Raw genomic sequence first — 144,179 nt, forward strand, 5'->3', positions numbered from 1 at the left:
TCAGTCTAATTGCACTTAGCCTCCATCAGCCTAGAGGAAAGTATATTACCCTCTAGAGAAAAATACATCATCTCTTCCTTAGCCCTTCAAATAACTGAAGCTAATCTTTCTCCTGTTGCCTGGTCTTCATTGTCAGGCTTAGATTTGGCAACAGTTGTTCCTGATTCTGTTTCTTACTCTTCTTGGTATCCCCCTATGTCCCCCCACACCCTGGAAACCTTTCACTTCAGCCATACTCCTCAAAGTAAGACAGCCCAAAGCTAGAGGAAAGCTCTAAAGTGTGCCACACAGTATACAAATGACACTATCATCGGCTCTCATCAGAACTTCTTATTTTTTAATAATGCATCTGGAGGTTCCATTCTTTTTAGAAAAGCTATATATCATGTGAGTTCAATATTAAGCTTTCATTTAACCACATCTCCTATGTTCCTTCCCCATGGATCATCAGCAGATGTCACCTCATTCCAATACTTTCACAAGTACTGACTGAACTTGCATGTAGGGCTTTACTTATAACCCAAATAAATTTCATCACTGTGATCGCTTGCCCACTATTTCAGCCAACAGGGAATTTCCGGCCACTGGTCCTAAATACATGGAACAGTCAGTCTTGGATTCAGACAGTCAGAAGACATGGATTCAAGTCTGATCTCTACAACTTTGCTATGGGCCTTAGGCAAGTTCTTTAGCCTTTATAAGCCTGTTTTTTAATCTATAAAATGGACACAATAATAGTACCTACCTTATAGTTGTGAGGATTCAATAAGGTAATATAAAAATCACTCTGTAAAGTATAAACCTGTGTAAATGTGAGTTATTAATGAAAGCATCCCAAGACAGAAGGTACAAATAACCCACAAACTTAACCATAATAACAATTCGTTCATTCTTTGTGTTTTCTACCCCCCACATGAAATTAGTGGCCGTTCTGAGATCCTCTGAAATGCAAACTCTGTCTCCTCCACTACCATCTGTGACTCTTTCTAGTTTACTTTCCCTCCTGATAAGAGTTCCTGTCTTTTATTGACAAAAGGCGGGGAAACCTGGTGTAAGAACCAGTGTAATCAAATACCAGGAGAGTTCTCTAGAAACCAACCATGTGGAAGTGGACGAAACCAGAAAAACCCTTTAATGTCGCTGACGTGGGTGTCCAAATGTTCAGGCAGGGCATCCACTTCCAGTTTCTCACTGAAAGAGGAACTTAAAATTGCTAAGGTTCTGGTTGTTGGAATTCTGTAGAGCCACGGTTCCTAAGCAAAGGGAGACATGCAATGAATATGATATGATAATATGATATGCTATAATGTATTCTACCAACATGAGATCTCACCCTGCCTCAACACCATGAGAGCCCTCTGAACTTATTCAGGAACAATGAGGTATCTACCCATTTCCTATAATAAGGACAATCTCAAAAACTGAATTCTCAGATTTAACCCAAAAGACTAGGAAATGCTTGGTAGTTTTCACTAAAGTCCTTCCCTACGAACTTCCAGGTACCTTTCCAAACACAAATCTATAGAATTGTAGAATACATTATAGCATATCATATATCATATCATATTCATTGCATGTCTCCCTTTGCTTGGGAACCGTGGCTCTACAGAATTCCAACAACCAGAAACTTCGCAATTTTAAGTTCCTCTTTCAGTGAGAAACTGGAAGTGGATGCCCTGCCTGAAGTCTTTGCTAATTTCCAAGATTTACAGATTAGAATAGCTGAGGTTTTTAGAACACACATACTTTTGCAAAAGACTAATCAAAGAGTCACAACTAGAGGACACGTACAAAGCAAGAAATTTAACGATTAAATACACTCGGACTACTTAAGTAACAAACACCTAATGTTTATTAATAAATTAGTACACTTGAAGGCATTTTTCTGATACCGGTCCTTCACCACTACCCACAAACCCCACCCACACAAAGGGAGTCCATGCCACCTTTGCATTGGAACCTGGCAACTGAGCATTAGAAGGTACATTTGTAAATGGGAGCATAGTTGCAGATATATCAGACGAGGGTTCTTACAGCTGCAGCCATTTTTAATTAAAGTAATTGGTGAAGGAATCCCACCAAGACCAAGGCCTTGAGAGCAGATTGGACCTATTGACTATGTGTATATAAAAAACGAGACATCTTTTAAAGCAAAGCTGGGCAAATTCTCTATGGAAAGGGTGCCACCGGCACTTGATTTTGACTTTCCAAAGTGCGGCAAGGTGTTCCAGAACAGCTCAATTCCTAAAAGGTGAAGTTCAAGTTCTTTGGTGGCCCAGTTGTCAAGCCACTTAAATAGCAAATCCCGATGGCTTGAGGATTTCATTTCTCCAGCCCAGAGCATATTAGCACAAGAAGAGTACAAGTAATCAAGCATTCTACACGGTGTCCAGGTGAAAACCATACAATCAGCAATAGTGTGGTCATGTTTCAGCCATGAATATGAACTATACAAGACATATTTAAAAGATAACTCAAAGTTGAATTGCATTACAGTAACTCAATGGGGTCAAAAATTTTCTTAATCTTTAAGAAAATTTATAAAGGACAAACAATAATAAAAATAGTAATAATATTTGTTTTTAAAAAGTAGGTGTGAATGTTAAGAGACATAAAGACTGCTTCTAGGATTCACAAGATGCCATTATACTTTTAAGAAGTTAAGAGCCTCACAGTCCAGTGTGTGGGAAAAGTCACACTGCATTTATGGTAAGTTAGGTAAATTTAAAGTGCACAGAACAATCTTGAAAATACATAAGAAGGCATAATGGAGAAAATATGGAACTTAAAAAACTTTAGTGGTGGGTATTTCACAACAGTTACACCTCGCAAAGGCTTATAAACCAACTTCCCAGAAGAGTTATTAAAAAAAAAAAAAAAGAGAGAGAGAGAAAGAACTCAAGCACTGGCCATATACTCTGTTAAACACACACACATACACACACACCCCAAACAACAAAAATCAGAAACAGAAGAAAATTAAAAAACCACCCTGCCACTAAATTGAGTAATTTCCAGAATGCAGTATCCCTATGTTCTATAGCAGGTCAGGAAGATGGCTATAAACAGAGTCCAGGAGGGTCTGGCTGGCTTCCTGGCTCTTGACTCCAATAATTTCGAATAGCCGGTCCAGTTTGTCCTCAGCCTGGGGAATCTCTTCAATCACCCGCAGCTCCTCAGGATTTAGAAAGTGGAGCATGTCATCAAAGATAGGCTGCAAGTCACAGGGGTCCAGGCGTACCTGCCGCAACACTGTGTCCTTCTTTTCTGCAGAGAAGAGAGGGAAGCAAAGACACTGGTAAGGTGACTGTACTGGCAAGGCCTGGAGGAAGGACAGCAGGGTCCTAGAGAGAGAGACATCTATTTCCCTCCCAGCCTATTATTCTCCATCCTCCATTACAGTGAGAGAGTGATCCTCTGGCACATTCAGAACAACACAAGAGTTTTTACTTGCATTGCACGTGTAAGAGAGCAAACAAGATCTGCCTGGTAGAGATCAAAGTCTTGCTTGAATGGCTTGCTGAGGTATCATTAATGTGACATTTTCCTAGACTTAAGTAACTTCTAAATTATTTTAGAATTCAGAAGGTGAATGGTGAGATACTCAAAGAAACAAAAACAAAAAACTAGAAAACCTTTACTGCTTTCCCTATCTGTAATGTGTTTACTAAACTAAGATATATACAGGCCCACCCCTTTTCTAAATGATCAAAAATTCCAAGACAACGTAGTCTACTTATGTGACTTTCTGATTACATTGGAATATTTTAGAACTAAACTGCTGAGAGAGTAAAAGCACATAAATAAGAAAATATTACTTCTTCTCAGGTCATACCTTACATTGGGGTGAGGAACTATAACTTTTATTACTATTATAAAGCACTTTTTCTAAAATGTTATAACAAAATATAAACTAAAATATAAATATTTATGTAAATGTAAAATAGATTAATATAAATATATAAAGTATATAAATTATAAATATGTAAATATAACATTATAAATACATAAAATATCAAATATAACCCTTTCACTAAAATATAACTGGAATTACCCAAAACTAGAAAATTTCTTTAAAAACTGTCATAGTGTATGCTAATTCCCTACCCTGATATTAAAAATTAAAAGTTGCGAATTCTTTGCCAAAACTACCAATCCATAATGTTTAAAATATTGGTATTTGCAATGTAGTTTAACAAAGTGGATTTTAGGGTATTTTTAAGTCACTAAAACCTGTAGTTTTCTTCTTTTTGAGACAAAGTTTTGCTCTTGTCACCCAGTCTGGAGTGCAGTGGCACGATCTCAGCTCACTGCAACCTCCGCTCTCGGGTTCAAGTGATTCTTTTGCCTCAGGCTCCGCGTAGCTGGAACTACAGCGGACTAATTTTTCTTTTTTTTTAGTAGAGATGGGGTTTCACCATGTTGGCCAGGCTCATCTCTAACTCCTGGCCTCAAGCAATCCGCCAACCTCGGCTTCCCAAAGTGTTGGGATTACAGGCGTGAGCCACCGTGCCCGGCTAGAATCACTTTATCAATGACGCTCAAGCTTGGACATTGTGCCTACTATATGGATATGGTGCCAGCCAGAGCCTGGGCTTATAAAGAGGCAAATGAGGCACTCGACCCTGGTGCAAAATTTAAGGTGGCACCAAAAAACTCAGTAGTCAAGTTATATTTTAATGAAATAGGTTTTTTTTGGCTTAGGGTTTGTTTGTTTTTGAGACATGGGTCTTGCTCTGTTACCCAGGTAAGAGAGTGGCACAAACTCCTGGGCTCAAGGGATCCTCCTGACTTAGCCTCTGGAGCAGCTGGGACTACAGGTGCACACCACTATGCTTGGTTAATTTTTAATTTTTTTGTAGAGACCATGTCTTGCTTTGTTGCCTAGGTTGGTCTCGAACTCCTGGCTTCATGTGATCCGCCCACCTCGGCCTTCCAAAGTGCTCGGATTACAGGCGTGAGCTGCTGTGCACGGCCTAAAACCTGTACTTCTGCCTCTCAAGATAAGTTCAACTTTAAATCTTTGGATACAGCAAGCTTGGTAAATAGTTTTCAAAAATCTTGCCAGACTACATTTTATCAGGCCTTCCCCGAAACACACATTTGATAGCATCATGAGGATAAAGGGTGGCCGATAGCTCTCCACGAGGCAGCGTGAGCTGTAAAGATTTCGGAGGCGTGTCTTCGCCAGCCAATGGCGAGGTTTCTCTCGGGCCAGCGTATCTTGAAGTTTTGGACTGGTCTTCCCTGGGCAGGTAATTCAGATGACTCAACTCTCAGCTACAACTGGACTGTGGACGGGGAGGGACAAATCCCAGGGGCTCTTTGGGGGGTTTAAGTGTGTGTGCGAGGTCTGCTGAGATGCCTGTACCTTTGGTAATAAAGGAACCGTTCCTGCTCAGCGCGGAGGAGCCGCTGGATGTAGAGTCACAGCGGAGAAGGGGCTCCGACTCATCCACGAAGAAGCCCTTGTTCTTGTCCTGGGGGGAAGGCTCCACCGTCAGGAGAGCGGAATTCTCAAGTTTCGCGTTGGGGCTGGGGATGGGGCTCGGGCTAAGCGGGCTGGGGCTCATCGGGAGAGCCAGTTTGTCCGTTTCCAGCTGTTGGAGGGAAATTTCTTTTATTATATATAGAAAAAAAACAGTAAAATTAAAATCCCTCCTCAGAGGCTTTTTTTGTTCCATTTAATATTTTATATATACATCCTCTCATTTCAGTTGACCATAACTTATTTATATGATTGCTAGACACACACACAGACTTTTAAACCCTTCAAAAATACAGTGAGGATATGCATGAGTACTAAAAACTGGACGGCATATGAACCAAGGTATTATCTCAGGTGAGTAAGAGGGAGCATGGGTGTAAGGAGAAAGATCCCCGATTTAAAATATAATTTTGTAGAGCTGAAAGGAGTCTTAGATATAATTTAGTATTATGACTGAATGAATTACGCCACCTCCATGTTGAAGCCCTGACCCGCAGTACCTCAGAATGTGACTACAGGGAGAGAGGGCCTTTAAAGAGGTAATCGCGGTAAAATGAGGTCATTAGGGTTGGCTACACTCCAATGTAACTAGTGTCTTTAATAAAAAGAGGAGATGAGGACACAGCTGCACACAGAGGGAAGACACAGTGAAGACATGGTGAGAAGGCAGCCATCTACAAGCCAAGAGAGAGACCTCAGAAGACACCTTGGTCTTGGCCTTCTGAGGCTCCAGAATTGTGAGAAGATCAATTTCTGCTGTTTAAGCCACGCAGTCTGCGGTCCTTTGTTACTACAGCACTTGCTGACTCTTACACTCAGCTTCACAGGGAAGGAAACTGGGGCCTGGAGAAGTGAAGTGACTTTCCTAACTAAGGGCCAACAGGGAAGTCACAGAACTAAAACTAGACCCCAGGTTTTCTGACTCCCATTTCAAACTAGCTCAGGAAAAAAAAACTGCTAAAATTAAGAATGAGAACAGGAGAAAATGAGAGGTGTCAGTGGCTGCGAGGAGAGGGTAATGACCGAAAGGACAGAACAGAGACTGTGAAGATTGCATTCTGGAGTGGGGAGGTCAGAGAGACAATAACAAACACACAAGATGGTTTCAGATAAAGATGGTGAGCTTCACCACCACTCTGGCTGGTGGGTGGAGAATGGATTTTAGGGAGGCAAGAATCAAAGTAGGGGGAGAGTTAGGACACTCCTACAGTGGCTACATACAGTATGACTGTGGCTTGTACTGGGGGTGTGCCCTGGAGATACGGGGAAGTGATAAGTGATGTGACCTCATTTTACCAGTGAAGTGACTGGGGCCCAAAGAGGGCACACAGCTACTGGGAGAAAGCCAGTGCTCAACTCAGGCCTGCTTGACATCTCCATTTGGCCCTTTCATTTGAGAAAATACATCAGAACTCTGGCAGGCACTTGTGGCCTCTCCTAGTAATTGACTTTATCTTTTTATTGGCTCTTCCGGCATGGATAAAAAAACCTGGGAGCCAGCTGGCCAGATCACACAGAGCAGGGTTCAGGGAATGATGGGCACTCTCCCCAAGCTGTTAATCACTCCTTAGAATCCTCATCCCTTCACTCACACACTTCCAGTAAAATGTTTTCAAGCTCTTCGATGAAGATATTGATATTTCAAAGTATTACATGGGAGAGTTATATAAGGCACAAAGCAAACACAACTGCTTCTTTTACAAATTTTAAGGCCTGAGAAATTCTTGCAACTGATTGCAGATTGTGAAGATAACTGATTACTGCACATGTCTAATGTTCCAACAGCATTTTTCCTCTGAACCACCACCCACGCCCTGCTGTTGCTTCCAGGGCAAGTTTCAGACTTGGGAAACATGCATACCTAGCAGTCCCTTTCTGATCTACAGACAAATGTTACGTAAATGCTTGTAAAATGTTAATTCCATAGGCCCTGGCACGTGCCCCTCCTCCTTGAAAACGCACATGGCCATTCATGCCAACACACTTTTTTAATTCACTCAGTTAGACTAAGAACGCTTGTCTACATCCTGGTTCTCAGGGACAATACATTGGAAGACATGGTCAGTCAATATAGTACACTGTTCTTGCTTAAAAGGAAATTTCCACCCACAAATCACATGCCAACAAACTAAAAAGTCCACCCACCTGTTTCCTAAATTCATTTGAAAACCTGAAATGTTTAATTTTCCTCCCAATTTCGCCAAAAGGTCCTATTAGTAAAAATTAAGCACATGATTTCCAACATAATTGGAAAGACAGAATGCTGAACTGACGCTCTCCTGTAATTAACAATGAGTCAGGTGATATGAAAATGCCCCTACAAATGGTATTAGCATCACAACAGAGCTCATAAGCATCACTAAAGCCAGAGACCATTTTAAAATCATCTTTCTAGAAAATCTACTCAGTTACTAACTATAAGTATCTCTTACTTTGTGCAACAATAGCCGGTTGCATTCTGACTTCATCTGAAGTTGTTTTCATTTTTTCCCAAAAGAAAAAAAAATGCTCGTAGAAATTTCTTTCCTTGCTTTACCATAATATATACAATATCCATCAAAGCTGGTTTGCAGTACTGCTACCGTACTAGGCATTGTGTTACTTCCACTTTCTAATCAGAACAGTGAGTCATCAGAATATGTGGAATAAATTAATTCCTTGTTTTATTAATTCTGAAAGTTCATGGTTCAATATTCTGAGTTTATAGCCAATGAAGAACACCCACGATAAGATTTAGATACTAAAGAGAAGACAAATACTCTAAACAAGAAAGCCATATTTCCAGAGAAGAGGAGGCTCTTATAAAAACTTTGAGCATAAACTTACCAAGATACTCATAAAATAAAATAATTTATTTCCTAAGGTTCTTTGAGCTTTCCAAATTCTCTATATCTTTAGGCTGGGCATGGTGACTCACACCTATTTTTTTTTGTTCCATTTATTATTTTATATATACATCCTCCCATTTCAGTTGACCATAACTAGTTGACCTATAATACTAGCACTTTGGGAGGCCGAGGTGGGTGGATCACTTGAGGTCAGGAGTTCAAGATAAGCCTGGGCAACATGGTGAAACCCTGTCTCCACTAAAAATACAAAAATGAGCCATGGTGGCAGGCGCCTGTAATCCCAACTACTTAGGAGTCTGAGGCAGGAGAATCGCTTGAACCAGGGAGGTGGAGGTTGCAGTGAGCCGAGATCGTGCCACTGCACTCCAGCCTGGATGACAGAGTGAGACTCTGTCCCCAAAAAAAAAAAGAAAGAAAAAAAAGAAAAAAGACATTAACTTTTACAGCTAGAAAATCAATAAATGTTGTTTATAAAAGCAGTCACCACCGATAAGTATATTTTCCTTCTGCTATCTTGAAAATGTTGTGGCTGCAGCAGCTCTTATTTATATGGGTAGCCAAGAAACAGGGTAGCAGGAAGATTATCAATGTGGCTGAGCTCCTCTCTACACTTTTGTGAAATGTCCGTGGAGGTGGTATTCATATATGCCCTAACTTATTTCATTAAGGCAGATATTAAGAAAACGTGGCCTGTAAAGGCAATGTATCTGTCACTTATTTGAAGCTCCTTTGGAGAAACTTGAAAACTACAGTTCTTTTTTGCCTACTGCCGTGACACAATCCTAACTTGCAAGACTCACGTGAGAAATGAGGTGGGGACAGTAAATAGACCAAAATGGCAGGGGGCATGGAGAGCTCCCAAAGCAGCCCAAAAGAGAACAATTCTATTTGGTGAACTTCAAGAGCATGGCATTTCTTTCAGCCGAACAAGTTCCAAATTTCCTTCTGCTTAGTTTCCATGCAAACACACTTAGTCCTTCCAGATACTTATTAGTCCCAACTGATAAGGGAAGAAAGAGAAATGGTTCAACTTACTCAAGGCTGAGTCACACCTAAAGCTCTGGTGCTGACCTAACAATTTTCCTTTCCGAGCACCTCTACCACTGAGTACAAGGAACCATCCAAATGGATTCGGTAAACAGACTACTGCTTTGGGAATCTGAATATCTCTGGGCTACTGAGTTTGGTAGCAGTGTTTATGAGAATAATGATTTAACTTGTATCTGGATTGTATTGCAATGAGCCATGACTGTCATCATTGCCCTTCCCCGTTTCCAGCTGTGTCCTTGCCAACCCTACATTCCCGCACCAACCAGACTTCTAAAAAACTGAAGTACCCACTCGGGTGCTTAACCAAATCAAAATTGGAAACTGAGGCCGGGCGCAGTGGCTTACACCTGTAATCCCAACACTTTGGGAGGCCAAATTGGCAGATCACTGTAGGTCAGGAGTTCAAGACCAGCCTGGTCAACATAGCGAAACCCTGTCTCTACTAAAACTACAAACTACAAAAATTAGCCGGGCATGGTGGCACATGCCTGTAATCCCAGCTGCTCAGGAGGCTGAGGCAGGAGGATTGCTTGAACCCGGGAGGCGGATGTTGCAGTGAGGCAAAATTGCGCCACTGCACTCCAGCCTGGGCGACAGAGCAAGACTCCATCTCAAAAAAAAAAAAAAAAAGGAAAGAAAGAAAAGGAAACTGAAGCTCAAAAATAATTCTCCACTTCTAATATCAAACTGAAAAATCACTTCCCTGTTTACTGGCCTTTCCTGAGATGACACACTGGTGGGAGGTTGCAGTATTCCCCTAGCCCCGGGGATGGCAGAGCCATGGATGGTAAAGGAAAATCCTTCCAAGTTTTATTCATGACAAGGGTGGTAAATAAATGAAATAAGATTTTGAGGCAGCAAGATCTGGCAGCATTCCTGAGTAGACTGAGAGCAGGAACAGGCGAGAACTCCAGCCTCAGCTGCCATCTGTGTGGCATGCACTTCATGTTCCCCATAGTCAGCTTCTAAAAATCAAAGTCATGAAAATCCTGGAAAAAGCACTGCAAGAAAAGAGAGAAGACATAACACTAACTAGCTGTGTGGCACTAGGAAAACCACTTCCCTCATCAGACCTGTGGTCTCACTTCTAACCTAAATAGGTTAGACCAGGTCACTTCTGTGTTCCTTTCATTCAAATTATGTCTTATTTATTGATGGTCTTACTGTTGCTATTTCATTCTCCTCATGCCCTAATCCCCCACTTCAATTCTCTTTTCCCCTTCCAAGTTAACCCCAACTGAACTACCTACTCAACCAAAGTTTACCACAAAGTTATTTTCAATTACTACCCAATTACAATCTCCCTGTGGTTGCACAATCTGTTTTCATAAAACTAATTAATGACTTTGATGCATCAGTGACCCCCTGAAATGAAGCATTAATTGCCTAGCCTGGATGCTGTTTGCCAGCCTGCTAAAATGGTTCAATTTAACCAACCCCTTGGCTCCTGACACTACCCAGTTCAATACCACGAGGCCCCTTTTCCCTAATATAACTAGATATGCCTGATAGTCCCCAGCAGAAAGCTCCTTAAAGTCACTGTTTTGATTTGATTTTCCCTCCAGACCTCATTCAACACTTAGAAAGAAGGAAGAGTTCTATGTTACATTTGTGAGAATCTCTATCACTTTAATAATGGTTTTTAAAAGCCCATTTGCTAAATCTAACTGAAACTTACTGCTTTTCCATATGAGGTAATAAAAAGAGACCTGAAGAAATAAGCCATTGCCAATACTGTACTAGGTGATTCAGCAGAAAATATCTGTGATTCATTTGCTGCTAAGGAAGTTGTATCAGCCCCATTTTACAGATGAGGAAACTGAGGCTCTAAGAGGTAATAACTTGCCCCAAGCCATAGAACCAGGATTCAAGACCAGGTCTGTCTAGTTTCAAAGTTACCCTCTTTGCTGCCATGTCACTTCCCTGTCTGGACCCCACAGCATTTAGAGAAAATTTACAAACCCTGTTAAACTGATTACAAGCGATCACATGACCACAAGGCATTGCCCAAGCCCCTCCGCCAGAGTGAAGGGGGTGAGGTGAGATCTGCAAGTACCTGGGACTCAATGGCAGATTTACACTCCAGCTGGATGACTGCCCTGAGATAAATATGAGAGATTCTGTAAATACCAGATACCTCAACTGTAGCCAATAACTTTGTTTTCTATTGAAAATATTTCAGACCCCAACAGACCAGTGGCTGATTAAAAAAAAAAAACAAATTCAATTTCTACTAAAGGTTTATCTCAAAGGAATTCTAGTCGCAAATAAATATAAAATTACAACTATTTAAGAATTATGATATTATCTCAAGCCTGTTTCCCCTGCTCTCCCAGCTGCCCACATAATCAAAATCAAATTAGACTTCAAGACCTTCTATAGGCCTATACAGGCATATAAGATTGGGCTCTGGGAGGAAAAAAAGCATATTTTCTTTGCCAGAAAAGTATTTCTTGATATCTGAATCTATGTGGTCTTTAGAGAAGAGGAATTCAGATAATAAGAAATGCTTTCTTATTCAAATCTCTGTGGTTCTAGGATTTCAGATATAAATGAGGGTTCATATAATGAGGTTACCAGCCTGATCACAAAACAATTTATCTGAATCTATTCAATTCCTAAGTTCGGACACTGTAGAATACTTGTATATAATGATTTCTCCCTTAAAAAATAAAAACAAATACATCACCCTAAAAAAGAAGTTTCAGATGATGAGAGACAATGATTTTAAAATTATTCTTCTGAGTGTGAATTCTTGTTCAATTCAATCCAGAGTAAGGGGTCTTGGCAAGTAGAACCCAAATATACCCAAATTTTCTTTTGCAAACAAAAATCTTAAGAGGCAAATGGAAAAATGCTGATTTCTAAATGCTTGAAAGAAGGATTATCAGTTATAAGAAACTTAGAGAAAGTCTTCGAAACGGGAATATGGACTGGAAAGGTATACATACATAGATAAAGCAAATATGCCAAAATGTGAATAACTATTGAATCTAGATGGTAGATTTATTATTTGTTGTAATGTGCTTCCAAATTTTCTTTGCTTCGTAAGTCTTCTCTTAAAACGTTATTTTAAAAAATTAAAGTGAAGGGCCAAGAGTCAAGTAACTTTAAGACAAAAATTCCCCAAACTTTTCCTGGGCTTCTGATTGTTGAGTTAAAACCTCTTGTTTTCTTTCCTTCTTTCTTCTTCTCCTGCACAGCCCAGACTTTAGTACATGAAGCATGGAGGTGCTTCCACTGCATAAGTAGGGAACAGCACCAACACTTAAATCTAAATTGTCAATTGCCAAGTGGACAGCGAGGGCCATCTGCTGTCTAGAGCTCCCTGGGATCACTGGATGTCATGGGATGGAAGAAGGAACAGGAGCACAATACCAAGATGTTATGCTCAGCTTCCTTGGGAGCCCCCAATCCAGACCACAGACAGGGCATAGGTGAGTGAACCTTAAGCTGGGAGCCAGTGCAGAGCCTGCAGAACAAACTCACCCACCCTCAGGGGAATCTCAGGATTCACCTGGCCAAAAAAATGCCAAAACCACTGGGGAATTATTTTCAAAAACACTCCCACTCACCCTAGATCTGTTCAAGCACAGAATAATGAAAAGGTTGTTTCAACTGCAACCTTACTTAAGGCATATGAAGTTAGACTAGGTTAGCTGATCACGGTGGGTTTCTCGCTTAAATACCCCAAACTCAAATCAAGGTAGTTGGCTGTAATTTTCTGTATATACCTCGTCTTAGAATTCTCATCACTTCTAAGAGTTAATTTCAAAATTGAGCCCCAAAGTCTATAAATCCACCCCCACTTAAGTCAAAGTGTCAATAGCCAATGCTTGCCCTAAGCAGGAGAGCTGTGCCTTTCCTGTATGTACAGGAGAAAAGCCACAACAAATAGTGCTGCACAAAGCTGCCAAAGCTGGTAAGAACCAGCTGGCTCCGGAGGGAGGGAAAAGGGGAGGCAGCCCCACCCCGCTGCCGGCGCAGGTGTCTGCAAGCTGTCCAGGCTGCTGACATCAACGGTAGTGGTGTTGCAGCCCTGAGCTGCCTCACTGACTAGATTTCTCAAAAAGAGGAAGTGAGGACAGTGAATAAGTGGGTTCTGTTGGTTCAGAACTGGAGCCCACTCACGTTTGAATATATTGCCAAGACTTTTAAGAGCTCAGCACCATCGGAACATGAGGAGATCATGCTCCGTTGGAAATTCCTTAGGTTTCCCTAAACTTCTATTGGAAAATTTTTCCCACAAAAAAGCCTTTCGATAATTCTATCCATGAGAAAAAGTTTCACAAACCTTTTTAAAGCTTGCCGTAAGACACGGTGGAGGATGGAAAGTAATTTCACAGGAAACTCAAGACCTTGAAGTAAGAAGGCTTAAGTTCATCTTCATGACTCGGGCTTTTTGAACTCATCAAATCTGATTAAATTAGCATTGCATAATAAGTCCATTAATTAGCTTCATGCCATTAGAATTACAATGCATATGGTCTACAAGTCTAAGTTAACCTTTGACTTTAACCTCTGACTTCCAAGTCTCGGCAACTCAGTTTCCCTCCGTGGTGGTAACTACTGTTACCAAGTTACAATACACTCTTCCAGAGATAGTCTGTACTTATACCAATAAATAAGTACATGTGTTCTCCACCCCCCTTATTTTTTAAAACAATTTTTAACATCTATGTATATACTGTGTGTGTGCGTGTATATATTTGCAGTATGGTGGCACAATGTACATACTGCTGTTTTTTTTTTTTCATTTTGTTTTTTTCATGTCTCCCAGGCTGGAGTGCAGTGGTGCAATCTCAGCTCACTGCAGCCTCCATATCCCGTATTCATTCGTGCCTCAGCCTCCTGACTAGCTGGGATTACAGGCATGCACCACCAGGCCCAGATAGTTTTTGTATTTTTAGTAGAGATGGGGTTTCACCATTTTGGCCAGGCTGTTCTCAAACTCCTGACTTCAAGTGATCTGCCCACCTTGGCCTCCCAAAGTGCTGGGATTACAGGCGTGAGCCACTGTGCCCCATCCTACATACTATTCTTCACCTCGCCTTTTTTCGTTTAACCCTTCTTGAGGTTAGCACATGAAGAGCTGACTCACTTCTTCTGACAAGTGCATGCTGTTCCATTGTATGGATGTTCAATAACTTAGATAACCAGTCCTCTAGTGAAGGGCATTTGTAGATCTCCTCACTCTTTTGCTATTACACATGACACTACAATGAATACACGTCTACTTGCATCATTCTGAATACATGTGAACATGTGTAAGATATCTTCCTAGATGTGGAATCGTAGGTCTCCATGCCAGCCTCAGAGGTTAAAAATCTGCATGTTTAACAAGTCTTCAGGCCGGGCATGGTGGCTCAAGCCTGTAATCCCAGCACTTTGGGAGGCCGAGGTGGGCGGATCACGAGGTCAGGAGATCGAGACCATCCTGGCTAACACGGTGAAACCCCATCTCTACTAAAAATACAAAAAAAAATTAGCTGGGTGTGGTGGCGGGCACCTGTATTCCCAGCTACTTGGGAGGCTGAGGCAGGAGAATGGCGTGAACCCGGGAGGCGGAGCTTGCAGTGAGCCGAGATGGCGCCACTGCACTCCAGCCTGGACGACAGAGCAAGACTCTGTCTCAAAAAAAAAAAGTCTTCAGTATTTCCTTCTCTGTGAACTGTCTTGTTCACAAGACTGCACATTTTTTTCTTAATTTGTAAAAACTCCTTATTTTTCAAGAAACTGAACCCTATGTTTCAAACAATTTCAACCTGTGATTATTTTGTCTTTTGATTTGTATATGGTGTTTTCTGGCTTGTGTATTTATTGTTAAGTAGTTGCATTGTTCTTGTACGGCTTCTGTGCTTTATGTTATTCTCTACTGTTGTGATTATAAAAACAAAACATTTCCCCGAAGTTTTTTTTCTAGTACTTTTTTTGGTGATAAGTCATTTTAGTTGTTGGGCATTTAATTTCAGCCTGTCCTGTGAAAGTCCAACTGTAGATCAATCAAAGTTTCCTCTGTGGCAATTGTTTATGAAAAAATCAGGAATGACATTAGTCTCTCCCAAGGAAATGGTGAAAAATAAGTGATGAAAACCTCGAAATTAACTGATATAAAATAAAACCTACTGCTGACCATGATGCAATTCCTCATTAGCAAGTGTACCTGTTATTGACACTTGGGTTATAACAGAATAAGGGACACTTTCACAAACACAGAGCGGAGAAGCTAGGCCAAAGCTGGAAGCTATTCAACTTTATCCAAATCGGTGTTTTGGCTTTAAAAAGAAAAAAATGAAAATGTGTTCTCCTGCACTGGTAATTGATGGAGAAAATAAGCTTCTTTTCACAGTATTGATTCTGATTTCCTCCCAATGCACTTTTTGAGAAAGCCAGTAAGGGTGTAGATTAAAGGGGTGGGAAATGTCATCAACTAATAGACCCAGCCTTTTCTGAATGGTGAGACACTCTGTCTCAGAAAAAAATTAAAGCCCACTTCCATCCCTCTGTATAGCAGCTTCGCAGAATATATTCTCAAGTCTGGCTCACATATCTATTCCTCCTATAAAACTGTCAGCATCCTAAGGGATGATTCTGTTTTGTGTTTTGTTTTGTTTCATTTAGTATCTCAGTGCCTGCTACAGGGCTCAATACGTAATGGGTGCTCTGATAATCTATTAAATAAATTAAAGGCAATACTAATAAGAAGTGTGTGTGTGTGTGTGTGTGTGTGTGTTTTGGGGAGGGAGTGTACATTAATATAAAGACCCTAAGAATCTGTTTCCTAGACTTTTCTCCTTATGATCTGCATACAGCAAGCTCAACTACTATATCTTTTTAATTCTATGATGCATCTTTCACATTTTAACATCTCTGAAATAGGGGTGTCTCTTACAATTATAATTAGCAGTATTTTATTTCTTTCTCAGTAATACATAATGACAATGGTATATCTTACAATTGACATGGGATTCAATGAAATATAGTAATATAACTGTATTAGTCAGTTTTCATACTGCTATAAAGAAATACCTGAAGTTGGATAATTTATAAAGAAATGAGGTTTCATATGCTCACGGTTCTGCAAGCTGTACAGGAAGCATGATTGGGGAGGCCTCAGGAAACTTATAATCATGGCGGAAGGCAAAGGGGAAGCAGGCGTGTCCTACATGGTCAGAGCAGTGGTGACGGGGGGAGGTGCCACACGCTTTTACACAATCAGATCTCATGAGAACTCTATTGCAAGAACAGCGCCAAAGCGGGAAATCTGCCCGCATGATCCAGTCACCTCCCACCAGGCCCCACCTCCAACATTGGGAATTACAATTCAACATGAGGTTTGGGCAGGGACGCAGACCCAAACCACATCACTATCTTAATTAGAATATACCCACCTATACTTCTCAGGACCACGAAACTTGCTAAATAAACCATCTATTGAGCACCCAGACAGTGTTTGGGACACAACAGATATTTAGCAAATGCTGATTCACTTTCAACTTAATGTGCATTTACTGAAAACATAATGCATTTGCTGTCAAGTCAAAAAAGGACAATGTAGAATTCAAATTCCAACACAGAAAATAGTTGCTAAGATTCACTGAGCCCCCTGCTCTATGTCAAGTGCAGGACTGGGCATTTACACTCACCTCTAGTTCTCAGCAAGATCTTTACAAGGCACTTACAAAGAAACTGAGGTTTGGAGACTATAGGACTTGCCCAAGGTCACATAGTGAGTGGCGAAAGCAAAATTCAAACCCAATTCAGAGGGACAAAGTCAAATTCTTGAATTTGTCAGATCCTTCTAGTAGTTCCTGGAGATTCAAAGTTCGATATCTGGCACGTGACATGAAATGGGATATTAAAACCTTATTTCTATACCTTAAATGTTACAGAACAGTTAAGGGTTTCTAAAAAGCTTGCTACTGAGCAAAACAAGGATGTAAGTAAAACAGACGTTCTTTGCAGAGTCAAAGATTTGAGAAGCCCTTAATATGAAAAAGCAAGTGGGGCTTCCCAGGCAGAAACCAAATGTGAAAGTTTCAGGAAAGAAGACCAGGCCGGGCGCAGTGGCTCACGCTTGTAATCCCAGCACTTTGGGAGGCCGAGGCGGGCGGATCACGAGGTCAGGAGATCGAGACCACGGTGAAACCCCATCTCTACTAAAAATACAAAAAATTAGCCGGGCGTGGTGGCGGGCGCCTGTAGTCCCAGCTACTCGGAGAGGCTGAGGCAGGAGAATGGCGTGAACCCGGGAGGCGGAGCTTGCAGTTGAGCCGAGATCGCGCCACTGCACTCCAGCCTGGGTGAGAGAGCGAGACTCCGTCTCAAAAAAAAAAAAAGACCAAAATATAGTCTTGAAAAAAAACTAGTCTGATTTTTTTAAGTGACTTTGAAATGAACAAATATATACCTGCTCTAGCTTTCTACGTATTTTTTTGGCAGGTTGAGTACTCCTTCACCCTGATGCTTATAATTCCTCATGCACACTTCTATTATAACATTTGCTTATCCCACTGAATTATAATTATTTGCACATGTGTCTCCATCACCACAAGTGAGTTATTGAAAGGCACTGACCATTTTTCTTCTTTACCCTGTACCAGGCTCACAGCTGGTGTTTGACAAAAGGTTGTCAACTAACTGAATGAAACCTTGGACTATGATAATAAATAGAACAGCCTGAAATGTCATTAAAAATCTAAAGCCTATTTATAAACATTGCTCCTTTGTGCACAATGACAACTTTAAACACAAGCATCACTAAATGTTCCTGATTCTATGTGTGTCAGCAATCCCTTTATAATGTCCTCTTCTTCTCACCACCCCAGAAGTTCCCCAGAGCCCGCAGTCACACCCCATGAATTAAGTAACTTGACCTTAAATAACCCTCCATGCTGTAGTAACACGGCAGGGGGCAGCTGCTAGATACATGCAAGTTTAGCTGTTCCTTTAGGTCCTCAGGTCTTAGGACAAGAATCCCTAATTTCTAAGAGATGACAAATTGGAAAATTAATGACAAAGACTAATTTGAATAGCCAAAAAGCCAACAGTTAATGTACAGCTGGTATTTGCTTCAACTCGCCCTCACTGTATTAAATTTCTGAAAATAGCTGGTCTCAGTCAGACCCGTAGATAAGGACAGCTGCATCCTGCAGCTGGTAAGCAAAAAATCAGTAACTGTAGTTCCCTCTGCAGCAGAGGCAGGAGTGCTGTTCACACCAAAATAGAAGGCCCAGTACTTCTCTAGCTGTTGGGATTCTCTGAGTTGATTATACAGAGCAAAGCTATCCAGGCTTCAACACAGAGTCTACTATAGTAGAGAGAGAGAGAGTGTGCCTAAGTGCACAAATGCTCTGTTCCTGAGACATAGGTCCCCTATGTGGTTCTGGAAAGGACTAAAATATCCTAACAAAGAATCCTTCTATTATATAGAAATCAACAACAACCACCACAAAACATTGGCGGTGGGTCCACTGGTTGTTAAATTATAGTGTAGTTTTAATCTGCTGAATCTTATGGAAGGAGAGATAAGTAGAGCATCGATTCTCAACTCCGCTGCCTGGTTAACATCAGTCCTTTATATTTGTGTATCTCTGATCAAAGCAGACGGCTAAAGTAACAATTTATATTATTTTAAATTGCTGTGGTTGTTTTTAATATATCATTTTTTAAGTATCTATAAAATTTCTTTTTCCGCCCCTTTCTCTCATGAAGCAATGAAGGGATGCTGAAACTCTAACCACAGATATAGTACTTCTGAACCTAGCTGCTAAGCATCACTTTAATATCTCACTCTAGTATGGCCCACAGTAATTTGATTATCAAAATTAATTTTGATAACCGCTCAGAGTGTGAAGGGCAGGTCCTGTAATTCCCATTTTAAATGGAAAAATCTCAGAGTTAGAGAAATTGTTTGCCCAGGGTTTCCTATGGAGAAAAAACAGACTCCCTTCCTCCCACCCTGTCCAAGGCGCAGGGAAAGAGTGCACTGGTTAAGTCTCTGCACATACAGAGGCTCTAAAATAAAAGGGGGGAGCGAAAAAAAAACATGGAAAACCAAATCATAAGGAAAACCAGAAATTCACCTGCTCAACTGTGTTTCTCTTTTTCTGACAGCTATTGAGGAAGCAGACCACTATCTCCCTTGCTAGAGAAAACATTCCAGCCAGCCTAGGAACATGTGCTCAGGCAGTAAGCAACATATAGCTACCGTTAGCTGGGATTTCCAGCTCTGGGACACTGAACCCAGATAGCAGCCTTCCTGCTCGGCCACCTGCTTTCAGCAGTCCTGGACTTGGGTGAACATCCCCACCCAACACTAAGTGACCCTCAGTATTCAGCATCTAAAAGATCCATTACGTGTATGAGTTTTAGCTAGTTAGGAACATTCTTCCATCTCTCTTGCCTCCAAAGCCTGGAAATAATTGCAACTATTAATAGTCAACATCTGACAAATGCTTACAGTGGGTCGCACTCACCTCATTCTGAGAGTAACCCATGGGACAGGCACTCATGCTGTTCCTATTTCCTCATGAAGAAACTGAGGCAGAGAGGCCAAGTAATTTACTCAGGGTCCCTAAAATGACTATGTTGCCAGGACAGGGATTTAACCCCGCACACGTCTCCATACTGATGTTCTGATCGGAGCCTTACTGGCTGGTTAGATGGCCATCCAGCACATTCCTCCTCCCGACCTCTTGGATTTACTCCTTTAGACTATATAAGTATGTGTAAATTTCTTCCTTCCATCCAACTATAAGCTTCCTTGATGGCATTGACTTTGTCTTACTCATCTTTGCATTGCCCAGAGTGCCTGTTATAATACTGTGCACAAAATGTGTTATGTAATATAGATTTAAAAATAAAATCACATCCTCTCCTTTGCTGGTTAACAGGGGAAACTTAAACCCAGGCATTAAAGGACTAAAGGAAAGTAACTGGCAAGCTAGAATTTTATTTCCAGCTATCCTTCAAAACCTAAGGTGAAATAATGCAATTTATTTATGTATAAATAGGCACTTTTCAGACCAAGAAAAACAGAGTTTACTGCTGGAAACCTATACAGAGAAGTATTCTTTAGGCAAAAGAAAAATTATCTCAGGTAGAAGTTGAAGCTCCAGGAGGAAGGTATTAAGAACGGAAAAGATCAATATGCAGATAAATCTGTGTGACTCCTGACTGTGTAAAACTGTAATAACTCTGCCTTTTAGCAGCATTAAAAGTGTAACATTAAAATTCATGAAAACAAAAGCAAGTATAAGAGGCGGATTAATAAGATTAAAGTCTCCTAAGGTTGTAGTATCTGTAAAATGGTAAAAAGTACACATTTATTGTCTATATCTCATAATTTAAGCATGTGTGTTGTAATCCCTTGGGTATTCATTAAAAGTGAAGTAAAAAATGCGAAATTAACAAGCTAACAGATAAGGAAAAATGGAATAAGAAAAAAATATTTTGATTATACCAAGAGAAAGCAAGAAAAGATGGAGAGAGAAAAAAATAAAAAAAGAGGACAGGACAAATTGAAAACAGAGATATGGTAGATTTAAACCCAAATATTTGAGTAACTGCATTTAAAAGTTACATTTAAAAAGCAATTATATAATTACATAAAAATGTAAACACTGAAATTCTCTAATTATCAAAAGCTATCAGATTGGATTTAAGAAAAAAATCTGAACTATATGCTTCTTATAAGAGACTTTCTTTAAATAAAGACAGAGAAAAAAATCAAAGTAAAAGGATGGAAAAAGAGATAACATACAAACTGGAATGCTGTATTAGGGAAGTGTTTTGTTTTTTAATAGCTTTGGCAAAACTGCAATAACTTACAACTATTATCCCACTGTTTTGCCGCTTATTCCAAATGTTCATGTCCCAGAAGGGAAGAATAGCTATGATTCTGGAAGGCTGGGTTCAGTTTAGATGTTGAACTTGAAAGAAGAGCGTGCTGAAAAATACAGCTCATACCTCAGATAAAGAAAGAGTCAGACTCTGAATGGGTTTAATTTAAAAATGGCTAATAGGCCACCATGGTTAATAATGAACCAGCTGTTCTTGACAGAGGCAACAAAAAGTCACACCAGGGCTAATCCTTTTAGTGGAACATAACATAGGCACTTTCAAGCTTATGAAGAGAAAAAACATTGACCATTAAAAAAAAATAGTCATTTTTACCCATTAAGAGTCCATTAACTCCTGGGGCAAAGCCCCAAATCCCCAGCAGTACCACCATACACAGGGTGTACAAGCCCATCACAGGATGAGAATAAGGAGTCTCAATTAAGCCCCCTGGCTTCTGATTCTCTTGTTAGACGGGACAAATTTCAGAAATAAACTACGGACAGAGAGAAACATACTGTGTAATTACCACTTGAGCATCCCTAATCCAAAAATTCAAAATCCAAAACTTTTTGAGCACCACCATAATGCCACAAGTGGAAAATTCCACACATGAGTACTTAACACAAACTTTGCTTCATGCATACACTTTTTCTAATTTTGTATAAAATTACCTTCAGGCTATGTATATAAGGTATATGTGAAACATAAACGAATTTCAAGTTTAGATTTGGGTCCCATCCTCAAGCTATCTCATTATGTATATGCAAATATTCCAAAGTCTGAAAAAATCCAAAATCTAAAACACTTCCAGTCCCAAGCATATCAGATAAAGGATACTCAACCTGTAATAAGAACTGGCAGCCAGAAATCCATGTTCATTGGCTATTAAAATTAGAGTTAGAGCTGGATCCAAAATGCTGCTGGACACTGATGTGTATTGTTAAAACGTGAAATCAAAAATTTAATATTGCCTTCTCAGCCTCCATCATAACTCAAAGGCTATAGCAGAACCAAAGAGAAAGTTGTAGAGTGCTTTGACATTACTGTTCTCAAAAAATAAACAACGAAAAATAGCTACTATTAGAATCTTTTGGTATCATAGAAGAGATAAGGGGAAGGAAAGAATTAAAGTGTATAAGAGTTTGGCACTTAGGAAGAAGGTGCTTTGTTCTCTCATTCGTTGACCTAATGATTTTATTATGAATCACTCTTTTTGACATGCACTCTCACCTTCTTATTTTTCCATGGGCCCACCATAGATTTGGGTTAACCAAATCCTAACCTTGCATCAGTCATATGTTATCTTTCTTTTAGGCATCATCAAGAACATTAGGCGACTTATTCTCACGTATCTAAATCCTTCTTTGAGCCTTAGGCTTGTCTTCCAGCTCTCTCCTTAAAGCCAGTCTCTAAGAACGCATGGCAATGCTTTGCCTCTAAACTCCCTGTATTCAAACCGCCGCCATTTTACTTAATTGGAGGGTTAACATCGCCCCCGCTTTCCCCCAAATCCAGCTATTTAAAGCCTGGTTTTACTTGTGAATAATATTTCACACCTAAATTATTTCTTAGAAAGTCATAAGACACTGGTGTATGCCTTTGAATGTTTATAACTTGGGTCTATTAGTAAGTATTTTTTTCTGAAATTCCACATTTCAAAGAAGTTAAAAATATGCCAGGAGCTTTAAAAGACCACCTTCAAAGTCAGTTAGCACCTATAAATTGTTATTATCCAGTTACTTGGATAAAAGATTCACCTGATAAATGGTTACAACAATTGTCAAGAACTACTGCGTGATCAGTATAAAAAGATAAAAGCATTTGGACTTCTTAAGTACATAAAGTATACTTAAGCATAAGTATAAAGTATGTAAAATGGAATCCTTTGATACACAAAATGTGATATAGAATGATAGTAAACTGAATCGATGTCATAAAAAATCTCTACCTAGCTCTTTCAGGTAACAAATTTGGACCACTGGAATAATAACACAGACCGGCCCTTTAAATCTTAAGTGGGTTTTATCAAGTCTTAGTGGCAGCATTTTCTTTACTTTGGGAATATGTTCTGAAACCTGAATCGAAGTCTGTGGAAAATATGGTTCAATATCCAAATCTGTACTTTATTCATGGCCTTTCAGGGAAGTACATACAATTAAAGAAAGGCTAAGTAAAATGAGTTACATCACGGTCGTAACTACCACTTGTAGAACACTTGCAATGAGTCAGGCATTTTATATGCTTTATTTCTCATCTTAATCTTATATAGCAGGCTTCCAAATGTGAATAACAGAGGCAAGGAAAGATGAAATAACTTACCCTTCGTCACCTAAGCTAATATGTACCAAAGCCAGGATTCAAATCCAGTGCTGTCTGGCTCCAAAGCCAGGGCTTATTAGCTATAAAGAAGTCACACTCGGCCGGGCGCGGTGGCTCACGCTTGTAATCCCAGCACTTTGGGAGGCCGAGGCGGGCCAATCACGAGGTCAGGAGATCGAGACCACGGTGAAACCCCGTCTCTACTAAAAATACAAAAAATTAGCCGGGCGTGGTGGCGGGCGCCTGTAGTCCCAGCTACTCGGAGAGGCTGAGGCAGGAGAATGGCGTGAACCCGGGAGGCAGAGCTTGCAGTGAGCCGAGATTGCGCCACTGCACTCCAGCCTGGGTGACAGAGCAAGACTCCGTCTCAAAAAAAAAAAAAGAAGTCACACTCCTGGGTCCCCTCAGTTCCCATCTGATGTGCTCCACGGAACAACCCAAGGAGGAGAATCAGTTCTGTCATCAACTGCCGCTAGCACCACCTGCATCCTCAGGAGGCGAGAATGCTGCCTTCATAAGCCACATCACAAAAACACCCTCTGAAGGAGAGGCGGTGTAGGAAAAAGTATTTTTTCTTGGTTTTGTTCAAAGTGTGTCATGCAAAATGAGATTGTAGATGGGGTAACAGAGAGTTTTTACAAATACTGATTCATACTCTGTCCCCTGGAGATTCTGATGTGACTGGTCTGCAGGTAGGTTCTGAGCATCACTATTTTTTAAAAAAGTTTTCTAGATGATTCCAATGCACGGCCACTGAGAACCCCCGTCCTAGAAGGTAGGGGGTGTGTGTGTGTGTGTGTGTGTGTGTGTGCCTATCCACCGAATATGTTATTTTTCTTTGTTCCCATACAACTGATAAAATTTGAAGCATAGGAGCAACAGGTCAGTGGTAAAGACACACAACCAGGGCTCCATTACCTGGGTGGTGTCTTCCATCAGCCCACGAATCTTCTCCACAACATCGTTTCTCCGGTGCTGGCGCAGGGCACTAATTAGCTGGGCGAGGCTGGCCTCAGGGCCCCGGATGGTCCAGTGCTGCAGAGCTGCGTAGGCCCGCTCGTGGTCGGCGGTGTACCCGTTGGAGAAAGCAGCAACCTCCCTCTCACTGGCATTGCAAAGAAACTGATAGATATCTTTCCACTGGCTTCCCACTTGGGCTGCTACAAGCTTTAGGATGTCGATACCTACACCAGAGAAGAAATAAAAAACAAATGAGGGCTTGTAAGGGAAGCTTCTTACATAAGGCAGCTCTGCTTTAATGAATGAACTAGAAGAGGCACGCTTTCCTGTCGCTGTATGTCAAAGGAATGCATTGCCTCCCTTAAGCACTTGGCACAGCAGCTCATCTTGCGGACTAGCTGGTACCCTCATATAAATTTCACTTCCTGAGTATGAAACCAGAAGAAGGAGTGATCATAGAATTATAATAAATCAGACCCAAAAAGATGTTTTGAAAGCCAAATCCAAATAAGGTATTCACAGTGATTCCTCTGGTACTGTAGTAATACACCCTTGTTGAAGAAGAGGGGTGGATAAGTTCCAAGATCCCCAGTGGATGCCTTGAAGCCATGGATAGTACAGAGTCCTATACATACTACCCATGAATTTCTTTTTCCTTCTTCACAATGTATGGATAGAAGATTCCTTCTTCTTGTAGATCTTAGCAACCTCAGCATACAATTGGCTTTTCTTATTAAGTGGGGAACTTTCATGTTTTCACTTAAAGGAAGCACTTTATGGCCGCTGGCATATCCAAATTCTCAGCATCACTCCTCTCGAGCTTTGGGCCATTATTAAGTAAAATAAGGGTGACTTGAACACAGGGACTGTAGTACCAGTACCTAGGCAGTCAATCTGATAACATAGACAGCTACTAAGTGACTCACAGGCAGGTGAGGTCTCCAGCATGCTGGACAAAGGGATGATTCCCTTCCCCAGCGGGACAGAGCAGGATGGTATGGGACCATGAGATTTGATCACATTATTCAGAATAGTGCATAATCTAAAACTTATGAATTGTTTATTTCTGGAATTTTCCATTTAGTATTTTCGGACCACAGTGGACCACAGGCAACTGAAACCTTGGAAAGCTAAAGTGTGGATAAGGAAGACTACTGTACTAAATACAATAGTAACCAAGTAAGTTAGAGGCTCACATCTAAAAACATGGTGACTTCATGACATTTAGAAAAAGGGAAGCTGCAAATTAAAACTGCAATGGACTTTACCCAGAACTGTCTAGGTAAAAGGTTTTCAAATTCTGGGAATGGTGTCCTTTATATCAACTAACAGTGTGCCCAGCTGTTCCAGGCCAATAGAAGCATTCCTGAAGAACACCTAACTTGTGCTCAAATTCATGTTCGACAAGCAATTTTCTAATTCATTATTCAGTCTTCCAACTTGACTTGCATAGTTATAATGAAGACAGCAGCCAAAATGACTGTATAATAACAATAGCTATTACCTTCCAGGTGTCATGTTAAGGCATTAGCTCACTGAACATCTTTATAAGGCATTAATATTCCAATTACACAGGTAAGGAAAAAAAAATACACTTAGAAAAGTTAGGCTACTGGCCCAATATCACAAAAGGTAGGTGAGTTGGTTATTGAACCCAACTCACCAGGTTTGTAATTCAAATCCTGTATGTGTAACCACTATGAAATGTGACAGTATTGATGGTACCTTCCAAGAGAAGGAAATGCCTTGGCTTATAATGACCATGGCTGGTTATTCTGACAGACAGCTGTCCCCAGTGATTCAATCTATTGTCATCCTGGCTCAGCAGTCACTTGAAAACCCAGTGAGTGTGCATCTGTGGTCCCCAGATCTGATGAACAGATGAAATGGTGATGATGAAATTGGTGAATTGCAAAAATCAAATCTCAAGATCCAAATACTCAGGATAAGCACCTGGCACCAACCCTTCGTGAGGGGAGGCTCTCCCTGAGTAGCTCACTTTGGTGTCTCTCTCTTTATGACATCTTCTCTCTGCAATTACACATTGGCTTTGCCAGGATTTACAGGTGGGATGCATATATTACCCTTACAGTAAGGGCTCTGGTATTTTACTACAACAGGTGAGTGAATCCTCTGAATCAATGTCATGTCTTTGGTTTTTTTGTTGTTGCTTTTTTTTTTTTTTGAGATGAAGTTTTGCTCTTGTCACCTAGGCTGGAGTGCAATGGTGCGATCTCGGCTCACTGCAACCTAAACCTCCCGAGTTCAAGGGATTCTCCTGCCTCACCCTCCCAAGTAGCTGGAATTACAGACACCCACCACTACACCCAGCTAATTTTTGTTATTTTTAGTAGAGATGAGGTTTCATCATTTTGGCCAGGCTGGTCTCGAACTCCTGATCTCAGGTGATCTGCCTGCCTTGGCCTCCCAAAGTGCTGGGATTACAGGCATGAGCCACCGTACCTGGCCAATATCATGTCTTTGAATGAGACCATGCTCACCTGCCCTGATAATATAGCTGTTATAGTTAACAATATCTTAAAAATATTTACTACTCAATAAAAAAAATAGGGTCACATTCCCAAGTGAGGCTTAGGAGAGAAAGGAAAAGAGAAGAATAAAGAGGGGCTTACTGTTCTGATTTCTCAATCAAAGGTTTCCTAGAAAAAAAATAAAAATATGTTTTGCACCCCCATCAGTTGTTCAGGAAAATATTTATAAAATGAGCTATCAATTATTGCCAATAAAAACAATAATAATTATAAAAGTTTCTGTAAAAACGAAGGACGCTGTGGCTCCTCAACATGGATTCTTACTCCGCCGGGCAATCCTATTGAGGCAGATGATGTGGAAGACTGTATACACATCCTGAACCAATCCACTGAAAATGGTTTTCAAAAATAAGTTCCTAGTAGAAGGCTGTTTTCTTGTCAACTATAAAAGTAGAATAGCTGGGCAGGGTGGTTCACACCTGTAATGCAGCACTTTGGGAGGTTGAGGCAGGTGGATCGCCTGAGTCCAGGAGTTCGAGACCAGCCTGGGCAACATGGTGAAAACTCATTTCTACAAAAAATACAAAAATTAGCTGGGTGTGGTGGCATAGGCCTATAGTCCCAGCTACTTGGGAGACAGAGGTAGGAGGATTGCTTGAGCCCCAGAGGGGAGGTTGCAGTGAGCCAAGATTACACAACTGCACTCCAGCCTGGGTGAGAGAGGGAGACTCTATCTAAAAAAAAAGTACAATGCCACAAAAAATAAAAAAGGACGCCACAAATTGAGTCATTACTGTACTTCTCACACAGTTTTCCCTGGCAGTGTGAAGTTACTTGAACCAATTGCTTTTCCGTTTTCTGAGCAATGTTTAGTCAGATACAGAGCTTTTGATTTCAAGCAAAGAGACTCCTCAGAAAACCCATATCTGATTTAAAACCCTGCAGGTAACTTTAAGGAATAAGCCAGCTCTTTTTGATTGATGTGGTAGACTCTTCCAAACACCAAAAGTCTTGTTAGTCCCTGAATCTTAATTCAGATCAATTTGACTAAGGTCCACAGTGTCTTACATGAAAACATGACCGTGTTTTCTGGTAAATAAGACCATTGCTTAAATCTTCGTAATGCCGATGACAGTGGCTTTGGGCAAACTTCTAACTGTCATGTCCATTTCCTCAAGTGTACAATGGAGAAACTCAGTAGGATCACTGGGGATGAGCTGATTAACATTTTCTATAGAGTTAATTTATTTTTGGAAATCTTCCCATCATTATGAAAGCTCCATATACGGAGCACTAAACTTAAGGCTCAATGCATTTCAGATGCAAATACACGGCCTTTACGAAGTAATTACAGAGTTTAAAAGGTTTAAGTTTAACAACCACTCCTTCTTCCAAAACCCAGTACTGTATTTATCCTTTTTTTAAGCCACAAAATAAAGAAAAAAAGAAAAAAAAACCCACAAAGAATAGATACAATGAGATTTCCCATAAACTAAAATGGACTGGAAGCTAAATTTAAGGCCTACAAATCAGGTTTCATCTTGTTCTCTCTCTCAACTAGATTCTCTACTATGAAAATATGTAGTCAACTCCATGAACTGGCTGGGGTTGCCAATGTTCTTCACTGCTGTCCTCTCCCACCATGGAGTTGATAAATCAAAGATAAATCAATGACTCCCTCAGGGGATACCAATCTTTTAGTCTAGCACATTATCACAAAACCCCAGTGAGGAGACCAGACTAGGGCTTTGAATGCCTTCCTTGTGTAGGAAAAAGTGTTAGGCAAAAGAAAACAATCAACTACAGAGAAAAGCAGGAGGATGATTTGCCAAGCTGAGATAGTTACCTCTTTGGGGAGGGGGAAGGAGCACAGAAGGGATTTCAAAGGTATTCATGAAGTTCTGTTTCCTAGGCTGGACAGTGGAGAAATGGGTTTTCTTTTCATGTTATTACTTTTATTTGAGATTTACTTTACTATTCCTTTTTACACTATCTTTATAACATACACATATATAAGATGTGTTTATATATACTTTATAAATACTCATGGTTAAGTGTTCAATTTTGTTGGCAAGGAAATCGCATGTTGGGGTTGGTGCCTAGTGCAAGGTCACCCACCCAGTTAGTGGTGCCTCAATTGTGGTTAATAGGGAATGTGATGCAGTGGAGGGACATTATTATTTGCTGGAATTATTCTCCTCAGGCATGGCCATCCAACCTAGGATGAACGCACTCAAGGCTGGCCACAGTGTGTGTGCTGCCTCCTGGTCTGTTATTACTGACCAAGTATATGTTGGTGCAAAAGTAATCGTGGGCTGGACGGGTGGCTTATGCCTGTAATTCTTTGGGAGGCTGAGGTGAGTGGATCCCTTGATCCAGGAGTTCATGACCAGCCTGGCCAACATAGTGAAACCCTGTCTCTACTAAAAATACAAAAAATTAGCGAGGCGTGGTGGTGCACACCTGTAATCCCAGCTACTCAGGAGGCTAAGGCAGGAAAATCGCTTGAACCTGAGAGACAGAGGTTGCAATGAGCCAGGATTGTACCACTGTACTCCAGTCTAAGCAACAGAGTAAAACTGTCCCCAAAAAAAAGAAAGAAAAAAGTAATTGTGTTTTTGTTTTGTTTTGTTTTTTTTCTGGTCACCAAAATGGCAAAGACCACAGTAACTTTTGCACCACCTAACAGAACCTGGAACAGTTTCCCCAGGGACTTTATTTCTTTTCTTGTGATCTCAGCTCACTGTAGCCTCTGCCTCCTAGGTTCAAGAGATTCTCTCACCTCAGCCTCCCTAGTACCTGGGACTACAGGTGTTCACCACCATGGCTGGCTAATTTTTGTATTTTTAGTAGAGACGGGGTTTCGCCATGTTGGCCAGGCTGGTCTCAAACTCCTGACCTCAAGTGATCTGCCCACCTCAGCTTCCCAAAGTGCTGGGACTACAGGAGTGAGCCACTGCACCCTTTATTTCCTTTCTTTAAATCTATGATAGAGAGAACGAGAGAAGTCAGCAAACTTTTCCTGTAAGGACAGCAGTAAATATTTGAGGCTTTGAAAACCATACAGTCTCTGTCATGACTCCTCAACTCTGTTGGAGCACGAAAGCAGCCACCAACACCACAAATGAATGTGGCCGTGTTCTAATAAAACTCGACTTACAAAAAAAGTAGGCTGGATATGGCCCACGGGCTGTAGTTCCCCAGCCCTGCAATTACAGCAATTTAAAGAGACCTTGGGTGGGACTGTCAAATAGCATAAAGATTTAGAAAAGCATTTCATTAAAATAAAAGAAACCACACTCAGAAGACAATGAAATTTCCCACTCCAATTATTAACCTCAATGTGAAATGACAGTAAGTGACATGGAGACCACCTCTCTGCTTGGCAGGATGCCCAGTCATCTGTCCCATCAGAGTTCCCAGGGTTTTTGTCAAGATTGGTGACAGTAGCTATGTGTTGAATCGATCTAAATTGTTTAACTGGATATGATGCCAAGTGTCTTTTTCCTTACGTTGAGAAGTAACACAACCCTCACCCCACTGAAGGGCTGATAGACAGGGGCACAGAACATCACATTGCCTTTTTTTTTGAGACGGAGTCTCACTCAGTCACCCAGGCTGGACTGGAGTGCAGTGGTGCAATCTTGGCTCACTGTAACCTCCACCTCCCGGGTTCAAGAGATTCTCCGGCCTCAGGCTCCCGAGTAGCTAGAACTGTATGTGTGCACCGCCACGCCCAGCTAATTTTTGTATTTTTAGTAGAGACGACGTTTCACCATGTTGGCCAGACTGGTCTTGAACTCCTGGCCTCAAGTGATCCACCTTCCTAGGCTTCCCAAAATGCTGGGATTACGGGTGTGAGCCACCGTGCCCTGCCAACATTGCCTTTTCCCGTGGTGCCAGATCCTGGAGCTCTGGAGAATGGATGAAGTTTCTAGGGAGGTCATCAAAGGAGTCAAGCCCTATACATCTGAGGCTGTACTAGTCAGGAACTATCTGAGAAGGTAGCCCTGGCCCCTGGAGAAAAGCAAGAGGATGGGAAGGATCAGGTAGTGGAAGATCATTGGTAGTAGTCACAAGATATGGTTTCAAACTCCAGCTTTGTGACTTGTTAGTTGTGTGACCCTGAGCAAGTGGCAACCTCTCAGACTTCACTTTTCACTTAAGTAAAATAAAGACACCTCTTATCTGGTAGAGTGGTTAAGGAGATTTATGCGATCAAGTATTAAAGACTCCTAGGGTGGCACATCAGTACAGTTTGGCTCTCCTTCCCCTGCCCCTCCATTTCTGCCTGGACAAGTGTCATTGGGCCAATGAACCTAAAAGATGGGAAGAGTTCTGTACAAACACAAGTTTTACCACTGGGATTATTGGTGCTGAACAATGAAGCCAAGCACCAGACTCCCGGCTTCCTGTGTTTCTTGGAACCTCACCCGTACATGTTAGGAGATCGCTGAATCATCCACAGGAGGGTAAATGTGGAAGGAAAAATGCTGCTGCCACCACCTCTGCCACATGCAGAGCATCACAGCAGTACTCCATGGGTTCTTCCAAGTGAGCTGGTACTAACTTGATCCCCAGCAGGAGAGCTCAAGAACTGAGGTATGAACTGATAAACTGGGTTATTATGGAAGAAATGGCAATTTCCAGTGCATTATAAAACCTTCAATTACATATTATCTGGGGGACAATCCTAATTTGAAGCTCATTTTTTAAAAGCTGAATATCAGCTTCAGGATGCAAAAATGGGTTCCTTCTCTTTTAATAAAAACCCGAATTGACCTTTATAATTAGGGAAAATATGAAGGCTGTTTTCCTTTTGGAGATAAATATCTGGAGTGAATGTCATCACTGAGAACCCATATCAAAGCCCTCCTTGAAAGAGGTATAAAGGACAGTGAAGACAATGCTGGAGGAAGCAAAGGCTGCCTGGAACTACACAATATAGCACTCAGTTTCATGCTGCACAACCAGGCTTCGTGCAGAATGGGTGCATCTAAGAGACAGGTTTATAAACTTTTTGATGGTATCAAACTCATCATATAAAAAGATTCAAGCACCCCCAACATATCTTGTTACATGTAATGTCAGTTCTCACTATTCTTCTAGAAAGGGAGGTGTAAAAGGACAAATAATGAGAAAATTCCCAGGGAGGCAATTAATACACAACCTCTTCCCAGGACAGACAACTCCACAGTTATCCCTGTGCCAGTTTCTCAACACACACACAGCAGTCTCCTGAGATGTACACATGAAGACAGGAGACATGAACTCAAGGCAACCTCCCTTCTAACACCCCCCCCAAACCTCCCTAAAAGACATGCTCCTAACAGGCACGCACTGTGTCCATAACCTTACAAGCTGCAGATACAGGGACAAAGAAGGCCACAGCACATACAGCAACTATACAAAGCAACATACGTCAAAGTCAGAAATTGGAATAAAAGCCTGGCTTTAGCATTACTGGAATCGATGTTCCACATACAATGGTCTTGTCCTCAAAGATGCCTTTGAGGCCAAGCCCAAGACCACACTGCTTTGAATAGCAGCATCCCCAGCACCTGTCAGAGGAATACCACAAATATCTTTAGATGAATGAATGAGAGTCTTTTTTTGTCATCCCTGCCCTCTTGACTGAGCCTCCTCACCATTTGTCATCTCATTAGCTTCTGTAACCTACGCCACTGAGAACCTGAGTGACCCCAGGCCCACACACACCCTAGCCTTGTGGCCCTGCCAGATCTCCAGCCTCTATAATAATGAGAAGAAAGGACAATGCTTCTATGGTGTTCTGTGCTCACCAATGGGTGAAACCTGGGCTCCCAGGGACCCCATTCTTGTACAAGGGCCTCTCCCTCTGCCAGTGCGCTCTTCCCATTGACAGTGATCCACTACATCCACTTTAGTGGCCAGAGCTCACAAGTGGGAAAGTTCTCCCAGATTCTCCCGCTGCAGCAGAATCCTTTTGCTGGGATCAGCTGTCCAAGCTGTGGTCTCTCCAGCCTCATAACAGAGTAAGTGCTCCTAAAAGCAACATACCCACATGTACTTGTGTTTCGTAGTAACCAGTATACGATAGCATGGTTAAAAATTTGTATACCAACAGCGTTAACTTCCAGTGCATCCACTACACAGGAAACTGCTTTATTAGTGCTAGGAACTTTGTATGCCCCAGGTTAAAAATAGTCCTTCCCTAATTGAGGTGTAAAAGTTAGAAGATCTGTTTAGATTTTACTTTAGCTGCAAAAAATTATTTCTGAAGCAGAATTTATCACTATCTAGTTGAAGGTTTAATAGACAATAACCGTAAGCTCAGATGATCCTTGGGGACTACTAAGAAAGAAAAAGGAAAAAAACAAAAAACACTGTGCAAAGATCTCTTGAAGTAAATGGACAACATGTTTTCCAACGATAAACTATCAAAACAGTAGGTAATTTTCCAAATGGAAGAAATATCACTGATACTGTGAGGAAAATGAATAATCTTTTATCTCATTCCACTGGGCAAAAAACAAAACAAAAACATCCCTCCTTCCTGCTTATCTTAGTCTGTTTTTGAAGCTATCCCAAATATCTGAAGCTGTTAACTTATTCATTCAACAAAAATTTATTGAGCGTCTACTTTGTGCCAGACACTTTTCTAGGTACAGGAGATATGGCAGTGAACAAATGCCAAGGGAAACAAAATCCCTTTCATTGTGAAGGCTACATTCCACTGGGGGGAAGTAATAAAACATAAACTGTGTTAGATAGGGAGGAGAGCTGAGGAGAAAAATAAAGCAGGGAAAGAGGATAGGGTGGGAGGTGATGGGGCTGCCACATCTAAGAGAAGCCTCACAGAGGTAGCATCAAGCCCTTAATGGAGAAAGCTGTGCAGATTATCTGCAGAAAGAGGGTTCTGTGCAAAGGGAGCAGCAGGTGCAATGGCAGGAAGGGTATTGGCATGGACAAGGAGGAGCAAGAAGGCTGGCATGGCTGGGGCAAATGGGCCAGGGAGAGGGACCAATAGGAGTCGTAGAGAGAGAAAAAATTGGAGTCGGGAGAGTGCAGATCACATCCGGCCTTTAAGCGGCTACTATGCGTTCAATAAAAAGTCACTGGAGACCTTGGGGAGAAAAATGACACAATCTGACTTTACATTTAAACAGTATCATTCCAGCTGTTGTGCCAAGAATAAACTGAAGGGGGCACAGATAAAAAGGGAGCAACCAGTTAGAGGCCACAGCAGTAATCCAGCAAGGAGGTGACAGTGGTCTGGGCCAAAGTGGTGGCCGTGGGGGTGATGGGAGGTGGTGGACTTCTGCATGTATTTTGAAGGTAGAACTGACAGACAGGATTTGCTAATGAGTCAAATATGGGGTGAGAATGTAATAAAGGAATCAAGGATGCTAAGGTTTCGGCCTGAGCAAGTGGAAGACAGGGGACCACTTTCTGTGATGGGCAATTGATGTGGAGGTATGGTTTGGAATTTGGTGTTAGACATCTTAAGCATGAGGTGCCTGTTAAACATCTGGGTCTGCCAAGCAGGCAGGAGCATATTTCTACCATGAGTGCAGGTAAAAGGTCCAGGCTGGAATATGCACTTGGGAATTACCAGCAGATAGATGGTATTTAAAGTCGTAGGTCACCAGGGAGAGAGAGTGTGTACATTGAAAAGAGGTGCAAGCACTGAATCCTGGAGCTCTCTCCACTGTTTAGAGGTCAGGAAAATGAGGAGGAACCTGCCATGGAGACAGAGAAGAAACAGCCCAAGATGGAGGAGGAAAACCAGGACAATGTGGTGTTTTGGAGGCAAAGGGAAGAAAATGTTTCAAGGAAAAGGAAGGCAAGAGTGTCGATTGCTGCCAATCGGCCAAGCAGAGGAAAACTGAGAACTGAACGGTGGCATTAGAATCACGTTGTCACACTCTATGGAAAAAAGGTAAGACTGCGGCTGAAAGATCGCCATGTTTACTAATTCTAAGACACCTGAATATATATTTTAATCAATGCCTTTTCATAGTTTGGTTGTAGTGTTTCCTTTTTCTACTTAGTGGTGTATAAAAGAGTGTTATGTCTCACAATTAATTTGTGTGTCAGATTTGGTGAAATATAGTTGAGGTTTTTTATACTTATAAATTTGAATTTACCTATTTGTTAAAATTTGACATGATCAATAAGCCTAATATGTCCAATTCTATACATACATTGCCATGTTAACCACCAATTAGTCATGAAGAACATCAGCAGAATTCCAGAAATTCCTCTTCTTCTGCAAAATCTGCTTACATAATACCTGACCAGGTTGACTCAAGGACATACATTTTTAGACTTTTTTTTTCCTATTTGTATTTGAGTCCTATGTGGGAGAAATGCTGATTTGCTTTTCAATATACCAAACAGCTTAAATTTAAAAGCTGTTAGTTAAAACACAGAGTGAAATATACATTTTAAAAATAAATATCTTAGGAGGCCAGGTGCGGTGGTTCACACCTGTAATCCCAGCACTTTGGGAGGCCAAGGCAGGCGGATTATTTGAGGTCAGGAGTTTGAGACCAGCTTGGCTGACATGGTGAAACCTTATCTCTACTAAAAATACAAAAATTAGCTGGGCATGGTGGTCCCAGCTACTCAGGAGGCTGAGGCAAGAGAATCGCTTGAACCTGGGAGGCAGAGGTTGCAGTGAGCCGAGATCGCGCCACTGCACTCCAGCCTGGGTGACAGAGCAAGACTCCGTCTCAAAAAATAAATTAATTAATTAATAGCTTCACCCTAAAGACTAGAGAACAGTCACTAGAGGGTGGGTCTGAGGAGAATCACAGTCTCTGACTCCCAAGGTCGAAGGCCATGCCTCTGGCCACCTTGTGCATGAGATAATGCTTTTTAGGCTACAAGCATAAGAGGCTTTTCTCCTGCCAACAGTTTTGGGTGCTTTATAATCCTCAAACACCCTAAGAGGTTAAAGAGAAAGGGGCTGTCTACTGGAAATGGCATTCCTGGACTCAGAGGTGGAAAAGGCAGTGGGATGGGGGCGGGGGTGAGAACAGTCCAACCCCGCCGCTGGAAAATGACTGCGGCTGTCAGCCCAGAGCTGGAACGCTAGGACACAGCGGCCTCTTAAAGGGAATACCCTGCTCCCTTCAGCCTGGCTTCCTGGTGTTTACACTTCAAGTCTACTTCCCATAGGAAATTTGGGCTGACAGACAGGATGACTGTCTGGAATTTTAAGTCTGGCAAAGGAGAGAAAGCTTTGGTTGCAGCAACTGCTGCTGCTGTTGCCACTGCTGTCTGGTGATGAGAAAAACACCAAGTTAAACAGAAGTGAGTTCAGATTAGAAGGACTCCATCACCTCTGACTTACTTGAAACAGCCTCTATTTCTTAAAACAGCCTTGTAGAGCCTTCCGCCATTGGGTGTCTGGCTTTAGAATTTTTCTATTTCAAGCAATTTATGAACAAGTAGGAAATCTGAGTGATTTCTACAGAGGAAAATTTACTGTTGATGACAATTTTGTAGGCGTTTTATTTCAGAACAAGCTGGGCTTTGCTAAGGTAATAATTTTTTTCTTGACTGAGCACAGTTTTTTTGTTTTGTTTTGTTTGTTTTTTTAAATCAACCACAAAAGGTTAGACCTTTCTAGCACCAAGTAATTTATGGGAAAATCCAGATTCTGATCATTAAGGGACAGTGTCTAGCATCAGATCAGTGCGTGACTTTAAAGCCTGGCACTGCTACTTCCTAGCTACGTGAACTTGGGGAAGTTACTCTTCAAACCTCAGTTTCCCCATCTGTAAAATAGGGGTAATAGTGGCCTTCCTTACAGGGTTATGTAAATGAAGTTGATATTTATAAAAACTTAGAACAGGACATGGCACTCAGGAAGCATATCAATTTTTGTTAAAGAAAAGTAGAATGTGAAAACAACGTAGCAGAAGAAGCCTTTCCTATAAAGGTTGAAAATGTATATTGTAGTAATCACATTTTATGTCATCTTTGCATCCCAAATCACCTCCTGATCTTGCCTGTGCCGGTAGTAGCAAACACCCCATAACTTCATTTTAAGCAAAACCAAAGTGGCAAAGTGCTAACGTAACATATCATTCCTAACACACTTGATTTGGTCATTTCCAAACACTGCATATGGTGGTTTTAATAATTCAGATGAAAGTTTTCTTAAGCTATACCTGATACTTGATTGAAGAGTTTATTAATATTGTTCAAATATATCCACAGCATAGCTTCCAGTTGATCAACTTCTGTCACCTAACCACTGAAACCTCTAAGAAATCTTTGTATAAGAAACATGCAATTCCACTCCTATGATTGCACTGCATTGCAAATCTACTCCCACTATTGGACTGGCCCTTACTGCTTACCCTAGATAGAGGGAGAAGTCTGCAGGATTGGGAGTCTGGGAGATGGGTTTTGTTCATGACCCCCAAAATAAAGACAAATTCTCCCACATTTGACCAATCCTAAAAGAGGAATCACACTTGGGGAAGGAAGGAAACATTTTTTTTCTAAGCCTGTTGTTGGGATTCATAAGAACTTAGAACTCTGAAGTGGGCTGTTATTGAGTAAAACCATTTTTGCTGGCTTGCTAGGGAAAGAGGGATGATGTTATGATTTGCTTTGCTTGAGTAGTAAGTACATCGTGGATAAGGGACAGAATGGAAGAAATAAAAAATGTTATCACCAGAAACTCAAGTACTAAAATATAACTTAGTTCAATATATAAATAAATATGCTAAGCAAATTATGTCTTGTTTGTTAAGCAGCATTATTTCCCCAAAGAACAGTCTTTACATTCAAACTGGGACATCAAAGTTATGCTAATAAGATGTTCGACCACCAAGCCAGCTGGTCTGTACTGTAACTTAGTATTTGAATTTCAATCTTAAAATACAGAAGGGGGTGGTTGTAGGTTGTTTTCAACTGCATGTTTCAGTTTTTGCATCTCCGAAGGAAAGGATTTTAAGATGAAAAGAGACATTACAAATATTTGAATCCAAGACCTTTATCATTAAGGGGAGCAAAATCAGGCCCACAGGGTCCTTCCCTCTGCACAGCTTCCCTCCCGAGCCAAAGCTGCCCCACTCCACACATCTCCCAATGAGCAGGTTTGCTTTTTCACTTGTACACAGAATATTCCCTTCTTTCACCTCCCAAGGCTCCACCCTATCAACTTAGCAGGTGCTCCCCACCCTACAAGAGCAGACCTGTGTGAGTAAATTTCCTTCCTTCCAGCCTCTAATATTGCTAGTCAGACTACCCATGCCACAGTCTGATTTTCTTTTTTCTTTTGTTTTTGTTTTTGAGACAGAGTCTCACTGTGTCACCCAGGCTGGAGTGCAGTGGTGAGATCTTGGCTCACTGTAACCTCTGCCGCCCAGGTTCCAGTGATTCTCCTGCCTCAGCCTCCTGAGTAGCTGGGACTACAGGCACGCACCTCTACGCCCAGCTAATTTTTGTATTTTTTTAGTAGAGACGGGGTTTCACCATGTTGGCCAGGCTGGTCTCGAACTCCTGACCTCAGCCCGCCGCAGCCTCCCAAAGTGCTGAGATTATAGGCATGAGTCACCACACCTGGCCTCACACTCTGATTTTCTTTTCCACTCTTCTTGTACTGGTCAATCTTTAAGGCATTTTATAGTCAAAGTTCCTAGTGCAGTTGTTGCCTCTGCAACTACTTCTTCTGGCCTATGTGTCTCATTATAAATTCTGACCCTAGACGGATTTCTACTTGGGTTGAATATCAGATATGTCCCTCCGCCTCACCCCAGCTCTCCATGAATGCTTCAGTACGGCTCATCTCCCTGACCTTGTGGGGAAGAAAAAGGGGCAACCAAGCTGGCAACTTTCTCAATGTTACATATTATATCATTCAATCTACATAGACATCCCATGAGATAGGAGTCACATCCACATTACAGGTGAGACACAGGCTTGGCACCATGGCATAGACAGGACTGATATTCAAAACCCAGGTATATCTGATGCATGAGCCCTCACCTTTCACTGCACTATGCTGCCTCCCAGGGTGAAGTAAAAAATTATCAACCCCATCTTTCTGAATCTTGGTTGCTTCTTTGAATATAAATATCTTGAATATGTCTCTCCATCAACCCCCACTCCTCATCATGGGGTTCTAGAAAGGGAAACAAGTAGAAGTTGAGGAGAAATATGTTGCAACAGTATATTTGTGATGGTCTAGGTTTCAAGCGTCTGTCCACACCTCCAATCCTCCTTCTCCAAAGGATGGAAGGGTAAGAGTGAGATGCAGTGTATGCACTAGTTCCCAGCTCAGGATCCAAGGCCACATGCCTGAGAGCCAGTCCAGGCTCCCCACTGACTCGTGGTGTGGCCTTGGTCAAATTATTTTGTCTTTCTGTGCCACTGCTCCTAATGTGTAAAATTGGCACGATCCTGACATCATAAGATTATTCTGAGAATTCAACAAGAAAATATGTATATAAATTCCATAGAACAGTGCCTGGAACATCATAAGCATTCAGTAAACAGGAAGTATTATTTCTCTCCCTTCCCTCACTAATAATAAGGCTCTCCTAGAGGAACTTTCTTATAGATTTATCCTAGACAAGAACATTTTCAAGTAAAACTGAGTTAAAGTCAGAGAATGTCAAAAGCAGCCAGAAAGGTGCTCAAGTCTCTAAGAGGTTTCAAGGAAAGGAGACATGAAGAAGAACACCTTTGTCCCTTCAAGGGAAAGGTGGGAAGGTTTCACGCGTGTTGAAAGAGTTTAGGAATTTCTTTAAGTTGCTTTCACCTGGAGCCAAGATCTCCTGATTTATCTCACAGCCACCAGTTCTTTCACCTCCCCCAGTCTGAAATCATCCAGGTAAAAGATACTCATAAAAAGGTAGACACATACCGCTTCCCCTTCTGGCTTGATTATCATCTAGGAAGCATCACCAGTGTCATCCAGGCTATCCAGGGAGAGACAGCAGGTCAGGCTCTGAGACATGCCCTCCATCCCCACCTCCTCATCTACCCTATGCCCCTGATAAGGGCCAAAGGGCTATGTTCCTTCATTCCTTTGCTTCCCCAAACCTCAGTCTCCAATATCCTTATTTATCTTCTAGGTTTTTGCAATCGCCTGTGTGTTTTCTCATTCAAGAAACTTGAGTAATTGTTTACAAACCAGAATGTCCTCTGTACTGAGCAGAAGAACCCTGCAGTCCTTTGACCAGGAAAGCAACATGTCAAATATAAAGAGTACTGTCTCGAGAATTAGAGAGCCAGGCCTTGGCTTCCCTCTAACCCTACTGGCCATGTGACTTCGGGCAAGCCACCCTTCCTTCCTGTGCCTCAGCTACATCTTCTGTATAATGAGAGGACTGGACTAAGTGAATCTCCTCTAACCCTGACTTACACACAAACACACACACAGAGACACACACAGACACAAACACACACACACACGTATACACACATTGCCCATGATCTTCATTGCTCTCCAATTTGTAAATTTTCCAAAAAATAAAATGAAAACAAACACTATATTACTAAAGCCTAGTAAGCCCTAGTCCTGGAACAGTGCCTTGAACATGGTGTTCAAATATATATAATTAAATAAAAACATCACAAGTTAAGCAGTTGAATAACAAGTCTTTGTAAAGATTATTTTCTAGTTTTTCCTTTGCCTTGAGATTCCTTAAGGGTGAACCTGGCTACAAACTTATCCCAAACTTCCCTCCATCATTTCAGAATAGGATAGCATGTTTACTTCATATAATGTATTTCCCTGCTTTAGCCAAATTCCAACTAATTCAGAATTGGGCAGACTGACCATTTAGCTTCTCTTTAGGCAAATAATGCAACATACGGATAACAACTCTCAACCAAGAGATAATGTACCAAACAGCAGAACAAAGAGGGAGAAATATCATCTAAGACAGAGAATAATTCCTCTCTAATATCTCTCATAAGCATTTTTAAAGGAAGAAATTTGTGGTTGTCATGGCTAAAGATATACCCTGTGGACAAGAGCTCTGCCTGGGCCCCTGGAAAGCCACCTTCTTCTCAGCAGAGCACTTAGCCTGTACCCTGCATGTGAAACCAGACTTGGACATTGCCTTTCTAGAAGTGAAATAAATTATTTCTATAACCCCAGCCTCCACCCGTATATGAGTGACAGTTTTCTCCATTCGCAAGTATCACTTTTAGATTATCTTGTAAAATTTAAGCACATAGTCCCAACAAATTACAAAGATGCACTGATCTGTGGGAAACATGTAATTTAAGAAAGTTTTTACTGGAGAGAGTTACGTCCCTGTCTGACAGCTCTGAAGAGAGCCGTGGTTCTCCCAGCATGGTGTTTGAGCTCTGAGAAAGGACACACTGCCTCCTCAAGTGGGTCCCTGACCCCCATGTAGCCTAACTGGGAGTCACCTCCCAACAGGGGCCAACAGACACCTCATAAAGGCAGCTGCCCCTCTGGGATGAAGCTTCTGGAGGAAGGAACAAGCAGCAATATTTGCTGTTCTGCAACGTCCACTGGTGATACCTAGGCAAACAAGGTCTGGAGTGGACCTCCAGCGAAATCCAACAGACCTGCAGCTGAGGGACCTGACTGTTAGAAGGAAAACTAACAAACAGAAATGAATAGCATCAACATCAACAAAAAGGTCATCTACACCAAATCCCCATCTGTAGGTCACCAACATCAAATACCAAAGGTAGATAAAACCACAAAGATGGGGAGAAACCAGAGCAGAAAAGCTGAAAATTCTAAAAATCAGAGCGCATCTTCTCCTCCAAAGGATCACAGCTCTTCGCCAGCAATGGAACAAAGCTGAATGGAGAATGACTTTGAGGAGTTGACACACAGGCTCAAAATAAAGGGAAGGAGGAAGATCTACCAAGCAAATGGAAAACAAAAAAAGGCAGAGGTTGCAATCCTAGTCTCTGATAAAACAGACTTTAAACCGACAAAGATCAAAAGAGACAAAGAAGGCCAGTACATAATGGTAAAGGGATCGATTTGACAAGAAGAGCTAACTATCCTTAATATATATGCACCAAATACAGGAGCACCCACATTCATAAAGCAAGTCCTTAGAGACATACAAAGAGATTTAGACTCCCATACAATAATAATGGGAGACTTTAACACCCCATTGTCGGTATTAGACAGATCAACGAAACAGAAAGATAACAAGGATATCCAGGACTTGAACTCAGCTCTGCAACAAACAGACCTAACAGACATCTACAGAACTCTCCACCCCAAATCAACAGAATATACATTCTTCTCAGTACCACATCACACTTATTCTAAAATGGACCATATAATTGGAAGTAAAACACTCCTCAGCAAATATAAAAGAACAGAAATCACAATAAACTGTCTCTCAGACCACAGTGCAATTAAATTGGAACTTAGGATTAAGAAACTCACTCAACACCGCACAACTACATGGAAACTCAATAACCTGCTCCTGAATGACTACTGGGTACATAACAAAATGAAGGCAGAAATAAAGATGTTCTTTGAAACCAATGAGAACAAAGACACAACATACCAGAATCTCTGGGACACATTTAAAGCAGTGCGTAGAGGGAAATTTATAGCACTAAACACCCACATGAGAAAGCAGGAAAGATCTAAAATCAACACCCTAACATCACAATTAAAAGAACTAGAGAAGCAAGAGCAAACACATTCAAAAGCTAGCAGAAGGCAAGAAATAAGCAAAATCAGAGCAGAACTGAAAGAGATAAAGACACAAAAAAACCCTTCAAAAAAAAAAATCAATGAATCCAGGAGACAGTTTTTTGAAAAGATCAATAAAATTGATAGACCATTAGCAAGACTAATAAAAGAAGAGAGAAGAATCAAATAGATGCAATAAAAAATTATAAAGGGGATATCACCACCGATCCCACAGAAATACAAACTACCATCAGAGAGAAAATCTAGAAGAAATGGATAAATTCCTGGACACATACACCCTCCTAAGATTAAACCAGGAAGAAGTTGAATCTCCAAATAGACCAATAACAGGCTCTGAAATTGAGGCAATAATTAATAGCCTACCAACCAAAAAAAGTCCAGGACCAGATAGATTCACAGCTGAATTCTACCAGAAGTACAAAGAGGAGCTGGTACCATTCCTTCTGAAACTATTCCAATCAACAGAAAAAAAGGGAATCCTCCCTAACTCATTTTATGAGGCCAGGATCATCTTGATACCAAAGCCTGGCAGAGACACAACAAAAAAAGAGAATTTTAGACCAATATCCCTGATGAACATCAATGGGAAAATCCTCAATAAAATACTTGCAAACCGAATCCAGCAGCACATCAAAAAGCTTAATCACCATGATCAAGTCAGCTTCATCCCTGGGATGCAAGGCTGGTTCAACATATGCAAATCAATAAATGTAATCCATCACATAAACAGGACCAATGACAAAAACGATTATCTCAATAGATGCAGAAAAGGCCTTCGACAAAATTCAACAGCCCTTCATGCTAAAAACTCTCAATAAACTAGGTATTGATGGAATGTATCTCAAAATAATAAGTGCTATCGATGACAAACCCACAGCCAACATCATACTGAATGGGCAAAAACTGGAAACTTTCCCTTTGAAAACTGGCACAAGACAAGGATGCCCTCTCTCACCACTGCTATTCAACATAATGTTGGAAGTTCTGGCCAGGGCAATCAGGCAAGAGAAAGAAATAAAGGGTATTCAGTTAGGAAATAAGAAAGTCAAATTGTCCCTGTTTGCAGATGACATGACTATATATTTAGAAAACCCCATCGTCTCAGCCCCAAATCTCCTTAAGCTGAGGATATAAAATCAATGTGCAAAAATCACAAGCATTCCTATATACCATTAACAGACAAATGAGAGCCAAATCATGAGTGAACTTCCATTCACAATTGCTATAAAGAAAATAAAATACCTAGGAATCCAACTTACAAGGGATGTGAAGGACCTCTTCAAGGAGAACTACAAACACTACTGAACAAAATAAAAGAGGACACAAACAAATGGAATACTATTCCATGCTCATGGATAGGAAGAATCAATATTGTGAAAATGGCCATACTGCCCAAAGTAATTTATAGATTCAATGCCATCCCCATCAAGCTACCAATGATTTTCCTCACAGAATTGGAAAAAACTACTTTAAAGTTCATATGGAACCAAAAAAGAGCCCGCATTGCCAAGACAATCCTAAGCAAAAAGAACAAAGCTGGAGGCATCACACTACCTGACTTCAAACTATACTACAAGGCTACAGTAACCAAAACAGCATGGCACTGGTACCAAAACAGAGATATAGACCAATGGAACAGAGCAGAGGCCTCAGAAATAACACCACACATCTACAACCACCTGATCTTTGACAAACCTGACAAAAACAAGAGATGGGGAAAGGATTCCCTACTTAATAAATGGTGCTGGAAAAACTGGCTAGCCATATGTAGAAAGCTGAAACTGGATCCCTTCCTTACACCTTATACAAAAATTAATTCAACATGCAATTAAAGATTTAATGTTAGACCTAAAACCATAAAAACTCTAGAAGAAAACCTAGGCAATACCATTCAGGACATAGGCATGGGCAAGGACTTCATGACTAAAACACCAAAAGCAATGGCAACAAAAGCCAAAATTGACTAATGGGATCTAATTAAACTAAAGAGCTTCTGCACAGCAAAAGAAACTATCATCAGAGTGAAGTGAACAGGCAGCCTACAGAATGGGAGAAAATTTTTGCAGTCTGCCCATCAGACAAAGGGCTAATAACCAGAATCTACAAAGAACTGAAACAAATTTACAAGAAAAAAACAAACAACCCCATCAAAAAGTGGGCAAAGGATATGAACAGACACTTCTCAAAAGAAGACATCTATGTAGCCAACAGACACACGAAAAAATGCTCATCATCACTGGCCATCAGAGAAATGCAACTCAAAACCACAATGAGATACCATCTTACTCCAGTTAGAATGGCAATCATTAAAAAGTCAGGAATCAACAGATACTGGAGAGGATGTGGAGAAATAGGAATGCTTTTACATTCCTATATTCCCACTCCTAACGTGGGAGTGTAAATTAGTTCAACCATTGTGGAATACAGTGTGGCGATTCCTCAAGGATCTAGAACTAGAATTATCATTTGACCCAGCAATCCCATTACTGGTTATATACCCAAAGGATTATAAATCATGCTACTATAAAGACACATGCACACATATGTTTATTGCGGCACTATTCACAATAGCAAAGACTTAGAACCAACCCAAATGTCCATCAATGATAGACTGGATTTAAAAAATGTGGCACATATACACCATGGAATACTATGCAGCCATAAAAAAAGATGAGTTCATGTCCTTTGCAGGGACATGGATGAAGCTGGAAACCATCATTCTCAGCAAACTATCACAAGGACAGAAAACCAAACACCGCATGTTCTCACTCATAGGTGGGAACTAAACAATGAAATTACTTGGACACAGGGCGGGGAACATCACGCACCGGGGCCTGTTGGGGGATGGGGGGCTAGGGGAGGGATAGCATTAGAAGAAATACCTAATGTAAATGATGAGTTGATGGGTACAGCAAACCAACATGGCACACGTATACCTATGTATCAACTCTGCACGTTGTGCACATGTACCCTAGTACTTAAAGTGTAATTTTAAAAAAAGAAAAGAAAGTCTCATATTCTCCCTAAAAGCACACAGAGTTATTACACATTCTCTTGGTTTTCCCCCAACCCTGTGACCTAATTTAAATAGAAATTTTCACTAACCTGCCCTCACACTCTCATAAGCCTGGGGGAAAGCTCTTTCATGTTGCAGTGAGCACACAATCCTTCAGTGGCATCAGGTTGGCATTGAGCCTGGCTTTCCTCTGACTGGCAGTGCAGTGTTCTCCACCCTATAGCACATTGCAGGACCCCTCAGGCCATGTTTTTCCTGATAGACACCAGCAAGACAGTAGGCACACTCAGGTAAGGCACAGATAAATGGTCACACTGATCAAAATCTGGTGGCCCTTCTGTGATGGGTTCAAGTCTCCTGATTTTACAAAGAAAGACGAGATCCAAAGAGAGAAAGTGCCTTGCCTGAGATCATCCAGTCTTTTAGTAGCCAAATAGATTTGAACCTGAGCTCTCCCAGACCCCCTCCTCTCTTCTTTATGGCTCTAGTTGGGCAAAGAGATGAGTTGTAGCAGGTACATGGCAGGTACACCTGTGAGGTGGACCCATACATAAGATGGAGTCTCCTGGTGAAAGCTGACATCTGTTAGGAGATGGAAGAAGCACAGAACAATTTTTAAGAGAAAATACAAAGACAGCTGCCTCCTTTTCCTTGCTCCCACTCATAGCTGATGGTTCTCCTTTGTTACTTACCCCTTCAGCAGACTTAGAAACAGTTACTGCTAGAGGAAAAACTGAGCTCGAACCATTGAAATTCGAGAAAGGCTCCAAGAATCAAACTGTTTATCCAAGCTGTGCAAGCCAGCAGAAGGTGAAAGAGAAGCTGCTAAGAGATGACAAGTCTATGGCATAGACCAGATGCTGGTAGGCGACGACCTGCAGGACAAACCACCTGTTCTTGCAAATAAAGCTTTGTTGGAACACAGCCACACCCGTCATTTACATGGTGTCTCTGGCCACTTTCATACTACTACACTTTCAAACAGAGTGGAGTAGTTGCAACCTATAATCCTAAAATATCTCCTAACTTGCTGACCCATGGTACAGATAGCTTAGGGAAAATATTGTTTTGGACAGCATAGATTTATATCCAAGTCTAAAGCCACTGAAGAGTCTTGCTTGATGATCTCAGAGGCTCTGCCCATTTGAGAGGGCACTGCCTACGTGTGTAAATAATTAAGCTAATAATCATATCTGGTATGAAGGGAAACCCATGTTCCTAATAAGTTCTTTTAAGGTGGCAGTGTTGCTCCTACCTAAGTACGGTGTTTTTTTTGTTGTTGTTTTTTTTTTTTTTTTTTTTTTTTTTTTTGAGATGGAGTTTTTCTCTTGTTGCCCAGGCTGAAGTGCAGTGGCACGATCTTGGCTCACTGCAACCTCTGCCTCCCGAGTGATTCCCCTGCCTCAGCCTCCTGAGTACCTGGGATTACAGGCGCCCGCCACCACGCCTGGTTAATTTTGTATTTTTAGTAGAGACAGTTTCGCTAAGTTGGCCAGGCTGGTCTTGAACTCCTGACCTCAAGTGATCAGCCTGCTTCGGCCTCCAAAGTGCTGGGATTACAGGCGTGAACCACTGCGCCCAACCCCTAAGAATAGTATTTTAAAGGAGAATGTTTCTTTCTTGCCAGTGGTCATTTCTGTGACTTAATCAGGAAACAAACTGAGACTGCCAGAGAGGAAGGAGGTGATGATGTCAGTGGTGAGGATGATGATGATCCATCCTCTGCATCATCTCCAGCGTCTGCACACTCGTCCTCATCACTGCTATCACTTGTGAACTGTGGACCATGTGGACAGCAATGTCCCAAGCACTGGGCACACACTCATGTATGTAATCCTCACTACAGCCTGTGTGCTATTAGTATCCCTGTATTACACATGAAGAAACTAAAGCACAGAGTGGTTAAGTAACTTGCCCTGGCTCACACAGCTGGTAAGCAAAGGGAAACCAGAATCCAGAGTCTTTGTTCCTAACTGCATATTCTAATGCATTTTTTAAAATTTTCTAACATTATAAACAGAGGCCCAGAGAAGTAAAAGGTCTTAACTGAGAGTACATGACTAGGAAATGGCAAATCCAGAATTTTAGAACCCAGGTTTATGGATGGAATTTATAGTCTATGATGCTTCTTTCTTACCCAAAAGCTTCATCTCCTTTGCTTCCCTCACTCCCACTTCAGCCCAACCACATTACTCCTACAAGCTTCTCATGCTTGTCTGCTAACACCACCCACAAGGTTAATCCATTTCCACACTAGTTAAACACGAGCACCTAAGCATTTATGAAGCTGCCTTGGCCTTTGAATTAGCAGGGTTCTCTCTCTTGGCATCACCCTGCTCTCCAGTGTCCATGGGCTGATGTGTTTCACTTTGAAATAAGCAAATCAGATGAGGGATGTCAGCAATCTTTTCCTAGTCAGTTTTTGCATATTTTAAAGCAGTGCTATTGTGGAAGCTTCCTTTAGCTCCGAAAAATTATTCTTACCATCTATGGCAATTTAGTATAAAGAACCCACCTGAAGATCTCTATGTTTAAATCCCTAACACCAACATCAGTATAAATCAACAAGAAAAAAAAAATCCAATGAACAATCCGGCCTTAAAAAGTATATGTAGATTACTTAGTTTATGGGTGCTTTACACCAGTGCTATCCAAGAGAACTTTGTATGATGATGGCAATGTCCTTTATCTGTCCTATCCAATATGGTAACCACAAGCTATGTGCGGCTACTGAGTACTTAAGATGTGGCTGGTGCAACTGAGGAAGTGAATTTTTCACTTTAGTTAAATTTAAATTAAATAGCTCATGAGGCCAGTGGTTACCATATGTGCCAGCTCAGCTCTGGACCACCCCTCCTCAAGCCCTATTCCAGGCACAGGGGACATACAGTAAGAACCAATGTCTTCTCTCTAAGAACTTAGAAGCTATGTGGGGAGACAAACCACATAGCCACAAAGAGTTAAACAGTGACAGATGGCGAGAGCTAAAGGAATGAAGAAATTGCATCTTAGAATCCAGTTCTACAGAATAAGACCTTTGCCCCTTTGCTGTAGAGGATACAAAACAATCTGCTTGAGAAATAATGCCTGCCCCAACTGATTTCATAATCCCTGTTGCAGTTGATTTAAAGGGGATGCTGCCTATCTATGGCATGTGCTTCAAGTAACTACGTGGAGAGGGATCACTGTCTCTATCAAATGCTTACTACGGTGTCTCCTCAAGGCAGAGCACTGAAGAATGTGCTCATCAGAAACTGAGCAGGTTGAAAGTAGGTATATCCAATTCCTTTGTCTCTCACCTTTTTTCCCTCACTTTTCTTCACAGTCTGAAGGAAAAAGGAAATATGATACAAGCCAGAAACTGCCGATGTTTTGTTCCTTTTGTCACTTTGCAGAGCTTCTTCGTCCATAAGTACTTTCAGGGCAATTCCTACTCCTCACCTGCTTTTCAAACTTCCTCTCTAAATTTCTAGGCCCACTAGTTGCTGAGAACAAGACTTCCTACTTTTTGCAAATAGTTAAAGAGGGAGGAAGAACGGGGGAGAGAAGGAGAAGAGGAAAGTAGGGAAGGGAGGAAGGAGAGGAAGAAAGAAGGAAAAGGGAAATAGTAACGGCACAAATTAGAAACTGCAATGAGCAAACAGCAATTGGTTTCTGTTCTCAGCTACCCTGTTTTTCAACTGGGACTGGAATACAGTTTTGTAGCCTCCATAGCTATAAGGAAATGAACAAAGTGACTGTTTTCAGATCATTGGTGACTTTTCTCAGTGTGATGTATGGCCAATTGTATAGGGATTAAATTCTACTATCTTTACTTTTGTTATTTTGTGACAAAACAGATCAAATAAAAAAATGTTTTCCACGTAACCTCTCAATTAATGTGAATCCACATAAATCCTTAATTTTTAATTAAATTGAAATTTTTGGACCTTCTCCCACCACTTACCCCATTACGTTGAGGTTATACAACAAAAAGAAATACATTTTCAAAAAATGATAAAAGCATGACAAATTGAATATTAACAATATTCTTATCTTGCTGACACTTCAACCTCTTAACTATATTTTTATATGTAAACATTCTGAAGATACTTCCAATTCCCGTTGCTGAAATAGATATATTACATGAAACCACAGTCCAGTCCCCAAACATATACCAACATCTACCAAACATAAAATTGCTCTGACTTCAGAAAGGAAGAAAGAGTACAAAATACCACAGCACCTTTATTCTTCCATCTCCTAGCCATGCGAAGCCTCATCTTATGTTTCCAATACTAGGACTCCATGAAAGTAGGATTGTAGCTTTCTGGAATTCAACTTTAAAAACTATAAGTCCACGGTAGACAAAGATGGATGAGTAGAGCTGAATAATAAAAGACGTTTTTGTTCGCAAGAAAGACGGAAACCAATGGCCTAGCTTCAAAGTTCGGAGGATATATATATATATATATATGGCATCCAGGAGCATGGCTTGTTCTACTGAGGGTAGGCAGGGATAAGTGAGGTTTTAGAAGACCTCTGATAGAAAACAACCCAAGGCTAAGCCATTTCCTTCCCACCTTATCCTCATGAATAATTCAGTGTGAAATAGACAAGGACCAGGAAAAGATCTTATTATACAGGATTATCTGCTGGCCAGAACTCAATGCAATCAGCCAACAAAGCCCTGTTTCTAGAGGCCCCTCTGAGCACCTGGAATGGCTTTACTAAACAGAACCTCTCTTTGTAACAGGATTTTACCCGGTTGCATGTTTGAGACTAGCAATTTGGAAAGAAAAGACTTTCCTTAGAAAAACACCTTAAATATAAATATCCCAATGCAAAAATCTGAGGAACAAGCCTAAACTATTGGAAGAGATAGTTATGCCTCAATGAAACTACCGTAATTTAGTTTGAAAAGCATATTGCTGAGGTACTGCTTTCACAGACGAGTAGGATCAGGCTTTGTTTGATTTGGCACTTCCATTATTTTTACAAAATAGGATATTGTTTTAAGGACACAGGCATAGTAGTTTATAAGGTTACCATGGTCATAAGAACGTCTAAGGTCATTATATTAAATTGCTTTCTGCTGCTGGACCAGTTTTTTTACTCTACAACTTGCTGTGTTCTCAAGAATTTTAAAAACCGGACTGCAAAAGAGAGTTTAAAAATGTAGCTGACCATAATCTATAAATGCAACTACTAAAGGAATGGAGTTGCTTTTGTAATAAAGTGAATAATGAGAGGACAGTTCCAGATATTTAATTATCAGGATGTTCACATGGTTTTCTACTAATTGGGTAAATCTGCAACAGAACAAATACCCTGACTAGCCACTTACAGGGCACGTTAATGCAATTCTGATCCTAGACTGGATCCTACGCTAGAGAAAAAAAGTATATTATCTACCAAGGGCCTTATTGGGTCAACGTACAATATTGGCAAATGAAAGGCAAAGGATTGTAACCCTGCTAAATTTATTAAGGTTGAAACCTAGTATGTTTTCTGAAGAGAAGAGTCTTATTGTCGGGAAATACATGCTAAAGTATCAGGGGATAAAAGGCCATAAAATAAAATTATTTTTTCCATGTATGTATGTGTATATATGCACATAATTATATATTATATATTACATGTTATATAATATATAATAAGCTATTCTATAATACATATTTTATAATATAAAATCTATGCGTGATTTTTTTTTTTTTTTTGAGATGAAGTCTCGCTCTTTGGCCCAGGCCAGAGTGCAGCGGCACGATCTTGGCTCACTGCAACCTCCACCTCCCAGGTTCAAGTGATTCTCCTGCCCCAGCCTCCTGAAAAGCTGGGACTATAGGCGTGTGCCACCACACCTGGCTAACTATTGTATTTTTAGTAGATACGAGGTTTCACCATGTTGGCCAGGCTGGTCTCAAACTCCTGACCTCAGGTGATCTGCATGCTTCAGCCTCCCAAAGTGCGGGATTACAGGATAAGCCACCACACCCGGGTCAATAGGTATGTTTTTTACATAGAGAGAGCAAATGATAAAGCAAAAGAGCAATATGTTAATAATAGATAAATGTGGGCACAGGTATGTAGGTATTCTTTGTACTGTTGTTGCAACTTTTCAAAAAGTTTGGAATTATGTACAAATAAAAAGATTTTTTCTTAATTAAAAAGAAGGGGGAATTGAAGCTTTCCCCAGACAGGCTTCCAGTAAATAGTTGTCTTATTCAAGTTTATGCAGGCTTAGTCTGATAAGACCCAAATAGGATGTTTGCTTCTGCTTGACTTTCACTTGACTTTGGACCATTTACATCACAGGTGTCCAATCTTTTGGCTTCCCTGAGCCACACTGGAAGAAGAATCGTCTTGGGCCACATAAAATACACCAATAATAGCTGATAAGCTAAAAAACAAACAAAAAAAGCTGGGCAAGGTGGCTCACGCCTGTAATCCCAGCACTTTGGGAGGCCGAGGTGGGCGGATCACCTGAGGTTGGGAGTTCAAGACCAGCCTGACCAACATGGAGAAACCCCATCTCTACTAAAAATACAAAATTAGCTAGACATGGTGGCACATGCCTGTAATCCCAGCTACTCAGGAGGCTGAGGCAGGAGAATCACTTGAACCTGGGAGGTGGAAGTTGTGGTGAGCTGAGATCACACCATTGCACTCCAGCCTGAGCAACAAGAGCTAAATTCTGTCTCAAAAAAAAAAAAAAACCCTCAGAAAGTTTATGAATTTGTGGCGGGCTGCATTCAAAGCCAAAGCTGTCCTGGGTCATGGGTTGGACAAACTTGATTTACACAAATCAATAAGGGGAAGCAAAATGAGTTGCAAGATTTTTTTAACTTTTTCTAAATGTTTCATTATAGAAGTGGCATGTACTTAGTACAGACAACTTGGGGAAAGTACAGAAAACTAATAAAGAAAAAAAGAAACCCACACATAAATCCCACCACACTGGGGAAAAACAAATTGTCACTTTGGCATATTTCCATTCAGTCTTATTCGCAAGTTTAATGAGAGTTGGGATTATATTCTACAAAGTATGCAGTTTGGTGTTTGTTTTTTTCCTTTAACCTAGTACAAACACTTTCCTGGCTAAAATCAAAAACTTCATAAAATCTTGAATGTCAACATAATATTCCATTCTATGAATACACCATAATTTACTTAGTTTTTCCCGAAAACTCTCCTTCTGTTATTTTCAATTTCTATGAGACATGATGTTGGGTTAAAAGTTTAAGATTTTTGTGCTTATATCTTTGTTTCAGTGTTTCTGATTATAACTTTATGATATATTCACAAGAATGGAATTGCCATGCCAAATGGTATAAATATTTGTAAGACCACAAAAAGCCAAACTTCTTTTTAGAAAAATAGATATACCCCTTTCTCCTTGAGGGGAGAGGACACACCTGAATGGGGTTATCAAAACTGGGCTGAAGTTTCATTTAGGATTTAAAGAAAGGGAAGTTACTGCACAGTCTGAAAACTGCAGTCTTCAGATCAAACTTAGCTCTGGGACAAGTTCTATAAGCTATTTTTTGCCCTCAAAAGAGGAAAGGCCAAAATATTCCAGCCTGTATTGAACACATGCTGACAACCCGGAAAGAGATGTAATGCTGAGCCTCAGATCATGACCGACATATGCTTCTGGGGTCTACAATCCAAAAGACCATCCTACCCTCCTGATAGACATGGGATCCTAAAAATTTAAGTGGGGAAAATATGTATGTGAGGAAATTGTTAGGAATCTAAAAGCAAAGTTGTGACTGAAAAAAGCAAACTTATGACAAGTTGGATTTTGTCCCCTTCATTTGCTTCACAGCCTAATCGTATAGGAAAAGCAAGTGCTCCAACAGTCAGGAGTCTCGTCCCATCTGTCCTCAAAAACAACTAGCCTCTTGTTTGGATCAATGTTGCCAAACCTCTCTAAACTCAAATTTCTCATTTGTTAAACGACAAGGTCAAACAAAGTCCCTAGGAGTCACTCAGGTCTCTGATTCCGCAACATTCTTCTGTTTTAAAGGTACCAGGGGAAAAGGAGGAAGAGAGATTATTCTTTCTGAATGCATTACTTCTAATGAGACGGTCAGTCTCTTTTTCTATAACAAAGAAGATTCCACAAACTATGCATTCCCATTCCTTCAGAAAACAGGGACTAGGGAAAAAGTGGCAGAGAGATCTGTGAGCAAGGAGAAAAGAGAGAAGGCTCACCATGGCCATTGCAGTAGTAGATCCATTTCTCCCGGTTCTGGGTTGGAGTTATGGATTTCTTCAGCCCTGCCTTTTCCACAATGGCACTGGGATCCTGCCGGGGCCCCTTTTTCAGAGTCCTCGAGCTTTTCCGGACACTGCACACCACAATCACCACAAGCACCAGCAGCAGGAAAAGCACAATCATCCAGGGCAAATGCTCATTGATGTCAAAATGCTTGTGTAGGTTCTGTCTAGGATGTCCCCTCTTGGGGCCCTTGATGGGCGTGCTGGACTTCTCACCCCCAGTGGCCTCCATGGATGGCAGCAGCTTCAGGATGTGTCTGTGGTGGGGGCCTTGCTGGTGGTTGACTACCTGAAGGTTTGGGAGGGTCTTGTTCACGTCTTCCTTCTCCCTTGCTGAGCTTGTGTTGTCAGGGACTGTCCCTTCCTGGATGCTACTCAGTACCTTTGGTCTAACAGAGGCAGAAGAGTTGGATTCTGTTGAGTTCATGCCTAGAAAAAAGAGTAAGGAGGGGGGAAGAGCTTTTCCATATTTGGGGATCTATACATTCCCTCCTTTCCCTGGTCATCTCCAAGCTAGGCCAGATAATCAAAGATGAGATGACCTTTGGGGCTTAAGAATAAATTGTGTTGCACATTTTCATAAAGATCCTAACAGCACCTTCAAGTAGAAGGCAAAAATGGAACTGAACCACTAAACTCACTTTCTTACACCAAAACCGAGGGCATCCTTAAGGATCCAACAGCTGAGCTTGACAGCAGCTTCTCCTGTACTTCACATATTGAGCAGGCACATATATGTGCAGAGATCTAATCAATTCTTATTTTGAGTTTTCAGAGAACCAGTTCAAATTTAATTCTTTTGTCTATCCTCCTTCTCCCACCTTTTGACTATTTTATGATGCAGTGGTAAAATGAGAATACGACTAAGATAAAGAAAAGAATTCAAATGCAAATTTGATTAGTGAAATACTTGGTGGGACAGGTCAGCAAATAAGAGCATCTGTTATCAATAGATTAAACAAGATTTGGGTTGGCAGCTTAGCAGACTTCTCTCAGAGAAGCCTCCACAAGTAATTTTCATTAAGAAGTATGAGAGATGGGAATTTTAAGTCCCAAGAGACAGGACTTGGCCTAAGAAAAGCTAGAGTGGCCATCTGAGCTCTTGGAGGCTGTTTCTTCGTTTCAACTGGCAATTGTAAGATGGCTGTCTTCACAGGGTTATCATGAAGGCTAAATGTAATCACGCATGAGAGGACACTAGGAGGAACAACTCAAGTTGGTCATCATCTCATGAAAATTACATTAAATCAAAAAGGATTTGAAAATAAAGGATAAATTTTGTATTCTGCTTGAGGTTCTGATGGAAAACTTGAATAATTGATACAAGGAATAAAGTTAAAATCATTGGGAAAAAATAAAGTTATTATTTTCCAGACATGAGTGCTAGTTACCTTCAATCTGATACAAATTTGCTTATTTCCTGAGCTTCTAACTTTCCTACCCATTCTTTGCCCCTCCTGGATTCAAAATTCATCCCTCACTTACGGATGTAATGGTATTTTCTCCCTTTCTCCCTCTTTCTCTGCTCTTGGCTATGTCTACCTGGGACTGACTCCATGTTGGAAAACTTTTGATCTGGAAGGAACCTTAAACATCTAAATCATTCATTTGTTTGACAAGTTTGAAACCGAGGCCTGAAGACGTTAAGTAACTTACATAAGGTCACACGCTGTCCTTGTTTCTCTTGGTTCATATTTTATAGCTTGATGTGACCTAGTTTTTAGATATTTGATCTCCCCTAATAGAAAAATTCTGAGTCTACATGTTTCTAATAAGTCCAAAAAAGCCAGATTAAATTAGCCACCATATGAAGGCCTCTCTCCAAGGGGTGACTTTGGAATACACAAAATGGAGAAAACATCTTTGGTACAAGCCCACTCTTGGTACCTCCACTGGACTCAAAGCCTTCCTCAAATAAATAATTCATGAGGTTAAGTTACCTTTGGGAACATAAGTGGAGGAAGGGACTTCATGGGATTCCATGTGCTCAGGGCGTGAAAAGATGGCTGTGCCAGGGGAAGGTGAGGTGGAGCTGGAGAAGGACGGGAGTGTGCCACAGACGTTGTCTGTCTCCTTGGTCCCCGGCTTGATCACCACCAGGTTCTGACTCAGACAGTCTGTGTATGCTTTGCATTTCATCACACTAGAAGGCACATCTGAGAAGGTACCCCGAGCACACTGCTTACACCGCACATCCTCAGTCTCTGTCCCTTTCTTCCGCACACCCCAACCCACAGGACACACCGTATGGGGGGCACAGGTAGCGTTAGACTGGAACATGCCAGGTGGGCAAGTGCATTCTCGGTCAGTCAAGGCAGCACAAGGTAATTTCTCAATCATTGGCCATGGGCATGGCTGACTACAGTCATGGCATTTCTCTATGCCATTCTCATGCCTGGTAAAGGTCCCCACAGGGCAACTGCTGCAGACGCGCAGGCTTGTGTTGGTACAGTGCTCAGAGACATAGGTTCCTGCTGGACACTTGTCACAGGTTAGCACCTGGCCAGTGGCACGGTCAACGTGGCGGTATGTGCCAATGAGATTCGAGGCCTTCTGTTCTGGCAGAGCTGTGGTGGTGCTAAGGAATCCAAGCTGAAAGAAACAGAAGGGGAGGGAAAGGAACAAAAACCAAGAAGATGTTACATAGGAGCAGAGGAGAAAAAGGGCCAACAATTCCAGCACTACCATCATCATTCCTGTTAGAGATCCGACCAGAACTGCATCCTCTTGACAGCATGCTGCAACACAGTAGAACGAGAGAAACAAAGACTTGGATCCCACCCTACAGCTTGATCTACTGGCCGTGATGCTTTGGTTTCATTGCCTGACCTTTGCCTCAGCTTCCTTTTTTTCCATTTGTAAAATGACACTGACAATGCATCTCAAATTGATTATAAAAATCAATTGAGAATATGTATGTGAAAACACTTTGTAGCTGAGATTTAAAATGTTATATACAGCTGGGCGCAGTGGCTCACACCTGTAATTTTTGTATTTGCAAAATTTGCATTACATCACACCTGTAATTTTTGCACACCTGCATTTTTGGAGGCTAAGGCACACGGATTACTTGAGGTCAGGAGTTCGAGACCAGCCTGGCTGACATGGTGAAACCCCGTCTCTACTAAAAATAAGAAATTAGCCAGGCATGGTGACGCATGCCTGTAATCCCAGCTACTCAGGAGGCTGAGGCATGATAATCGCTTGAACCCAGGAGGCGGAGGTTGCAATGAGCCCAGATCGCACCATTGCACTCCAGCCTGGGTGACAAGAGCGAAACTCTGTCTCAAAAAAAAAAGAGAAAAGAAAAATTGTATACTAGTCAAAATCCAAATGCAACAGGAAAATAACTTGCTGAATAGTTCTCTTCCTTCCCCCAACCCCAATGTTAAGCTGCCATTTCATGATGCTAGGACAAGGCAACTGAGAACCAGGAAGGCATGCATTCAAGCTGCCACTTCCATGCACCAGATTGCCTGCTTGGCATTACCTGACAGTCATGGCATGATTTTTTCAGACGCTTTGCCTACATGAAGCTAAAGTTTTATTTATTTGTCAAAACAGAGGCGGGCCGTTGGCATTTTTGTAATGTGCTTTAAACAACAGAGTTGATGCTTTTAGATTCACACCCTGTTTGCTCAGCCTTTGAAGACCATAGCTACAAAAGCATGGGCCTGCAGCCACCTAGGAGAGGAAGCACAAAGCTAGACCCAGCAAGAGGGAGTCAACAGGCACTTAGGGGAAAGGAAATTATATTCGTGGGACTAAATCCTGAGGTCCTTCTGAGAAGAGATTGGGGGAGAATAAGAATATTAAGAGAAAGTTTCTCTGTATTAATGAATATTGAGAAGTTCCAACAGTTTTCTCTATCCTTTATGAAATGCACAAAGTTTATGTGTCAAGGAAATAATGGCTGCCTCAAACTACCGCTACTCAGCAGGGCAAATTCCTTCTAAATTGGCTGCTATACCAGTGACTAAGAGAATAAATCCAGAATTTTTTTCATAGTGATCAGAGTTTCTGTCTTTTTAGCACCCTGACACTTAATTCAAGGTTCAATTCTCTCCCACCCCAAAATTTATCTATTTGAATCAAAAGTATTTCCCTGAAGTCCCTTCCCCTATCCCAGAGCTGCCCATCTAGTTAAATGACAATACTGAAAACAAATTTTCAGCTTTCGAGGGTATATTCATTTTTTCTGTCGAGACCCTCCCCCAATAAAAAAAGGACAGTTGTTGATTCTCTTGTTAAGAAACTTAACCTCATCTTGGAACCTGGAAAAAACCTTCTGCTTGATGATAAATTCTGTAATGTCTTCCCTTATCCCTTCTGACTTTACCTTTCATTTTCTTGTTCCTTGTATTTGAAAATAAGCCTCAGACACCTTTTTCTGAGCACAGCAGATGTACTGGATAAAAGGACCCATCCTGTGGAGCCCAAGTTACATTTGTCAAGAATACCAGCCGGGCACAGTGGCTCATGCCTGTAATCCCAGAACTTTGGAAGGCCAAGATGGGCAGGTCATTTGAGGTCAGGAGTTCGAGACCAGCCTGGTCAACATGGTGAAACCCCGTCTCTACTAAAAATACAAGAATTAGCCAGATGTGGTGGTGCATGCCTGTAATCCCAGCTACTTGGGAGGCTGAGGTGGGAGAATTGCTTGAGCCTGGGAGGCGGATGTTGCAGTGAGCCAAGATTGCGCCACTTTACTCCACTCTGGGTGACAGAGTGAGACTCCATCTCAAAAAAAAAAAAAAAAAAAAGAAAGAAAAAGAAACAAAAGAATATCAATGACAGGATTAGACCCTATCTCCCTGGTAAACACCCAACCCAAGAGATTGCAAAAGTGGCTCTGCTCTGTACTTCCTAGTATGTCTACATGCAAAAGCAGTTTTAGATAGCTGCAGTGTTCTGAAAGTTTGAAAGCTGTATTAGTAACCCAAGTGGCAGGTTATTACACTTCAATTAAGAAAGAAGAGAAATGAACCCAAGATCTGGGCAGGGAGCAGTGGTCGGCGATAAATATCACTCTGATGTACTGTGTGATCTAAGTCAGCCTCCCTACCTGTGCGGGAGGATGGGCAGTCAGACACACACTCACAAGGGTGGCTCTGCAGAATGAGCACAGGAGGTCATGAATAGCAAGTATGTGTGGATTTGGGTGTGGAGTTGGGGTAGGCTTCCTACAGCTTTCTATACTTCCCCCCAAATACGCACTTCTAAATCTAAAGTAAAACCAAAAAGGTTTTCCTAGCTATACATAAAACCCACCTCCAAACCCCACAGCCCCCACACTTTTTCTCAGACTGTAAGTGGATTTTAGAGCTCTTTGTTCATTTGGAATAACAGATCGAGTTTCTAATTAAAGCAAAACTCGGCCCTGTTTAAACTGTATCATACTGGGTAACCCACTTTAGACAATGTGTCTCTAAAAAAGGACCTTTAAATTACCTCATACAACAAGAGACAATTCCAGCTCCCGCAAGCAGAGCCAACAAACAATGATCCCTCCACAGTCGGGCCCAGGCTGAACACTAGAGAAATGAGATTTAGCAAAAACTAGACCCTATGAATTCATTGGACAAATACTTATTGAAGACCTAATAGGTATGTGCAAGACAGCATGCCATGGGCTGAGGATAGAACCTTGAGAACTCTATTCCAGCCCTTATGAAGTTTACATTCTGGGCTGGGATGAACAAAAAAAAATACACCAGTAATTACTCAATTAGAATTGAGATCACTGCTGAGACAGAGAAATACAGAATCCTATGAGAGGGAACTGAACAGGTGCTTCCTAGCTCAGGGAAGTTAGAGAAACATTTTGATATCACTCTTAGGGATGGAGAGGCAGAAATTAACTCCAGGCAAGAAGCAGTGAAAGGGGGTTAGGCAGAGGGAACAGCACAGCAAAAGTGTGAAGCAGAAGGAAGCTCAGCACAGGAACTAAAAAGCTTGTGGCTCTATCTCAAGATGCAACAGAGTGGCCACAGTTACATCTGAAGACGCTCCATGTGCTGATCTTAATTCAAAATGCAATGAGAAGTCATTAAATGTTTACATGATACGTGGGGGGAGGAGGCATATAATTGCACCCGTGAATCAAAAAGCTATCTGCTTCAGAGCAGAGGGCGAAAGGGGTATGCGGGAGAGTAGACGAGAAAACCCAGTTAGAGGGTAAAAACCAACACGGAAGGTGGTGGTGACTCAGACTAGGGTGGCAGATGTGGAAATGGAGAGAAGGTGACAGATTTGAGGGCTCAGGTCAGTTGAATTTGGTGAATGATTACTTATGGAAGGGGAAAGAGGAAGAAAATCAGTGGTTTTCAAATAGGACTTAAGAGAGCACTGGACAAAACACAGCTCTCAGGATGCCCCTTGGACCAGGGAGGGATGGGAGGTAGGCTCCAAGCCCCCCATCTCTGCCTAAACCAAGCATCTCCACTTTACCAATTTGCTAATGGGGCTTTCCAAGTAAGAATTCAGTTGCAGGAGGGTTTATTCCTGAGCCAAGTCTGAAAATCACTGAACTAGAGGGACTTCGAAGGCCTCTTCCAATTCTGAAGTAAACAGTTAACCCAGTCTGTGCTACAAAGCTGGAGGGACTGCTCCATGGGCTCTTTCGCCTGAGTGAAACCCTGCTGAGAGGAAGGGTTTGGCAACATCCCTTTCTCTTTACAGAGACTCAGCTGGCACCTGAGAAAAGCCATTTTCCTAAGGCCTTTTAGTCAACTCATGATCTAAAACTAGGGCTTTTCCCACTCGCCTGGTGGCAACTCTCTGATTAAAACACTGTAGAAATCATTCCCAGTGATGATCTGGGAGTGAAACAATGAGTAATGGGGGTGAGGTGGACCCCATTCAAAAGTGGCATTTAAGAATGCTTTCTGTATAACACAACAACAAGTTGAGATGCCACCCAAAGCTAATGCTAGGAAAACACCTGAATCAGGGGACACAGTCATTGAAAAGTGCAAGAGAGTGGGAGCCAGAATATCTGAGGCTGAGTCCTACCTGGTCAAGATCCTTAATTCCTTCATTTGTACGGAGTTGGATAAACTAGATCAGAGACTCACCAAAGCCTCGGGTCTCAAAGGCAGCATCAAAATTACCTGGGAAGCTTTAAAAAAAAAATCGCATCCCAGCCCCATCATCTGAGATCACTGTGGGTCTGCAGTGGGGCCAGGAATTTATTTGGTTTTAGCTTTGGTTCATTTTCTTTTTAAGCTTTCCAAGTGATTCTGATGCCCATCCAAGTTTTGGACACCCTAAACTAGGGGCTCTAATCTTCTCTGATTCTGAGACACATTTTGGAGGCTGCCCAATCACACTCTCTGCATTACTCTCTCAGCCTCTTAACCAATCTGGCACTTTTAATTGTTTTAATATTGTCCTGTATTAATTAGTATTTTTTATGATGAAAATAAACATTCATGTAATAATTCTAACAATTAGGAACTATAAAGTAAAACATTTAAGTCTCTGCTCAAATCCACTCATTTCCAGACAGACTCATTGTGAATTTTGGTGCACATCTTTCCAGACCTTTTCTGAGCATTTACACATAATACATACATACATGCATGCATACCTTAAATTGGCTGTTCCCATTGATTTTTGTTTTGTTTTGTCTTACATATCCAAAGGGGACTGTTGATACAGTGTTCTGTGATTTGCTTTTGTTCATCTTCTAACACTGCATCACTAAAATTTGCGAGTTGGACTAGGTTGTATTCACCTCTAACCGTCTAAGTGTTTACAATTATTTCTGTTAAGTTCCACCTTTCCTGTAAAGCCTTTAAAACTATTCCTAGACACCCAGATTCCAAGTAGATGAGTGAACTCTTCATCACATTTCCTGTTTCTGTTCATCATATTGGTGCCTAATTACATATTGTCTTGTGATGTTTGCTGATGGCCACTTAAGTGTATATACTTATCTTCCCTTAATGATTACAAGCAGCTCAAGGCCAGGGACGACCACATAGATTGCATTTCCTCCCTTGCACAACTACCTCAATAATGAAGATCATGGGAATAAGAAGCAAAGTATTCTCTAAGCCAGAAGTCAGCAAACGAAATCCCACATGCCAATTGTTTTTATAAACACGTTTACTGGAATTCAGCCATTCATGTAGGTATTGACTATGGCTGCTTTCATGCTACAGTGGCAGAGTTGGATAGTTCCAAAAGATACCTTATGGCCTCCAAACTTAAAATATTATCCAGCCCTTTATAGAATACACTATATATACCATATGCTGGATAATATACTATCCAGCCGTTTATAGAGAAAGTCTGTCAACACCTGCACAGGGCAGTCAAAAGAAATGTCAAAAAATACAGAGAGCAGAAGCTCACTCACAGGAATCGTCAGACCTCTGAGAGTTTAGCAATGAGTACTGAGATCTTGGCTTCCTTTCTTGACACCTACTCCAACTCACACACCAAATCTCATCCTTTCATCCTCTGCTTAAAACTCTCAATCACTTCCCACATGACTTAGGATGAAAGGCAAAGTCTTTAACAAAGATAGGACTTTCTCTGGAATGCCATCCCTGACCACCTCTCCACTAATAAAAATAGGTTTCACAAGATCCCCTCATTCCCATTTTTTCCCCCAGTATGGCTACCACAATATTGTACTTACCCATTTTTCTGTTTAGCATGTCTTCCCCTATGGATCACAAGCTCCATGTGGACAAGGATCAGGTCTATTTCACTTACTGGTGCTATCCATGCCCTCAATGACCCGATTCATGGTAACGTCTGACAAGTGTTAGTTGAATAAATGAATGAATGGACTTACAGACCATAAATAATTAGAACCAGCATATTAGAAGTGGTGGTAGAGGAGGTTGCTAAAGATGAGTGCATAGGTTTTTTGTTTTGTTTTGAGACGGGAGTCTTGCTCTGTCGCCAGGCTGGGGTGCAGTGGCATGACCTCAGCTCACTGCAACCTCCACCTGCTGGGTTCAAGCGATTCCCCTGCCTCAGCTTCCTGAGTAGCTGGGACTATAGGGGTGCACCACCACGCCCGGCTAATTTTTTGTATTTTAGTAGAGACAGGGTTCACCATGTTGGCCAGGATGGTCTCCATCTCCTGACCTCGTGATCCGCCTGCCTCGGCCTTCCAAAGTGCTGGGATTACAGGTGTAAGCCAATGTGCCCGGCTGCACGCAGGTTTAAAAGCGAGCAGGAGAAAACCCAAAGCCTCCACAATGTAGCCACAATAACTCAAGAGATAAAGCAGTCTGGCCTTATAACCTTCAGTACAAGGGCAGATACTTCATTTCATCTCCAAAGACCCTGAGGACATCACTGTTTTAATAGAACTACAAATGGCTTACAAGAATTACACTCTGCAGTGTGCTTAAGGTGACAAGCAAATTTATCAAAGAGTTAAAACATTCCCTCCTCATTTCTTTCTTTTTTTTTTTTGAGGGGGGCCAGAGGTTCTCACTATGTTGCCCAGGCTGATCTCAAACTCCTGGCCTCAAGCATTCCTGCCACCTCAGCCCCCAAAAGTGCTGGAATTATACGCATGAGCCACTGTGCCCAGCCTCCCCTCTTATTTCTTTTAAAAAAGATGATACTAACTTGATTAGAATTATAAGCAGCATAATAAGATTATCCTCCAGAAGTTATCTATGCACCATCCTAGTTTAAACTTTAGTTATTTGGAAAATTTCATTTATCCAAGACATTTATTTCACCAACAATGGATAAATGAGGCAAATATCCCAAACTGTACAGGATTTATGAGCACTATAAATGCCTACTGAATGATTAAAAGGTAAACCCAGAACAACACAGATTTCAAAAGAGGGAGGAGGTAGCTCTAAATAACCAACAGTAAAAACTCCCCGGGTCTCAGCATTCACCCTGGTGAGCCACATCACACCTCTCCTGTTGTCACTTCTATTCTAGGACACAGAGATGGGCCTGACTAAGGACAAGAAGCACCCGGATTTGCAAAGACATGTCAGAATGTTGATGCCTATTTATTCTCTAACAATTCTCACTCCATGACTTCATCCTTCAAACAATGTGTTTTTGTCATTCTTGTTCCCTGTCAAATTCTAATAATTTTTAGCAGAAAATGAGCAAAGTCATGGCGGAAATAAACTTTTTTTCTATTCATAAAGGGCAGGCAGAGAGACTGCCTATGAGTTTGTTGTAGAATTTTTCAATGCTGCATAAAACTAATATTTTGAAGAGGAAATCCATTACTGTAGAGATGATAATGCAACCAAGCTATTCCTGAGATGGTGAATCTAAAACATGATAACAGATGATCTAAAGGCAAAAGCCAGGCAGAGTTGGACCTTCCAGAATTTCCGATCATTTTATTTTGAGCATCGCATTAAATGTGTAATATCAAGACACTGGCTGTTTAGAATTCTGTAGATTTGAAGCAGGGGAAAAGGAATGCACAAAGAGGAAAGCTTCAAGGACAGAGCTTCCACAAATCACAGTCAGAACTGTTTCCAGTTATGTTATATAAATTTGGTCAACTCTTGCATTTCCTACTATCCTCTCTGATTTAAAAAAAAAAAAAAGTCTTCTGTTGCTAAGGCAAAAGCAGGGACCATTTTTAAAGCTGGCGAATATAGAGGACGCCAAGGCTAGAATGTGCTGACTGCAGGACTAGAAGGAGGCAAGCTCAGGGGACATTGGAAAAAGGAAAAGCCATGTGAGACTTAACTCAGGTGCTGTTTTCCCTGGAACCTGCAATGCAGGAGAGTGTACACTCAGCAGCACTCAGTCCTGGGGACACAGAACCTCATCTCCTTCCGTGTCCGTAGAAATAACTATTTCTAAGACTTCTGCATACATGAAGAAGCCAAGAGTAGGCTACCCATTTATTTAGTCACTAAGTAGTAAATGAATTGGCATTCCACGAAAGACAGGAGAAAAGATGCAGAAGGAATATTACTCTGTGCTCACTAAGGATTTAAAGAAAAGCATATGAACCAAGGTAAAACCAATGACTCTGGCCAGTGCAGCAACTCCAGCATAAAAGCATGCATAAACAAAACCTATTAATATTTTAGCCTATAGTGTGCTGAGCAGCCCAGATCTACCAGGTACTAGCTAGGTGTGATACTGTGATATAATAAATATATATATTTGGTCTCTGTCCCTGGTTTCTGGTGCACAACTCCTAAAACCTTAAAATCTCCAGCCATAATAGTGTCTTTTATATGCTAATGAGATGATTGGTGGCTGAGGGCTGCTAGGTAGCTTCTGGATAGGGGCTGGTCATAAGAAAGACCAAGATATGATGGAAGGGTTGGGACTTTCAACCCCGCCTCCCCCCTCAGGGAAGGGGAGAAGGGCTGAAGGTTGAGCTGATCACCAATGGCCAGTGATATAATCAATCATGTCTAAGTAATGAAGTCTCCATAAAAGCCCAAAAGAACTGGGGTTTGGAGAGCTTCTGGACAGCTGCACACCTGGAGATTCCTAGAGGATGGGGCACCCAAAGAGGGCATGGAAGCTCCATGCCCCTTCCCACACACCTTGCCCTATGCATTTCCTCCATCTGGCTGTACATTTGTATCCTTTATTATATCTTTTATTAAGAAACTGGAGCTGGGTGTGGTGGTACACGCCTGTAGTCCCAGCTACTCAGGAGGCTTAGTAAGTAAAGTGTTTCGCTGAGTTCTGTGAGCCACTCTTGCAAATTAATCAAACCGGAGGAAGGGGGTGTGGGAACCTTGATTTACAGTCGGTCAGGCCAAAGCACAGGCAAAATAACCTGCGGCTTATGCTTGACGTCAGATATTGGGGGCAGTCCCCTGGGACTGAGTCTTTAAACTGTTGGATCCGACACTACTTCCGGGTAGATGGGTCAGAACTGAATTGAACTAGAGGGCGCTCAGTTGGTGTCCGCTGGAGAATTTGGTGTCAAAGGTGTTATGTTGAGCCTTGTGTGCGAGTAGAAAAACACGCTGGGTTTTTTTTAATCCTTAATTCTGGGTGGCCTTGGCAAACGGCTCATTTCTGTGTCTCTGCTTCCTCATTAGTATAAAGGAGTTAATTAGCAATACCTACTCTTCAAAGACTGTTTTGAGAATTAATTGTTAATACAGATAAAGCAGGCAAAACGTGTCTGACACGTAGTAAGCATTCCATAAATGTTATTTTAATTATCACTCCTGCCAACTTAACAATGTACTATATTTTAACAATCTTTTAGTTTTTTACTTTTATTTTTCAAATTTTCTAACGAGTGATGAAAATCCTTTCTCTTTTTACTTTTTTTTTTTTTTTTGAGTTTTTTGAGTTTTTTGAGATGGAGTCTCCCTCTGTCACCCAGGCTGGATTGCAGTGGCACGATCTGGGCTCACTGCAACTTCTCCCTCCTGGGTTCATGCAATTCTCGTGCCTCAGCCTCCCCAGTAGCTGGGATTACAGGCGTGTGCCACTATGCCCAGCTAATTTTTACATTTTTAGTAGAGACAGGACTTCACCATATTGACCAGGCTGGTCTTGAACTCCTGGCCTCAAGTGATCTGCCTGCCTCGGCCTCCCAAAATGCTGGCATCACAGATGTAAGCCACCACACCTGGCCAAGACAATCTTTTAAAACACTCCAATTAAAACGCAAGTATTCAATTCCTGAGAAGTGTATCAAAGACTTCAGATTTTTAAAAGCTATAATCCTGAAACAAACCATCCCGGACTTAGAGCAAACAACAAAACAAAAAATACAGACTGCACAGTAAAGAGTTAAAAGAGAAACTTGGGCCCACTAGCATTTTCAAAACATGTAAAATAAAAACTTGGTATATAGCAAATGAGAAAACACAAGAGAGCAGAAAGGATTTACTATTAACAAGTACTTTAGATAACTGGGGCAGAATTTAAGTAAGCATTTCCCACAGTGAGTTTCCCTGATCTAGTCCCATAAGATATTAATGATTCTATGGTCTTAAAAGAGTGAGCGTGGGAGGGCAAGGGGAGAGGATTGCTTGAGCCCAGGAGCTTGAGACCAGTCTGGCAACATAGGGAGACCCTGTCACTACAAAAAATCAAAAAAAAAAAAAAAAAAAAAAGGAATCAGGTACAGTGGTGTTCCAGCTACTCAGGAGGCTGAGTGAGGTAGGAGGATCACTTGAGCCCAGGAGGTTGAGGCTACAGTGAGCTGTGATCACACGACTGAACTTCAGCCTAGGTGACAGAGCAAGACCCTGTCCCAAATTAAAATAAATAAATAAAAATTTTTAAAAAGTGAGTAAGCTCCAGCATCTGCCTGTTTCTGTATTGCTCACAAGCTAAGAATGGTTTTTACATTTTAAATAGTTTTTTAAAAAATCAAACAAATAATCATATTTTGTGACATATAACAATTATATGACAATCAAATTGTAGTGTCCACAAATAAAGCTTTATTGGAACACAGCCACATCCAATCTCTTAGGTATTGCCTAGGGCTGCTCTCTCCATTCAAACACAGAATTAAGTAGTTAGAGCAGAAACTACATGACCCATAAAGCTGAAAATATATCCTATCTGGCCTTTCACAGACAAAGTTTACCAGTCCCTGGTCTAAAAGTTTAGAAAGTGCTCCTGATTAGAGTCTTCTCTCAGAAAGGCACAATTAATATTGACCTATTGAGGGCTCCAGCAGGCCCTGCAGGACAGCTGCCAGAAATGATGACTTAGTTGAACCTAGCACTCCCCAAACATATTTGACCATAAAACCCTTTCCTCATGCAATGAGTATTACTATCTTGCAGAACATACTAATGTAGTTCTTACCATAAATATGACACTAAAGTCCGAAAAGTCAACAAACCCAACATTTAAAACATCACATAGAAAATTCAAAGTTATCAGAATAATTCATTGCAAAGAGATCAATTTCTGGCCGGGCGCGGTGGCTCAAGCCTGTAATCCCAGCACTTTGGGAGGCCGAGGCGGGCAGATCACGAGGTCAGGAGATCGAGACCGTCCTGGCTAACACGGTGAAACCCCGTCTCTACTAAAAATACAAAAAATTAGCCGGGCGTGTTGGCGGGCGCCTGTAGTCCCAGCTACTCGGGAGGCTGAGGCAGGAGAATGGCGTGAACCCCGGGAGGCGGAGCTTGCAGTGAGCCGAGATCACGCCACTGCACTCCAGCCTGGGGGACAGAGCAAGACTCCGTCTCAAAAAAAAAAAAAAAGAGAGATCAATTTCTGTTAAAATGAACAGCACCAACAAAATGAAAATATTCTCAGACACAAATATTCTCAGACACAAACAAAGAAAAAGGTTTAAAAATATAAATCTCGGCTAGGTGCAGTGGCTCACACGTGTAATCCCAACACTTTGGGAGTCCGAGGCAGGAGGATCACTTGAGGTCAGGAGTTCGAGACCAGCCAACATGGCCAACATGGTGAAACCCCACCTCTACTAAAAATACAGAAATTAGCCAGGCAGGGTGGTGCAGGCTGTAATCCCAGCTACTCAAGAGGCTGAGGGAGGAAAATCGCTTGAACCTGGGAGGAAGAGGTTGCAGTGAGCCGAGATTGTGCCACCTGCACACCAGCCTGAGGGACAGAGCGAGACTGTCTCAAAAATAAAAACATAAATCTCAACTTTTATGTTATTAAATATAATAATATTAAAAGTAGAATGTAAAATATGACATACACTGCTAATAAAAGCTTATAAAACTAAAAATGTATATAAAGAATTCATGCAAATGTGGCTAACATAACTCCTTCTCAATAGTTATGACAGAGGGCTACATGAGTACATAATTACAAAGGTGATCATCCTATGGATAAATGTTTGATATCCCTAGGAGCTATTGAAATTCAAATTTGCAAAACCAAGGACCCTCACATATCTATATTAAAGCAGAATAAATAAATTAAAATTATAAACTCCAATATTGGCAGGCTTGTGGGCTAGAAAGCACATTTATAGGTGGCTGGTGGCATTCTAAATTAATTCAGTTCTTCTGGACTACAATCTGGCAATGTGCAGCAAAAGCCATAAAACTGTTCATTTATTTCCTTTGACCCAGCAATTCCACTTTGAGGAACACACCTTGGGGAAACAACCAAAAAGGAAAAAGAGCAATTGGTTTATACAGAGACAACTTCATTAGTGCTGCTTGCAGTGAAAGACCAAAGAGACAGCAGGCCAAGCATCCAACAACAGTAGAATGGCTCAACACAGTGCCAACTGGAGGGGATGGAGCTATTAAAAAGTGGCAGCCATAAAGGCTTGAACTGACGCGAATCACAGCACCTCAAACTTACTCAATACGCATCCAAACTTAAGGCCTCTCAGTTTCACCCACTGCTCCCCAAGCCTTCCCTTTCAAAGTAACCAGACCACCATAGACTGCTCAATGTGGGAACCTAGGAATCAACCTTGATCACTGCTTTCAATATCACCTGCTCCTTCCTATCTCACCATCAGCAAATCTCTTCAAAATTTCTATCTAGTAATCCCCATCTTCATTGTCACTGCTCTAGCACCATCATCTCTGCCCTGAATTACTAGTAAAAGGTGCTAACTGGCCTCCAGCTTCTATGCTCCCCTTCTCTAATCCATTCTCCACAGAGCTGCCAGTGAGTTATTTTTTTAATTGCATTCAAGTCATATTATTACCCTGCTTCCCACTGCACTCTGAGTGATGTCCTGATCCCTTAAAGTATCTTATGTGATATGGCCCCTGCCTGCCTTTTCAAGCTCGATCCATTGTCCCCATTCACTGAGCACCAACCACCGTAATCTTTCTATTCTCTGAACATGTAGGCTCTTTCCTCCCTCTGGGCCATCCCACATACTGTTCCTTCCTCCTGGCATACTCTTCCTTCTGTTCTTTAAAAGGCTGGTTCTTATTAAGCATCACCCCTTTTATGACGTCCAAGAAGGAAAGCCCATGAATAGCTTTTCATATCATATATCCAAAGTCTAGCAATGCCTGACATTTAATAGATGCCCCACAAATTTTATTAAATGGATAAAATATAAACATATCTCTGTAAGATAACAGAAAATAGCTACACTAAGAAAAGCAGAACACAAGCAGGTACATACGCGTTAGTTTTAACTATACATAAATACTGTAAACAAAGGGAATTGAACTGAAATGACACATAAAGAGAATTCTACACCCACTAGGTTCTTCTAGTCTGACAACTCACATAAGTTTAAATTGTTCTTTCTTAATAACTCATCTATCCTTCAGTTGTCGTTCCAAGTACTGAGATGTAACGCTGGCTCCAACTACCCTCTAACTTGTCTAGAATGAATTAACAGTTAGTTTAAATCAAGATCCTTCTGAAATTCATTAATCATTTATTGCTTAACTGCTATGTGTCAGGACACTGAGCCAGAAACACAATGATGAAGAGCATATTGTCTTTGAGAAGCTGAAAAACAATATTAGCCCCGAGCTTTTCAAATGAGGAAACACACACGAACCTTGTCTATTTTGTTATTTTTCCTTGACCAGGTCTGCAAGGTTTAAACCCAAGAGGAGAGAGGAGTCATGGACTTCTACACATAAAGGAATAGCAAAGATTGAATTATGATATAGTTAGGATGTATGTCCTCTCCAAATCTCATGTTGACACGTGATCCACAATGTTGGCGGTGGAGTCTTACGGGAGGTGTTTGGGTCATGAGGTGGATCTGTCATGAATGGCTTGGCGTTGTCCCATTGGTGATAACTGAGTTCTCTGTCAATTCCTACCAGAGCTGGTTGTTTAAAGAGCCTAGCACTTCCTTCCCTCTCTCTTGCTCCCTCTCTCACCATGTGACACACCAGCCGCCCTTCCCTTCTGCCATGACTAAAAGCTTCCTGAGGCCTTACCAGAAGCCAAACAGATGCTAAATCCATGCTTCTTGTACAGCCTGCAGAATCATGAGTGAAATAAACCTCTTTTCTTTATAAATGACCCAGTCTTGGGTATTCCTTTATAGCATCGCAAAACGGATTAACAAAAATATCCAGCTAAATTATCCTGTGGACCTGTTACCATTTGCCTTGGAATCTCTTTCTTCCTTCCCAACACCCCCACCTCTCCTAATCCTGGGCAAGCTGACCTGGACGTATGTAGGATGAAATCAAACAATGGTCTTGTCCCAAAGGTTATTTGGGAGACCAGAATTCCAACCTGTTTTCCAGGACAAATGATTAAATAATTTCCTCTCACTCTTTGCCTTTTCCTAGTTTACTCAGTCTCTACAACCTACGAAGCGATGTTTAAAAGCTTACTTAAGCGAGTGCTACCGGTCAGTATGATAAACCACACACAAACACACGACCTCTGACACCCCTCAAATCACGGAGTTAAACCGGTTTCTAAGAGACCTGAAATGAAAAGTGAAAAAAGGAAATACTAATAACAGATGGTACAAGCCCATGCACTTATCCTATACAAATAACTAGGCTGACAGCAAAGAAAACCCTAAAAGGTCCTCAAGTTCTCAGGTGAGTTGAAACTACATTACTAAGCAGAACCCATGTCACACCGTTACTCACTAAACAAATATTTTTCAAAATGACCCAAGTAGCAGGAAAGCAAAGCATCCATTCCCTATTTATAACATTTCAATTTGCAGGAGTATCTTTCCATCTTAGCCATGGCACCCTTGTCCGTCAGTCACACCACAGGAGAATGCTTACCAATGACTGCACATCTTCCCCTTTCAATCCACACACAGGTTGCTCTCAGTTTATAACCAGCAGTTTTAGCTAAACTTCCAAGCACCATCGTGGAGCAGAACTGCTCATTAAATTTCTGGAAAGAGAATGTTCAACTCTTGGGTAAAGTCATTCTCTTTACAGAAAACAAAATTCTGGTAAATTAAGGTGACCTCTCTCCTACCAACAACTTGCAGAAAAAGCAGTGTGCACAAAGCCACACTGACCTAGATTTAAATCCTCTCCAGCAGTTGCCAACCGCATGACCATATGATTTTTCAAACTCCATTCCCTTATCTGTAAAATGGGGCTAATGCTACTACCTCATAGACTTGACAGATGTACTGAGATCATTTGTAGAAGGTATTCAACACAATGTCAAAGATAAGTACTCAATAAATAAGAGCCAGTGATAGCAATATCAGTGATTAATATTAACACTTGCTTATTCCTCCCCTCTGGGCTCTCAGAGCTGAAGCCCTATTGAATCCACAGCTGCTCTCATTTGATTCCAGGATTCATGGACTCACTCCTCTCCTCTCTCCTAAATCCATTAAGCTCATGTTCCTTTTCCCAAAACAGGTTTGCAAGGGCGCCAAGCAACAGAGCCACACAGCAGTACTGACAGCAGACAAACAAATAGAAAAGTATATAAAGATTAGATAATGAGCCTTGCTATGACTTAGCTTACTAAGTGCCCCCCTTACTTTTCTTGTTTTTATTTTTGTGTAGCACAAAGTCTTAGGTATAATTTTTAAATATGAAGCCACAGGGCAATGTCCTGATCCCCACCCACACCCTGCTCAGTCCCACACCTGCCTGAGATCTCTCTGAGTGCAACTTTCCCACCACTGCACACATCTGTCATCTCCAAAGCCAGGATACTGGCAAGAAAATCTTCTGGTGGCCTTTAGCACCTCTCAAGAACAGTGAGATCGCTATTGCTCACTGATCTCACTGAGATCACTATTGCTTACTATTGCTTTGAGTCAACAGCCTAAGTATCAGTGAAGCCCACCTCTGTATAGCCCTCAGTCCTGCCTGTACTCACTGATATCTGCCAGGTTCCTCCCAGGTTATAACCTCTACCCAAGCTCCTCTCCTCTTGGATTCAGGCTAGAAATGAAGGTGGTAAGAAAGCTGGGTGGCAGCGTGCAAGCCGATTTAGGATTCCCATTTTATTTTTTGGTATTTGACAAACACAAACACTGGGGCAAGGCCAGTATTTATTCATGATCTCACCCCTATCCTAAATAATCAAAGCTCAGCAGCTGTTGCTGCTACAGCCACAAGGCCCAGCCTTCTGCTAATGCTAAATGAGGATTCAACTTTGGGAACCAAATTGATTCCTATTACAGCTCCCATTGTCATTCTGTCAGACATATCTTTGCCTAATGGTCCACACTGAGTCAGCTCCAAGTGATCACTGGACACATGCCCAAAGCTCTGAGATAACCTGGGCTCTTCTTGTCACGGAAGAGAAGCACCTGAGTTTGCCAAGAAGTTGCTGGTGACCTGGCATCACTGGAATTTGCCAGGCCTGCTTGGGGAAAGAAAGCCAACAGAATATTAGTGCTTACTGGAAAATAAGCACAAGGAAAAGTCACTCAATTCATACCAGCCCCTGAATAGTAATGATCTGATAATGCACCTGACCATTTCGTATCACCAAAAAAAAAAAAAAAGATGTTTATTTAAGGCACTTGGAGTTTACATGCTTTATGAAGGACCAGCTGAACACAAAATTAATTTGCAAACTGTCTATGCAGCCTCCAAAGAGCCTTCACCTCTCATCTTCATGGATATGCCTGCAAAGTTAAAGTGTGATGTCTCCACATCCTGGTCTGCAATGCAGAAAGGACAAAGACCATCTGCCAGAGCCAGCCCAGAAGCTCCCGTCTATTTGTTCCGACCCAGTAAGAGCATACCTGCAGAAAAGGACTGTCTGCAAACTGCCCCAGAAAATACAGCATTAACTGTGCTTACCATATCCTGCTTGACAGACTTTGTCTACATTTAGCCACACTAAAACATGTCATGCAGGCATTTGATGGATATATGCCTTTTCAAGTCTCCCTTTCTTCCCTTCCCAACTTAAGGTAGTTCTTAAATACCATTTACAAGGAATTTTTTTTTATTGCTGATTTGATTTACTTGTGTAGTTTATTTACACTAGAGGTGTGTTTGTTTTGGACTGGACTTGAGGAAGATTCAAACATATGTCTTCAGAAACAGTTCAAATGACAGAGCTCAATTCCATCATACACATTTTGACTGTAATGATAACTCATGGGGTCGGTCAGGACGCCTGCATTCCAGCACAGGTTCTGCGCTCCCCATTCCTCTGATTAGAAGTTGCTTTCTCTACTGAGGCTAATGTATGTCATTCCCAGATTTGAAAGTGTTTTTTTTTTTCTCTTATTCTCAGACTGAGAGCCAAAGTTACTTCAGATATTTTAAAGATTTTAACATCAATCATATTTTGTGTATTAAGGTAAGTATACTACATTCATCCACTGATTCCATATGAGAGTAAAACCCAACCAGCACTGGTGATGGCCATGCTCATTTTATATACCATACACAAATTGTACCTTCATGGCAAGATCCAAACCCCAATTCATCCCTGGGTTCCCACTGCCCAGAACAGCGCCTCACTTAGAAAGGGTGCTTGATGCAGTTTCATTTGTAAACATAAAAAAGCAGTCACTTCCCCAGTACTTTTTTTCTCTCAACCAAAAAATATAGGGTGTTAAATCAGTATTTTTTATGCTCCCTTCCAGCTTTCACATTCTAGGATTGTAGAGCTAAGATATATAGGAGGGAGAAAATCTTTTGGATACAATATCAGCTCTAATTTAAAGTTCTGCTTGAATTTGCCACCAAGTCTTGACATGATTCAGAACTTCAGCCCCCACCAGACCACTCCACGCCTGCCCAAACAGCCAAAGTGAATTGCCAATGTACCAGGTAATGTACTTTGATAAATGAAGGTCAGGAGGTAGCACTAAGCTACATGTCTAGTTTCAGTAACAGAGAAAAACACTATTACTTGGCACTTTCTAGGCAAACACACAGCTGGACAAGCTATAACAGCAAATAGCCCCCTATCTGGAATTCATAATGCTTGCAAAAGGTGTTTTCTAAAACTTCAGACCTCATATCCTTACCAATTATGGCTCCCTTCTCTTCTGACGGCCTCACTGCCAAAATCCTGTCTATGCAGTTAAAGCGAGCTCCCCGAGGGCAAGGGTCATCTCTGACTAAGTAGTGTCACGCTGGGCAAGCCATTCTAGAGCATTCCTTATCACTGGCACAAACCTAAAGCTCTCATTGATCTTGTCTCTGCCTTACAGACATATGATATAGCAAGGGTGAGTGTCTCAGGCAGAATAGTACAATTGGTAAAGTCAAGATAGTGGAAGTTAACCTTAGATTCTGAAGACAAAGCGCACCCATGCACACTAGACTTACTGGGTGTCGAGCAACAAGAATGTTTCGTCGGCCGGGCATGGTGGCTCAAGCCTGTAATCTCAGCACTTTGAGAGGCCGAGGCGGGCGGATCACAAGGTCAGGAGATCGAGACTATCCTGGCTAACACGGTGAAACCCCGTCTCTACTAAAAATACAAAAAATTAGCCGGGCGTGTTGGCGGGCGCCTGTAGTCCCAGCTACTCGGGAGGCTGAGGCAGGAGAATGGCGTGAACCCGGGAGGTGGAGCTTGCAGTGAGCTGAGATGGTGCCACTGCACTCCAGCCTGGGGGACAGAGCAAGACTCCGTCTCAAAAAAAAAAAAAAAAAGAATGTTTTGTCCACCTGAGCCCCAGACTTTTGAACCCAGCTCTTGTCTTTCAGTGTATGTTTTACTTTCTATTATCATGCAGACACTCATCAGAAATAGAAGTGCAAGCAGCAAGAATACTTCCTTCCAAAGGCATTCCTGTAATTCTCATTCACGTTCTGTAACAAACCAAACCACCTTCTTAACTTTTCCCCAGTGAGCCTTCTCTGTTGTTATATTTTATTATCAAGCAATTTGGACTTGTGAAACACGCAGTGTGGCACAGAGCTACGGGAGGACGTGAGCTGAAGAGCCAGGCAGTCCTGGGTTCTGGCCCCAGCAATATCACGTTCAAGCTGTGTGGCCTGGAACAAACCAATGAAGTTCTGGGAGCTCCCATTTTCTCAACTATAAAAAGGAGATAATATCACCTGCTTCACAAAGATGCTATGAATAAACGAGATACTGTATACAAAGCACTTGGCATGTAGCAATTGCTCTCTCTCTACATATACAATTGCTACATACATGTGTATATATTATATCATATTGTGTACCTCTATATTTGTATTTTTATAAGCTTATAGTAAGCTATTTTTCATGCAGTTAGCCGGTCATGACAAACAAAAAGTCACAACACAAAAATGATGACAATAAATATTATCACACCAAAAGGGAGATATTTGAAAGAAGAGCATTAAAAGACATAATAAATAGAACACTTTGCTGGGATTATTACTTTTTAATCTAACTGTAATATGTGGGCAGGCCACTAACTTGCCCACCTCCCCCAGTAGTGTTCTGAGTACCCTGCCACGTGTACCCAGGCTCCAGTACCTGGTGTCCGTCATGTTCACATGGCCAAGGATCTCAATGGGATAAATACTTCTTGGAACGGTATCATGAGATCATCATTTTACACATTAACAAAGCCTGTCCTGTGGACTTGGGCATGCAGAATAAGAAAAATGTGAAAGCCAAAAGGCATTTCCTCCCCACCCTGGATGGGGATTATAACATAGTCTCTACTGATTCCTGGCACACCCTCCAGTCACCCTTCAGGATGAAGGGCTCAACCTCATGCCATTCCATGAATTCACCTGAAGTCTTTTTAGCATAGCTAGCAGAAGAATAAGGAATCCTGTATTGGTTATCAACTTGAGACTGCTCCTAAGCCCCATTATAAATTTTATTTTTTTCAAAGTAGCCAAACTTAAATTGTCAGGTCTTTAGTTGCAAATCCAGTGCACAATTTTTAGGGTAGGTTGAGTTTGATGACTTATTTTTTATTTTGGTTTTGGAGACAGGGTCCCATTCTGTCACTCAAGCTGGAGTGCCGGGGCATGGTCACAGCTCACTGCGGCCTCAACATCCTAGGCTCAAGCCATCCTCCCACCTCAGCCTCCTGAGTAGCTGGGCATACAGGCGCACACCACCGCCACACCCGCCTAATTTCTTGTAGAGATGGGGTCTCACTATGTTGCCCAGGCAAATCTCGAACTCCGGGACTCAAGCAATCCTCCCACCTTGGCCTCCCAAAATGCTGTAATTACAGGCAGAAGCCAGGGTGCCTAGCCTGATGATTCAAGAAAAGGAGCTGGGCCCTTTCTCAGTTAGTTAAAGCAACCTACCCTTTGATTACATCAAGACCTTTGTTTAATTACCTACCTCATGCTAAAAGGTAAAATAAATGGAGTATTGCACAATGACAAGATTTAATCTGGGAATGGACTCTATGAGGCATATAATAATCAGATTTGTTGGAAGCACCCGAAACATAGTAGTGGATCTAAGGCCGTGAAAAAGGAAATGATGATAGTTCTCACTCCACTGAACTAGGATCAGTGTTCCCATGGACCTAGATGTGTTTCTCTCCACACCAAGACTGTCAATCCAGGTTCATTGTCCCAAGAGACTCCCCGACTACTGCTTACCATCCACCACACTTGTTTCAAAGATATAAACCTTGGCCATGCCATTAATAAGTGGGCAGAAAAGAGTTTCTGAAGGGAGACTGGGACTTGCCTCATTATAAATGCTAACAGTAACAAACTTTTCTTTAGTCTCTCTCTTCCTCTTAAAACACACACACAAGGAACCAGAGTGTCTGTAGGATGAATTCCCAGGCCATAGCAACTGCAATGTCCTGAGATCTAAGCAGTTCTTGGCTGGCCAGGCGTTAAGCCCTTTTGGGGAAGGAGACAGCAAGCCTGCTTTTCCCTTACACAGCTCTGCCATGAAAACAAGCTCTTGTTTTTTGGGGGGTTTTTTTTGTTCGGTTTTTAGCTAAGAATTTCCATCCCTCCTGCAGGGATAAAAGACAGGCAAGGGAAGCTGAAGGCTTTGATCTCAAATTTTCTTCCACCTAACTTGCCCCTTCACCCCAATATTTGGAAATAAAGGGAGGGAATTTGGGGGAAGTTGAGGTTAAGTTTTTGGTCAAGATGATTGACCCGAGATGTGGATGCAGCTTAGGCGATGGGGGAGACTGCACCACCCTGCAGGGTCACCTGCCTAGCCACAGGTAAACCAGGGATCGGAAAGACTGTAGAAAATTCATCTTCCTTTACACATATCTCCTTCCCCTTCCCCCCATTCCAGTGCCAGCGCGCTGGCTGGCTGGAAGCCGGCGCTTTGGAGGCGCCGGAGAGTGGGTCTAAGGGTGATATTTCGGCATGCAGAAACTCAGACCCCACCCGAGCCAAGAAGGAAGAGAGAGGGTAAAGGGATTGAGGAGGGGGCGGCTTGCGCCCTGCTCAGGAATGCACCGCGCGACAGTACCCAGAGGTCTCCGGTGCCCGGCGCGCACCGGTACCACTCTCTTCCACTGCGGTAGCATCCCGACATGACATTGCGGCTGCAACAAAGCGCCGGCCTCGGCCGGCCCTCGGAGCCCCACACCGCGGCGAGGCCCCACACCACGCAGAGGGGCAGTGGCCGATGGGTGGGGGGCTGTGGCTGCGGGCGTGGGGAGCGCGAGGTAGGCCGAGTGGGGGAAAAGCCCTCAAATGCGCAGAAGCCAGGCGGCTACCTCTAGCGTCTCCTCCAGCAAAGCCAGACTGCAAGGAAAACAATTCGTCTTCATTCCCGAGCCCCGGCTGAGCCCTGAGATTCCCCCAAATAACCTAGTCGAGGCCCTCTGGTGTGTTGCCTTCCCGTGGAAACCCCTCAGTGCCCGTAACCCAGTCGGCCGGGCCCCGCGCCTCCCTAAGCCCCCGGCCCGGAGACCCGCCCGGCTCCCGGAGAGCGGTTCCTTCTGCTCCGGCGCCGCCGCCACCCCGGGTCCACGCAAGCACTCACCAGGAGAAGGGAGACCGCGATCATCGTGGCTCTGGCTCGGCGGGCGATGCGGCTGCAGGAGGCGAGGGCGGTGCTGCTGCTCGCAGAGGTCCCCATGGCTGAACCGGGGACTCGCAGGGGCGCCCCGGGCGCGCGGGGCAGCTGGAATCGGCGGCTGCTTCTGCCCAGCGCCGCATCCACCGCCGCCTCCCGGGCCGGGAGCCCATCTACCTCCAACACCCCATGTGCACTGCTGCAGCCGGGCAGAGGAGGGAGGCGGCAAGGGAGGCTCTAGGGGCGCTCAGCACCTGAACAGCGGCGCGGACGCCCAGGCGGGGAGAAGCCGCCGCGACTGCAACCCGTGTCTCCGGGTGCTCTCCTCCGACAGCGGCTGAGGAGAACCAGGGAGGAGGACTGGGCGCGAGAGAGCAAAGGAACAACTTCCCATAGCGAAGCTTCCAGCCACTGCCAACCACCCTCCTCCGCTGCCCAGACTGGCTGGCGAGAGACTGAGTCCGTGGCTACCGGGCGCAGAGACACACGTGGTGGCGCGGAAGGGGCGGGGGATCGGCCCTTTGTGATGTCACCCGGGAGGAGGCCGGGCTCTTTGTGCGGTTGGAAAGGGGAAGGCGTTCCAGGTAGAGCGGGGAGGGAGAGGGTGCCCCTTGGCGTTCGCTGAGGAAATTGCACGCGCCTGTTGACCCAGGGAAAGCCCTTAGAAAGCATCTCACCCCGATCTAACTTTACTTATTTTTTCCAAGATAATTCCAACTAAATTATTTCAGCTGCAGACGGCTTTCCATTGTTTCGGACACGATGATTAAATCAGAGAGCGATGGTGAATAGAACACAGAGCACATAGATCAACTGCGTGACAAAAAAAGGAGACCCGTGTGTTGCTTCTCAAACTTTGCTGCCCTGTGGAATCACCTGGAGAGTTCAAAACATACATATTGATTCTTGGGCTCCACCTGTAGAGACTGATTTAATTGGAACAGGACATGATCTGGCCTGGGCACTGAGGTTTGTTGTTGCTGTTGTTGTTTGTTTTTTAAGTTTTCAAGGTGATTTTAATATGGGGCAAAGTTTGAGAACCTCTGGGCTTATGAATGCAATTGAGGAAATCCAAACTAAAAGGATTTAAAACCCAGAGTCATTGGTGTTGGGTCCATGGATGGTCTTGGAGGGACTTTTGAGCTCCTTGAAATGTAGCAAAAGATACATTTTTCTAATTTAAAAATCAAGAGTTTTGAATCGGATTATCCCTGAGATTTTTTTAATCACCCTTCCCCCAAAAAATAATGCTAAAAATTTTGAGTTGATTTCCAAAGGCCTTGTCAGGATGTGGGTGGTAGAATAGGTAGCATTCTGCTTCAGAAAGAGAACTGGAATATTCTCGTGGATGTTGGTATCTCACACACTTCTGAATGTAAGAGAGCACCTGTTATCCTTTTCTTTGTTTCACCTGGGGGAAGGCGGAGTCTCCTGACTGTGGCCACCATTTCTGGTATCGTGTTATCCATCATCTAGGTACTGACAGCACATGGCACACTGTATTGATCTTACCTCGTCAGCCATCCAGTCCACACCCCTCAATTGGGAGCCCTATGGTGCTGGGCTTTTCCTAGCCTTCTTTGGTCCCATTTCAAAAGAATCACACTTTTTAAACTATCAACTTCAAGATCCAACACCCAGTGCTAATGAAGGCAACTTGCTAAGTCATAGGTACCAACTATTTGCTTTATTCGTTAACATGTTGTCCTTTGATTCTTTGTTCTATGCACACTTTGGTAGAAGCTAAAATTAATATGAGGGTTAATTCCAATCTATTATTTCAAACATTTGTCAGTATTGTCTATAAATGCTAGAGTGGGAAAAAAGCTACAATATATAACCTCTAGTGAAATTCAAAGAAGTTCTAGAAAATATTACCACTAATTATGGAGTTTTGGGGAGAGGATGATGGTTGGACTTGCCACTCTCTAGCTATTTTCAGAAGTTGAAAGAGTGAGGGATAGTTGCTGTGTTTTCATGCATAACAGTATCAATTTTTTCTTCAAAAATTCAAATGACTGGCCAATACTATTATAAGGTTGGGGTTTTTTTTTAAAGAAGTTACATTGGTATTAAAGAGGAGGAAGAGTTTCAAATACATTTTTATTTAGTCCATTTTACTCCTTGCATCCAAACTCACATTTTTCGTGGTAATATCTGATTGATATGCTCTAAAGAGTTGAGCAGGCCGGGCGCGGTGGCTCACGCCTGTAATCCCAGCACTTTGGGAGGCCGAGGCGGGCGGATCACGAGATCAGGAGATCAAGACCATCCTGGCTAACACGGTGAAACCCTGTCTCTACTAAGAATACAAAAAAAAAAAAAAAAAGAATTAGCCGGGCGTGGTGGCGAGTGCCTGTAGTCCCAGCTACTTGGGAGGCTGAGGCAGGAGAATGGCGTGAACCCAGGAGGTGGAGTTTGCAGTGAGCCGAGATTGCGCCACTACACTCCAGCCTGGGCGACAGAGTGAGACTCCGTCTGAAAAATAAATAAATAAATAAAAATAAAAATAAAAATAAAAAAATAAAAAAAAGAGTTGAGCAACTTTAGTGTCTGGGTTACTATGCAGGTATAAGAAGTTCTTCTCAACTATTTGTCTTCCTAAAACTAAAAAAAAAATTGTTTATTTGTGCTTGCACCACTTTGAAACTTCATGAATTCCTGGTGTTCCATTGATCACATCAAGTTGAAATTTAATATACATTTTGAGAGATGAAAAAATTTACTCAATTATGTTTACTGCTAACATTTAAATACATGTCCCTCTATAGAGTGATAGATTATAGATAATTTGAATCTAGATGCAATGTGAAATTTTATTACTTTGAATTGAAATGTATACATGCCTTCCATTTTGAAGTAACAATGCTGCAACCATTAAATAATTCATTGCCACATTTTCAATATGGTAACTTAGACATGTCTGTTTTCTGGGAAAGGATAAAAATTCAATGATACATAAGGAAGTTTCTTCCAAAGTTCCAAGGAAAGAGGAGATATGTGTTGATAAATCATAATTATAGCTAAATTTTAAAGTAAGGCCTAAATGAGTTAATCCAATGTCATCTTTGCCATAAAAATTACTCTATCTCCACCCTCCATCCTAACTTTGGACTTTCTCTCTTTCTGCCAATGTCGTACAATTTTCCTAGTTTTCCAGCCTCAAAAATCATTGCTAATTCTTTCCTCTTCCTTAGTACATTCCAATTAATGCTTTTCTAACCTTTCATTTTTTTCTATTTTATCTGTCTTTCTTGTTTAAAACCTGATATATACATCTGGATACTGAAGAAATCAGATTTACCATCTTGCCTTATTATTTTTTTTAACTTATCCTGCACACTTTCAGAAGGTCTAGTAAAATTTCATGTTTTAAAAATCTAAGTACTCATTCTTTATAATGAAAATAATAATTGTCCACATTTTGAGAAGTGACTGCTCCGTGACAAACACCCTGAGCTGATCTATGAAGGAATGGCAGAAAGTTAACAGGAAAATGCCAGCCCAGTCGGGGAGACCCTAACCCAGTGACGCTAGAGGAATTAAAGACACACACACACAGTAATATAGAGGTGTGAAGTGGGAAATCAGGGGTCTCACAGCCTTCAGAGCTGAGAGCCCTGAACAGAGATTTACCCACATATTTATTAACAGCAAGCCAATCAGCATTGTTTCTATAGATAATCAATTAACTGAAAGCATCCCTTACGGGAAACGAAGGGTGGGCCGAATTAAAGGAATAAATTGGGCTAGTTAACTGCAGCAGGAGTATGTCCTTAAGGCAGAGACTACTCAAGCTATTGTTTGTGGCTTAAGAATGCCTTTAAGTGGTTTTCCGCCCTGGGCGGGCCAGGTGTTCCTTGCCCTTAATCCTGTAAACCCACAACCTTCCAGCTTGGGTGTTAGGGCCATTATGAACATGTTACAGTGCTGCAGAGATTTTGTTTATGGCCAGTTTTGGGGCCAGTTTATGAACAGATTTTGGGGGGCCTGTGCCCAACATTTCGCCCGTCTCTGATTGGCAAATCGATAAAAGCAAAGGCAGCTTTGTGACGGGTAGCTACTTCTCTAAGGAGTCAGGATCCACATCTGCAGACTATACAAAGACAAACAACGCAGATTAAAAGCACAATCGTCATTGAAATCACAGAGCTTCCAAGTGTTTTTATCCATTTTAATGGGTTACTAGCTGCTAATCTGTCTGTAACTCCTTCAAGCACTCCAGTTCCTGGCATTAAGGTCAGGTGTGCCTGGGATGCTTTAAACATTTGTTCTTTTAATTTTAAATCCTTATGTTAAGCTCCTAGAGTAGGCCATATCATTTGAGGTTGAGGTGCTGCTATACCGCCATGGTTCCAGATAATAGGAATTTTTGCTGTACTTCTTATCATTTCTACCATCTGACCGTTTTGTTCAGATCATCTGAACATAGTGTGGCTGTGGCATGCAGACTGAGAGGTGCAATTCGAGCTAAACATCCCCTTAGGGGACCAATTAATAATGATTCCATAGGAATCGTTGGGCAGCACCTCTGCCTGTTCCGCAATGCAATCTTCCTAAACAAGTACATTCATTTTTTCTAACTGGGTCCAATCCTGTTTACAAATAGGTTTTCGAGGGCAGTATGCCCCAATTATAGGAGCAGAATCAGAAATCACATTAATAGGCATATCAAAAGCAGTCAATACCTCAATTACAGCTACAAGCTCCACTTTTTGACTTTTTGAACTGACGTATAGGGCGTCTGAAAACTTTACCTTTTGATCCAGAATAAGAAGCTTTACCATTACTAGACCCATCTGTAAAACAATGAAAACTCTTAGCAGGCTGCATGTTGTTTACCGCAGGAATTGTAAATGCAAACCGTTCACAGTCTTGCTCAGCTAAAGGGATAGTAAAAAACAATCTTTTAAATCTATGACTATTAAAGGCCAATTTTTTGGAATCATAGCCGGAGAAGGCAATCCTGGCTGTAATGCTTCCATAGGTTGTATAACTGAATTGATAGCTCTTAAGTCGGTTAACATTCTCCATTTACCTGATTTTTTCTTAATTATGAAAACTAGAGAATTCCAAGGAGAAAATGCTGGAGCTATGTGCCCATTTTCTAATTGTTCAGCAACTAATTTCTCTAAAGCCTCCAGTTTCTCTTTACTTAGCGGCCATTGTTCTATCCAAATTGGCTTATCTGTTAACCATTCTAAAGGTATAGGTTCTGGAGCCTTAACAATGGCCACCATCAAAAATGATATCCTAATCTTTGGCGGGAACTTTTTAAACCTTGCAAATTTCTTTTCTAGTCCTGTACTAGGTACATACCCCATTTCATGCATCATATGTTGACTTTGAGGGCTATATAATTGTTCTGGAATTAGAATTTGTGCTCCCCATTGTTGTAATAAATCTCTTCCCCATAAATTTATAGGTACAGAGAGTTATAATTGGTAGAATAGTCCCAGGTTGTCCATCGGGCCCTTCACAATGCAAAATGTAACTACTTTGATATACTTCAGGGTCTTTACCAACTCCAACTATGTTAAATTGAGTGGGTTGAATTGGCCACCTGGACGGCCAGTGCTGTAGAGAAATGATTGAAATGTCCGCTCCTGTATCTACCAAGCCTTTAAATTTCTTTCCCTGAATAGTTATTTCACAGGTAGGACATCTATCAGTAATTTGATTTACCCATAAGCTGCTTTGCCTTGTTTATTTGTGCTTCCAAATCCTCCTATTCGTTTAATTTCACTTTTTCCCATTCCCACATATGGCACAATCGGGAGCTGCACTATGCGCTCTCCTGGCTCTGCTTTCCCAGGAACAGAAGTAGATTTAACAATTTGAATTTCCCCATTGTAATCTGAATCAATGACTCCTGTATGTATTTGTACCCCTTTTAAACCTAAACTAGACCTTCCTAAAAGTAATCCTATCGTCCCTGCTGGCAAGGGTCCACAGACTCCTGTGGGGACCTTTTGCGGGGGTTCCCCAGGCAGAAGGCTCACAGCTTTTGTGCAGCATAAATCTACTATGGCACTACCGGCTCTGGCAGGGGACAGACATTGTACGGGGGTGAGGGAATGGCCTGAGCTGGAAATGCCCCAGTTTAGAACTGGGCCTGGGATGGGCCCCTCATGGCGTTTCCCAAAATCGCGTTCCCATGTTTATCAAACTTAGAGTGACAATGATTAGCCCAATGTTTTCCTTTTTTACAATTTCGACATATTTCAGGATCAGCAGTTTTCTTTTTTTCCCTATCTGGCAGCCTGACTTGCTGATTTTTTCTACATTCTTTTTTAGTATGACCATGCTTCCCACAGTTAAAACAAGGTCCAGGAAATGGAGTATTTCCCTTATCCACTCTCAGTCCTGCCATTGCCTGTGCTAGCAGAGTAGCTTTATGCAGATTACCTCCGACACCATCACAGGCCTTGATATAATCAACTAAATGTGCTGTCCCGAATTTAAAAGGGAAAGACTCAAATGTAGCTATAATATTTCCCTGTTGATCTGGGGGGTGTATTCTAACAGGGAACTGCCAAGCCTCTAAATCACCCTCTCGGCAGGCTGAATTCCTGCCTGAATAGAACTAACAGTGGTGGCTCAAGGCGCTGCTTTAACAGTCACTGGGGCAACTACTTTTCGCCCAGTGTCCTCCGGAAAAGAAAGATCTGGAGGGTCTTTTCTTCAAAATAATAAGGAGGGGGTGCAGAAGGGTAGGGATGAACCTCTCCCTCCTTTGCCGCTTTAGCTTTAGCTGGCAAATAAACCTGGTCTCTAACCTCTTCTGTTACTTCATTATACTCTCGTTCCTCCTCATCATCAGTGTGAAAAAGTTCCAAGGTGAAACGAACCAGACCCCACACCTGTCTCATTGTTACCCTGACGCTTCCGAGCTCCCCTTCTTACTCACCATGGGGATTGCTTTAAGAGTACTCAGGTATCCTCCAGCTAGTTTTCCATTCCAACCGTCACTCCGGCGACCTTCAACCTGGATTCAAGCCCCCACAATGGATGCCACTTGCCAAGACCAGCTCTGTCGGGGAGAACCTAACCTAGCGGCACTAGAGGAACTAAAGACACACACACAGAAATATAGAGGTGTGAAGTGGGAAATCAGGGGTCTCACAGCCTTCAGAGCTGGGAGCCCCAGAGATTTACCCACATATTTATTAACAGCAAGCCAGTCGTTAGCATTGTTTCTTTTTTTTTTTTTTTTTTTTTGAGATGGAGTCTCGCTCTGTCACCCAGGCTGGAGTGCAGTGGCGCAATCTTGGCTCACTGCAAGCTCTGCCTCCCGGGTTCACGCCATTCTCCTGCCTCAGCCTCTCTGAGTAGCTGGGACTACAGGCACCCGCCACCACGCCTGGCTAATTTTTTTCTATTTTTAGTAGAGATGGGATTTCACCGTGGTCTCGATCTCCTGACCTCGTGATCCGCCCGCCTCAGCCTCCCAAAGTGCTGGGATTACAAGTGTGAGCCACCGCGCCCGGCCTGCATTGTTTCTATAGATATTCGATTAACTGAAAGCATCCCTTATGGGAAATGAAGGGTGGGCCAAATTAAAGGAATAGGTTGGGCTAGTTAACTGCAGCAGGAGCATGTCCTTAAGGCAGAGACTACTCAAGCTATTGTTTGTGGCTTAAGAATGCCTTTAAGTGGTTTTCCGCCTTGGGCGGGCCAGGTGTTCCTTGCCCTTAATCCTATAAACACACAACCTTCCAGCTTGGGCGTTAGGTCCATTATGAACATGTTACGGTGCTGCAGAGATTTTGTTTATGGCCAGTTTGGGGGCCAGTTTATGACCAGATTTTGAGCGGCCTGCTCCCAACAGGAAAAGGTGTGAGCATAGAAAAGGTGCGTGAATTAGCTGAGGCTAAGCTCAAAGGGAAGAACTTGAAATATGTCTAAGCAAGGCTGGGCATGGTGGCCCACTCCTGTAATCCCAGCACTTTGGAAGGTCAGGAGTTCAAGACTAGCCTGGCCAACATGGTGAAACCCCGTCTCTACTAAAAATACAAAAATTAGCCCAGCATTCTGGCAAGCGGCTGTAATCCCAGCTGCTCAGGAGGCTGAAGCAGGAGAATCACTTGAACGTGGGAGGCAGAGGTTGCAGTGACCTGAGATTGCGCCACTGCACTCCAGCCTGGTGACAAGTGTGGAACTCTGTCAAAAAAAAAAAAAAAAGGAAAGAAGGAAAGAAAGAAGAAAGAAAGGAAGGAAGGAGGGAAGGTAGGAAGGAAGGAAGGAAGGAAGGAAGGAAAGAAGGAAGGAAAAGGAAAGGAAAGAAAGGAAAGAGAGAAAGAGAGAGAGGGAGGGAGGAGAAAAGGAAAAGGAAAGAAAAGAAAAAAGAAAAGAAAAAAAGAAATATATCAAAACAATGGCAAGATTGTTTCATTGCAATGCATACTAAGTATCTATGTATCTGCTGTGTGCCCAGCACTATTGGCTACTGCAGATAACAACATCTCCCCTTGAAGAGTCTCATCTTCAAAGTCTCCAGAGGAGAGAAAGTAAAAGCATGATTAAAATACTGGAGCTATAATACAGGTATGGGTGGTAGAGATTGCCCTTATCCCGCTTGATAAATATATACCTATTTTCAACTGATCACATGGCTCCCCAGAAAAAAAGACTACATTTCCCAGCTTCCAATTGTGCTATGCATGGCCATGTGACTGAAGTTCTGGTCAAGCTGAATTGTCATATGTGCCTTCTGGGAAGCCTTCTCATTGGCTAAGACTTAATTATCCATCATCCCTCTCATTCCGTGTGTCACCAAGACCTGATAATTTTATCTCAATTGATTCTAATTTAATTATATCTCTACCAGTTGTGTCCCCTGCCCCTTCACAATATCCTAGATGAGTACAAAAACCTCATGATGGTTCTTCCTGCCTCTAGTGTTGTCTGGACCTCTTAGTCCTGCAAAAATCTCTTCTTCATATGCTAAGGAAAATGAGCTTTTCAGAATACAAAACTGATCATGTTCTTCCCTCACCAAAAATCCAGCAGAATCATCATTATTCTTAACTTGAAGCTCAAAGTCCTAATAAAACTACCCATATTCTGATCACTGCTTATGATTCAACCCTCTGCATTGCTACAATATGGCACATAGAGCCTTTACTTCCTATATCCAGTTTAGTTTTCCATCCCCACTGCCTGCCAATCCCCAGGGATTCCTACCCCAAATTCTACACACTAATCCCATTTGATTATTCTGTTCCTTAACTACGTTTTTCCTGTTGTGCTTCCAAGCCTTTGTTAGGAGTTGTTTTATTTTCATTTCCCTTCCCATGAATCAACCCTTTAAGATCAAACTCAGATGGCACCTCATCTGAGAAGCCGTTCCTAATGATCTCTCTTCACCTACTCTACCTCCATTTGGAACTAGTTGTTCCCCTCGTGTGTTCCATGTGTCTCTGTTATAGCATACGTGATATTATACTATAGTTACTTTATTTCTGTGTGTCTCCAGCCAGACTTTGAGCTCTTTGAGGTCAAAGTCCATGTCTTAGTTATTTTCATATCTCCATAGTTGAGATTTGAGATAGTTACCTAGCTCAATAAATATTTGTTGAATGCAACAAACTCGGAAAGTCTGACAAGCAGCATAAGAGTTAACACACACGATGTGCCTTTTCTTTTTCCAGGTCTTAATTCAAACATCCTGAGTTGTGCTATCCAAACAATAACAGATTTAATATTGTGTATTACTAAAGTGCTATGTACCAGACTTGGGTTAAACATTTGTCAGCAGTTCTGGTTCTTTAAAAGAATTCATTTAAGAACCTGCTGTTCTTTGGCCTAAGAAGGAACATCAGCCAGTCAGCAACAGATTGCAAGATTAAGTGCATGAGCATGAGTTTGATCAAGTCTCCATGGTGACATGCTACAAAGATGGCACTCTTGGATAGGATAAAATGGGGATGGAATTGCAAAGCAGGCACAGTTCCAGAAGCTTCCTTCTCTCTTGGATGATAAGAAAGGAATAATTTGAAAACTAAGATGGCCAATCCCTTGAGGATAAGACACCTCTGTCCCACTCCCAAGAACAGTGGGACAATTTATTTCCCTTCTCTTAGGAAAGAAGCTGCAAAAGGTAAAGCACTGTGGAAAAGAGAGCTCATCTGGAATTGCCCATTCCGTATCTGCTTTGGAGTCCACATGCATAATGTTTTCATTTTGCCATAAGCTTTTCTCGCAACCTTAAATCATTTGTCCCTTATTGCAAGAGTTGGTGTGAAAATAGATCTTGTTCTGCACCATTCCCTGCTCTTGCTAAAAGAAATTTTAGCAGTTTACTCAAAAGGCAGTGGGCTTGGGGAGCCACCAGGTATTAGATCAAATCTCCATTATACTACTTATTAACTGTGTAAATTTAAGCAAGTATCTTAATCTTTTTGCACCTCTTCACTCGTAAGGCAGTTAAAAACTATCTCATAGTGGAGATATGAGGAATAAATGAGACAAAATCTATAAAATTTCCAGCACAGGGCTTGTCCCTTAGTATTTACTTGATAAATTAATTTCCTTTCTGGAATCCCTTTTTGAAAGGATAGTCTTTTATAAACTACTCTGCTTAGAGAAGAAACATTGGGTTGGAAAGTTTGAAATTTCTTCAGACACATTAGAATTTAGGGTTAAGATGAATAGAAAAATTGCTTACTCAGATATGGATGCAATGTGATGTCATAAAAGGTGTAATAGCCAGGAGATCTGACTTCTGGTCTTGGCTCTGGCATTAACCAGCGCTGTGATTTCGGACAAGTCACTGCATTTCACTGTGTCTGCTTGGATTTTTAAGCTTCCTCATGTGAAAAATGATAAATGTGGACTAAATGATCTTTTATGATCCTTTTATGTCACTGAAGTGCTAGGATACTAATTGGATCATGTGGTATATTTCTCTTGGTTATGAGAATTGTGGGCTGTTTGAAGTAGGAAAAGAGTAGATTGAAGAAGGAATTATCTGGGGAGTGGGAGGTCCAAGCAGATGCTTTGAAGTGTAGAAGGATCGTGGAACGTAATTAGCTTCTGTTCAGGAGTTGTTTGTCCAGTTCAGGAGTTATCAAGTCATTGGCATCTCCAACCTTTTTACTTGTTATCTCTCTCTGATCTCCTTTCATCTGCTCAATCACCAAGCATTTACTGAGGGCTTGCTTTGGCCCAGTGCTGTGCTAAGAGGCAGAGTTGCAAGCAGAATATCAGGCAAGGTCTCTGCCTTCCAGAAGCTTTCAACAAAACCAGATTGATGAGATTAACATACATGAAAGCATACAGTACAGACTCATAATTTGGTACCAAGATATGTGATCGAAGTTATACACGTATAGAAGGATTTTTAAAAAAGATTATTGAGGGTTAGAGTACTTAGGGAAGGCAGAATAGTTATTCTTGAATATGGGGAAATTTTGTATTGGAAGAAATCAGTTGGGTTTCTGAGCCAATGAAGCAAAATAAGTGAAGGTGCAGAAACAAGGAAGACATGACTTTGCCATTTGACACTCTAAGATGTTTCCTGTCTAACCAAACGCTGTGCCCTTTTCTCTGTCCTTCAGCCCTGCTGAGCCTGACATGTATTCCCATCACGGTTTCTGATCTGTCTACCTCTCTGCTTTCCCTGTTAGTTATCCCTTCTCCTATTGTCAAGTCACTTGCCCCAGAGCCATGCTACAAGTCCTCTCCCTGTGGCCTACCATTCCTGTCTTACAAAGTTCATCCAGTTTGGCATAGCCCTGCCTTTATTTTCTCAGATCTTGCCCTGTGAACCTTCAGGCTTGTTAAAGAAGTCTTGCCTACACTAACAGAACTCCATGCTATTTAACTGAACTTGATCCTCACTGCTCAGTAAAAATCAAGTTGTTTTTTGGTTTTGTTTTTGTTTTTTGTTGTTGTTGTTGTTGTTGTTTTTGAGACAGAGTCTTGCTCTGTCACCCAGGCTGGAGTGCAATGGCACAATCTCGGCTCACTGCAACCTCTGCCTCCTGGGTTCAAGCAATTCTCCTGCCTCAGCCTCCAGAGTAGCTGTGATTACAGGCACATGCCACCACACCTGGCTAATTTTTGTACTTTTAGTAGTGACAGGGTTTCACCATATTGGCCCGGCCAATCCCCAACTCCTGACTTCAAGTGATCCACCCACCTCGGCCTCCCAAAGTGCTGGGATTATAGGCATGAACCACTGCACCCGGCCACAATCAAGCTTTTGTCTTTGACTTCTCATGGCATTGTGCATGTTGATTGCCCTAACTTCTTTCTGTTTTTCTCAACTCCTCTGCCCACCCTCCTTTGCCCTTTCACTCTCATCAGATAATCTTGATATCATGATTCTGTAATGTAAGCTCCCTCCACTTCCTTCTTTACAAGTCTAAGTAGGCCTGGAATGGTGGCTCATGCCTGCAATCCCAGCACTTTGGGAGGCCGAGGCGGGTGGATCTCAAGACCAGGAGATGGAGACCATCCTGGCTAACACAGTGAAACCCCATCTACTAAAAATACAAAAAAATTAGCTGGGCACGGTGGCACGCACCTGGTATCCCAGATACCTGAGGCAGGAGAATCACCTGAACCTAGGAGGCAGAGGTTGCAGTAAGCCAGGATTGTGCCACTGCACTCCAGCCTGGGTGACAGAGGGAGACTCCATCTCAAATAAATACATAAATAAATAAACAAACAAACATGTAAACAAATAAAAGTGTAAGATCCCTTACACTTTACCCTGCAACCTCTTCAAGTTACTCCTTGGTCTTTCCTCTTCTTTTTAGCAACGAACTTTTTGAAAAAGTAACTGTTTTCTTCCAAGTCGGTTTTCTTATCTCTCTTGAGTTTGGTTTTCCTTTCATCAAACCACAGTCTCCACCCCCCACACCCCATCATGTCCCCGGTGCTCCTGCTCCAGAGATCTTTCAGCATTTGTGCTGCTGAATCCATCTTCCCTCTTGAGTATGCATTGCCATCTATTGGCTTTCGCTGCTGTAGCATTACCTTAAGGCGTCTAATTTTCTCTTTTTCTTTTTTTTTTAATAGAATTTTATTTATTTATTTATTTATTTATTTATTTATTTATTTATTTGAGACGGAGTCTTGCTCTGTCCCCCAGGCTGGAGTGCAGTGGCGCGATCTCGGCTCACCGCAACCTCTGCCTCCCGGGTTCACGCCATTCTCCTGCCTCAGCCTCCCGAGTAGCTGGGAATACAGGCGCCCGCCAACACGCCCGGCTAATTTTTTGTGTGTGTTTTTAGTAGAGACGGGGTTTCACCGTGTTAGCCAGGATGGTCTCGATCTCCTGACCTCATGATCCGCCCGCCTCAGCCTCCCAAAGTGCTGGGATTACAGGCTTGAGCCACCGCGCCCGGCTAATTTTCTCTTTCTCTTTCTGCCTTATTCTTTGTTTCAGTTTTCTTTCTCCCTAAAAATATAGACATACCCTGATGTTCTTTTTTCAGCCCTTTCTTTTCTCTCCATGCCTTCTCCTTGGTTATGCATTTATTATCACAGTTTCGGCAATGTTTCTATTCCTTTAACTCTCAACTCTTCACCTCTGGCTCTTTCAGTCAAGACCCATTTTCATTTCTACCGGTTTGCTCAATGCCACTTCTGCAATATGGAAATGGCCCTCAAACGCAACATCTCAGCTGGGAGCAGTGGCTCACGTCTGTAATCCCAGCACTTTGGGAGGCCAAGGCGGGTGGATCACCTGAAGTCTGGAGTTCGAGACCAGCCTGACCAACATGGAGAAACCTCATCTCTACTAAAAATACAAAATTAGCCGGGCATGGTGGCGCATGCCTGTAGTCCCAGCTACTCAGGGGGCTGAGGCAGGAGAATCGCTTGAACCCAGGAGGCGGAGATTGCGGTGAGCCGAGATTGCACCATTGCACTCCAGCCTGGGCAACAAGAGCGAAACTCCATCAAAAAAAAAACCTCAACATCTCCGAAGCCTTTCTCCTGTTAACAAGGCCACAGCTCTAAATAAGCTAACAGCTCTTTTTGCGGTCACCGTTTCTGTTTTGTTTTGTTTTTTTTTCATCTGTTTGTTTGTTTTTAGTGACAACACATTTCTTCCCTACTCATAGGCCTGGTTCCCAGAATTGTCTCTGACTGCTCCTTTTCTTTGCTTTCTCATACCTCCTACCTCTACTCTGCTGCTAAGACCTGTATTGTAACAAAGACTCTTATATCTTTATATGCCTTTCCATTTCTTTCTAGCAACAAACTCATTGAAATTTTTAACAACATTGCTCAGCTAAATTCGTTAGCTTTATACCTGGGCTACTTCTCACTGGTCCCTCTCCTCTAAGATACTTAAACACCATGGCTAAATTAATCTTCCTAAGTAACAGACTTGATTATTTCTCACAGTGCTCAAGAACCCTCAATAGCTCCCCATTGATTGAAAAACTGTGTATGGAATTATCAATGTAGCATTCAAGGCTCTTCACAATATAGCTTCAAATTCATCATCCACCACTCTCAGCTACAGAAAACATGAATATCTCATTGTCCCCAGAGAATACCTTGCATTTTTCTACTAAATGATTTTGTTTATTCCATTTTCTCTGTGTGGAATCTCTGTCAGTTGAAATTATCAAGCAAAACTCATTTTAATATTTCTCTACTTAATATTTCTCTATTATTGATTCCATTCAATTCAGCAAACATTTATTGAGGACTTGCTATGCAATGTGTGCCATACAAAGGTGTATAAAGGTAAATTCTACCTTTGGGCACTGGCAAAAATATTGGGAAGACAGCCATATATATAAATATGTTTATATTTTCATATTCTGTAATGAATGTCTAGCATAGAGCCTGGCACAGAGATTATGTAATACAGATTTGTAGAATGATTGAATAATTAAGTATTTTATGAGATGCAAATAGTGCAATACCAGTGTACATGAGGTAAGGATTCATTTCAGCTGAGAGACCACCTGGGAAAGCCTAAAAAAGAAGTTGGATTTCCAGCAGAGGGAGGCTCTGCAGTCTAGTGGTTAAGACCACGGGCTTGACAGAAAGTTAGATTAGATGCTGTTATTCTGAGAACCATCTGCCTGATAAAGACAGTCTGGAAGAAACAACCTTCTCTTTCCTGAAGATTCTCACAGTCTTTCTTCTTCTCAGCATCCAGGACTTCCCCAAATCTTTCTGGGATCTGTCCCAAGAAAATTCCAAATTACTTTGCATAGAAAAACTTTCATATACTAGAGAAGAAAGTTTTACTTTGTTATACAGAGTTCCTTGGCTTCCTTTGTCTTGATATCATGGATGTTGCCTTTCAATTAGACATTTTGCAAAACCAAGGAGTAGTTTTTCCCTTTTGGTAACTCCAAATGAAGAAATCTGACTCCATTTATGATGAGAGCTAGGAAAAGCTTTAGGATGCTATAGTTTGAAGTACTACTAATCACAGCATGTATGAAACATTTACTATGTACCAGGCACCATATAAGTCCTTTACATACATTATCTCATTTGATCCACACAGCACACTTTTGCAATGTGTTATTAGTATCATTATTCCCATTTTGTAGATGGGCAAATTGAGGCCTAAAGAGATTTTGTTACAAACGTAAGGCACTGATGGGGACAAAATTTGAACCTAAGTCTTGTGGCTTTATATGGCTTATCTCTTTAGCTAACGCGCAGAGAACTGCCTCACAGTAATAGATTGTTGGTTGTTGGTTATTGTAGAAGATCCTGTGGGTAAACAGGTACAACACCTACTCTCTTGAGCAATATTGTCAGCTTTTGTAATTGGTAAAGGAGCAGTTAAAGCCTCTGACAAATGAACAGAGAAACAGCTGTATTAGCAACAAAAAAAAAACTGGATCCAGAGTCATTTAAGTAATAAAAATGTAATGAACAAGAGGGATTCATCCCAGGGATTCAAGAAGGGTTCAACATATGTAAGTCAACAAATGTGATACATCACATTAAGAGGATGAAGGACTAAAACCGTATGATCATTTCAATAGATGCAGAAAAGGCATTTGATAAAATTCAGCACCCTTTTATGATAAAAACTCTCAACAAATTAGGTATAGATGGAATGAACCTCAACAAAACAAAGGCCATTTATGACAAATCCATAGCTAATACTGTAATCAGTGAGGAAAAGTTGAAAGTGTTTCCTCTAAGATCCAGTATAAGACAAAGATACCCACTCTTGCCAGTTTTTTGTCTGTTTGTTTGTTTGTTTGTTTGTGACAGGGTCTCACTCTGTTGCCCAGGCTGGAGTGCAGTGGTGCGATCTCGGCTCCCTGCAAGCTCTGCCTCCCGAGTTCATGCCATTCTCCTGCCTTAGCCTCCTGAGTAGCTGGGACTACAGGCATCCGCTACCACGTCCAGCTAATTTCTTGTATTTTTAGTAGAGATGGGGTTTCACCGTGTTAACCAGGATGGTCTTGATCTCCTGACCTCGTGATACGCCCACCTCGGCTTCCCAAAGTGCTGGGATTACAGGCATGAGCCACCACGCCCGGCCCACTCTTGCCAGTTCTATTCAACTTAGTACTGGAGGTCCTGGCCAGAGCAATTAAATAAAACAAAGAAATAAAAGGCATCCAAATTAGAAAGGAAGAACTTAAATTGCCCCACTTGCAGATGACATAATCTTATATGTAGAAAATTTTAAGGACACCATTAAAAAGTTAAAACCAATAAATGAATTCAGTAAAGTTGCAGTATATGAAATCAACATACAGCATTTCTACACACCAACAGCAAACTGCCTGAAAAAAAAAAACAAGAAAACAATTCCATTTATGATAGCTACAAGAAAAGTTATGAATAGTTGAACAAAAGAGGTTGAAGATCTCTACACTGAAGACTATAAAACCTTGATAAAAGAAATTGAAGAAGATATAAATAAATGAAAATATATTCTATGGACTGGAAGAATTAATATTGTTAAAATGTCTGCACTACCCAAAGCATTCTACAGATTCAGTGCAATCCCTCTCAAAATACCAAAGACATTCTTCCCTAAAAGAGGAAAAAAACAGTCCTAAAATTCATACAGAACCACAAAAGATCCCAAATAGCCAATGCAATCTTGAACAAAAAGAACTAAGCTGGAAACATCACACTACCTGACTTCAAAATTACACTACAAAGAGATAGTAATGAAAAGAGCAGGGTATTGGCACAAGAACAGACATAGAGACCAATGAAACAGGATAGAGAGCCCAAAAATAAATCCATGTATTTACAGGCAACCGATTTTTGACAAAGGCACCAAGAACACACAAGGGGGAAAGAACACTCTTTCCAATAAATGGTGTTGGGAAAATTGAATATCTTCATGCAGAAGAATAAAATTAGATTATTATCTCATATAATATACAAAAATAGACTCAAAATGGATGAAACATTTAAATGTAAGACCTGAAATTACGTAACTATTAGAAGAAAACATAAGGGAAAACTTTCATGACATTGGTCTGAGTGACAGCTTTTTGGATGTGACCTCAAAAGTAAAGGCAACAAAAGCAAAAATAAACAATTGGGATATATCAAGCTAAAAAGCTTCTGCATAGCCAAGGAAACAATCAACAGAGTGAAGAAACAACCTACAGAATAGGAGAAAATATTTGTAAACTATGCATCTGATAAGGGTTTATATCCAAAATATCTAAGAAAATCAAACAACTCAATAGCAAGAAAACAAACAACCTATTTAAAAATGGTCAAATAGATCTGAACAGACATTTCTTAAGACATACAAATGACCAGCAGCTATATGAAAAAAATACTCAACATCACATATCATCAGAAAAATGCAAATTAAAACTGCAGTGACACATCAGTTTACACCTGTTAGAAGGGCTAGCATAAAAAAGACAAAAGATGACAAATGTTGTCCAGGCTGTGGGGGAAGGAAACCCTTGCACACTGCTGGTGGGAATGTAAATTAGCACAGTCATTATGGAAAACAGCATGGAGGTTTCCTACAAAATTAAAAATAGAATGACTATATGACCCAGCAATGCCACTACTGGGTATATATCCAAAGGAAATGAAATCAGTGTGTTGAAGAGATATCTGCCCTCCCATGTTTATTGCAGCATTATTCACAATAGCCTAGATACGGAATCAACCTAAGTGTCCATCAGTGGATGAATGCATAAAGAAAATGTGGTAAATACACATAATGGAAAACTATTCAGCCATAAAAAGGAAGAAAATCTTATCATTTGCAGCAGCATAAATGAAGCCGGAGGACATTATGGTAAATAAATCAGGCCCAGAAAGACAAATACGGCATGATCTCACCCATATGTGGAACTTAAAACAGTTGATCTCATATAAGTGGAAAGTTATAGAAGTTACCAGGGCCTTGGGTTGTGGGGGAGGGTGGGTTGGAGAATGTTGGTAAAAGGATACAAAATTTCATTTAGATAGGAGGAATAAGTTCAAGAGATCAATTGTACAACACAGTGACTACAGTTATTAATATATGGTACTCCTGAAAAATGCTGAGTGTGAATGTATTCTCTTCACAAAAATGACAGCTTTCTGAGGTCATGCATGTTCACTAGCTGAATTTAGTCATTCCACTGTGTATGTATATGTGTGTGTGTGTATATAAATATATATATATATACACATACATATACATGCATATATATATGCATATATACATACATACTTCAAAATATGTTGTAAATACAAATACATACAATTTTATCTGTCATTTAATAATAAATATATTTAAGCCTCTGTGCAGTGGCTCACATCTGTAATCCTAGAACTTTGGGAGGCCAAGGTGTGGGGATCACTTGAGGCCAGGAGTGGAAAACCAGTCTGGTCAACATATTGAGACCCTGCCTCTACAAATAAATAAATAAAATTTTAAAAGGAAAAAAAACTTCAACCCAGGTCTGCCTAGCTGGCAAATTTGTACCCTTCATTGCTTTGTTTGTTTTTGTTTTTGTTTTGAGTCAGGGTCTTGCTCTGTTGCCCAGGCTGGAGCACAGTGGCTCAATCACAGCTCATTTCAGCCTCAAACTCCTGGGCCCAAGCAATCCTCCCACTTCAGGCTCCATAGTAGCTGAGACCACAGGCATGAGCCACCACACTCAGCTAATTTTTACATTTTTTTGCAGAAATGCAGACTCCCTATGTTGCCCAGGCTGGTCTTGAACTCCTGGCCTCAAGTGATCCTTCTGCCTCAATCTCCCAAAGTACTGGGATTACGGGTGTGAGCCACTGTGCCTGGCCTTACACTGTTTTTTAAAAATACACCAGAGTGGGTCAACTGGTCCCATGATGGCCAAATAGGAACAGCTCTAGTCTGCAGCTCCCAGCATGATCGACACAGAAGACAGGTGATTTCTGCATTTCCAACTGAGGTACCTGGTTCATCTCATTGGGACTGGTTGGACAGTGGGTTCAGCCCACTGAGGGCAAGCTGAATCAGGGCAGGGCATTGCCTCACCCGGGAAGCATAAGGGGTCAGGGGATTTCCCTTTCCTAGCCAAGGGAAGCTGTGACAGACTGTACCTGGAAAAAGAGGACAATTCTGCCCAAATACTGCACTTTTCCCAAGGTCTTAGCAACCAGCAGAAAAGGAGATTCTCCCCCATGCCTGACTCGGCAGGTCCCATGCCCACGGAGCCTTGCTCACTGCTAGCACAGCAGTGTGAGATCAAACTGCGAGGCAGCAGCCTGGCTTGGGGAGAGGTGTCCGTCATTGCTGAGGCTTGAGTAGGTAAACAAAGTGAACAGAAAGCTCGAACTGGGTGGAGGCACTGTGACTAAGCAAGGCCTACTGCCTCTATAGACTCTACCTCCATGGGCAGGGCATAGCTGAACAAAAGGCAGCAGACAACTTCTGCAGACTTAAACATCCCTGTCTGACAGCTCTGAAGAGAGCAGTGGTTCTCCCAGCAAAGTGTTTGAGCTCTGAGAAAGGACAGACTGCCTACTCAAGTGGGTCCCTGAACCCCGTGTAGCCTAACTGGGAGACAACTCCCAGTAGGGGCCAACAGACACCTCATATAGGCAGGTGCCCCTCTGGGCCAAAGCTTCCAGCAGAAGGATCAGGCAGCAGTATTTGCTGTTCTGCAATATTTGCTGTTCTGCAACCTCCACTGCTGACACCAAGGCAAATAGGGTCTGGAGTGGATCTCCAGCAAACTCCAACAGACCTGAAGCTGAGGGACACGACTGTTAGAAGGAAAACTAAAAAACAAAATGGAATAGCATCAACATCAACAAAAAGGACATCTACACCAAAACCCATCTGTAGGTCACCAACATCAAAGACCAAAGGTAGGTAAAACCACAAAGATGAGGAGAAACCAGAGCAGAAAAGCTGAAAATTCTAAAAACCAGAGCACCTCTTCTCCTCCAAAGGATCAGAGCTTCTCACCAGCAACGGGACAAAGCAGGACAGAGAATGACTTTGACGAGTTGACAGAAGTAGGCTTCAGAAAGTCAGTAATAACAAACTTCTCCAAGCTAAAGGAGCATGTTTGAACCCACCGCAAGGAAGCTAAAAACCTTGAAAAAGGTTAGACAAATGGCTAACTAGAATAAACACTGTAGAGAAGAACTTAAATGACCTGATGGAGCTGAAGACCATGGCACGAGAACTTCATGATGCATGCACAAGCTTCAATAGCCGATTCGATCAAGTGGAAGAAAGGGTATCGGTGATTGAAGATCAAATTAATGAAATAAAGCGAGAAAAGTTTAGAGAAAAAAGAGTAAAAAGAAATGAGCAAAGTCTCCAAGAAATATGGGACTATGTGAAAAGACCAAATCTACATTTGATTGGTGTACCTGAAAGTGATGGGAAGAATGGAACCAAGTTGGAAAATACTCTTCAGGATATTATCCAGGAGAACTTCTTCAACGTAGCAAGGCAGGCCAACACTCAAATTCAGGAAATACAGAGACCACAAAGATACTCCTCGAGAAGAGCAACCCCAAGGCACATAATTGTCAGATTCATCAAGGTTGAAATGAAGGAAAAATGTTAAGCTCAGCCAGAGAGAAAGGTCAGGTTACCAACAAAGGGAAACCCATCAGACTAACAGCGGATCTCTCGGTAGAAACCCTACAATCCAGAAGAGAGTAGAGTAGGGGTCAATATTCAACATTCTTATTCAACATTATTAAAGAAAAGAATCTTCAACCCAGAATTTCATATCCAGCCAAACTAAGATTCTTAAGTGAAGGAGAAATAAAATCCTTTACAGACAAGCAAATGCTGAGAGATTTTGTCACCACCAGGCCTGCCTTACAAGAGCTCCTGACGGAAGCACTAAACATGAAAAGAAACAACCAGCCACTGCAAAAACATGCCAAATTGTGAAGACATTGATGCTATGAAGAAACTGCATCAATTAACGGGCAAAATAACCAGCTAACATCATAATGATGGATCAAATTCACACATAACAATATTAACCTTAAATGGAAATGGACTAAATGCCCCAATTAAAAGACACAGACTGGCAAATTGGATAAAGAGTCAAGACCCATTGTTGTGCTGTATTCAGGAGACCCATCTCATGTGCAGACACACACATAGGCTCAAAATAAGGGGATGGAGGAAGATCTACCAAGCAAATGGAAAGCAAAAAGAAAAACAGGGGTTGCTATCCTAGTCTCTGATAAAACAGACTTTAAACCAACAAAGATCAAAAGAGACAAAAAAGGCCATTACATAATGGTAAAGGGATCAATTCAACAAGAAGAGCCAAATATCCTAAATATACATACACCCAATAAAGGACCACCCAGATTCATAAAGCAAGTCCTTACAGACCTACAAAGAGACTTAGACTCCAACATAATAATAATGGGAGATTTTAACATCCCACTGTCAATATTAGACAGATCAGTAAGACAGAAGGTTAACAAAGATATCCAGGACTTGAACTCAGCTCTGCAACAAGCAGAACTAATAGACCTCTACAGAACTCTCCACCCCAATCAACAGAATATACATTCTTCTCAGCACCACATTGCACTTACTCTAAAATTGACCACATAATTGGAAGTAAAGCACTCCTCAGCAAATATAAAAGAACAGACATCACAACAAACTGTCTCTCAGACCACAGTGCAATCAAATTAGACCTCAGGATTAAGAAACTCACTCAAAACCACACAACTACGTGGAAACTGAACAACCTGCTCCTGAATGACTACTAGGTAAATAACAAAATGAAGGCAGAAATAAAGATGTTCTTTGAAACCAATGGGAACAAAGACATAATGTAAATCTCTGGGACACATTTAAAGGAGTGTATAGAGGGAAATTTATAGCACTAAATGACCACAAGAGAAAGCAGGAAAGATCTAAAATTGACACCCTAACATCACAATTAAAAGAACTAGAGAAGCAAGACCAAACAAATACAAAAACTTGCAGAAGGCAAGAAATAACTAAGGTCAGAGCAGAACTGAAAGAGATAGAGACACAAAAAATCCATGAATCCAGGAGCTGGTTTTTTGAAAAGATCAATAAAATTGATAGACCACTAGCAAGACTAATAAAGAAGAAAAGAGAGAAGAATCAAATAGATGCAATAAAAAATGATAAAGGGGATATCACCACCGATCCCATAGAAATACAAACTACCATCAGAGAATACTATAAACACGTCTATGCAAATAAATTAGAAAATATTGAAGAAATGGATAAATTCCTGGACACATACACCCTCCCAAGACTAAACCAGTGAGAAATTAAATCTCTGAATAGACCAATAACAGGCTCTGAAATTGAGGCAGTAATTAATAGCCTACCAACCAAAAAAAGTCCAAGACAAGACAGATTCTCAGCCGAATTCTACCAGAGGTACAAAGAGGAGCTGGTAACATTCCTTCTGAAAATATTCCAATCAATAGAAAAAGAGGGAATCCTCCCTAACTCATTTTATGAGGCCAGCATCATCCCGATACTAAAGGCTGGTAGAGACACAACAAAAAAAGAGAATTTTAAACCAATATCCCTGATGAACATCGATGTGAAAATCCTCAATAAAATAGTGGCAAACCAAATCCAGCAGCACATCAAAAAAGCTTATCCACCACAATCAAGTCAGCTTTATTCCTGGGATGCAAGGCTGGTTCAACATGTGCAAATCAATAAACGTAATCCATCACATAAACAGAACCAACAACAAAAAACACATGATTATCTCAATAGATGCAGGGAAGGCCTTCAACAAATTCCAACAACCTTTCATGCTAAAAACTCTCAATAAACTAGGTATTGATGGAACATATCTCAAAACAATAAGAGCTATTTATCACACACCCACAGCCAATATCATACTGAATGGGCAAAAACTGGAAGCATTCCCTTTGAAAACCAGCACAAGACAAGGATGCTCTCTTTCACCACTCCTATTCAACATAGTGTTGGAAGTTCTGGCCAGGGCAATCAGGCAAAAGAAAGAAATAAAGGGTATTCAATTAGGAAAAGAGGAAGTCAAATTGTCCCTGTTTGCAGATGACATGATTTTATATTTAGAAAACCCTATTGTCTCAGCCCCAAATCTCCTTAAGCTGATAAGCAACTTCAGCAAAGTCTCAGGAAACAAAATCAGTGTGCAAAAATCACAAGCATTCCTATACACAAATAACAGACAGAGTCAAATCATGAGTGAACTCCCATTCACAATTGCTACAAAGAAAATAAAATGCCTAGGAATCCAACTTACAAGGGATGTGAAGGACCTCTTCAAGGAGAACTACAAACCACTGCTCAACGAAATAAAAGAGGATACAAATAAATGGAAGAACATTCCCTGCTCATGGACAGGAAGAATCAATATCATGAAAATGGCCATACTGCCTAAGGTAATTTATCGATTCAATGCCATCCCCATCAAGCTACCAATGACTTTCTTCACAGAATTGGAAAAAACTACTTTAAAGTTCATATGGAACTGAAAAAGAGCCCCGCATTGCCAAGACAATCCTAAGCCAAAAGAACAAAGCTGGAGGAATCACGCTACCTGACTTCAAACTATACTACAAGGCTATAGTAACCAAAACGGCATGGTACTGGTACCAAAACAGATATATAGACCAATGGAACAGAATAGAGGCCTCAGAAATAACACCACACATCTACAACCATCTGATCTTTGACAAACCTGACAAAAACAAGCAATGGGGAAAAGATTCCCTATTTAATAAATGGTGCTGGGAAAACTGGCTAGCCACATGCAGAGAGCTGCAACTGGATCCCTTCCTTACACCTTATATAAAAATTAATTCAAGATGGATTAAAGACTTACATGTTAGACCTAAAACCATAAGAACCCTAGATGAAAACCTAGGCAATACCATTCAGGACATAGGCATGGGCAAGGACTTCATGACTAAAACACCAAAAGCAATGGCAACAAAAGCCAAAATTGACAAATGGGATCTAATTAAACTAAAGAGCTTCTGCACGGCAAAAGAAACTACCATCAGAGTGAACAGGAAACCTACAGAATGGGAGAATGTTTTTGCAATCTACCCATCTGACAAAGGGCTAATATCCAGAATCTAAAAAGAATTCAAACAAATTTACAAGAAAAAAACAACCCCATCAAAAAGTGGGCAAAGGATATGAAGAGACACTTCTCAAAAAAAGACATTTATGCAGCCAACAGACACATGAAAAAATGCTCATTATCACTGGTCATCAGAGAAATGCAAATCAAAACCAAAATGAGATACTATCTCATGCCAGTTAGAATTGCAATCATTAAAAAGTCAGGAAACAACAGATGCTGGAGAGGATGTGGAAAAATAGGAACGCTTTTACACTGTTGGTGGGAGTGTAAATTATTTCAACCATTGTGGAAGATGGTGTGGTGATTCCTTAAGGATCTAGAGCTAGAAATACCATTTGACCCAGCAATCCCATTACTAGGTATATACCCAAAGGATTATAAGTCATGCTACTGTAAAGACACATGCACACGTATGTTTATTGCAGCACTATTCACAAGAGCAAAGACTTGGAACCAACCCAAATGCACATCAATGATAGACTGGATTAAGAAAATGTGGCACATACACACCATGGAATACTATGTAGCCATAAAAAATGATGAGTTCATGTCCTTTGCAGGGATATGGATGAAGCTGGAAACCATAATTCTCAGCAAACTGACACAGGAACAGAAAACCAAACACCGCATGTTCTCACTCATAGGTGGGAATTGAACAATGAGAACACTTGGACACAGGGCGGGGAACATCACACACCGGGGCCTGTCAGGGGTTGGGGGCCTTAGGAGGGATAGGATTAGGAGAAATACCTAATGTAAATGACGAGTTTATGGGTGCAGCAAACCAACATGGCACATGTATACCTATGTATCAAACCTGCACGTTGTGCACATGTACCCTAGAACTTAAAGTATAATAATAAAAAAAAACACCAGAGTGATGAGATCCATCCAAAACAAAGTTATATATTATTATTGTTATTGTTAACATTGGGTTTTGCCTTTTTACTCCTTAATGTTAACCAGTTTAATGACTGCATTTAAAACATGAGGCTCATTTTTACCCTTCGTATCCTCAAATATGAGCCCCCCAGCCCTCTGGCATTTTAGCTACAGCAGGCAGGAGTCAAGGAGGCCACTCCCATGGACAGCAATGGCATGAGAGCTGATTTCCCAGGGATCAGACTGCCCCTTCTTTTTTCTATTTTATTTCTTTACTCTTCTTTTGATCTTATGCTCTCAGCTTCTTTGTCCAAGCTCCTCCCTCTTCTCTCACCCCTCCTCCTCCCTGACCCCTCCTATACTTGTGAACTCCTTACCTCCCCAAATGCCCAGAATGTGAATTATATAAAAAGGCAAAAATATAAGATGTAAACAGAACCAGGCAATGGAGAAGGAAGGAAAATTGTTTTTCAAATATAAGAGGAAAAAGCAAATCCTCTAAAAGATCCTATTACTTGGTGGTGACTCAGATTATACCGCAATCTAGTTAGAAACATGTATTTGGTCTCTGTTCCTGATTTGATAGAAGTGCTCTATCTTGTAGATAGAGATGCTAGGAGAATCTTTTGTTCTAATATTTGGTCTTTGACCCTAGTTCCTGACACAGAGCTTCTGAAACCTTTGTAATTTCCTGAGTGATAGGAGTGTCTGACACAGAGCTCCTAAATCCTTTAGAACTTCCTGGGTAATAGGAGCATCTTTTGTTCTAGTGAGGCAACTTTCGGTGGGCTTCTGGATAGCCTCAGGATGGAGGCTGTTTGCCAGGGGAACCAACCATATGACTAAAGGTTGAAATTTTAAGCTCTATCCCCTGATCTCAGAGAAGGCAAGAGAGGCTGAAGGTTGAATGGATCCTCGATGACCAGAAATGTAATCAATTATACCTATGTAATGAAGCTTCAATATGAATCCAAAGGGACCATGGTATAGAGAGCTTCCAGGTGGCTGAATAGGTAGAGGCTCCTGCCCAGAAAGGGTCTGGAAGCTATGTGTCCCTTCCCACACTCCTTGCCCTATGTATGCATCTCTTCCATCTGGCTCTTCATCTGTATCTTTTGTCATATCCTTTATAATAAATGGGTAGATTAAGTAGGGTGTTTCCCTGAGTTCTGTAAGCCTCTCTAGCAAATTAATCAAACTCAAGATTTACAGCCATTTGGTCAGAAGTATAGGTGACCTACTACTTGTGATGGGCATCTCAAGTTGGAGGGCAGTTTTGTGGGACTGCACTCTTCACCTGTGGAATCTGACTCTAATTCCAGGTAGATAGTGTCATTATGGAATTAAATTATAGGACATCCAGTTGGTGGTGTTAAAAGAAAAACTTCAGCTGAATTAAATTTAAAGGAGTTTAATTGAGCAATGAATGATTTGCAAATAGGGCAGCCCTCAGACTCAGCAGATTCAGAGAGACTCCAAGCATGCCTCGTGGTCAGAACAAATTGACTGACAAAAAAGGGAAGTGAAGTGCAGAAATCAGAAGTGAGGTACGGAAACAGCTGGATTGGTTACAGGTTGGTGTTTGCCTTATTTGAACACAGTTTGAACACTTAGCAGTCTACGAGTGGTTGAAGTATGGCCTCTGGGATTGGCCAAGACTCAGCTATTGTTACAGGCACATAGTCCAAAGTTAGATTTTCAATCTTGTCTGCTTATCTTAATAAGGTTACAGTTCATCCACCAGGTCTCAAATATAAAATTACGGAGTCCTTCTCAGCCCATATTTAGTTTGCTTTAACAGTGTTCACTGAAAAATTGCTTTTGGTGTGTGAGAAAAAAAATCCCCACACACATTTTGGTGACCAGAGGTGACGTGTTCTATATTGGGTGTGTAAGAAAACACTTGGTTTTCCGTCACATACACCCAGAGCCAGGGGAGAATGCAGGAGGCCTGTCAGTAATGCCTCTAGGAGATGTCAGAGGGCTTCTCTGCAGAGGTAACACATGAGCAGGCTATTGCTGAATGCAGTATGACTCTCCGATGGATACAGGGAGAAGGGCGTCTCCCCCATCAAAGGAGCAGACAAACAATGACATGAAGTCCTCAAAAGCCCTCCATGGTATGACCTCTGGAATCCCCTCCAACTTCATGTATCACTCCCTTCCATGCTCACTCTGCTCCAGCTACACTGACTTCCATGCTGTTCCTTAAACTTGCCAAGCAAACCCTGCCTTGAGGGTTTTTGCACTTGCTGTTCTCTCTGCCTGCCAATCTCTTTTCTCATTCCTTCACTGTATCCTTCACTCACAGCCATCACTTCAGAGAAGCCCTCTCTGGCCCCTCTTCTAAAATAGCAATCCCTGTCATTCTCCATCCACTTTCCTATTTTGCCTTTATCAGCATTTTTCTCTACCTGGCATCACATATTTTCTTTCTGTGTTTATCTTATCATTTTCTGTCTTCCCCTATAAGAAGTTAAGCCCTGTACTTAAAAGACCTTTTCCCACAAGCTTCTTAGCAGACTTAGAATTGACTCCTTTGTTTTGGGCTGGCTGCACAATTTTCACTTTGCCTTAGAATTTCATCACCAAGACTTCACACACAAAGTCTTCACGATCAGGGCAAATGTTCCTCAAAATTCATTTTTGAAATCCAGATAGAGTTTTCCTACCCCTTTTAACCCTTCCTATCTGTCATTCATTGGCTTTGTGAATTATCTCAAGCCTGAATTATTCTACCTCACCCCAGCCTGTCTGTGCCCTGCCTATGTCAAGAATTCTGCCTTAGCACTGAGAGCCTGCCTGAGATCTGGGGTTTAAAATGTCAGGTGGGACCCACTAGCACAACTGTGTTTCAGTCCAGACTTGTTGAGCTGCCTGGGTGCAGACATGTAGGAGGTGGAGGGCTAGGTTACACGGGGGTGAAGCTTATAACAGAAAGGGGTCAGGGCAAGGGCGTTAAGGGTGTATGCAGTGGAAGATTCACAAAGACAGATTTTGAAGTCTACTGAGGAAGTGCAGAAGTGGGGACAGACCATGGATGGTTATGGCAAACTGAATAACCTCCCCCTAAAATATTCACGTCTTAAATGGCCAGATCCCATGAATGTTACTGTATATAGCCAAGGAGACTTTGCAGGTGTAACTGAGTTGAGGAGACTTTGCCGGTGTAACTGAGCTTAGGATCTTGAGATGAGATTATCCTGGGTTATCTAGTGACCTATAAATGTAATCACAAGGGTCCTTATAAGACAGGGGACAGAAGGTCAAAGGAAAAAGAAGATATGTTGATGGAAGCAGCAACAAGAGTGATGCCCTTTGAAGACAGAGGAGGAAAGCTATGAAGCCAGGAATGTAGGTGGCTTCTGGAAGCTGAAAAAAGCAAGGAAATGGATTCTACCCTAGAGCCTCCAGCAGGATGCAGCCCAGCCTATGCCTTGATTGCAGCCCAGTAAGACTGATTTCGAATTTCTGACTCCTAAAACTGTAAGAGAATAAATTTGTGTTGTTTTAAGGAGAGAGAGAGAGACAAAATTTTCTGCCTTACGGCCGTATGAGAACTATCAATTGCCAAGGTGTCCACTGAATTTAACCAGGAAAACTAGCCACACTCATTGAATCATCATCATCACCATCCTCCTCATTATTAGCACTTCCGGGATCCCATTGCCACTACCACCACAGCAACAGCTAACATTTATCAAGCACTTACCTTATGCCAGGTTCCTTGGTATGTGTTTTACATGCATTATCTAATTTCTGTATTTACAATAACTTTGTATGGGAGGTACCATTATTAACCTTATTTTAGAGGTGAAGAAAATGGGACTGAAAGGTAACTTTTTGCACAGAAGTTTCATAGGCTTTCTACCAGGTGGGAAAATACACACGTTTCCTATTTTATGGTTTGCCTGATGGTGCTGAACAGGGTTTGAGATCGGGAGTAGGGGAGGGGGCAGAGTAACGGACATAATCCCTTAGTATCTTCCTTTCTGATATCTGCTTCTTTCTTTGGTATTGGGGTCGGGGAGCAGGCACACCAACCTAAGACAAATCTTAGTCCCTGATCCATGACTCTGGCAATGGTTTCCTGGAAGAGACCCCAGTAATAATGATAATCACCACTTTGCAAAGCTACTATGTACTCAGCACATTATTAATAGAGTTTCTAATCTCCACAACGATCTTGCATGGTACATATTACTGACATTTTTCAGGTGAGAAAACTACACCTCAGCTAGGTTAGATGACCGGTCCAAGCCTACCCAGCTAGCTAGTAAATGCCTAATCTCAGATTCAAACCAAAGGCTGATGCCATCACCTATATTGTTTCAATTACTCTAGGCCACTCTCCAACAACCAGCTCACAGAGAGCACATGTTGAGGTCCATTTCAGATTTATACCCAGATTTGAGTTGAGCATCTGATCTTATGTGGCCAAAGAGACTTTGCAGGTATAACTGAGTAAAGAGCCTTGAGATGGGGGGACTATCCTGGATTATCCAGTGGGCCGTAAATGTAATCACAAAGGTTCTTCTACTGGTTTGATTTGGGCTTCAGTGGATGCTGTGCCTTCTGCAGTTCAGACTTCTTCTGAGAAAAGCACTTAAAAATTGGAGTTCAGGCCTTTACACCTAGGTCACAGCTACCCCAACCCCGGGGTGGGTTGTTGACTGGCTGTTTGGCCAAGCAAACCTCAGCGTTTCATTCTGAGATATTCACAGGTTCTGGGAATTGGGACATGGATGTCTTTTGCGGGACATTGTTTAGCTACCACACCAGGTAATGCAGATCAACTTCAACCTTGGGCCTGAAGGCCAAGTTTCTCCCTTGAAAATCTGGCTTTAGATTGAATATCTCGTCTTATAGGACACTTTGTCCCAGTGCCACAACTGGTAAAATTCACTAGAAATGTAATGACAAATAGTTATCGAGTGCCTACTACTACATGCTAGTCACTGTGTTGGTCTCCAGGGATTTCAGAGTTTATGGTACTGGGATAATTGGCAAGCCACAAGTTGAAGAATGAAACTGGATTCTCCTCTCTCACCTTATACAAAAATCAATTCAAGATGGATCAAAGACTTAAATCTAAGACCCAAAACCATAAAAATTCTAGAAGATAACATGGGGAAACCCCTTCTAGACATTGGCTTAGGCAAAGACTTCATGACCTAGAATCCAAAAGCAAATGCAACAAAAACAAAGATAGATAGATGGGGCTTAATCAAACTAAAAAGCTTCTGCACAACAAAAGAAGCAATCTGCAGAGTAAACAGACATGTTTACTCTGGGAGAAATCTTCAGAATCCATACATCTGACAAAGGACTAATATCCAGAATCTACAAGGAAGTCAAATAAATCGGCAAGATAAAACCAAACAATCCCATCAAAAAATAAGCTGAGGACATGAATAAATAATTGCAAAAAGCAAACATATACAAATGGCCAGCAAACATATGAAAAATGCTCAAAATCTAATGATCTGGAAAATGCAAATCAAAACCACAATGTGATACCACCTTACTCCTGCAAGGATGACCATAATCCAAAACTCAAATAATAATAGAGGTTGGCATGGAAGCAGTGAAAAGGGAACACTTTTACACTGCTCATGGGAATGTAAACTAGCACAGCCACTGTGGAAAACTCTGGAGATTCCTAAAAGAACTAAAAGTAGAACTTCCATTTGATCCAGCAGTCCTACTCCTGGGTATCTACCCAGAGGAAAAGAAGTCATTACACAAAAAGGATACTTGCACATGCATGTTTATAGCAGCACAATTTGCAATTGCAAAAATATGGAACCAGCTCACATGCCCATCAATCAAGTGGGTAAAGAAATTGTGGCATATACATATACCACAGAATACTACTCAGCCTTAAAAATGAGCAAAATAATGGCATTTGCAGCAACCTGGATGGAACTAGAGACCATTATTCTAAGTGAAGTAACTCAGGAATGGAAAACTAAACATAGTATGTTCTCACTCATAAGTGGGAGCTAAGCTATAAGGATGCAAAGGCATAAGAATGATACAACGGACTTTGGGGTCTCAGGGGAAAGGATAGGAGTGGTGAGGGATAAAAGACTACACACTGGGTACAGTGTACACTGCTCCAGTGATGGGTGCACCAAAATCTCAGGAATCACCACTAAAGAGCCTATTCATGTAACCAACCACCACCTGTTCCCAAAAAGCTACTGAAATTTAAAAAAAAAAAAAAAAGAAAAGAGAAAAAATACTTGAGTTCTGTAGGAAAAGAAAGAGCTAGACCATGTAAAGAGCATGAGGGGAAAACATTCCAGACAGAGAGAAATGGCAAGACTAAGGCCTTTGAGAGAGGTTGGCACACTCAGGAACTGAAGGAGGAGTGTGTGGTTGCAGAGTAAGGAAGGAGAGAATGTCACAACATGTCTGGAAAGGCAGGCAAGGGTCAGATTATGTGGATGTTTCAAGTCATGAAAGGCCTCGGAATTTTATTCTAAGAGTAGACAGAGTCCACTGACAGGAGAATACTGTTAATGTGACAGTGAAATGTGGTTAATGATATTAAAGGACTCCAAACCCCAGTTACATGTTTCTTGAACAAAAAAGTGTAGGCTAAAGTGAAAATCGCTTCTTTTTTTTTTGAAATGGAGTCTCACTCTGTCTCCCAGGCTGGAATGCAATGGCACAATCTTGGCTCGCTGCAACCTCTGCCTCCTGGGTTCAAGCCATTCTCATTCCTCGGCCTCCTAAGTAGCTGGGATTACCACCAGGCCTGGCTAATTTTTGTATTTTTAGCAGAGATGGGGTTTCACCATGTTGCCCAGGCTGGTCTTGAACTCCTGACCTCAGGTGATCCACCCTCCTCAGACTCCCAAAGTGCTGGGATTACAGGATTATAGACGTGAGCTGGAAGTCACTTCTTAAAAGTAGGTTTCCTTCCCGTGATGGAGAAAACTCAATACTACTAATGCATTTTTCTCCAGACTTGAGAAGACGGTTCTGGCATTGTTTCTATGTCTGCCATTGCGGCTTCTTTACAACTAACGTCAAAGATAACCACTTTAAAAACCTTCATGCTTTTTGGCCCAGTACTTCCAGATCTGGGAATATATTCTAAGGAATAATAATCAATGTAAATAATGATTTATGTAGAAGGATAATTGTAGCATCATTGCAATACTGAAAATATTAAAACAACCCTAATATTAACAGGGGGAATGATCATGTCTATTGAAATGATAGAATATTATATAGTCATTAGAATACTATCTTTTGAGAATGACATCTTTTTACATGTTTAGTTATATAAAAATCTTGCTAATATAACTTGAAGCTAAGATAAATAGACTATTAATAAATATATACCCACACATGTACATAAACATATTCTCTATTTCATTTAAGACAAATGCAAATGAATGTAAAAATAAAAATATTTACAATGGGTATCTCCATGGCTGCTCCCTACTCAGTATAAGATACTAATTGACGTTTCTTGAATACCACTCAGTCTATAGTAGACACTAGAGTAATAATTATTGACTAAAGAATAACTCCCTGAGAATACAGAACTAATTCCAGATATGTGAATGACAACTTAGCTTTGCTTTAGTGCAATGGGTGATGGCAAGTTTAAGAATCCTTAAATTAGAAACATTTCCCCCTTATAAAAAGATTTTCTTGTCCTTTATTTTGTATCTTCTGAGCCTCTTTCAGAGCATAAAATGTGATTATTTCTGCCAGTCCCAACATCCCTATTCTGTGTGGCTCACAAAAAAAAAAAAAAAAAAAAAAACTCATTAATTTATCAATCATCATCAAGAAATAGAGGTGGTAGTGAGATACTTAATAGAAGTTCAGAACTGCATTGATTGACACAGAATAAATGACTGTTTGTTTATATGATAATTGGAGTAGTCCAGGGAAATGTGCTTCCTCCCAAATCTTTCTTTCCTTCTAGCACAGTCTGAAATATCACATTAGAGGAGAATTTGTTCAGCTTAAGGTATCATTAAAAATATAAATACCCAAAGAAATAGAGTGAGCCATTCTCAGTTATTATTAATTAAGTAGATCCTGTTCAATAATACCAAGGTCTGGGAGAGGGGGCCTTGCTCTGCAGTAGAGGGGAAACAACAGGATGCCCCAGGGGAATGAGGGGCTAAGAGGCAGGACACTGGTGAGGAAGAGACATGAAGAACTAGGGAGCAGGCAGGACGGGCCTCACGAGAACACTGAATGAGGTATGTGAATGCCTGAATTTAGGCTCCACGTTAGTCACTAATAGTCACTAACAGAGTCTGCTTGGAGAGGAGGTTTGACACGTGTTGGGGCCTGCCATCTCCACAGTCCCTTCTGAAGAAGGCAGACTATGACCATCCTGGTCATGGGGGATGGGCCCCAGGACAACTGATCCACAGGCCCGGTGGCAGCCTTCATGAGTGGCTGGCACAAGAACTTTTTCCCTAAGAAACAACTATGAAACTAAATGAACCAACCAGTCCCTCTGTCTTCAGGGGTGTGAAGGATAGTCGGAAGGAAAGAGAGCTAGCAATGGGCACAAGCTGAAGGAACCCCGGAGAGAAACAGAAGTCAGGAACCTTCACCATGAAAGGCTGAGAGTCAGCAGAAGCCGTAAACACTGCTGAGTTGGTTTCTTTCAAGTTATTAACCTTCTGTGTCTGTAGAAGTAGCAGAAGCAGTAAAAGCTGAGACTGAAAGGAGCAGGAACGTGGCAAAGCTTAACCCTTGCTCAGAGAGGAAGGGACCCTGCTGCTGGGCTTGTGGCCAGATGGCCTGGATTCTCTGCTGTCTCAACTCCTGCAGGAGTGTTCCAGCAGCCACAAAGCCCAGGTACATGGGATTGCAGCTGGCCTTCTTCACTTCCCTGTCTAAACCAGGACCTGCCACCACACATCCCCTCTAACACCCATACATGGGCACACAGCCACACACACACACACACACACACACACACACACACACCCCTACATACCCACCCTTGAGTAAGGAAACTAGGATGTGCCTCTGTTGCTTCCAACTCCAGAGCTTGTTAATTTTAGACAAGTTTCTCTGAGACTAGAAGATTTTTCTAAAATAAAGCATTTGGACAAGACAGTCTCTAAATTCGTGTCCAAATCTTGCCTTTGGAATTCCATGAATCTAAGATGTGAGGAGATTAGGATTGGATCATGTTTCATATTACAGTAACTTCCCCCACATAATGGGAGAGAGATTCTAAAAAAATTTATCCCTTCTTCATTATAGAAATCCAGTGAATATTACAATTCGCCATAACAAATAATAAGAACAGGAGAGTTATAAGTCTATAAGATGGGCAAAGTGTGTATGTGTGGTTGGCAAAAGGGGCTGAGGAGTGGAGAGCTAAGGAAGTTAAGAATTTGCTAAGAAGACAAGCTGAGAAATGGAGTGGGCTGGAGCAGGCAGGACTGATTAGGAGGGGCTGAGGTTTGCTGCTTTCAACCTAGCCCTAATCACATTATTTGAGAGTACACAGTGGGTCTGGTGCCTTTTCTCCAAATGATGTAGACACATGTCTGCTCAAATAAATTAATACTCTCATCTCATCTGACTCATTTGGTGGGGATGACAAGCACACATCTGACTGAAATAGAAGAAGGAGAGGGCACACTGGCAGGAAGAAGGAAGGCAGAGATATTGCACAAATTATCAGACCTTCCCCTCACTACGGGATAATACCCAAACTCCCAGCTGCAGGCATGACTGGCCCTACCTCATCTCCCTCATCCTTGCCTTCCTACTGCACATGGCATGAGCCAACTATACTAAATTTTTTGACAGTTTAGTTATATTCTTGCTATTTTTTGCCTCTGTGCTTCTGTGTATTCTCTTCTCTCTGTTAGGAGAATCCTGATTCTCTTACCTACACAGAGAACTTTTATCCTTCCTTCAAGTCATGAAACAAGCTTTATATTCCCCCAACTAGAATATAATCTCTGATAGGGCAGGACCTTTGTGTTTTGTTCATGATGATATACTCAATAGCTAGAGCAGTGTCTGGCACTTAGCCAGCTCTCAGTCAGTGTTTGTTAGCTGGATGGATGGCTGGTGTTAAAGAAAAAATGTATTCATTCTGACACGTGTTAAGAACAATAAGGTGGGCTGGGCGCGGTGGCTCACGCTTGTAATCCCAGCACTTTGGGAGGCCGAGGCGGGCGGATCACGAGGTCAGGAGATCGAGACCATGGTGAAACCCCGTCTCTACTAAAAATACAAAAAAAAAATTAGCCGGGCGTGGTGGCGGGCGCCTGTAGTCCCAGCTACTCGGAGAGGCTGAGGCAGGAGAATGGCGTGAACCCGGGAGGCGGAGCTTGCAGTGAGCCGAGATTGCGCCACTGCACTCCAGCCTGGGTGACAGAGTGAGACTCCGTCTCAAAAAAAAAAGAACAATAAGGTGAACTTTAGCCAAGTGGGACAATTACAATAAGTATACAGAAGAGCTACTACAAGGGGGTCTTGCAGAAGGACAGAGAAATTGGGCTTGACTCCAAATACAACAAGGAAAAGTGGGAATTTATAGCTAAGAAGCAGAGAGGTCAGTGGATGGAAATCAGCTAAGAGGAAACATTGGGATAAGGAAGAATTCTGGCTAAACTGACCTAACAGGATTCCTGCTAAAGGCAGGCCAGGATATCAGACATCACCTGGGGGATATTGAGGGTAATAATATATTGAGAGTAGGCAGTTATGGTTAAAACGACTTAGCAGAATTCTTACTAAAATTGGAAAATGCAGAAATGAACACAGAAGCCCAGAAGTTGACCTAGTTGAGAAAAGAGTTCAAGAGAGCCTGAGTAGAGTTTAGCCAAGGAGATAATCTTTTGTCAATGTGTAGGTGGAGGAATGGATGGATGGATGGATGGATGGATGGATGGATGGATGGATCGATGGACAAAAGAACTTCCTCTTAACCCCCACAAGTCCCTTTGGGTACAAATTGTTTCTTTCCTGTTGTCCATTTACCACATTTTACAAATCTTTATTAGGCCTTATTCCCAAGAGACAGAATCTCCTAAAGAGAAGATATTGTGTAATAATAAAAGCAGAGAATGATGGGTAGACAGGGGAGAAGAAGGAGACCAGCTATTTAAAACCATCAATTCCCATCTAAGAAGCTAGATTCTTTAAATAAAGAGCCCCTGCTGTTCTGTTGGACTCTTGGGTCATTTTAATATCCAATGGATCTGAGAGTATAGGCTGCTAGCAACTGGATACCTTCCCATAAAACAAACAGGGGAATTTAAGGGAGGAGAAAAGACACTAGGAGGAGGAGAAGAAAGTGGTATGACTGGCAGTCTGTTCTGGGTGAGAGAATATTACTGAAAAGTTGCTGTTAATGGTAAGGCTGGATAACTTTTTAGATTTTAAGATATTTGTCTTCCTGCAACATAAACCCTTTTCTGTGTCCCTAAGTCTTCAGTGAGCCCTATGCCACATGCTTGAAGTGAAAGGGACTGAACTCCCTATTAAGCAGGAAGAAGAGAGTTTTGCCAGACGATGAATCAACCTACAAACTGAGGAAAAGCAGGAGTTTGAACCAGAACACACTGTAAGCCTCCTGGGAATGCAGTCATCTTAGGGTGGGTTTTGGACTCCCACAGGGCTGGGAACAGGGGTTCAAGACAATCATGTCTACAATTTGGGACCAGGAATGACCCAGCTCATGTTTAACTCATAGAAGACTCTGAACAACTTTGTTGGGGGGAAAAAAACAGAGAAGGGGAAAAATGAGGAAAGGGAAAGATGTAAATACTTGTACTTGTTTTCAGAACTGAGCCTTGATTACTTAATGCAAACATGGAAATAAAAATAGTATACTTACAATAAAAGAGCTACTCAAAGAATTTTCATTCATAAGCTGTCAGAGGCTTTAGCAAAACTAAAAATTTGGGAAAATTTGTCTTGACCTCTCGTTCATTACCTCCCAGACATCAGTCACTCTCCCCAAAGCATTTGCTTGCCAAAGCGGAACCTTTGAACCCTAAAAGACCTTTAAATTAAGTCATTAAGATAGTCTGGGTGGGGTAGTTTTATGCACAAGAGATCAACCCGCTGGATCAGGGAGTAAATTACAAGGATCCAAATTTGCACCCTCACACCCTTTTCCTCTATAAATCCTCCAGTCCAGGAGAGAACACATAGAAGGACCTGATAACTGCGTGTTCACCGTGCACAATGTTCTCCACTCTCTCTCTCTCCCTTCTCTTCTTTAGTCTCACAGCATTAATTTAGGATCTCGGTGTCTCCCTCATCTCATTCCCAAACTAGCAGAATAGCTTCCTGACTGCTGACTGGACTAATAGTTTACCTCCTCTCAATCAACTTCAACTTTCCATCCTACCATTAATTTTTTTTTTTTTTTTTGAGACAGAGTCTTGCTCTGTCACCAGGCTGGAGTGCAGTGGCGCAATCTCGGCTCACTGCAACCTCTGCCTTCCGAGTTCAACTGATTCTCCTGCCTCAGCCTCCTAAGTAGCTGGGATAACAGGCACACATGACCACACCCAGATAATTTTTTGAATTTTTAGTAGAGACAGGGTTTCACCATGTTGGTCAGGCTGGTCTCGAACTCCTGACCTCGTGATCTGCCCACCTTGGCCTCCCAAAGTGCTGGGATTATAGGTGTCAGCCACTGCACCCAGCCCCATTAATCTTAAAATACTGGTTTGACTTTGCACTCACCTGTGCCTCATTGCCTGAAGAATAAAAAAGAGGCTCTGTCCCCACCACGTCTCTTGTGCTTATTCTTTAAGTCTGTGCTCAGACACCATCTCTAATTCTCTGCTCCCTCGGGGAAAATTCAGTTCTCCCTGTTCTCTAGATAGAGGGCTTTTTTACACTCTCCTACTATTAGAATTAATTGTTTATGTGTCTGTCTCCACACAAGGCTGCGACCCCCACCAGGACATGACCACACCTTTGTTTTCTGTAGTTCTGTATCTTTAGCCCAATGCATGGACTACATGACTATTCATGCAATGAATGATGGTGTGGAGGCTGAAGTGACTCCATCTTGGATGCTAATCCACATGTTGACTTCTGATTAACCTCAGTTCTGGGAATGCCTCTAAGATTTCTATTTTATCTACTGCTCCTTGGGTAAGAGCATGTACTTGCCAAAAATCCTGCCCATGGGTCAAAATGACCTTGACTATAAATCCTGCCCCTAGTCAAATTCTATGCCAAGACATAGTATTCTTGCCCTTCCCTAGCATGTCAACTTCAGTTGCCCTACATAGTCTTTCCCTGTGGTATATAAGCCCTGGGTCTGGAGGGGATGATGGTGCTGGGATCCAGCATCTTGCCTTGCCCTCAGACATGGCTTCTGTTTGTAAGTCCCTATTAAATGTTTCTTTCTAAGAAACAAGACTTCTCAGCCTCTTTCTACAACCCCTCAGCTTCCTCAGGCTTTGGGGGTAGATTTATATAGATCTGCCCACTACAGAACAGATGAGCATGAAATAAATTATCTTTAAAGTAATTATGAAGCTGCAGTATTTAAGTTCCTCACAATTTGAGTAAGACAATTGTGAAATAATAGAAAAATAAGGATTTGAACAGTAAAGACAGACTAAGGTTTCAATCTAATCCTTGTGACAGAGTAGCTATGGTGGCCAAGTTCCATACACCCCTGAGCTTCAGTACTTTAATTTGGTTGTTATGAGGGTGGGTTGCAATCCACACAGAGAAGCTGGCCCATAGAAAGTGCTCTAACAGAGCAGACAGCTAATATTACAAGCTTGATCCAAGTTGGCCTTTCCAGAATTTCCTCCCAGAATTTCTATGTGGCATGTGGGTTAGGAGGGGCAGGCTCTGGCATCAGGTTGTCTAGTTTCAAATCCTGGCCTGACCTCTTGCTAGCTGTGTGCTCTTATACAACTTGCTTTCCCTTTTTGCCCTTCAGTTTCTGCATCTGTAAATGAGAAAATAACAGTACCACCTCACAGAATTTTATGTGAAGATTAAGTAAGATAATATAAGTAACATACTTAGGATAGTACCTGGTCCCAAGAAGTGCAAAACAAATGTTAGCTCTTGTTACTGAAACTCCTAAGCACAACCCACACATTAAGCCTCTTACCTTTGTACATGTTATTCCTCCCTTCGGCAGCCTGGTCTTTCTCATTTCTGTCAAGATCTACACATTTCCCTAATCCTCCAAAACAAAATTTTTAGTTAGCTTATTTTTTATTTAATATTTATTCAATATTGATGAGAAGTGTCATAGCAACCATCTCTAAACTTGGCTAATCATAGGAATCATCTATGGTGTTTGTAGAAAATACAGATTTGTGATCTTATCCCAGAATTTCTGAATCCTGAGATGTGCACTGTTAACAATATACCAGGTGGTCATTATGATGAGCAAGTTTAAAAAGCATTACCATATAGCAAAGTTCTTGAATCTCTTTACCAAGCTCCATGACCTGGGTAAGTTGATTTAACTTCTCTAAGTCTCAGTTTCCTCATCTGTAAAATGGATATAATAATTGTATCTATTTAACCGGATTGTTACGAGGAGGAAACAAGATATTGTGTAATGCATTTACCACAATACCTGGCACAGAGTAAACGCCCAATGTCCGCTTGCATACACAGTATATTATACTGTGTGTTAATATTTAACACACATTATCTATTCCCCCTGCCAAAGGTACAAGCTAAATATCATTATCTTCATTTTATAGATAACAGTAAATTACATGTGTTGAATAATTACTATGAGAAAACAGGCTCATAAAATTTGACTGCCTTGGCTGAGTGTGGTGACTCATATCTGCAATCCCAACACTTTGGGAGAGGCCAAGGAGGGAGGATCATTTAAGATCAGGAGTTTGAGACCAGCCTGGGCAACACAGTGAGGCCCCATCTCTAAAAAAAAAACAAAACATTTTAATTAGCTGGGTGTGGTGGTGCACACCTGTAGTCCCAGCTACATGAGAGGCTGAGGTGGGAGGATCACTTGAGCCCAGGATATCAAGGCAGCAGTGAGCTGTGACTACACCATTGCACTCCAGCCTGGGCAACAAAGCAAGACCTTGTCTCAAAAAGCCAACATGGTGAAACCCTGTTTCTACTAAAAATACAAAAATTAGCTGGGCGTGGTGGCATGTGCCTGTAATCCCAGCTACTTGGGAGGCTGGAGCAGGAGACTTGCTTGAACCCAGGAGGCAGAGGTTGCAGTGAGCCAAGATGGCACCACTGCACTCCAGCCTGAATAACACAGTGAGACTCCATCTAAAAAAAAAAAAAAAAAAAAACTACATTGTCCAAGATCGTAAAACCAGCCAATGGTAGAACTGGATGTCAGTAAAAACCTTTATTGCTTCAAAGACCACCATCTTGCCACTATACCACACTGGGTCATACACAAGATTTCTTTCTCCTTCTCCTCCTTCTCTTCCTCCTCCTCATCCTCCCTCTTGTTACAGTTTAGGGCAGTGGGGGAGGTGTTACTGGCATTCAGTGGCTAGAGGCTAAGGATGCTTCTAAACATTCCACAATGCACAGGACAGCCCTTCACAAGAATTATCCAGCTCTGAATGTGAATAGTGCGGACGTTGAGAAACCATGCCTATAAATGACAGATTTCCTAAGGGCAGGAACTAGGTACCACTCTTGTTTTTATCCTCTACAGCAGTCCTTCTCAATATGTGCTGCATTCTGTAACCACTTGGGAAGCTCCCTGAATCACCCTCAAAATGTTTGACTTAATTGTTCTGAGGTGAGGCCTGGACATTAGCATTTTTTAAGGCTCCTGGGATGATGGAGATGTTCGAAAATTGAATTGTGACAAGGCATAAGTCTGTAAACTTACTAAAAAATCTTTGAATTGTACACTTTAAGTGGGCAAATTTATGATATGTGAATTAAACTTCAACAAAGCTGTTAAAAAGAAGAAGAAAAAAGCTCCCCAGGTCTCTTATATTCCTCCCTCTGTGAGAACAGCTTTTCTTAAGGGTTTGCCATAGTGTTTTATTCACAGATGCTGCTTGGCAGATATTAACTGTACAAACTGAAATGTAACTAGATTGATTTAAATGTGCAGAACAATGACCTCTACATCATAGCCAGAATATAACTGCTTTAAAGCTCTTCATAGAAATTTGTATTACATTGAAAATGGCAAAGTCCTTTGGCCCAAGAGCCTCAGCAGTTTGGACATCTGAAGCTGGCTGAGTGCTTGGCTTCCTAGGGATCATGACGACATGGAAGCTGAAAGGGCACTCAATGTACATTTCTACCAAGCAGGACACTCAGCTTCCTGCACCCAGAAAAATCGGAAGCATCTCTTTTCCCAGTGAATTGTGGGGAAACAAATTGGTCATATATCCATGAAATCATCCACTGTGACTTAAAGGTTTCATATTAGATTTCACAATCAACACCCCCTTGCCAGTTAAGCCATATTTCTTTCTGATTGGTAGTAGTAAGATAAAACTGACCTATTTTTTGTGGTGTGACATGTCATTACGGCCACATGTGAAATTATGAGTTTAAATGAACTAGAAAAGGAGAATCCTTTCCAAAAGTGAGTGCTGCCTTGTTATTTGGAGAAAATAAAACTTACCGACTTTAGACTTATCATGAGGAAAGCTAAATTGTCCACTTCCCTTTTTGGCATCAGAATAAGGAGAGGGTAGATCACTACTATATTTGTGGAGGGCAAAACAAAGATCTGAATCCCCCTTGCTGGGGTCCATTTTAAAAGACATACAGACAAATGAGTGTAGCTCCTCTGGGGATTAAAAAAAAATTCATTTGATTTTGTTTTACCTAAAGCACCTTTTTCTGAAGATGATTTTCAGACTTCTTATTTATTTTGCTGCCAGTAATAGCCAGTGGAGTATTTTAAGTGGAATGCAAGACTCCCCTACTCCTTATCTATTTACAGCACTGTGGTAATATACAGTCAGGCTACTGTTCTAATGAGTATTCCCTTAGGTTTGCACGTACACAGGTTGGAGTCGTAGTATGTCTGTGTTAGGCTGTTCTCGCATTGTCATATATACAGGTTGGAGTCGTAGTATGTCTGTGTTAGGCTGTTCTCGCATTGTCATGAAGAAATACCTAAGGCTGGGTAATTTCTGAAGAAAAGAGGTTTAACTGACTCATGGTTCTGCAGGCTTTACAGGAAGTATGATATTGGCATCTGCTCAGCTTCTAGGGAGGCCTTAGGAAACTTACAATCATGGCAGAAGGCAAAGGGGGAGCAATCTCGTCACATGGCAAAAGCAGAAGCAAGCAAGGAGGAGCAGATGCCACACACTTTTAAACAACTAGATTTGGCAAGAACTCACTCACTGTCTCAAGGACAGCACCAAGAGGATGGTGCTAAACCATTCATGAATAATCCATCCTCATGATCCAATCACCTCCCACCAGGCCCCACCTCCAATAATGGGGATTACAGGTCAACGTGAGATTTGAGTGGTGACAGATATACAAACTATATTAATGTCCTCTTCTGTTCTTCTTTCTGATAAGGTGGGCTTTTCTTAATACCATTTATTGTTATGTGACCCTTCCTTCTCAGCTTGGTAATAACCAGATCACCTGGTTGTGAAGTTTTCTGAGAAGTACCTTAAGAGAATGCTCATCTCCCCACCAAGATTCCTGGGCTCTCCACTGACCACATAAAGCCAAGGGGGGCCTAGGAAAGTGTACTTGCTGGCTGAGCCTTGATCCCACCAAATTCTTTTCAGGGGATTGAGTGGAGAACAAGACACCTATGTCACCCACTTACTCATTGGGAAATCTGCAGGACAGGCATTTCCATACACTAAGACTTTTGTGGCAGGGTAGGATTTTCTTTTCCCCATGCCTTATTTAACTACAGGACAGTAGCAGTTCCATTTTCCATTAGGCAATAGATACAGACCTTGTGCATGTTATTCAAACTCTATGCCTGTTTCCTCATTTGTAAAATATGAATAATAATAGCACATACTTCATAGTCATAAATACAAGTGCTCAATAAATGGGAGGTAATTTTTAATAAGGCAATATGGAAACAGAAACTTTGTCAGAAGAGTGAAGCATTGAAGTTATTCTCTGAGCAGGATTGTCTACTGACCAAAGAAATGTTGCTTGCTTATTAACCTGAAGTGCTCCCCAAAGAAGAATCTGAAGGACTTTAAACCTTTTTCACTTACACCCAGGGAAGAACTGAAGTCACTTCATGATGGAGCCATTAGTGACTCCTCCAGGTGCCCTAAAAAGAGCACAGAGGGAGGAAGAAAAAAAAAAAGTTGTGAGGGTTCCTCTGGGAAGGAGAAAAGACGCCATATTGGAAAAGGCTTACAGTTGCCTGAGGTAGGCACTCTGTGAGGACTAAGAGGTGACTCTGTAGGAACTCAGAAATGCTTGGCACCATCCTCTGCAGTCAGATTGTCTGTCCAACAATAACATTTTACCTCATTTTCTGGTAATAAACTTTTCCTGCACACTTGTCCAGACATTTTGTACTCGGCTGAGATGTTTTCCTAGAGGCTTCTACGAAGGGTGGGCGCCCTCTAGTCAGGATGTCTGCAAGCGCTTGTTAAGCACCAGTTTTTCTAGGCACCGGAGGGAAGAAACGGGAGAAAAGACAGAGAGTTAAGGACAGAAGGAAGAAAAGAAAGTTCCTGTCAAGCTGTTTCTGGAGAGATAAGACTTACATCATGAAATGAAACTACAGTTAAGACAATAAGTTATTAAGTTGCACCTACATGTGTTTTGAGAAAGGAGAAATCTGTGGGGACATACGAAATCAAGGAACCTGAAGGGGGAATAATGTGTAAATACTGATTTGAGTGCCTGCTCTAGTATTTTAGCACTCACAACAATTCAAAAGTTAGATATCATTTTCCTCATTTAACTTAGGAAATTGCAGCACAGTGACATTTAAAACCATGCCCAACCTCACGTGGCTAATAATAAGAAGCTGAGTCTAAGCTGCTACCCAGGTTTGTCTGTATCTAGTGCCCTTGCTCATTCCACTCTCTCTTGGCCTTGCAATGAGATTGAAAGATGGTTATGAATTGCATAGTGGTGATAATAATGTGGGTGGATTCCAGGTTTTAGTTCAGGAGAAGGAAGTATAGATTGAAGAGGTGGTTTATGAGGGTAAACCTTCATTTCCTTTACTTTGGAGATTAGTGTGCAAAAAAATACATAAGGCAAAGAGAGTTAAACCATACAGTGGGCTTCTTCCCTTGGAAATTCTCCTGATGATCTGGTGCCACAGGATTTTACCTCGGCAGCTTTGTGGAGACAATCCAATCCAGTGCTGGAAAGTTCCAACAGCCTCTCTATGATTTTATGAGCAGATGGCACCATTTGGACCATATTTCAGAACTTACAGATTTTGCCCAGAATTTTTTATTTTTCATATTCTATGTATAATTCATACGAGCCTTGACAGCTTGCCTTGCTGAAATACTTTCCTTTTACACTCTTGGGCTCTCAGTTGTTCTCTACCTGGCTGAGCCACTGGCCAGTTTAAGCAAATAAATAGTAATTTTTATAATAGTAATTCATGCCTAGCTTTTACGAAAGTAATTCAAACTATAATTTTTGTAGGAATTTCAAAGTCTATCTTGAATATTTATCTGTCTTGTTCAGATGCTACCTCAATAAGATAGTCAGAAAGGAAAGGAGACCTAGCAATGCCTGGTTGCACTGCTGGGCACTTATACACGCATTATCTCATTTTATTGCCATCACTAATATTTGTGAGGCTCTCACATCCAGAATCTGAGTGATAAGATGAATCATACTCTATAGTTTGTTGCACATGATTGACAGCACAACCTGCATAGGCCCTTTTAAATTTAATTGTATGCATTTTTTGTCATCTTCACCTCCCATACTCAATGCCACTTGCCATCTCTTCTCTCATCATACACATTCAAGCTCATATATTTAACGCATGTCATTCCATCATCCATACCTTTATTCACAAGTTTGTGTAACAATGAACAACATAAAGTATTATTCTGTGTTTTATATAAACTGCATTGTGTTAAGTCTTTTATTTTGCTTTTTACTTTTTATACTGAATGTTACATTTGTGAACTACCCTCATTGATACATGTAGATCTAGTTCCTTCTTTTATATTGAAACACTGTATTTGACAATGTACATATACCACATTATGTTCATCTGTTCCCTGTTGATGAACATTTGGCTTGGTTCCAAATCTCTGCTCTGACAGATATTAGTAACAATGTTTCTTTGTGAAATATTTTCCAAGATAATTGCCCAAGCATGGGATTTCCTGAGTTATAAGAGAAATGCATACTTAATTTCACTAAAAACCACCAGACTGTTCTCCAAAAGCTTATACTCTCAGCAGTGCATGAAGCTTTCTGTCCCCATTTTTTATCAACATTTGATAGCACATTACTTACTTATTGCCTATTGTTGAAAGAAAAATAAAATCTCATTTTAATTGCATTTTAAATGACTGCTAATGAAGCTAAGCCTCTTTTCATGAATTTATTAGCTATAAGGATTTCCACTTTTGTGAATTGCCTACTCACATCTACTGTTCCTTTTTCTGTTAGGCTGCTAATCTTTTGTTGCAGATTAGCAGGGATTTCTATGCATTCTAGATGTGTATCCATTAACAGTATGTAATATTTTACTATCAATATACTTTGTAGATATTTTATTTCAATCAGCCCCTTTGTATTCACTAGATAACTTCTTATATGCCAGTTGTTGTTGAACAAATGTTTCTCATTTAAATACAGTAAAAAGCCAATAAAATTTCCCCTTTATGGTTTTTAGACTTTTGTCTAAATTAATACTACTCCTTCCACTTCCAGAAGGCCAGCATGAAGAGCTCTAAGGACCCCACTCTCCAGGAAACAGCTATAATTAATGAAAATTATATTAAAACAAAGATTTCACATCTCTGAAAATTGATCTAAGGGCATATGCAAATAAGAAAGATTTATTCAAGAAAATTTACCAAATCTCGGTAAGAACACCAAGAGTGTGGCACTTGAGCCACCACCACTCCTGTCCTCATTCATCCATATTTCAGTGCAATGCCTGAAGCTCCAATCTGGGTGGATGGCCAAGAAAACAAGGTCCCTCAACTCTCAGCCTCCAGTTAAGTAATACATTATCTTACCAAGAAGGGCAGACCGACAGCATTTCTCATCCCCTCCAGCTACAAGTTGCTGAGGCTAAATTCTAGGTAAGTGTGGCCAAAATACAGTGGCTCCTTTCCTCCACTCATCTCACACTTTTAGAGGCACAGGCTTGGCCCCAGATGTGGCAGGCTGAAAATAATGAGATTGTGACTACTCTTGCCTCAGCTTATTCATGGAACAGAGATTCCATGCTGGAAGAGGCAAGCCAGAAGAGCAGAGGCTATCACCCCCATCCGATGCTCTGCTTGTTAAGCAGGAATGTCACTCCAAGAGAAGTTTGACAGTTTCCTTCTCCTGCTCCAGAACAGGGGCTCCAAGATTTTGTTCAGGGGCAGAGATGCTCCCTTTCTATTTTTTCTTTTTTCAGAAGAATAGAAAGTTCCAAACTTCTTCCTAAAGAAATGGGCTTTATTTGAAACACAGTATGGGGAAGTTCAAGCCTACGGTAACTCTCGAAAACAATGAAGATTTTGGTAGTAAGCAATTAAGAGGAGGCTGGTAGCTCATTTGAGTAACGAGGTAAACTATAGGTTGGCTAGAGACTGTTAAGGAGAGCCCTCCAGGGGTCAGAACAAATCTCAAAGACTTGCCTCAAAAACTATCTCTGCAAAGGGCCCGAATTTAATTGTATCAGACGATGAAGTAAGTTAACATCCTGTGCATTATCCAAAACAATAGAGCAATCAGCCAGTAATTAAAGGAGCATAAAAGCTGAGTGTGATACTAACAGAAGCAGATAGCCGAACAGAGAAATTGGGGAAATATACAGTCAAAACAAGCCCTAACAAAGCCACTGTAATGCCACTATGACAATTTGTAATAGCATATAAAATAAAATAATTAGGCAAAGATTTAACCAAGTTTCATGTACACTGAAAACTACAAAACATTTCAGAAAGAAATTAAAGAACACCTAAATAAATGTTCATGGGTTGGAAGATTTAATATTATTATAATGTTAATATTCGCCACATTGAACTACAGATTCAATGCAATGTCTATCAAAATTCCAGCTACCTTCTTTGCAGAAAAGGATGAGTTAATTCTAAAATTAATACAGAAATGAAAGAGACCTGGAATAGGCAAAACAATCTCAAAAAAGATACTATTAAGAAAGTGAAAACATAACCCACAGATTGGGGGGAAATTTTTTCAAATTATTTATCTGATAAGGGTCTAGTATTTAGCATAATAAAGAACACTTACAACTTAACAACAGAAAGACAAACAACTCATTTTTAAAACAGGCAAAGGATTTCAATAGACATTTCTCCAAAGAAGCTGTACAAATGGCCAATGGAAATAAAATGCAAGAAACATACGTAATTTTTTATTTTTATTTTTTTGACATGGAATCTCATTTGGAGTGCAGTGGCATGATCTCCGCTCACTACAACCTCCACCTCCTAGGTTCAAGCAATTCCCCTGCCTCAGCCTCTGAGTAGCTGAGATTACAGGCACCTGCCACCATGCCTGGCTAATTTTTGTATTCTTAGTAGAGACAGGGTTTCACCATGTTGGCCAGGCTGCTCTCAAGCTCCTGACCTCAAGTGATCTGCCCGCCTCAGCCTCCCAAAGTACTGGGACTACAGGCGAAAAATATGTAACTTAAAATTTTCTGGTAGCTGTATTTAAAAAGTAAAAAAGAAACCAATGAAACTGATTTTAATAATGTTTTGTTTAACCCAACACATTCAAAATGTTAATATTTCAACAAATATAATAAAATTATTGATAAGATAGTCTACTTTTTTTAATGATAAGTCTTCAAAATCTGGTGTGTTTTACATTTACAGCACATGTCAATTCGGTCTACCCACATTTCAAGTACCCAGTAGCCACATGTGGCTAGTGGTTACCACATTAGATAGCATAGTTCTAGAGCAACCTATGCTTACCTCTGTCATTACACTTATCTCTCAAGATGGTTACTCTTGTTTGCTAGCCTGCCTTCCCTTATACTAAGCCCTCCAAAGGCAAAGACTCTATCTTCACCACTGTTATAGCCTTGGCATCAGCATAGGACCTAGCACATATATACTTGAGTGTATTTGGTTAGAAGGTAAGTATGCCAACCTTATTCTACTCGAGATGTTCACCTATGATCTTCTTCCTTCCCAGAATATTCGGAAAAACTGAGACTTGTTATTTTCAGGAAGAAATACCATCGGCACCTTCTCTAGCTAACAATATTAATCATCACTACTCTCAAGTCATTTTCCATTTTTTATTATCTTGACACAAAATTCTTGTGAGGTTGAAAGAATTGTATTCTCCCTCATTGAAAGATGAGGAGACTGAGGTCAAAGATGATAAATTACCTGCTCAATACCTAGTGGTATGCTGATTAAGGTTTTAAAATGAGCTTTTTCTTGGTGGAAGGTATTGAGGAAGCCCTGACTTACAGCAATTTGCCAATATCCATAATGTAAATACTCCCACCATAGCAAATTTCAAGCAATCCACATGATATCCCTGAACATGAAGTGGGGAAGAGACGAACACAATTGCACGTAGCTCCAGTGTGAGCCAGTTCCAACACATTGCTAGATGAGAAAGAGGATTTGTGGAAACGAGGTAGCAACTGACATTTTGAGTACTTGTTAAGTATTGAGTAATCTGTAAGGTGCCTCACCAATGTTATCATATTTGATCACGGTAATAAACCTTTGAGGTAGGTAGTGATTATCCCCACTTTACAGCAATGGAAAATAAGACTTGGGTTAGGTAACATGCCCAAGGTTACCTGCTAATACATAGGATGATCTTTGGCTAAATTAATGGCTAACCCTACTGCCTTCTCCTTTACTTCAACTCTCTCTTTATGTATTTGGGTTCTCCATTCTTGGCCTTGGTAAAAGTCTTATTTATATCTGGACTGTGATTCTATGCTAGCTCCCTCAAGTCTCTGCCCCAAGGGAAGGGTCATACCAGCTTGACAAACCAAAGATTCTTATAGCTTCACTTCCTACTCTAGAGAACTTTATGTGATCTTGTGGTTTCCACAGAACAGAAACCTAGTGGAGGCTGAAGTGAGAAGCTTTCAAGTGGGAAAAAATGTTTGTGTGGTGGCTCTGGCTCTAGGGCATCCCTCTGCAAGCTGGCTCCATGGTGAGTGTCGATGTGAACATGAGACGTGAAATAAGACATCATCATATGCCCTCTTTCTCCCTAGAATATCAGAAACAATAACTCCTACCAGTTATTGAGTAGTACAATGCAGCACATGGTTTACATACACGTCACTCATTAATTAAAAAAAAACCTAGAAGGTTTGTATTGTTATTCCTGTTTTAATCTTGGAAATAGGGCTCAGACGTTTAAATAACTTGCAAAAAGACTCTCAGCTGATAGTGGCAAAGCTAGGATACGAATCTGGGTCCGCCTAACTTCTAGGTACATCGTGTCTCTATCATACTTTCATGAAGCACAACAGTGAAATCTGCTCTTCCAGCAGCCTCTCTTGGGTTCCTTTTATGCCTTTTGTTCCTGTTATTTCATGTTCCCTTGCTTAACTTGGTCTATTTGATGTCTGAATGTTGGGCAAGTGACACCTGGCGTGTGGGCAGACAGATAATTAAAAGACAGATTCCACCTTTCCCGTGTTCTCTTCAGTTGGACAAATAGCAACTAATGAAGCTTGCTGACGTCAAAGTTGCAGTCCTGTGGGAGGGTGTGGTGCTCACACACCCATTTCAAAGATCAGCTGGGCAAACAGAAGACTAACGAAAGAACCAGACTTACTCAAAACAAATAGGTGAAAAGAAAAGCCTAACACTTCATCCCATTGCCTCATCATTAGTATCTATTCATATACATTACCTTTGAGAAAATGGTAATATTCTGTAACTTTATATCTAAAGGTACATTTCAGGGGTTGGTTTTTGTTTTTGTTTAATCCCTGCATTTTGGGAGGTCAAGATGAAAGGATCACTACAGCCTGGCTAGGGCCTTGGAAATTAGATTGACAGACGACAGATTAACAAGAGAAAAACAATTTATTAGCATGTGCATCGTGCTTATATACAGGAGTACCCACAGATGACTAACTGAAAAGATTGGTTCTAATTTGAGATTATCTAGCATCTTAGCAGAGGAACAATACATTTTTAGATAACTGACAAGACAAAGGAAAAGGACTTTGCATTTCTAGGGGCAACAGATTGTGGGAAGGCAAATATATGAGAAAAAGTAGAAGGTTAAGGGCTAATTAGTAAAGTTTGTTATGTAGGTTCTTCTGGTCCCATCTCTAGGCTCATAAAGGTCTAAAGTTTTCTGCGTTGATTAACTTTTGTTCTTCATAGTAGAGAGAGGAGGGGGGACATCTATGCAAATTTATGCACTGTTTTTAGAGAAATAAAGGATAGAGAGGTTTTCTTGTATCCGCATCTTCTCAATTGCCTTCGGCTCAAAATAATCCTTATGCCAAAATGGCATATTTTGGGGTGGTATATTCTGCTACCCTCCTACAGTGGTAACCAGTAACTTCTGTTTTTCCCAATCAACATAAATAGTAAATAATTCAAGGAATCTATTTTTCCAGAATCTGCCTTAAGTCTCCTTGCACTGTTCCATTAATCTTTCCTGTGTTCAGTGATTTGTGGTTACAAAGTTTGCATAATGAATTAACTGAACCATGTTTGGAGGCCTTTAAAACCTGCCATACCTTTGTAACCAAACTTCTAACTAGTCCTTTAAGTCTTTAGTAACAAATAGTTTGGATGGAAAAAAATAATGGTTGATTAGGCAAAGATACTTTTTAATTATTAAAAGGAAATTCAGAAAGTAAAACAGAAATGGAAGGTAAGACTCTTGCCCCAGGAAAAGCACATCAGTTAAATCACAAAGAAACATGTAGGAGAAACACATGAACAAGCATCAGTCTGGAACTTTGGGCCTGGTGGAAAATATACAATTAAGAAAGAGTGAAATTCATTCAGTGAACAAATATTTACCAGGAGATGATTTTATGCCAGTTCCTGCTCTCGACACTGAAGATAAAACAATGCATTAGATAATGTCCCTGCACTCACTGATCTTATGTTCTAGTGGGAGACAGAGGCAATACACAAATTATCAAATAACCATATAATGTAATGTCAGGTACTATAGGCAAAATGAAGTAGGGTAAGGAAATACAACTGGTTGTGGCAAAATAGCATCTATTTTATATAAGCAAATCAAGAAAAGGGGACATTTTGATCAGAGACCTGAATGAAGTACAAAGTATGGGGAAAGAGAGTTCTAAGGAGAGTTAAGGCAATACAACATGATTGGCCTTTCAAGGACCAAAGACAGTGAGGACAGAAGGGAATGAGTGGGAGGATCCTGGTAGGAGCCCAGATTCTGTAGTCTTTTAGGGTGTGGTAGGAATTCTATTTGAAGACCATCACACACCAGGAGCCACGTATTTCAGAGCTCCCTAAAATATGGCTCCTTTGTATTCCCCTTCCAATTCCTTCAAAAGACATTGCTTTGACACACTCAATCTGAGAGCAGAACAGATGTTTAAAACATGGGTCACAGCCTACCATTAATAGAGTTAATTATAGGAGCACCACCAGAGCATTTGGTTTTGAAGTGTGAATTATTATCCTCCCCCACTTTCATATCTCTAAATGCCATATGGGAAGGGAGTGGAACAGAGGAAGAAACCAACCTTGGTGAGCTTTATTTCGCTCAGAGGGTTTTCACTTCTGAGTATTCAATTTGTAGTTAGATATACCGTCATAGTTTATTTATTAGAGGATTTTTAGATTTAGCTTTTAGCAACAATCACTTGATGTATAACATTCCTATTTGAGAAATAAGAAAATTAAGTTTCAGAAAGGCTAGTTACAATGTTCAGTGCCACCCAACAGGACTGGGTAAGGAGATTTCACTACATAGGATCCTGGTTTCCATCTCAGGAGCTCTAGACAGCTCTCCAAGACACTGTCACAAGCCATGAGGATCTAAATATGCATCACTGAAGGAGAGGCTGACAATGGGGTTACTTTAGGAAATGCTGATCAAATACTGTCTCCCAGAAAATTCACATTAAAAGAGTTGATAAAAACACATTAGGGGGATATTTTTCTCTTTGAGTATCCACTCTCTCAGATTCAACTTCCCTTTTATAATAGACATTTTATAATATCCCTTTCATTACCCTGAAATGAAATTCACAGATAATATAACCTCCCGTTTGTTTGTAAAATGCAGATATGCTCTAGACCCAGATAATTATAAACAGGTTTTTCACCTACGTGAATGTCCTCAGGAACATATGACAAGTTGGGGACAACTTGGGAAAGTTGCAGAGGACGTGGGACAATTCTTCAAGCTAGAGTGTCTCACACATCCCAAGGCAAGGAACAACCCAGATCCTTGCCCACTCTGCCAGTAGTGCTCCCCTTCACTGTAACCCCCCAAAGTCCCAAAACTCTCCCCAAGTGGCATTACATTTCACATCAAAGTTCTTTCCTTTTGAACATTAGCATATCTAATCTACAGCAGAAAGTTGGGCCACTTGCCTTTAACCATGTGTTGTGGGTGGAATGGCTGTCCTCGAAAGGCTGTCTACATCTCAACTCCTAGAACTTGGGTATGTGAGCTTATTTGAAAGGTCTTTGCAGGAACACAGCATCCCACGTAGTGTGTGATGAGCCAAATAAAAACTTGAATACACTGCGACCCCTTTACAAAATCACCCAGACAATGTAAGACAGCGTCCCCCTCTTTGATTTAGCTTTCGAAGTCTGAGTGTCTCCTTTCCTGAAGCCAGAACCACGCAGGAGGCTGGAAAATTAATGATGATGATGATGATGACAATGATGATAATGAACATGATTATACCAATGATGTTAAGAATCTCATTTAAAAAAACCTTTCACATTTAGTTGGTACACAAGTCTTTGGCTTTCAGAATTGGCAGCTGCAAAATTAAGTTACAAGAAATTAATCCAGAATTAGTCCCACTGAATGTATTCATCAATTTGACCACCAAAAGGTACTTGTCTAAATTGAAAAAAAAATTATTTAAAAAAAAATTCACAATGTGAGAGGTAATTTTTTGTCTATATTTTTAAAAATATGATGAAACATATTAAGAACAATGCTGTGTTTTAAATCATCTCTATAAAAATGAGAATTCCTATGTTTCTACTTTAAAAATTGATATTATAAAGAATTAAAAAACATAATTTAGTTTGTATTGTCTGTCTTTCTGAGAACAATCTATTTTTAAGTCTGTGTGCTACTTGCTGAACAACTAACTGGGACATTTCACTTTTCTCACATTGGGAAAAAAAAGCTGGCTTTTATATTTTTAATATTTAATCTATGTTTTGATGCAGTTCACTTTGCGTTTATATACCATACTGCTAGGCACATTATTACTATTTTGTTCTCCTATTATATATTAGAAATCCTGCCTTCTTGAAACTCTTAGGAAATGTTAATGGCTAAAATAATACAAATTTTTTTGTTAAACATTTTAGCAGAGGTCTTTAAAAATGCATCATACATTTCCTGCTCTCTTATACAGATATTCTGTATCTGTTTAATCCACTGTTATGAATGACTGTAATACAATGATACTCTCAAGGGTTGGTGGAGGAGGTATTGAAGTTTACTGATCACGAAGAGGGTACATATGATGACATTAATTTGTTCTCCAACATACCAGGCATAGTTCTATATCGTGACCTTTACACTGGCTCTCCTCTCTATTTGCAAACCTCTATTTGTGAGGCTCTTACATCAGCTGTCCACATGACTCACTCTGCGATGTCCTTCAAACCTTTGCAGCCTGCCTGCTCCCCACTACCACACACACACACGCACACACACACTCATCCACTCCCTAACACTCCAACTCCTCTTATTCTGTTCTACTCAACATTTTATTGTTATACCATTTATTTTTATATCATATATCAAGTACATTAGCATACTAATTTACTTATGCATTATTGTTTATTGTGTGTTTATCTTACTTTCTGCCATAAGCTTCATGAGGGGAGGACATCTAGGCTGGCTGTGTTCACCAATGTATTCCCAGCACTTAGATCAGAGCCTGAAAAATAGGAAGAGCTTAAAAAATACTTGTTGGATTGAATGAATGAACGACAGCTTCCCTACAACATATAAGAGTAAGCTTTTCTGGTTAAATAGCAGGTATAAACTTTTACTTTAGGATCATAGAATTGGGTCTATATCATGTAAGTAATGAAGAACTAAAGAAGGTCATTAAACTTGATGAGGGCTATGAATTGTAAGGATTAATCTATAATCTATAGGCAGTATAGGGAATAAATTTGAAGGGGTCACAGAGGGGCCATTAGCTTTGATATTACCTGCAAATACCCCCAGATTAATCTTCCTTAAGCACGGATATAAGAAAGTGGTATTGATTTAAAATGTGAAGGAAAAGATGAGCGTAGACAGTAGGCGAGATAAGAACCTTGGAAAATGCCTGCCTTTAAGGGGCTGGAGGACTAGGAGTCTGCAAAGCAGTATTGAGAAAGAACTAAAATGTGGGATAAAAAAACAAGTTCATGGATTCTAAGGGTGGAAAGTGTTTTCAAGAAAGAAGATATGGCCAACACATGGAATTCAAACTCTTCAGGAATGTGGGGGAGTGTTATTTACAGGTTGGTAGGAGACAGTGACAAAGCTGGAAAGAAGGTGATCTAACATCCTGGACTTCAAGGAAAGAATGATGATAGAATAACAAGATAGATGCCAGTGCAGCAATAATCTGGAAATAGCACTGAAGCATAACAAAAATAAGAACTTATTTTCTAGATTCAGAGGTTTAGGGAAAAAGAATAAAGAAGCAATCACGACTTGAGAGCATCGTAAGATAGAAGAAATAAGGTTTTAAGTGATACGAAGATAGAAGGAAGAGGAGCAATAGAGACAGATCAGGTCAAAGTGTAAAGAAATTTCTTGACGATAGTATGACAGTGGCAGAGATTACAGTGCAAATGGGTGGTATTCACTCAGTAAATTATCTTTTAGTCAAATCAACCTAACTTAACCTTACTCTATGACATTAGTTAATATATGCCAGCAGAGAACATTTAGTACACAAATTAATGGCATCTGTTTATTTTTCTATTATCAGGTTAACTAAATATTACAAATCATCTTTGACCATTGCATTGTTTCCCAAATTTGAGTCATCTGCATGCCACCATCACAGTTTTCACTGTAGTTAATGTTTTTGAATGGTTTCCCCAATAAGCAGACCCTGGAAAAGGATTTAGGTGCAAGTAGTTTATTTGGGAAGTGATCCAAGGAAAGTTCAGAGAAAAGTGAGGCAATAAGATAAGGAAAAGAAGGAAGCAAACTCAGGACAGTTCAATGAACAAGTTATTAATGTGGGCAACTGGAGTTCATTCCTACTAGAGACTTTTGGGAAATAGTGTAGGCCACGCCTCAGGATTGTCCCACCTCAGGAGAAAAAGAGTTGGGATATTTATCTGCCAACTTGATCTGTTATTAGTTGTGGGCTTTACCAACCATCTCCAGTCAAAAAGTCCTGCCACTCATGGCACTGATGAAAAACAATCTTTAAAGTACACCAAGAAAAAAAGACCCCGTGAGTCTAGAATTCTATACTCAACCAAAAAGATCTTTTAAAAATTAAGAAGAAATAAAGACTTTCCCACATACAAAAGTTGAAAAAACTTATCACTAAAAAAATACAAAAAATATTAATAGAATTGCTTCACACAAAAGAAAAATGACTCCAGATGAAAATCTGCATTGAAACAACAAAATGAGGAGCATCAGAAATGGTAAATATGTGAATAAATATACATTTTTTTCTCATTCTTAATCTCTTAAAAAGAGACTGCTTAAAACAAAGTAATAATAACACACAGCTTATACTATACATAGAAGTAAATTGTATATAACAATTATAAATAACAATTATCTTATAAATGTATAATAATAATGCATAGTCTATAACCTATGTAGATAATATTTACTGTATATATTACAAATTATATAATGAGAATGTATATTATAAATTTTATAATCAGAATGTATAGCTTAAAATATATGTAGAGGTAAGTTATATGACAAAAATAGCACCAAAAGCATGACAGGGAAATGGAAATATACTCTTACAAGATTCTTATGCTACATTTGAATAGTGTCATATTGTTTGAAGGTATATTGTAATTATCTAAAAATGTTTATTGTCAATCTTAAACCATTAACTAAAACAAGTAGACTTAATAAGCCAAAAGTGGAAATAAAATGGAATACTTAAAAAAGGATATTAAATTAATCCAACATAAAGTTAAAAAAAGAGATAACGTCTTGTTGCAAAGATGATTTTCTCTGGTGGTATGTTTTAATTTCTTGCTTTTTATTTTTTAGTGTATCTGTCGTAGGTTTTTAAATTTGAGGTTACCATGAGGCTTGCAAATAACATCTTATACCCCATTATTTTTAATTGATGGCAGTTTAACATATTGCATAAACAAACTAGCAAACAAGCAAATAGAAAACTAATAAAACTCTACATTTTAACAACATCCTCCCATTTTTAACTTTTTTGTTTCTGTTTATATCTTATTATGCTATGTCTTGAAAAGTTGTTGTAGTTATTATTTTTGATATGTTCATCCTTTAGTCTTCTTACTCAAGATATGAGTCATTTACAAACCACAATTACAGTGTTGTCATATTCTGGATTTGTCTATGTACTTACTATTGCCAGTGGGCTTTGTACCTTCAGATGATTTCTTACTGTTCATTAATATTCTTTCATTTCAGATTAAAGAACTTTTAGCTCTTCTTGTAGGACAGGTCTGATGGTGATGAAAACCCTAAGCTATTGTTTGTCTGGGAAAGTCTTTATTTCTCCTTCATGTTTGAAGAATATTTTCACTGGATAAAAGCTCTAGGATCCTATAATAAAAGTTGTTTTCTTTCAGCATTTTAGTAAACATTGTTTTCTTTCAGCATTTTAGTGTCATGTCACTCTGTCTTGGTCTGTAAGGTTTCCACTGAGAACTCTGCTGCCAGACATATTGGAGCTCCTTTGTATATTATTTTCTTTTCTCTTGATGCTTTTAGGATCCTTTCTTTATTCTTGACCTTTGGGAATTTGATTATTAAATGTCTTGGAAGTTGTCTTATTTGGATCAAATCTGCTTGGTGTTCTGCATTATTCTTGTACTTGAATACTGGTATCTTTTCCTTGGTTTCAAAATTTCTCTGCTATTATCCCTTTGAATTAACTTTGTACCCTGATCTCTGTGTGTGTGTGTGTGTGTGTGTGTGTGTGTGTGTGTGTGTGTGTCTCCTAAGGCCAATAACCCTTAGATTTGACCTTTTGAAGCTATATTCTAAATCTTATAGGCATGCTTCCTCTTTTTTCTTTTCTTTTTTTTTTTTGAGACGGAGTTTCGCTCTTGTTGCCCAGGTTGGAGGGCAGTGGCGCGATCTCAGCTCACTGCAACCTCTGCCTCCCTGGTTCAAGTGATTCTCCTGCTTCATGCTCCCAAGTAGCTGGGATCACGCCACCATGCCCGGCTAATTTTTTGTATTTTTTTAGTAGAGAAGGGGTTTCCCCATGTTGGCCAGGCTGGTCTCAAACTCCTGACCTCAGATGTTCCACCTGCCTCGGCCTCCCAAAGTGCTAGGATTACAGGTGTGAGGCACTGCACCTGGCCTACTTCTTTTTTACTCTTTTTTTTCTTTTGCCTTTTCTGACTGTGTATTTTCAAATAGTCTGTCTTCAAGCTCACTAATTTTTTTCTGCTTGATTAATTCTGCTGTTGAGAGACTCTGATACATTCTTCAGTATATCAGTTGAATTTTTCAGCTCCAGAATTTCTGCCTGAGTTTTAAAAATTATTTCAATCTATTTTTTAAATTTATCTGAAAAGGATTCTAAATTTCTTCTCTGTGTTATCTTGATCTTTCATTGATCTGTTATTTCATTGATCTTCCTCAAAGTACCTATTTTGAATTCTCTGTCTGAAAACCTACAGATCTCTTCCTCTGCAGGATTGGTCTCTACTGCCATTTTTACTTTGTTTGGTGAGGTCATGCTTTCCTGGATGGTCTTGACACTTGTGGATGTTCATCTGTATCTAGACATTGAAGAGTTAGATATTTATTGTAAATTTCATGGTATGGGCTTGTTTATACCCATCCTTCTTGAGAAGGCTTTCCAAGTATTCAAAGTGAATTGAGTATTGTGTTGTAAGTCTTTGGTCACTGCAGCTTTATCTGCTTTAGGGGGCACCCCAAGCCCCTTAATGCAGACTCTTACAGACTCATATAGATACCACCTTATTGGTCTTGAGAAAGACCCAGGTGAATTCCCTGTATTATTAGACAGTGTCTCTGTTCTCTTCCCTTATTCTCCCACAAACAAAAGGAGTCTCTCCTCTATCCTATGCTGCCTGGAGTTGGGAGAGGTGTGACACAAGCACCCCTATAGCCACCACCACTGAGACTGTGCTTGGTCAGATCTGAAGCCAGAACAGTACTAGCAGTTGGCAAAGACCTGTGGTAACTATTGCCTGGCTACTGCTGATGGTTGTTTAAGGCCCAAAAGTTCCAACCAAGCTTGTGTCTTTCCCTTCAGAATAGCAGGTTCCCTTGCGACCCAGGGTGGGTCTAGAAATACTGTCCAGGAGCCAGAGCCTAGAGTCAGGAATGTTAGGAATCTACTAGGTGCTCTACTTTACTGTGGCTTAGCTGACATATATGTTGCAAGACAAAGCTCTTTTTAATATTTTTTCTCCTTTCCTCAAGCCGAAGAAGTCTCTCCCTGTAGCCACTGTGGCTCCACACTCATGGCAAGTATTGCCTGGCTACCACGGCTCTTTATTCAAGGCCCAAGGGCTCTTTAGTTAGCAAGTGATAAATCTTGCCAGTCCTAGGACTCTCCCTTCAGGGCAGTGGGTTCCCTTCTGGCCCAGGGCAGGTTTAGAAATGCCATCTAGGAGCTAAGGCCTGGGATCAGGGACTTGAGGGATCTGCTTGGTCCTTCATTTTACTGTGGCTGATCTGGTACTCAAGTTGCAAGACAATGTCTTTTTTACTCTTCCTTCTCCTTTCTTCAAGGGGGAAGAGTCTCTCCCAAAGCTGTGAGCTGTGCTGCCTGGAACTGGGGGAAAGATGGCACAAGAACTTCCTTGGCTGGACCAGCTGATGTCTCACTGGGTTGTGTGCACCCCAAGTCTACTGGCTCCAAACCCAGCACAGCATCAGGACTTGTCCAAGAATTACAGTCCTTGTGGCCTAGATTGCCTTTCAAGTTTATTTATAACCCCAGAGTGTGTCAGTTCATGGTAGTGGAATTAGCTAGAACTCAGGTTCTAACCACTGATAGGGACAATTCCCCTCTGGCGAGGGCTGGTTTAATTGCTTCCTCCATGGGCGCCAGCTTAACTCTGTCCTGCGTTGCATTCCACTGTGAGTTCAGGGCAGCACTGAGTTCCAATGCAAAGTCACACAGTCACTGTTGTCTCCCTCCCCCAAGCACGTAGAATCTCTCTCAGCAACACAGAGCTGCTTCTGGTGAATGGGGGAGAGATAGTGTAGGCAATTCAAGACTGTCTTTTCTACCCTCTTCAGTGCCTCTTTTCTTGCTTCGATAGTCAAATCAGGTACTGTGATTGCTCACCTGATTTTTTGTTTTTCCAAAAGGTGCTTTATTGAGTGGATAGTTGCTAAATTTGGTGTTCCTACGGGGACAGTGATTACTGGAGAGTTCTAGTCCATCTTTCTCTGCCTCCTCCCTCTTCAGTGCCCAGCTCCTTTTAAATTAACCATTATATTGTGAACATTTTCCATGTCTTAAATAATCTTTAAAAGTCTACTTTTTTTTTTTTTTTTTTTTTTTGAGACAGGCTGTAGAGCAGCAGTGTGATCATGGCTCACTGCAGCCTCAACCTAAGCTCAAACAATCTTCCCACCTCAGCTTCTGAGTAGCTGGGACCATAGGTACATGCCACCACTCTTGGCTAATTTTTTGTTGTTATTTTTTATAGAGATGGGGTCTCACTATGTTGCCCAGGCTGGCCTCAAATTTCTAGGCTCCAGCAAGCCTCCTGCCTCAGCCTCCAAAAGTACTAGGATTATAGTTATGAGCCATGGCACCTGGCCCAAAAGTCTAATTTTATTGGTCACATAGTTCTTAGCCTTATGTGGTAAAATCTAGATGCTTCTTGGATAAACTTAAGAAGCCTCACTTTCCACCTTCAGAAAGGCTGAAGATTTCCAGCCCAGTGCTACATGAATAAGCGTCTCCAGAAAGCCTAACATAAGTATTATAGTTTTCTTTTGAGTTGTCGGGGACTGAGTATAAGAATGTAAAGTACAAACATTTGGAAACCAATTGGAAATATCTGCTGAAACTAAATGCGTTCATTCCCTAATCCAGCAGTGCCACTTTTAGGTACATATGCTTAAGGAAATTCTTGCATAAGTACACAGGGATACAAATTTAAGGATGCTCATTCCAGCCCTGCTAAAATAGTAAAAAAAAAAATAAAAAATAAAAAATAAAAAAATAAAAAAAATTGAAAATAACCAAAGTACCTATCAATAGGAGAATGGATAATAAACTGATGGAATACTATAGAACCATTCAAAGGAACGAGATGAAGCTATTTAGATCATCATAGATAGATGTCAAAAGCAAAGGGCTGGGCCAGGTATGGAGGCTCATGCCTGTAATCCCACACTTTGGGAGGCTAAGGCAAGAGGATCACTTGAGCTCAGGAGTTCAAGACCAGCCTGGGCAACATGGTGAAATCCTGCCTCTATAAAAAATACAAAAAAATTACCTAGGCATGATGGCACATCCCTTTAGTCCCAGATACTTGGGGAGCTGAGGCAAAAGGATCAATTGAACCTTGGAGATCTAGTCTGCAGTGAGCCAAGACCACGTCACTGCACTCCAGCCTGAGTGACAGCGTGAGACCGTCTCCAAAAAAAAAGCAAAGGGCAATGCCTTAGTTTATTTGTAAGCATGCCTGCTTCATGGATGCATAAGTATATTGAAGTATAAAAAAGATGAAAAACAAATTCATCATAGCATTTGTCTCTGAGGGGGAGCATAATGGAGCAAGGGGAATTTCTACTTTACATGTTTTGTGTCATGTTTTAATTCTTTTCTTTTCTTTCCTTTTTTTTTTGAGATGGAGTCTCACTCTGTAAACCCAAGCTGAAGAACAGCGGCGCGATCTTGGCTCACTGCAACCTCCGTCTCTGGGGCTCAAGTGATTCTTGTGCCTCAGCCTCCTGAGTAGCTGGGACTACAGACATGTGCCACCACACCCAGCTAATTTTGTGTATTTTAATAGAGATGGGGTTTCACCATGTTGCCCAGGGCGGTCTCAAACTCTTGAACTCAGGCAATCCACCCTCCTTGGCCACCCAAAGTACTGGGATTACAGGTGTGAGCCACAGCACCCGGCCAATGTGTTATGTTTTTTTTTAAAAAAGATTAAACAAATAAAACAAAATGTTGTTCATTGATAATGTTTTCTTTTGAGTTGTCAGGGACTGTGTAGTACTTACATGGCCTTTTTTGTATTATTCTAGGTACTTCTAACTTCTCTTTAATTTTCTCTTAAAAAGAGTAAATAATGAAAATAATAAATCTTTCAAGCCAATTAATTTATTATAAACATTATGTTATGCTGTAGATTCTCTTTATTTGCAGTAGTTATATTCTGTAAAGTTGCAGTGAATACCAAATTAGCAAATACTGATCAATTGCTCAAAGGGAAAATACAGAGTTGAATTCCTGTGAGTCTCAGGTCACAATATTTTCATCAACTGATCACACATAACCTTGTATTATGTATATTCCTGTTTTAAGGCACCTTATTTAATTAACACTGGACTCATGGTCATCAGCACTATAATTCTTACCTGAATAAAGCTTATCTAGTGCAAAGTATTTTCTCTGTAAGGCATATCATAACCCTTGTGTGCTTAGGACCATTTTCCTTTTTCTTCTTTATTTGAGACAGACTCTCACTCTGTCACTGACTGGAGTGCAGTGGCACGATCTCTGCTCACTGCAACTTCCATCTCCCCAGTTCAAGTGATTCTCCTACCTCAGCCTCCAGAGTAGCTGGGATTACAGGTGAGCGCTACCATGCCCGGCTAATTTTGCATTTTTAATAGAGACTGGTTTGACCATGTTGGCCAGGCTGGTCTCGAACTTCTGACCTCAAGTGATCCACCCGCCTCAGCCTCCCAAAGTGCTGGGATTACAGGCATGAGTCACCATGATGCCCAGCCAGGAACATTTTCAAAAGCAAAATTACCACCAAAAAGCACAAAAACGTGAAAAAACGTAGCACTAAATAGACCTCAAAGAGAACACTTGCTTACAGTATGAGAGCCAGAACAAGAAAGCAGAGCATTACCTCATTCAACCTCAGCCGAGAATGTGAACATCAAGCAACTCAAATTTTTCACCATTTTATGCATGTCTGCAAATAGCCAAGAAAGTGCCATGAATATTGATTCGGAAGTTACAAATAAATTTGAACAAGTAAGCAAATTCATACATAAATATCTATGAATAATAAGAGTTGACTCCATGTACTTATGCAGATCAGTGATGCAAATTATAAACTGCAACAATATCTAAACAAGACTCCATTATTAAAACCTAATAATTTGCAGGTAACCATAGATATCAACTGCCTTCACTCCTGCTGAGACTTGTTGCCTTGCAGCATTTAGCTGAGGATGGTCACTCAAAGATCCCATGCACTTGGCAGATAGAAATTTTGCACCTTCTATCTGGAAAATCCCAGGCCTCGTGGGTCTCCCTTTTAGCTTTCGACGTAAAATTTAGTCAAGGCATTTTTGTTTTCAATAAATTTTCTCTATTTAAAGAAACCAGCACTATGCAGATGGGCTACACAGGCTGGGGTCTTTGAATAGATTATTAAAATTCCACTTCACTTATTTTTTTTGTGAACAATCTCGGAATTCTAGTTTTAGAAAGGGCCATGTATATATATTTAATTGGTTTAATTCGTCCCTGTGTAAGGGAGAGTACATTTTAGAAAAGCCATTTTTAAAATGTGACATTGAAGAAAGGAGTTAGCAAATTGAAATCAAGCCTACCACTTTAAAAGCTTTAAGATCTGATATTTAATATTTTCTCAGTATTAGTCCTCAAAGATGGATTACCCCAACTGTTTCTGCCAGGAATGTGAACTAAGAGATTTGGAAAAGCCAGCAATCATCTCATAGCATATTTACACCTTCTATATACCTATCAAACAAACAACAAAACTTTAAATACCATGTTTACTGAAACTTTTTTAAATTACAGAAATTGTATGTATGGACATGATCTTTTAAAGCCTATTTATTTTTAATGATCTCATTCATGCTATATATCTCATTCACACTCTTTCTTTTTGGGTTTTATTTTCTTATGATTATTCTCAAGTCCTAAATCATTTCAAGATAAAATTGTAAGATAATGCACTGGCTACAAGGACCTTGTGGAAGGTCTCCCAGAAACTCGTTGGTATGGAAAGGATGAATATGGAATGAGATGAAAACAGTTGCTTTGGTGGAGTCCCAGAAGATTTAAATGCTTGTGATGTTTGAGAGCCACAATAGCCAATATAAATAAATCATATGTAAAACAGTAACTTGAAAAAAATGGAAAAAGAGATGGAAAAATGATATAAATTACTTTTACCAAAATGTTTCTCAAATAATGGTAGGGGAGATAAGGTGATAAATAATAGATTGGATGTTTTTAAGAGGCCTTAGTAACAGTCTAAGTACATTGTGTTAAATTTCTGAATTTTTAACCACAGAAAGTCTATCCTTACTTAATCTATGTTGATTGTTTGCCTGCCATTTGAATTAACACACACACACATTGTTCAAGCCAAGTCTTTTAAGTTTCCTTTTAAGAAGGCTTGCTAAATGGAAAACAACACTAACTGTTGGATTAGTTTACCCAAACAACGGGGACCAGGCAAAGTGCTTACCTTTTTGGTGCAGCCATATTTATGGGCTCTTGCCTTCACCTTTGTATTCAATGGCATTGACAAAATCTCAAATGCAGTATAGTAGATAAGAGTCAAATGAGCTGACTGCCTTTGGCAGCAGCATCAGAACTGAAAAACATGATATGATATGTCTTTTTTTTTTTTTTTTTTTTGAGACGGAGTCTCGCTCTTTCGCCCAGGCTAGAGTGCAGTGGCGCGATCTCGGCTCACTGCAAGCTCCGCCTCCCGGGTTCGCGCCATTCTCCTGCCTCAGCCTCTCCGAGTAGCTGGGACTACAGGCGCCCGCCTCCACGCCCGGCTAATTTTTTGTATTTTTAGTAGAGACGGGGTTTCACCGTGTTAGCCAGGATGGTCTCGATCTCCTGACCTCGTGATCCGCCCGCCTCGGCCTCCCAAAGTGCTGGGATTACAGGCGTGAGCCACCGCGCCCGGCATGATATGTCTTAAAAGCAAGATCGTTACCGTGTTTTTGAGTCTGAGAAAGAAGGAAGGTAGAAATCCCAGTGTAGGAAAATGAGTATCCAAAGAAGCTGAGAAGACTAGAACTAACTTTGAGTTCTAAAGGGGTACAGGTCAAATAAGGATTCCTTCTTCCCTTCCTTTTTTCCTCCCTCCCTCTCTCCTTCACTTCCTTTCTTCCACTTCCCAAATTTCCTGTTTTAAACATAAGCTTTTAAATTTTTTCAGCTTAAGTACCAGGAAGTTCCTCCTCTTTGAAATCTAGAGTAATTAATCAATTTGAGGAAAGAAGATAATTCAGCTCATTCCAAATCTGTCTGGAAAATTTGCATTGTCCTACATGGCTATACATATTGC

The 144,179-nt window shown here is 41.1% G+C and overlaps 1 protein-coding gene across 1 annotated transcript; it reads right to left on the minus strand.

Annotated features, from left to right (window-relative positions):
- Window positions 1-1,846: 1,846 nt before the first annotated feature.
- On the minus strand, window positions 1,847-79,206 carry TNFRSF21 (TNF receptor superfamily member 21). Its single transcript, XM_032140717.2, has 6 exons — window positions 78,698-79,206; window positions 55,897-56,548; window positions 53,891-54,385; window positions 24,469-24,734; window positions 5,372-5,600; window positions 1,847-3,267 (listed from the first exon to the last, which is right to left on the minus strand). The coding sequence occupies exons 1-6, from the start codon at window positions 78,791-78,793 to the stop codon at window positions 3,038-3,040; spliced, it is 1,968 nt and encodes a 655-aa protein (XP_031996608.1). The 5' UTR covers window positions 78,794-79,206; the 3' UTR covers window positions 1,847-3,037.
- Between the last annotated feature and the right edge of the window lie 64,973 nt (window positions 79,207-144,179).

This window comes from Hylobates moloch, unplaced genomic scaffold (genome assembly GCF_009828535.3).
Source record: "Hylobates moloch isolate HMO894 unplaced genomic scaffold, HMol_V3 SCAFFOLD_20, whole genome shotgun sequence".
Taxonomy (NCBI): Eukaryota; Metazoa; Chordata; class Mammalia; order Primates; family Hylobatidae; genus Hylobates; species Hylobates moloch.

Bases quoted from the DNA above. Each gene is read 5' to 3' on its own strand.
- TNFRSF21 (XM_032140717.2), bottom strand. From the start codon at position 78,793: ATGGGGACCTCTGCGAGCAGCAGCACCGCCCTCGCCTCCTGCAGCCGC. The intron at 54,386-55,896 runs GTAACTTAACCT...TCTTTTTTCTAG, and splicing joins CTCCACTTATGTTCCCAAAG to GCATGAACTCAACAGAATCC. The intron at 5,601-24,468 runs GTAATGGAGCCC...TCCCTCCAACAG, and splicing joins TGATGGAAGACACCACCCAG to CTGGAAACGGACAAACTGGC.